This window comes from Cynocephalus volans, chromosome 3, assembly GCF_027409185.1.
Source record: "Cynocephalus volans isolate mCynVol1 chromosome 3, mCynVol1.pri, whole genome shotgun sequence".
In the NCBI taxonomy this organism is placed as follows: Eukaryota; Metazoa; Chordata; class Mammalia; order Dermoptera; family Cynocephalidae; genus Cynocephalus; species Cynocephalus volans.
The window spans coordinates 60,596,430-60,715,824 of NC_084462.1; the positions used below are offsets into that span (position 1 = coordinate 60,596,430).

The 119,395-nt window shown below is 42.7% G+C and overlaps 1 protein-coding gene and 1 pseudogene across 1 annotated transcript; one reads left to right on the top strand and one right to left on the bottom strand.

Moving 5' to 3' along the window:
- The first annotated feature begins 31,292 nt into the window (after nt 1–31,292).
- Nucleotides 31,293–33,267, top strand: LOC134373550 (Golgi apparatus membrane protein TVP23 homolog B-like; annotated as a pseudogene).
- A 15,965-nt stretch (nt 33,268–49,232) lies between these two features.
- Nucleotides 49,233–108,021, bottom strand: ABHD17C (abhydrolase domain containing 17C, depalmitoylase). The gene is made up of 3 exons (XM_063089353.1): nt 107,182–108,021; nt 55,190–55,369; nt 49,233–50,284 (listed from the first exon to the last, which is right to left on the bottom strand). The coding sequence occupies exons 1-3, from the start codon at nt 107,775–107,777 to the stop codon at nt 50,065–50,067; spliced, it is 996 nt and encodes a 331-aa protein (XP_062945423.1). The 5' UTR covers nt 107,778–108,021; the 3' UTR covers nt 49,233–50,064.
- Between the last annotated feature and the right edge of the window lie 11,374 nt (nt 108,022–119,395).

Sequence of the window (119,395 nt, forward strand, 5' to 3'; positions counted from 1 at the left end):
TGTTGCTAATGCTCTTAGCAGCTCCAGAAAATGTCTGAATCAAGGTCATGACCAGGAAGAGCTGGGGTTCTCCACGGATTTCATTATCCTGCCCCTGGTGCCCTTCCTGCCAGGACCATCTAGGACTCAGAGTTGAATGGTATGTTGGCTCTCCACAGAAAGATGGAGATTCCCAGCAAAGTTTCATAGTGGAGAAGACACACCTCCTTATCCACGAGGTACTGTTCAAGGTAAAATCAAGGAGGGAGGGAAGAAAACACCTGAGTCTCCATAAGCCCAATCTGTGAAACAGGGTTGACCCTTTCTTATCATTCATATATTGAGGACTTCAAGGCCTGTTAAATTAGTAACATTTTCAAAGCCAAAATTATTCTAAGGAGAGAAATATTTACCTGCTGGCAGCGAGCCCAGGTCCACTGTGAGAAACATCCCAGAGGGTAAACAGAGGCAGGACCTGGCAGCCTCGTAGGTGCCTTTGTGAGCATCTGGAAAAGGCACCTCCTCTGAGCTTATGCAGCCCCAAGAGCACACAGTATGGTGAGCTGGCAGGGCCTTTGTGCTGAGAAAGGCTCCCCTTCCTCAGGGCAGACACAGCCTCCTGCCAGGGCACCGGCCTGGTGAGCAGAGTGGGAGAAGAATCTCAGCTCTCATTGCCCCCTGTTCCAGCACCTCTTTGCAGTTCACAAACTCCAGCAGCTAGTAGGGACTGAATGTTTGGATCCTCCCCAAATTCATTTGTTGAAATCTTCACCCCCAAGGTGATGGTATTAGAAGGTGTGGTCTTTGGGAGGAACTTAGATCATAAAGGTGGAGCCCTTACAAAATGGGATTAGTGCCCTTATAGAAGGATCCCAGAGCTCTCTCTCTCTCTCTACACCATGTGGGGATATGACCGAAGAGGGCAGGCAGCAACCCAGAACACAGCCCTCACCAAAACCCAACTATGCTGGCACCTTGACCTCAGACTTTCAGCCTTGAGAATGTGAGAAATAAATGTCTGCTCTTTATAAGCCACCCAGTCTACGGTACTTTGTCATAGTAGCCTGAACAGACTGAGACAGTGGCTCTGATAGAAGCTTCCAGTTCATCGCCACCATTTCTTTACAAACCAAGGGCTGTTCACACCATTGTAGAGATAAGAAAACTCAGACCTTGGGAAGTTAAGCTGCCAGTCCAAGTTCACTCAGCAAGCCAGGGGAGAAATCTTGAATCTATGACCTCTGATTTCAAAGCCATTGCTCTCTAGACTACATCCCAAGATGGGCATGTGAACATGAGACAAACCTCCCAGGACATGTACCCAACCGGATTTACTGCAGTCATCTAAAGATGCAGAGAAAAGCAGCAGGAACTGACACAGAATTGCAGGAAAGTGATGTCATTGCTCTCGCCAGCCCACGCCCCATGGTCATTATTTTAAAAGCGATGAGACCATCCATTAAAACTGTCGTTGGAGCCCTGCCCCTGTCAACATCCGGGTGTGTGGGCAGGGCCTGAGACAGATCCTCTGGGGGCTGCATTGCTGACACTGTGGGTAAGGGCTGGAGCCTTGGCTGGTGGGGCCCGCCCACGCCCTGCTGAAGGCAGAGGCAGAGGCATCAGGAAGGGGGCAAGGGGCAACAGGGCTTCCTTTGGGCTTTGGCCCCTGCCCCGCAGCCATGGATGGCTTAAGCCAGCCTACAGGACATGCAGCCAAGATTGTGTGCTACATGCCTCCTTCCCCCCTCAGGGTCCCCTCCCTCTTGGGGAGTCCCACTCTCAAGGTGCCAACCCTACCTTGTTACTGCACTCAGAGGATGGATGGCCAACACATCCCAAGGAGGGCAACTTAGGTGCCAGCTGAGATTAATGCAAGCACCAGGGCACGTTGGCAGAACTAGGACTCAGATAAATGAATGATGCAATGTGACACCATATAAGTACATCCAAGTGCAATAATATGACAGAGTAAGTATTTCTATCTAAGGCGGGTATAGAGGATGATCACAAAAATCAATCAGCCTTTCTCCTCAATCTTTCCTCCTCTCTCCAGATCCATGTCCTTTGCAATGTGACTTTGCAGCTTCTCCCATCAAAAGATTGAATCTAAATCTCCTCCCCTTGAATATGAACTGGCCTTGCTTTGGCCAAAAGTATGCAGTGGAAGTGCTGGTGTGCCCTTGAATTTTGAGATCCAGGCCTCAAGAGGCCATGCCAGCTTTCCCTCTCTCACAGAACCATATCAGTCACCTTGAGAACAAACCCAGGCTAGTCTGCTGGATGATGGGAGGCACGTGGTCCAGTCACCCTCACCACCCCCCAAAAGGCACCCAGCCAACACCAAACATGTAAGTGAGGCCATCCTAGCCCCGCCAGCCTCCAGCTGTCCTACCAACTAAACGTAGGCCCAGGAGCAAGCCGAGATCAGCCAGTCCTGTCCAGATCAGCAGAAGCAGCTGGCTGACCCACAGAACAATAATACATGGTTGTTGTTTTAAGACAGTGGCTTGGGGGTGCTTCGTTACACAGCAATAGCTTACCGCTGTGTCAGAGAAGATCTTCACTGAGGAGGGGACGCCTGGACAGAGTCAAGAAGAATGAACTGTAGTTCGTTGGATGATTGAGCAGAGAAAACAGCGTTTGCAACAGCAAGATGGTAAAAAGCAGCATTGTATCATCAGGACCATAACAAGTCCTGGGATGTTGCCAGAGTCTAAAATGAAAGGGAGAAGCAGCTGTACAAGAAGCTGGAGAGGAAGACACAGCCCAGCCATGGCAGGCCCTATGCACAAGCTGAGCTGTGTCCCCAGTTGTTCCCAAGCCTCTGGGCCAACAGCTTCACTGTATAACAGGTTTTTGGAAAGGTATCAGAAGGGGTAAACTCAATGTTTTTGTCCCTACTCCAAGTACTGAAATATTTCAAATATGACCAGCAACAGTGGAAACGCCAATTACCTTGCAAATCTATTTAGAATGTGAATTTCTTCTCCAACCTCGATATAAAGCAAGGTGTTTGAAAATATGGTTTGTAAAGACCCCTCAAGAGCATGACTATGACACATATTTGATGAAAAATAAAGCCTGCAGTTAAAAGAAGTCCCAAAGCAAACAATGAAAGTCAAGGTTTTCCCAGGATTTTATTAAAGGGAAATACCAGCAGTTTAACAGGAGTTACCTTGACCAATATTAAGAAACTGAGTTGTGAGAAGATGTGGAAAAGCCAGTCACGTTCATTGATTATTCATTCATTCATCCCACAAAGGCAGCAGACCTTTACTCTGTGGGATGCTGCAGTAGGCTCTAGGGCTCTATAAATAAGACATGAGCCCTGCTATTGGCACCGCCAGGCAGAGGGGAGGGTGAACACACAACCATTCCCCACCATGCAACTCACGTGGTCTGTAATAATGGAGGTGCTCTGGGAACCCAGAGGACAAGGAGGTGACCTCAGCTACCTCTTCGATCATGTAGGCTACTAACAAATTTCTTTATAGTATTTGTGAATAAAAATCTTGCAAAAACTCCCATTTCATGGGATAGACTGCCCATGACGCTCAGAATTATGACATCACTCCAGACCAGGCCTTCCCTATTCTGGGCCACACTGGGAGCCCAATGTGTGGTGTCTCTCAGGCCTTGACTCCCTGAGAGAAATGCAGATGAGGCCCCTGGGGAAGAGCTATCGAGCGCCTCTCCCAACCACCTCTGCACAGGGACTGCCTGGATCTAGTGCTCACAAGGTGGCTAGCAGCCCAGTGTGCCACTGGCCTAATCCTCTCTTGGCTGAATCCTTAGAGCAGAACCATGCCTCTGTGGGGCCTCCAGGCCTGGTCTGCTGAGATGGAATCTCTGAAGTTTGCCCAGATGGTCAGATCAAATGTCTGGCTGCATTCCTGCCATGCTGGCCTTATCACATTCCTGTCACCTTCCGCATGGGTAATGGGATCAAATGAGCTTTTACTGGCAGTACAAATCAACGGATAAAGGAAAGATTGTTCAATAAAGTTGTGCTTGGATAACAGATTAGTAAATTGAAGAGAAAAGTGAGAGTCTCTCTTTGCATCATGAACTGAAGCAAATTCCAGACAGGTCAAAGAGCTTAAAAATCAGTCCACAGGACTCTACACCACCAGACTCTAGAATTGTATATTGATAAGAAAAATCACAATGTAAATGATCAACAGATTGGACTGCATGAAAATACTTCACATATTTTGCAAAATAACCAAAAAGAAGGAACGGGACAGAGAACTGAAGAAATATGTAAGGAGATCAGGTATGCTGATAAGAAAAATATGACTTATCCCATCAATAGGTATATGATCTAAACAGACAATTCCAAAAGGAAACAAAAACAACTAGTAAACAAACTCATGGAATGGTCCTCAACCTCATCAGTCATAGAGAAATACAAACTTAGTCAGCTATGATTTTTCACCTATTAAAATGATTCTTAAATTTTCAATAGTATCAAATGTTAGTGAAAATAGCACTGTTATACACAACTAGTAAGTGTTAATTTGAATTAATCTTTGAAGGTCATATGAATACAGAACATAAAAATGTCCATACACCTTGACCCACTTAATTCTACTTCCAGGAATCTTTCCTCAATCAGCCAAAATTTGGGAAAAGAAATATATACAAAATGGTCATTTTTTATTTTCAACAGTAAAACTTTAGAAAAGATTTAATGTCCTTTGCTGGCAATTAAATAATGATTTTGAAAACTGAGGCAAAAACTTAGAGTGCTTTTGTAAAAGTATATCACCATCATATAAAAATTCACAGTAATAATACTAGAAAAATATTCACTGAAATTCTTACAGTAGCTATCTTAAGAGGTAGCGTTATGATATATATTTTTTCTCTTTGGTACTTTCCAAATGATAAAGAAATATAATTCTTGCATTAGTCCATCTCTGTTGCCTATAACAAAATACATGGAACTGGGTGATTTGTAAGAAAACAAAATTTATTGCTCACAGTTTCTGAGGCTGGGAAGTCCGAAGTCCAGGGAACACATCCGGTGAGAGCTTTGTTGGTGAGTAGTGACTCTTCACAGCAAAGTAAGGTGGCACACATGGCAGAATGGCTGAGTAGAGAGACTAACCTTCTCGTTCAGTATCCTTTTAAAGCCACCAGAACCACTCCCCTTATTCCAAGAATGGATCAATCCATTCATGAGGGTACAGTCCTCACAATCTAATCACCTCTTCAAGACCCCACCTTTCAATTACTATAATAGGATTTCCTACCCTCAACAGTTACAGTGAGGATTAAGCTTCAATGAATTTGGGAGGGACATTCAATACAGCATTCTACCCCTGCCCACCCCCCAAACTTATGTCCTTTTCACATACAAACACATTCATTTCGTCCCCAAAGTCTTAACTTGTCCCACCTGAAAAGCCTATCTGTGAAATCAAAACAAGTTATCTACTTCCAAGTTACAATGGTGGGACAAACATAGGGTACATATTCCCATTCAAAAAGGTAGAAATAGGCCAAAAGAAAAGGGTAACAGATCCTAAACAAGTCTGAAACCCAGCAGGGCAGGCATTAAATCTCAAAGCTGGTGAATCGTGTATTTGGTGTTCTCTGCTCACTGGTGTGGGGTTTGGGTCCCCAAGTCCTTGGGCAGCTCCACTTCTAAGGCTTTTCTGGTCTGCAGCAATGCTTCAACTCTACCAGGCTGGCATTGCACACTGGTAGCTCCATAATTCTGGGGTCTCCAAGGCAGTCCTGTTCTGACGGCTCCACTAGGCATGGTGCTGATGGGGTTTCTCTGCTGCAACTCTGACCTCACATTTCTGCTCAGCATCGCTCTAGCAAAAGTCCTATGCAATGACTCCACCCCTGCAACAGATTTCTTCTAGGGGCCCCAGGCTTTTCCTTACACCCTTTGAAATCAGGGTGGAGGCTCCCAATCCTCCACAGCTCTGGCATTCTGTGAGCCTGCAAATTTAACACAGCGTGGATGCAGCCAAGGCTTCCGGCTGGTATCTTTCAAATCTATGGGTCTAGCCACAACTGGGGCCAATTTAGCCACAGATGGAACAGCCAAAGCAGCTGGGGTGGTAGTGTGGGGAGCCGCATCCCGAGTAGCCCTGGGCAGTGAGCCCATGGAGGGCACCTCAAGCCTGTTTCCAGAGGCCATTCTGTTTCCCTAGACCCGGGCCTGTAGTGGAAAACGCAGCCTCCAAGATCTACGAAATGCCATCAAGGTCTTTTTTCCCTTCTCTTGATAATCCCTTTCTTCTCTACTAATCTGCTTAGTAAACCGTCGCTGGGCTGTACCACTGAATTTTTGTGCTGAAAATGCTCTCTTCTTCTCTACCACTTGGCCAGGCTGCAAAATTTCCAAATCTTTACACTTTGCTTCCCTTTTAACTATAAATTCTGGCTTTATGTCATGCCTTTTCTGCCATAACTCAGCATAGGATGTTGCAAGTAACCATGCAGCTTCCTGAATGTTTTGCTGCTGCTTAGAAATTTCTCCCACCAAATACCCTGGGTCAGCACCTTGAAATTCCACATTCCATAAAACTTTGGGGCATGAACAGAATGCAGCCAAGTTCCTTGCCAGTTTATAAAAAGGGTAATGTTTGCCCCAGTTTCCAGTAAGTCCCTTCTCATTTACACATGAGGTCTCCTCAGTATGGCCTTTACTGTCTATATTTCTATCAGCATTCCACTCACCACCATGTAACCAGTCTCTAAAAAGCTCCAAACTTTCCCTGGTTTTCTTGTCTTCTAAACTCCCACCAGTAGCTAGGCTTTTTCTAGTCCACTCCATCAGATTCTTCCACCTTCTCCTCAACATCCAGGTGCAAAGCTGCTTTCACGTTTTCAAGTATGTGTTATAAGCAACACCCCACTTCCCTGGTTCCAATTGTCTGTATTAGTCTGTTTCTGTTGCTTATAACAAAATACCTGGAACTGGGTGATTTGTAAGAAAAGAAAGTTTATTGCCTACTGTTTCAGAGGCTGGGAAGTCCAAAGTCCAGGGAACACATCTGGTGAGAGCTTTGTTGGTGAGTTATGGCTCTTCACAGCAAAGCAGGATGTCGCACATGGCAAAATGGCCAAACAGAGAGAGAGACTAACCTCCTTATTCACTATCCTTTTAAAGCCACCAGAACCACTCCCCTTATTCCAGGAATGTATCAATCCATTTATGAGGGTACAGTCCTCACATTAGATTGTCTAATCACCTCTTCAAAGCCCCAACTTTCAATTACCATAATGGGATTTCCTACCCTCAACAGTTACAGTGGGGATTAAGCTTCAGTGAGTTTGGGAAGGATATTCAATCTACTGCAGTTATATGGTCAAATTACTTACATAATGGAAAAATATGTTATATGTATATATACATGCAACATGTATGTTCTTTTTTAAAAAGTAATAAAATGCCACCCTTGACCACTTCAACTCCTAGTTATTGCTCCTTCCTCTAAAAGCCTGAGAACAAGGTTGATTAATACAGCACTAGAGAGTAACTCCAAACATTTGTGGATGAATGAATGAATGAATGATCATTTCCTTTCTATACTGGGGCCTAACGCACTGAAGACTGTCTGGACTGTCTTAGTATAGGTTACGTTCTTCTGTAGTAATAAAGAACCCCCAAATTGTAGCATTTCTTTCTTGCCTAATCCACATGCCCTTCAGGGGTGGATAGAGGACTCTGTGCTGTCATGTGCACTTCAGGACTCGGGTTGACCCCTCATCCAGAACACTGCCGGTTGCCATAGCAGACAAAAGAGGAAATAGAGAATCATGTGTTAGTTTTTATATGCTTCTTGGAGAAGTGACACATATCGCTCCTGTTTCTTGACCACAGTGAACTTCAAAAGTGTGGAATGTATAATCCTCCCCATGCCCAGAAGGAGAGGGACTGGATGTTGGTGAACGGTAATAATTATTTTTACTTTTCATGCATACATGTCTCTCAAGGAGACTGTGAGCTCCCAGAGGGGCAGACTGGGCCTTGCACATCTTTGTGCCTCTGCACTCTCCCCACCACACACACCATCATTGCCCATACCTGGCAAAGCACCAGCACACTGTAGGTACTGCCCGTGGCATTGAATAGTGGTAGAGGTGGCACAATCTCATTATATTCAAATAGGAATTGTACTCTATTTATAATCTGGAATGATCTGCAATCATCTCCATTTCTCTCTCCACTTCTGACAGCCATGGGTTAATGCCCACAATTCCCTTCAGCAGTTCCGGCCAGTTTCATCAAGCTAGTGCCATTAAGAGCCAATGGAATCTTTTCAGGCCTTGCCTTATAAGAATTCTTTGAGCATCTCTCATCCCAAAGCCTCATCCCTCACCACATTTGTCTTCATCCATGCACCCAGCCATACTGAACTGCTCATATCTCCTTTAATATACCAGGTTATCTGATCTCCCTTTTCCCAAAGTGCCCTTCTCTGATCAACAGACAAATTCTTACTATACTTTGTAAGATTCAAATGAAGGATTAATTCCCCCAAGAATAACAGAGTTCTCCCACTTGTCTGCTCCCTCTGTCCCTTAGACAGAGGACATGGGGCATAGATTATATTATTCTCATTTGCTTACATGACCACATCCACACCCACAACCACTCCCCCACACCACCAATTGTAAGGTAGAAGTATAAATTACTGGGTTTTGTACTCTCCGTGTCTGGTATAGAGCAGTTGATTAATAAATGTTTGTTGACTAAATGGTCTAAGCAACTGCAATATCTCGTTGTTTTATTGATCCACCCGGCAGTGGCTCAGAGCTTTTAAGACCCTATGTCTTTTTCAGTAAACAGGTCAGACTGATAAATGCATCGGTGGCTTATCACCCACATAAGTGGGACACAGAGCATGCACCAAGTGCCCTGTGATAAGAGCATTTCATCCAGAATACTTTTAGACTGCTCATTCATTTCCTGGCAGTCTCCTTCTGAGTACATCTTGGGTTTCAAGTTCTCAATCCAAGCCATCCAGGATGAAAAATGGACGTGCTGAGGAAGTACATTAGTGGCACTGGATTTTATCACACTCCTATCCATTTACAAAGCACTCTATGGTTCTGAGTGTAATCAACAAGAGAAGCTAATACAAATCTGTGTTTAAAATCCTTGCTAAATTCTGTGTAAACATTGTTTAAGGAGTTTGTTGTGGAAAAAGGCATCTTTTTATGGAAACTTTTTGATACAAAGTATATATCATTGCAATAACAAATTACAAAATAGATCAGAAGCAATTTTGTTTCTTATCATCATTTAGAGATAATAACTAAAAATTCCACAGCATTTAAAAGTAATTGATTTTTGAAGAGCAACAAATAATGCTTTTGAATAACGCTGTTGAAAAGCTGCAAGGTTTCTTGCTTGGTCATGCCCCTCATGTTCTGGTATACAATCTCCAGCCCAAACCTTCTCCAGTCTTCCCGACATCCACCCAGGTGCTCAACCCCCAAACCTGGGAGTTTTCCTAAACACTTCCCTCTCTCACACCTTATGTTCAACCCACCGTTCAGTTCTGTCCACTGTGTCTCCTAAACACTGGTTGGATCCATCCACCTCTCTCCTTCTTCCTGCCACCGCTCCCACACGCCACCACTGTGCTTAGCCCAGCACCACAGCCTCCCCCACCCTCATCCCATTGCACTTGTGCTAACCATTGCCTGTCACTCTCACCCACATACCCACATGAAGTCTTCTGGGAGCAGCCACAGGGATCCTCTTAAAACCAAAAATTAGACAATGTAGCTCCCTGCTTAAAACCATTTAATGTCTTCTCATTGCATTTAGGATGAAGTTCAGAGTCTTGCACATGTTGAAAGATGCCATACAATCCCCCCCACCCTGCCTTACCCTCCAGTCTTGCCCTGCACCTTGCTTCATCTTCCCTGCCCCCAACAAATCGGCCTGTCTCAGCTCTCCATCTCTGGCCTCTCCACGTCCTCTCTGCCTGGGACATTCTTGCCCCCACTCTTGGTCTTTCCAACTGCTACTCACCAACCTTCTAGGTTTTGCCTACATTTTGCTTCTCCAAAGAGGCTTTCCCTCCCCATACTCCCGCTTCTACCTCCAGCAGCCGCCTGCATCAGATCTCACTATTTTCTCTCCTGGTACCTTTTAACTTTTCTCCGTATCACTGATCATATACATGTGTATGTGTTGCTATTTCTTCTTATCTGTCTCTCCTTCTAGGCCTGTGCTGTCCCACTAGCCACCCATGGCTATCAAGCACTGAAAGCATAACTAGTCTGAGTTGAAATGTGGAAAATACACACCAATTTTGAAGACTTGGTATGAAAAGAATGTAATGTACCTCAATACTTTCTATACTAATCACCTGTTTAAATGACTTTGTTTTGGATGTATTAGGTTAAAATAAAGTATATTATTAACATTGATTCCACCTGTTTCTTTTTACTTTGTTTAGTGGGGCTGCTAGGAAACTTAGAATTCCTACATGGCTCGCATTGTACATCTGTTGGACAGCACTGCTCTAGATTGCAATCTCCATGAAGGCACTCAGCTCATTTTGTCCACTTTTGCATCCCCAGAGCTTAGCAGCCTCTGCAATATTACTAGTTGACTTCAGTACTTTGTTAACTGAATAAACAAAGGACTGAATAAGTCAGGCAAGCAAAGGAAAAACTTCTGATTGAAAAAACGGTCCAATGGATACTGTGAGTTTGTAAACTGGCTCTTATTTTTTGTGAGGGAGCAGGAGGGAGAAATTTCTGATTAGGGACTATTTGGAACAATGAGCTATGGCCCTCTCTAGAAGCCAGGCAGGACTACTAGGGCATCTGTGGTTAAACCAGAGAAAAGCCACAGACAACAGAAAAGCAAAGATAAACTGCCAAAGTGCCTTTGATCCCAAGTCTTCCCACTATTTAAATCCTTCAGACCAGAAATGCACTTGGTGGCACTTTGATCCAGAAATAAAATGATAAAGATAATGAAGATAACTTGACATGAGCATTCTACTCAAGCTCAAAGGTAACACTAGTGTTTAAAAAAAATGCCACTGCCACAGGGCCCACCTGGGGTCATGAGGTATGGAGCTAGAGACCAACCCCTCCTCCTGCATCCAGGCAAGGAGCACACTGAAAACACCACTTTCCTGTGGGTGGCCCACAAAAGCCACGGCTGCTGCAAAAGCAACTAGATGCCACAACCACCGTGCAGATGGCCCTCCAGCCACTTGAGTGCATTGACACAAGGAGAGTCACCAGCAGAGACCAAAGAAAAGAAGAGGATGTCTCGCACCACAAATCCCATTCCAGAGTGACAGAAGAAGCATCTGCTCTATGATAATATTGGGGGACCTGCTCACACCTCTCAGCATTGGACCAATCATCTAGGCAACAAATCAACAGAGTAACCATTACTATTTCAGAAGGAGAGAAGAAATCTAGAGTTATCAGAGGTGGGAGGGGGAAGTGAGAGGGGGATAGGGAGAGACTGGATAAGGGGCATAAAGAATAAATACAATTTGTAATAATATATATGCTAATAACACTGATTTGATCAACATATGTCAATGTTGAACCCCCAAAATATGTATAATAAATTATGATTCAATAAAAAAATTAATTAAATGAAAAAAATAAAAATTAAATTAAATTAATTTTTTTAAAAAAAACCTGTAATTAGTATCCATTAAGGATTTGTGCAGAGATGCCCAATTGCACTTGGTGTCTGTTTTTCATTATATTCCACTCATCAATATTTAGCCCAGAGTTTCCACAACATAGGTCCCACAGCACACAAGTCTCACAAGGTCCTCTGTGAAAGCAGAAAGGGAGTTCATGAGAAAAACACGTTTGGAAGTGCTGTGTGCTACACCCCTTCCTGGGGGCTCATGACACACCCTGGTTTATAAAGTCATTGAGGAGACCTTGGATAGTGAGAACTAGTCAACTCTGTTTAACCCAGTTTGTTCCAGACTTGTTTGACCTCAGAATATCTAGTAATAGCTCAAAGAACTAGTGCCCCTGAGAAATGCATTTTAGGAAATGCTCATCTAAGCTTAGTTTTCAAAACCACAATTAGTGATAAATTGTTCTAATCTTGTGGGTTGTCCTACCTGTGGGAAACCCAGCTGTGATAACCAGAGTTTCACTGTTCAGTGATAACAGCTGCCCTTTACTTTGGGTAAGAGATGAACACCTACTGCAGAAGCATCGAGAGGGACTGTTGCTGATGCAGATAGTTATCCGTAATGACGAGTAAATAGGAATGTTGAGGGTGTCAGCCTTACCCGCTCAAACCAATCATGTGCCTCTTGATGCCTCCCAGTTTTGGAGAGCAGCAGCGAGAAAGGAGTCAGGTTACAGAGCCAAACTGGGCCAGGAGTTCAAGGGCTTCAGATTTCACTTTCACATGGACCTGCTGTGACCCACGTAGCTCTCAAAAACTGTGGCCCCACATGCTTGCTCTCAGGGTGACATTCTGAGCCAGAGCAGAGATTCTAGAAAATCTGCTTTTGACCTTTTATACTGAATTTTCATCCAAAGTCAGAAATTGTCAAATTCCTTTCTCTCCTTCCTACCAACAGCCTTGAGGTACAGCATTGTGGTTCAAGGTTCTGGAGTGAGATGACTTGTTCTGGAAGCCCAGTTATGCCATTTGCTAGCTGTGTGACCTTGGCAAGTGACACAACTACTCAGTTTCCTCATCTGTAAAAGGGAGATAGACTAGAAACGGTACGCACCTTACAGGGCTGTTGTGAGGTTTATGTGAGTGAATATATATGAAAGCGCTTTTTATAAAAGCGAATGTAAATGGCCAATCCCAGGAAATGTTAGTGAGTCGCTCTTCTTTCAGGATAGCATTCATTCACAAACACGTGCTAGGCATCAACTCGCTCTGGAGACACAATAGTGGGCAAGGTGGACCAGTTCCTGTTCTCATGGGGAGCTGAGCTTGGCATATTCCATACCAAGGCAACAATCTTTTCCTCTGCAAGGGACCTCTGGAGCACATGCCTGGACCATTCACATAGTGGCTCTAGGACCAAGTTACTACCCATAATTTGCCAAAGGTTTAAGGTTTGTAAACCGCTACCCCCTCCCACCGAAGTCACAGCACTGCCCTCTCCACTTATTGTGTCTGCTAATCCAATCCGGTGTGTGAGCAAATAGAAGAGACATGCCATTTTGTATACCCAGTATGTACCAGGTCACAACTCTAAGAAGCATGCCATGTATTATTTCACGTAGTACTCCGAATAATATACAATCATCCCATTTAAGAGAATAGATAAGCAACTAAGGCACAGAGAAGTGAAGTAACTTATCCAAAGTCACACAGCTAACCAGTGGAGGAGGCAGATCTATAATGAGGTCTGTTTGGCTCCAAAGCTCATGCCCCTTGCCAGTTCCTGACACCAGCTCTAACATTCTATAACCCGGGGAAAACACGAAAGAGCCTGCCAACTGATGGGGAGGAAATATGGAGAACAATTCTTTGCAGCCAATAAAACCTAAGGGAGCCCTTTCTGAAATACTTCATGTTCCTTTCTGTTTGTCTAGTTAGAACCATCTTGGAAATACTGGAGTGCTGATCTTAATGTATTTCTGTCGAATGGCACAACCCAGGCCTTGGTGACTTCTCCCTGCTCTGACCACTTGATGGGCACTCTTAGATCTGCTTTAAGACAAAATACATTTCCAGGCATGAGAGTGGCACTTAGAATATTTTTTGGATAGATTTAGTTCACCAAAGTCACCTGGATGTCTAATTACAACGACAGTGCAGAGGAAAGTTGAAAACTACGGAAGGCCACCCCGGGGCATCTGCAGACCAGACAGCATTCAGAGTATCCAACCCCTCCAGTTAAGTTTTTCCAAAATTTGAGCTGGACCACCATCCTTCCTGTGACTCTTCCATCTTTTCCAAAGGTGACTCTCCCAGGAAAATTTTGTCCCTGTATCCCACTTTCCTTCTACCACCTCTTCTGTAGATCAAACAAGGCAGTTGGAAATTTGCCCAAGAATTTATGAAAAATTATGAAAAAAAATTTTTTTAATCAGCACAGAGACCATAGAATGAACACTTTTCACCCCAGCCCTGAGACTGGATACAGGAAACAGGGATTCATCCTTCCAAGGGATATTGAGAGACGAGGACTTGGAATTGTGAGTCACAGAAAATTTTCCTCAAAGGATTAGAACTGTAACTGCAGAGGGAACAGACCTCATGGTGGCAGTGACCTGGGCCACAAGATCCCTGAAATGTTTCTGATTTAATGTCCTCCCTGTTCCCTTCTGTGCCCTGTTGCCTTGGTCCCAATAATTCTTTCTGGGCACTGCAGTTTTCCTTATTTCTGAGGGGCCATTGCCGAGCCCTAGCACTTCATTCTCCACTAAGCTAAGGTGAGAAGTGGGATTCTAGAATGGACTTTCTGCCAAAAACACCACCCTCGGGAGGGAGGAACACAAGCTGAACCCAAGCCACCTGCCACCAGCAATGATGGTCTAAAGCCACCTACTGATCACACACTTCCCCTGTCAAAGTCACTTGGGTTAAAAGTTGAACTCCCTGACCCAGCGTTTAAGGACCATCAGCATCTGACCCACTTTTATAATCTGGTTTCTAGACACAGGAAACTCCTAGACCTTCTCTAAACATCTGTTCTCTGGATTCTCTGCATTTAGTTCAGGCTATTCCTTCCTCCTTACCCTGCCTTCTCTAGCCTGCAAATTGTGCTCTCCTTCAAAGCTGATCAAGTATCACTTTCTCCATGGTGCCTTGTCTCCTTCTCCAGCAGAGCTGCTCCTCATCTCTCTCTCTGTAGTGCTTCCTATCGTTCTGCTCACACCTCTCTTACAGCATAGATTGTAGGAAGCTGAATGTCTGTCTGTCTCCCCAGCTACGGAGTTTCTCCATTGCAGGGAGATGCAATGGAGCCATGCCTGGATCCCAGGTGTCTAGAAAGAATTGGTGAATCACCAGGGAGTGCATCTGGGTTGCGACTACTCTCAAATCCCTTTGCTATGAATTATGATACTCCCCTAAGCATGTTTTGTCAAAATTTAAGAATCAAGCAGTCATTATTAAAAGCATGGGCTTTTGGACTCACACAGACGTAGGTCCCAGTTCCAACTGCACCACCTCGAGCCGAGTGACCTCAGGTAAGAATGTAGTCTCACTCAGCGTTCTCCATCTGCAAAATGGAATGATGGCTTCCTCAGAGTTGCTGGGAGGATTAAATGGGCTGATGCATGTGAAGTTTTTTGCAGGGTCTGAACGTTGCTAAGTGTTAGATAAATATTGGACATTAATAATAATGATGGGAATAACCACAGGAGTCCAGTCCTCTGAGAAGGTGACTGGCAGGCTCTAGTTTCATTCAATTCCCAGAGCCAAATACACTAGAGCCAGCATCAAATTTATTCCCACTGAGAAATGTGTCTGCTTGGGGGACTAAGGCTTAGATGCATGCTCATTCATTTGTATATTTAATCAATATTTTAGAGCTGGCCCTTGGCAGTAAAACAGAACATGAAAGGGTTTCTGCCTTTGAGCCAAGTAGGACTTGGTCCCTGAAAGAGTGAAGGGCTCTTCATTATACTGGGATGTGTCAGTACAGGCCATCTCCATGCTGAGGGAAACCACAGCCTCCTGCACCACATTCCCCAGAATGGCCACCAAAGGGCCCTGCATGAGCTGAAGACACACCATTCAAATTGTGACTCTCCCCTTCTCTGTTCTCCTTGTCTCAGAGAGGTGATGTCCTCAAACAACCTCAGCAGAGCAGGAGTTCAAGTTCATGCTGACAAAGCAAGATTCAATAGAAGCATCATCTTTTTTGTATGTTAAAAATAGCTTCTTATTTAAAGTAACTGTATATGGGGATGTTAAAGAAAGAATGAACTTCACTATATGGTCATTGTCAGAAAATCACAGGATATGCTTATGTGTTACCATTTGTAACAACATTACCCAATGATTTTAAAATTTAAAACAGATTTAAACTCTCTCAGACACATGGAAAGCTCGTGCATAGACACAACCCACAATTATGTAGTCAGAGGAATCTCCAAGCCTCTTCAAAGCTGTGAACCAAACAGACACCATCGAGATTGCCATGCTTTTTTATTTTTACAAACTCATTTAAGCAAGAAGAAATCCTTGCGTATGGAAGTCCTCAAGCCAAAATCCTACAACTGCATTCTCTTTCACTACCAGAAACTGAACTGAGAAATCTGATGAACTAAAGTGGCTTCTTAAAAGTCACAGCCTTAGTAACATTATCAACTCAGCGGAGTTTGCAAAACATTCTTCTGTGGAATACCACAATTCCTTCCCCCTCCACAAAGGAAGATGAGCAGGGAGAAAAGGAAGCAGCTTCAGATTGTGAGTCTGAAGAGGACTCAGGCTCTTTTCCACTCTCCCTAAGGTGCCACACCCCAAATTCAAATCAGCAGAGGCCAGAGGGTGCCTTTCGCATCACAGACAACTTGTTTGCCTTGTCTCTGGTGCTCAGCTCTGTGTAGGAGACCACAGCAGACCCAACATGGACTGTAAGGACTTTGACCTTCTAACCAGAATGAGCCTTCATCAAGGGGGATGTTAACCACAGTTGCAATGAGGGCGAGGCCTTGGATGCAGAATTGAAGAGGGCACCAAAAAACTCAGTCATCAATATAAACAGCATTGTGATGCAACATTTTAAAATTAAAATGTATGTAAAAAAATCCGTGATGAACAAAATATCAATATTCTAAATAAAGACAGGGTCAGTGTGACTGATTTTTGCTTTTGCCTCCAGTGCCTGCATTTCCTAACATCTAGTAAAAGGCTGCACGATCGTTTGGCTGTGAGCACAGGGCTCAGCTGCGAGCTCCAGTTATAGGGAAGAGAGAGAGTGAGGCACACTCATGGCTTAGCAATGTTGGTGAAAAACAACCTTTTGCTGAGTAACATGGAAATGGATCTGAAACATATGGATTAAATTCCTCTGAAAATAAACACGGTTTTTAAAGGGAAGGAAAGGAAAAGTACTTAGCCACTCTGTTTGAGGTTTTCCTGAACCCAAACCTTTGGAAAATTAGCATAAGGGTGAATTACTCAGTGCCTGTAACAGTCAGCTTTGATGTAGGCTTGTCATAAACCGCCAATTTCTTTTAAAAAAATATTTAGTAGTTTGCCCAAACCTGCTCCTCTATGTACTCCTCTTGGGGCTCTTTCCTACTATTCTTTATAAGAAGGGGAACAGCTTTGCAGACCCACAGGGGCCTGGGAGGCTCTGGAGACCTGGGTCTCTGGAGGACTCCTGAAGGAGCCTTCAGGGGGTTTGAGGAGCCCCAGTTGGGAATAAGTGCCCCCACCACACAGCATGGACAAATGTCCTCTGAAGACAAGTGGGTGATGCCTTGGACTCGGAGCCACACAGAGCCTGTGGGTGCCACCCTGTACTACCTTTGTAACCTTGGGCATCACTGTCCTCATCTCCCACCTGTGACACTACTGCCGCTGAGGAAGGTGGAGGGAAGGAGGCCCTCTGCATGGTGAGAGCGCAGGCAGCAGCCCGTGCATTAAGGTCAGCAGCTCAGGTTCACCACTGGCCGGCCCCACACACGGGTCCATGGGATTTAGGAAACCAGTGTCTGTGGTCACCTGCATCAAGAGGTCAGGGTGACACAGGAGCCAATCCAAGTCCAGCCCTGAGGGAAAACCAAGAAAATAGGGAGAAGGTGAATCCCCATGGCTTAGGGGTCACTCTTCAGTTCAGGGTGTTCCAGATGCTGTGGCGATGGGGGCTGATGAAAAGGCCTCTGGACAGGAGGCTGCAGGCTCCCCAGAGAGCAAAGTTTCTGGTCATCTGCCAACCCTGCAGCCTTCCCCACACTGCCAGGTGCCTATCCTGGAGGGAAACCCCTCTGCCAGGAGCCCTCCCCTCTGCTGGACTTCTCCACATACCCACTAGGGTTCGTCCAGAGACGGAGGTGTTTTCTAAATTCTTCAGACTGAACAAGTCCTACTTCATCATCTTAAATAATTCATATGATTATGCTTTTCGAGATGGCTCCAGGCCCAGAAGGGGCTCTTTAGATCACTTTCTAAGGACTGGAACTACATATCAGTGAGGAGCGAGCTCCCTTCGGGCATGGTCCCACTCAGGGCATCAGTTTCCTCCTTCAGGAGAGTTTTGCAGGAGGCACGCAGGAGCCGGCGCTGTGGACTGGAGCCTCCCGTTCACTTGGGCCTCGCCAGCAGAGCACTTTCATTCTTACTCATCTGGCTCCTCCCCCTCTGCAAACTCCACTTTCAAAAACATCCTGCATTCAAATTTGGCTATTTTACTTTGGTGAAAAAGGATACAAGATCCTGAATAGAATCTGTTGAGTTTTATAACCTGGAAATAAACTTACTTTTTCACCAGCTCTTATAGCATCTGAGAAATCTTGGGAGATTTCACAAGACTGATTGATAAGGTTGAAAATAAAAGCCCTATTTTGGCAAGAAGCTCACAGGAATACTTGCCTCCTTCCACACTCAGCTACAACTTGAGTTTTCTGGACCAGCACCTGCCAAATAGTCTTTCTCACTGGTGGTCTGTATACCCCATGTTTGTTAGTTTATCACACATAGGAAAATTCTGGTTTTATTTCACTGAAAAATGTTGACACAAAAAAACAGCAAGACATTCATATAAAAAGACACAGCAAAATAAAACACAATAAAACTAAGATAATACTATTAGCAAGACTGCCAAAAGCAAAATGAGATGGTCAAACTGTGCTCTTAGGAACCCAAAGAGCCCTGTGGAATCCTTTGGGGGCCTCAAGACAAAAATCCAGCCCCCAACCCCAACCACAGCCACTTTTTAACTGGTTTGTAAACTGGATTTTCTAAGATTTTATTGGGAAAAAAAAAATCTTAAAGTAATTTTTAAACCACTGGTCTAGGAGATGAAAGGCCGCCCAGAGACCTGTAGCTGTTCAGAAGAACTCTCCCTTCTGCCTGGTGTGGCCTAAAGTCTGGACAGGTAAGGGAGCTTAAGCACCTGAGACAGGTAAGGAGCTTCATGCACCTGAGAGGTTCCAGGAGGTGAGAGGTTTGGGCCTGTCTGTGTTTCTAGAGCTTTCCCCTTGCCCTTCTCTCTGTGTGGGATGCCTTCTAAACTTTACTCTCCACATACCACTTTGCTTCATCTGAAAATTCCTGAAAACTCCTGTTAATCCTTCCAGACTCGCTGCATGCTCCCTTCTCAGTGAAGCTTCCTGGTCTCCCCTGGCTGAGTTAATGGCCTCGTTTGTTTCCCCAGCAGGTCCCCTGACCTCCACTCCTCCTGACCAATCTGTCCTAGGCCCCTGTCCTACTGTATGGCAGCAACATCTGACTTAAATGTCTGTCCCCAAATTAGACAGTTAGCTCCTTGAGGACAGGGACCACGTATTCAACTTTGCCTCCCCGGTGGCTAATTCAGGGCCTGCCATGTAGAAGATGATCAAAAACTTAGTTTACTTTCTGCTCCTGAATGTGGTGGTGGATGACAGAACCTAACTACATACCTGTGTCTTGGGCTGCCCAGAATGCATCTGTGAGGACCAGCTCATCCTCACAGGAATGCCACAGGGAAAGGGATTGAGGAAGATAGTTGAGCTTTAAATTTCATTTTCAGTTTCAAAAAAAAAGTTGTGATTTTTTAGAGACAATAAAAGTTGTTTAAGTGTAAACATGCACTCTTAGTGTCTGGGACCAGAGTTAGATGAAATTCCCCAAGTGATCTCTTAATACCACCAAAATTACATTCAAAGGCCTCTGCCAGGCAAAGATAAATTACCATTTGCACAATGGTCTTGCACTTAAAAGTAACTTGGTTCAGAGAGCTTTGGAAAATTTATTATGACAGGAAAAAGCGGAAACTTAAAGGGATTCAAGATATTTAGTCTGCTGATAAGATGGCTTAGGAGCGACAATAATTATCTCCAAGAATTTGAAGGGTCATGATAAGGTCATTAGGAGGGCACAGGCCGGCTGGGTTCCATCTACTTGGAAACTGACTTAAATTACACCAAAAAGAGTTAGAGTCAGAATAGCAGAAAGTTAGCAATCATGTAGGCCCTCACAACTGGAAGGGAGCTCCGTGGACTGGCAGCAGCACCTGGGAGCCTGTTAGAAATGGGGACATTCAGAACCCGCCTCAGATCTGCCAAATCAGAACTTGCACTTTAACAAGCACCCCTGCAATTCATCTACATATTCAAATTGAAGAATCACTGGTCTGACCTAACCCCTTCATTTTACAGATCAAGAAACAGAAGACTAGAGAAGCGAGGGCAACTGCCCAAGTCTGACAGGGAGTCCAGGTAGGAAGCAGAGTCACGATGGCCACCACCTTCATTTAATCCACTCTAATGGTTCCCATCTCTCCTGACTGGCAGAGCCACGGAAAAGGATGCCTGTGTCCTATCCTTTTTTTTGGCAGCTGACCAGCACGGGGATCTGAACCCTTGATGTTTGTGTTGTCAGCACCATGCTCTCCCAAGTGAGCTAACTGGCCAGCACCCCTGTGTCCTATTCACCCACTGCACTGTCCTCAGACATTTGGGCTGGGTCCATGCCTTGCAGCCATAAGGTCTCAGGCTAACAGCATAAACTTTTTACCTTGCAGAGAGCCACACAAAGCAGCAGGCTCCTGGGAAAGCCTGCAACCCTCCTGCCCCCTGTGAAGTCTAGAAACAGGAGAGACAGCAGTTGACATATGCACTTTCCATTCCAGAATGACCAACCTCCAGACATGCCTTCTCTGTAACAACAAATGCCTGATGGCTAAGCTAGTCTACCGACAACTTAAAGATAGAAACTCATAGGGTTGTCAAATGCTGCTGTCTGGTCAAAGGACTTTAAACTCAAGTTGAATCTAAACCTATGATATGGCTGCCCTTGCAAAGATAATGCATCAGCAATCTTCCAATGCAAGGAGCCAAGATGTCCAGGCTGGAGAGAGAAAGCCTTGCTCTGAATGGGCACCTGTGCGCGGAGGCCTGCCTACCTGTACTCCCAAAAGCTCATGCACCTGCAGGGGTGGGAAGGGAAGGACCAATTTGGATTCCTGGAGCCAAGCTGAGCCCAGGGACAGGCCCTGGAAAATAACAGGGGCAGGGATGAGCTCCTCTCCTTCTGGATGGGCATGTGTGTTTCCTGGCACTGAGGGAACTGGCAGACCGCAAATATATATTTGATGACATTTCGCTGCAATCAGCATCCCCTCTGGAGAACCAAGCTTGAACAAAGCTGGCACCAGAGCAGACAGAGAAAAAAAAGAAAGGACTGGGGAACCTACCAAAGAGGCTAGGATGGCCCCTAAATGGGGAAAAGAGGTGCAGATACTAATAAAAGTCACCATGATAGCCACCATCCTGCCCAAATTTGCAAAGTTTCCATGTGACAGGCTTTTGGGAAAGGAGGCCCAGGCTCAGCTGAGCAGCTGGCAAAACAGTAGAAAAGAACTCGGCACTGAGAAGTGTTCCCCAGCACCTATTGCCTCTCCCAACCTCCCACCAACCTGACCAGATACAAGAGAGTAAGAAAGTGAGTATTCATTGTTCAAAGGAAACTGCAACCTACATATAATGGTCAAAACCAAGCAATATGGAGACAGCTGATGCATCCTTTGATGGGATCAAACATCTGGGTATTTGCCATCATGTGGAAAGAGGTATGTAGCCCAGACTTTTCAAAGTTATGTGATCTTGTGGATGCAATCCACAAACATAACTTTGTTTCCTTTTAGGAACCCAGCCTACATGCTTGCATTTCTCCTTTGAGCTATAACTACAAATGCAAAATGCATTTAATCTATCAAATTGTATCGCTCTGCCAATACCACAGAAGGTACTTAAAGGGGTCACTTACACAGCAGGTTTCAAAGGAGGTTGATGAGAGTAACTGTATTCACCTCTCTCATCCTGCTGGCCTTCCCCGCTGAATGCCACTCTTGCCATTTGATCTGTCTGTCCCGGGGACATTGCTGCCACAGACAGAATGCCACAGGACTGATGAAGAGCTCCTTCTACCACTCGAGACAGTGAGGGGACACTGGCCCTGCACTCCAAGGGTGTTCTGAAGTTCAATCATTTTCTTACCAGAAGGCCATGTGTATGCTGAAAACTGGAATCTGCATGAGAGTTCACAGAAGAGAGCCAGGACTTCAAGGTCAGCCAGAGGTTCATGTCCACCTGCTCCATTCATATCATCAGTGGAAGAAAGTCCCAGAAAGACTGCCAGCATCTGCAGCCTGCATCCTTTAGCTCCACTGCTTTCAGATAATGGAAGCTAAGATGCCTTCTGATCTATTAAGGAGGGGAAAAAAGAAGAAAAATCTAACTACCAGAATGTGAAACTGACAGAAATACAAATGTGTGCATGCAAACATGCACACATACACACACACTTTGGGGTGAAAAAATCTAACCAGAAGACTGGGTATTTTACAACTCCACTACCCAGAATTCTGTGGCATGCCATGTATTAGTGATTTCTACCAGACACCCCCAAATGTAGAGGTGGAGGAGACTTTCCAATACAGCTGGGGCCAAATACCAGTAAGTGCCTAGTGCTCTGGACAGAGACAGTGTCTTTGTCAGGATCTCACATCTAAGAAGGGTCAGACATGGAGGAAAGTGCCTCATGCATGGCAATGACCTCTCAGTGGTCTCCTAGACCAGGTTGTACCCCAGTACAGCTAACCCTCACTTCCTCCTGCAGTCATCCAGAAATGCAGCCTTCGAGGCCATTTCCCATCAATATCCAAGAGTGTTTCACCCCCAGCAAGACAACAAGGCCCCTTAGAAGATCTTGCGTTCTTGTGAGAGAAAGATCAGAAAGAATTGATCATCTGAACTGGAAGGCTGTGATAATATTTTGAAAATAACCTACTCAGGGCTGGCCAGTTAGCTCAGTTGGTTAGAGCGCGATGTTATAACACCATGATTGACTGTTCAGATCCCTGAGTCGGCCAGACACCAAAAAAAAAGATTGGCTTACTCTTATCTTTCCTCCAAGTGGTATAGCTGGGAAAAATAGTTGACTGATTTGTCTCACATAAAAATTCTTCCCTTTATCTTTAAATAAGATTTTTTTTAGCATTGTGATCAATTTTAGCACTTTCGTCAATTCCATCAACAAGTTCCCAAATGTGAAAATAAAGTGGAGATGGAGTCCCCGTTAAACAGTTACTGGGTTAGGAGAAAGGGCAGAGGGCTGATGAACATAATTCAAAAGAAAGGCACAACTGTCTCTTAAATATACCTGTAGTTGCTACCACTTGAAGAGATTTTTCTGTGCTCACCGCTGGATTAAATGCTTACCTTGTGCCAATTAATTCTCATGGCAACCCTTCAAGGTAGATTGAATATCCCCAGCTTACAGACAAGGAAAAAGTCACAAAGAGTTTAAGTGACTTTCCTGAAGTCACAGATGCTATCTCAAAACTAAAAAGAGGTGCTTGACTGATTTTACTCTCATGGCCTTCATCAGTCACAAACAGAACAGACCTTGTGAGCTTCTTGCAATTTTAAAATAAAGAAAGATACACACTTCTGTATAGGTGGCAATGACAAAAGAAGAGCCCCATCCGGTATCATTTCTTACCAGAGAAGGAAGATGGTTAATTTGGTGCCCAGATTAACTCCTACAGGTTTTCCCAGCCTGTTAACCAAGTAACCAACTTGAAAAATTATCTACTGGGCTAAAGAGGAGCCTTTGGAAGTTGTTTTAAGAGTGTCATGCATTTTGGAGGAAACAATTAGGATCAGGAAACAGTATAGTTGTTTTGCAAATGCATCCAAACACATTCTCTGTACGTTTTTTCTATTTGATTTCTTCTCCATTCTGTAACTGTGAAACTAATATATCCTCCCAATAGCATAATTACTAAATAATTTAATAAAACGAAATACATGACCCTATGTCCTACACAGAAAGCATCTTGAGCTGGGTCCCTAATTATGTCTGGCATTATTTCGCTACACCGGTCAAATTGTTAAGGGTCACATATTTATAAGACCTCCGAGGGATCCCCTGGTGTCATAGAAAAGCCAAGGAAGCCCCGAATGACACGGAGAGGTCCTGTACAGAGTCAGCTGCAAACGCGGCTAGGACCGGGCCACAAACCTCAGCTTCCTGAGGGATAAATAGGCTGCGTCCTGAGTGGTTGGTGCCGCCGTGGGACAGAATACCAAGGGCCCCCTCAGACTATCAGTCCCCTTCCACCTCCCCAGCGCCCCAACGCCCTGGGGCTGGGAAGAAAGTGCGTGACTTCCCCGGAGACCCAGGGCCAAAGACCCCGAGTGCAGGAAGTGGCTGGGAGCTGTCCATGGTGGCGCCGCGCCTGGGCACGCAGAGCCGCCGGCTCCTCGCCCCTGGGCGCGCTCGAGATCACTCTCCAGACCGCAGGGATGGAAAGACGCGCTCCCGGGCTTACCATCTCCGGCATGGGGCTGCAGCCAGGCACTGGCTCACACATCAAAAGGCTAGTTTTAAAACGGAGTTCTCACCTGTGGGCACTGTTGGCTGCTCGGAGCAGGATTCAGGACCTCAAACTCGGCTGCTGGCGGCGCGCCTGGGACGGCCGTAGTGTCCGACCCTTGGGAAACGGCGGCGGACGCTGAGAGCGAGTCTGCTGCAGAGGACCCAGGAGCACCGCGCTCCTTCTCAGGAGCACATTCATCCCGCGGGGTCCATTCCAGAATGTCACTGGTCCTCTTTCCCAGAGCGGCGAGCTAGAGACCTGGCCACGGTCCTGGCCTGAGCTCTGCCAGGACCCTACCTTACTTCCCAACCCAATGCCAGCGTTCCTTGCCAGGGACCACCAAACCTTCTTCCAGCGATGCCAGCTTTGGGATTTCAGTTTGCATACCAACAGGAGCCCTCGAGGTACTCTAACATCCGATTGTCTCCTCGCTGCCCCGCGCCAGCGCGTCGCTGGGTGCCTAGCGCTGTCCCCGGAGGCAGCGGGAGGCGGAGGCGGAAACCAGAAGGAAGACGGTGCTGAGACAGGAGCAGCAGGGCGCAGACCTGTTGCTAGGTGCACGCCCACTGGTGCACAGTGTGAGCCGCTGCCTGTCGGCTGGGCTCCGAGACCGGGCCTCGGAGTAGCCCTCTTTGGCGAGACACTGTCCCGGGCGCAAGTGTCCCCGTGCCATTCAGAAGGAGGAAAAATCTACGGAAAGCAAGGATCCCCCCCCCCCCCTCCCCGCGGTGGATGCTCTCCGGGGACGCCAGTGTGCCCCCTCCCCCGCACCTGCCGTTTGAAAAGGATCACAAGACCTCAAAGAAATGCCACACAGGACAGTGCAGGGACGCGTGCCCATCAACAGACGCATGGACAGACAGACAGAGGCGGACCGCACAGCACAGGGTGGACAGACAAACAGAAGCCGATGGCTGGTAACGTTTTCCAGCGGGAGCCCCGTTCTTCCCTCCGCTCCGAGGCTCGGGTCGTCCGCGCAGCCCTGGCGTCCCCGGCCCGGCCCTCTTACCTCCGGGTCGGTGGTCGAGACAGTGCCACGCCTCGAGGGCCAGGAGCGCAGCGGCCTCGGGGCGTCTGGTGGCTGCCGGCCAGGCGCCGCGGTCTCCTGGGACGTGGTCAAGCGGTATGGGAGCCCGTCTGAGAAATCGGGGTACCAAGTCCGGCCGCGCTCAGCCGCGCCGTCTCCTCGCGCCCGGCAGCTGACGCCCCCCGAGGCGCTGGCGCTCTCCAGGCTCCGCTCGGTCGCCCCGCGCTGGGCTCTGCTCGCTCCGCGGCCGCCAGCCTGAGCGGCGGCTTTTATAGCCACTTTTATAGACTGACTCCTCCCCCGCGGAGCCCCTGACGCCCGCGCGGCACCGAAGCTCCCCCCACTTGCCCCTCGATGTGGCTCCCTCCCCCCTTGCCGAAGTGGGGCGGGGGCCCTGCGCCCCGGCCGGACCCGGGCGGGCTCTGGCGGCCGCGCTGGGAGACGCAGACCCGAGCCCGCGGAGCCCGGGCGCGCGGAGTCCCGCCCGCCGCAGCCAGGTGAGGGCGCTGGAGCCCAGCGCTCGGCGCAGCGGCCGCCGCGGGCCGACAGGAGCGCGTCCCCGGGCCTCCTCGGAGCGACCAGGGTCGTCGGTGCGCGGGCGCCCAGTGGCTGTGCCGGAGGAGAAGCGAAAGGCCTGCTTCTGCCGCGGAATCAGGTTTCGGGCTAAGTTTCAGAATCTTTTTCTTTTTGTAAATCAGCAGACAAAAGGGGGCCTTAGAGATTTTGGTATCTCTTTGGCCTAGCAGTTCCTCCGAGAATTTTTTTTTTTTTTTTAATGTGTGGGCTTTCAGTCAGAGACCCTTGGTTTGAAACTGGATTCAGACATGCCGATTATGTGACCGTGGACAAGAATCTTAACCTCTCTGGGCCTCAGTTCCTTCTTTAGGAAAAGGGGTTCTATGATGCTTCCTCATAGGACGGGGGGAATACTCAAATGAGGTCAGGAAAATACAGTTACCAAGCACATAGTAGGTCCTCAGTAAGTTAGAATCCTTCCGGTATGGGCAGGAGGACTCTGTGCCTCTTTAACTAGACCTCTAGTTAAAGTTTTTGAGGGTCAAAGCAAGAGGTACAACTGTCTAGCTATTACTGTACCCTTGGAAACAGTACTAATGGAAAGAGCCCATAACGGGCCGCAGGGCATCTGGAATCTCCTCTTACCTCCGACACTAACTTACTGTGCGACCCAGCGCCAGCTCCTTCCTTTCTCTGGATCTGTTTTGTTTTTTAACTGTAAAATGAGGGCTTTGATAACAGTTCTCCGTTCCTTCCACTTTTTGGCGCTTATGGCCCAGCCCCCTCACCTGGTTAGCTGAAGTCTTCCTAGAATGTTCATTTCTTTCTTGCTTCCACACGCAGCACATGCTATAGCTCCAGGAATCTGGGCTTTGGGGTCAGGGTATCATCAAGAAGCTGCAGAAGTCTGTGTCAATGTCCTCTGGGCTGGGGCAGAAGCATTTGGCTGGCTGGCTAAACCAGAGAAGCCCCACACTCCACCTCTAGGACTTTTCCAGAAAGCTGGACTTGACCCTTCCTAGGGATGGTTATCAGGATTCTCAGCCCTTTCTTGACTTCTCGGAAAGTAATAAGCTGGGTCCTATGGCTAACTATTCCTCCCCTCCCCCAGCCTTTCCTTAGCAGAAAAATAAAATGGAACCTACCCAAGTGCCCCCCTCCTTCATCCTCATACCATGATTCCTGGTTCTTTTCCTTTCTTACGGAGCCCCCAGGCACCAGGACCCACAAACATTTCTGCATGTGGCCAGAGGGTGGGGCAGGGGGAGCTGCTGAGCATTTGGCCTAAATGGAGAGGAGTCGGCTTTGAATAGCCTTGCTTGGAGCTGTCAGAGGGCACATGGGATTTTCCCCTTCTCATCAGCAGAGAGTGCATTTGAGGCCTGCGAGGTGTCAGTGGAGCTAGGCATCTCTCTGTTGAGAGGCCGGCTCTACAGATATCTGAGAGATGAGGTGGTAAAGGGAGAATCTTGTGTAAGGATGGGCCCTGAGAAGTACTTAGTCACGTTTTCTCAAAGCACGCAAATGCCCAGCACATTCCTCTGGTATCCAGTTTTCTTTATCACAGACCAATGCCCAGGGGAAAATAGCAATGCTGATGAATTACAAACAGGCTCCACACGTCTAAAACCAGATTCTCCAGTCAGATCTCCATTCAGCACTTCCATTCAGCACTTGGTGATGGACGGGGTGTGCCAGATAATTCTTATTGGATGAATACTGGCAATCTTACCCTGGTGGATTTACTACCCATGCTTCCCTAAATCAAAGTCTTGCTCTTACAAATGCAGAGACAGGAGCTGATCAAGAAAGGCTGTGTTGGTTTTCTGGTTCTTGCCAGAACCCCCCAGCAGAGAGTCTCCAGAGAGAGGGGAAATGCTCGTCAGTGATGTGACCTGCCACCCAGAAGGCCTGCCCTTCCTCCATTCTTTGCATTTACCTCCAGCCCAGCTTTCTCGGGTGGGATGCAACCCCCTCAACTTCATCCTTGTGTAGTAGAAAGCACTGCCTGCTCACTGTACCACAGGCTGCCCAAGCCTCCCATTTCCAGTCTGCTGGCAGGATTCCACATCTGCTCCTTAAAGCAAGGGTTGCCACACTCCACCTGCTGACCAGCAAGCCCCCTGCCCTACAGCAAGTAGCCTACCCGTGTGGCATTTTAAATGCTGGCCACACTGTGGCTCCCTGTTCCAAGCCCCCGGACCTGGTTTTCCGAGGAAAATCTGTGGGGTGAGGCAGCTAGAAGAAATGGGAAGCAGGATGTAGCAAGGGTAGCGTGTGAATGGGCAGTGGGCTTCTGGGTTTCCAGCAGACTTGCAAAAAACAAAACCTCCGGCATCCCAACCCTAAGAGGCTCATAAAGAGCTTATTTAAATTCCACCAACAGGGGTCGCCCTTGGACACCAAGCCTGATGCTGGCGTCAGAAAAGGGAAATTCCCGGGCTTGGGCCCTGGGGCCAGATTTCCAGTACTCAGAGATGTTCCTTGGTTACTGTTTGTCGGCTGTAAATGAGGCTGCCCAGCAGAGGAGAGGAGTCCTCAGTCTTGTTGGTGAGTGGTCTGTGCTGGAATTTGGTGCGGGAAGTCCTAGGACCCTGGCCAACTGCTCAGGAATTCTAGGAGTGGATTCCTACATCTTCTTCAAACTCATCACCATGTTATAACACCGATGTCAATCAAGGGTTTGGATCCCCGTGCCAGCCACAAACAAGCAAACTCATCACCACTATAGAGGAAAAACTCTTCTTTCCTGTGTTTTTTATATCTAAAATATATGTAAACTTCTGTGTGTGTGCAATGTTTTCATATCATTTATTTCTTTTTCCTAATGGCAAAAATCATGTGTTCCCTGCAAAAAAAAAAAAAAAAAAAAAACTTCGAAAATCTAGAAAATGAGCAAAGGAGAAAAGAAATCACCTAATATCAAACATGATATATATACATTACAAAAAGCTTGAAAAATATAGAAAAGCACAAAGGGAAAAAAATCACATCTATTCAAAGAGCATCTCTGTTAATTTCAGTGTATAGTTAAGCATTTTTCCATGTATAAGTTACATGTATAGATGACAATAAATACATAAATATATGTAAGTATTCCATAAATGGTTCAGCAGTTAGCTCAAAATTCTTCCCTTCAGATTGCATATGCTGGGAAGGCAGGGGCTTGGCTTGTCTCTCAAGTTTACTGATCTACCTATAGTAGCTCCTATAGCATCCAACATAGAGTTGGCATCTAGTAGGTATTTACATTACAAGTGAATGAATACATGAATGAGCATTTCTTATAAAAGTAACATATATACAGTGGAAAAGAAGAACCAAGTGGTTTGATAACATTTAAAAACATGCTCAACTTTGCACAGAAATGAGGAAATGCAAATTAACACTACAGTGAAATGCCTATTAGATTAGCAAAAATCCAAAAGTTTGATACCACATTTGTTGGCACTGATGAAAGCTGTACAACCGCTCAGTTGATACAACCTGTGAGGGCAGTTTGACAAGATTTATGAAAATGTACATAACGTTTGGCTCAGCAATTCCATTTCCAGGAGTTTTTCCCACAGATATAATGTGTCAAATGATTAACACCAGGTTATACCTTGCAGCCCTAGTAGTAGGGCTAATTAAACAAATTATGTTACATTCATACAATGGAGTACTATGCAGCTGTTTAAAAAAGAATAAGAATAAATTTCATATAATAAAATAAAAAATTAAAGTGTACGGCAAAGCATATAGCATACTACCATTTGTGCAAAGGGGGAGGGGAGGAAAAATACCATATATCCACATTTATTTTGTGATGCATAAGAAATTATCTAAAATGATACATAGGAAGTTAATACTCTTTGCTACTATTGATAGTTTTGGTGGGGGAGTGGAGAGATTGAAGGCAGGGGTGGGAGGCTGACTTTTCTTTGGGTACTGTTTTATGCTATGTTCTGAGTCAAGTGAATTTATTACCTAGTTAAAAATTTAATGTTTAAATGCCAAAACTTATATCATGTATAATAATAAGCCTGTTTTTTCACTTAGTAATATATCATAAACATTTCCCAAGTCTTAAATCTCTTTCATCGTTATTTTAAAGTAGCATGCCGCTTCCTAACACAGACAAAATTTACATGATCTATACCCTATTATACTCGTTTCAGCATGTTGAATAAGGCTGTGATTTTGAATATCTTTGCACTTCTCTCATTATTTCTTTGGGATTAATTCAGGTGTGCACCTCCTTAAGGTCAAGTTACACTCCAGAAAAGTTGGACCAATCTTCACTCTCACAATCAATATATGAGAGGGCCTACTAGTTCCTTGTATTTTCTCTAACACTTGGAATTCTTCTTTTGTTTGTTTTTAAACTCTTTGCCAATTTGGTAGGAAAACATTATATTTCATTGGAGTTTTAGTTTTGTTTGATTTTATTACCAGCACAGTTAAATCCTTCCATTCAACATTTATAGTTCTTCCTTTGAAAATTGCTTCGTCGTGGAAGAGAAAGAATATATCATGGGTCGATCACCCCAAACACTTGTGAGCTTAGTAGACACTAGCAGAGAATTGCTGCAACAGGGGGTATAGATGACCTTGATGTTAGACAGTCTCTTGGCATGTCAAAGAAGCATTAAAAATAAATTATAGCCAGGGTTTTTCTTCCAAAGCAGATGTCAGGACATGATCCTCCTCTACTCACCCTCTAATTTACTTCTCACGCAGAGAAAAATCCAGAGGCATTCCCATGGCCTGTGCGACCCTACGTGATGGGCCACCCACTGAGGCTCCAATCATGGTCATTATCTGTCTTGTTCATTCAGTGTAGCCACCTTTGCCTTCTTGTGGTTTCTTTAACATACCAAGTGCATTCCAGCCCGTGGCTCTTTGTACTTGCTGTTCCTTCTGCCTCTAATGCCCTTCCCAGTACCCCCCTCCAGATGTCTGCATGACCACCCCCCACTTCATTCAAGTGTCTGCTCAAAAATCACTTGCTTGGAAAGGTCTTTCCTACCTTCCCTGTACACAGGGTCCCTGTCACCATCACTCTTTAATCCATCCCCTTACCCTGAGTTATTTTCCTTTTATCTTCCCTTTTATTTGTTCCTTGTCTGTTGTCCCAATGCCACGGAAATGAAAGTGCCAACAGATCAAAACTATAGTCTTTCTATTAACTGATGAGTTCCTGGTACCTAGAATAGTAGGCATTCCATAAATATTTGTTGACTGATTGAATAACTTTTGATTACTCAAAGAGGGGCTGGCACAGGGCTGCCATGTTACAGCAGGACAGTAATGATGCCACTCAAGATGTTTCATTATTTTATGCAGAAGAGGAGACAACTAATAATCCAAAAAAAAAAAAAAAACCCAAATCAGACATCCAGTGGCATCATTTTTCCATTTATTTTTTTGAGTCAGTGCAATTGTAGTCTATCTGCTCTGAATTGCTCAGCAGCAGCTTTATTTTCTGCCTGGTGACAATTACCTTGTTGTTGTCACATGACTTTTGGACTGTAAAGGTAGACTAATGGTTGGCCTACATTGGTGGAATCATATTGATGAAGTTGGAAAGAGACTTTGGGTGTCTGAGTCTTGGAAGGGACCTCTCAAGAGAATAAAAGTGTTTCAGAGCCTAAATCAAGACTCTTTGGGTTAGCACTCGTGTCTGTCCAGTGCTGTGGGTGACACTTGCCTTTATCGTTCCCTTCTCCTTCAGAGTGAAGTACTTGGCGTTGTTACCATGGGTGTGGTGCTACAAGGCACCAACCTACATGGGTATATCAGGTGTAAAGGGGGCAACAGAAAGTGTTTAACCGGACAAAGGCACCAAGCCTATTCACTGGGGAAGGGACTGCCTCTTCAGCAAATGGTGCTGGGATAACTGGATATCCATATGCAGGAGAATGAAACTAGATCCATACCTCTCACCGTATACTAAAATCAACTCAAAATGGATTAAGGATTTAAATATACACCCTGAAACAATAAAACTTCTTAAAGAAAACATAGGAGAAACACTTCAGGAAATAGGACTGGGCACAGACTTCATGAATACGACCCCAAAAGCACGGGCAACCAAAGGAAAAATAAACAAATGGAATTATATCAAACTAAAAAGCTTCTGCACAGCAAAAGAAACAATTAAAAGAGTTAAAAGACAACCAACAGAGTGGGAGAAAATATTTGCAAAATATACATCTGACAAAGGATTAATATCCAGAATATATAAGGAACTCAAACAACTTTACAAGAAGAAAACAAGCAACCCAATTAAAAAATGGGCAAAAGAGCTAAGTAGGCATTTCTATAAGGAAGATAAACAAATGGCCAACAGACATATGAAAAAATGCTCAACATCACTCAGCATCCGGGAAATGCAAATCAAAACCACATTGAGATACCATCTAACCCCAGTTAGGATGGCTAAAATCCAAAAGACTATGAATGATAAATGCTGGCGAGGCTGCGGAGAAAAAGGAACTCTCATACATTGTTGGTGGGACTGCAAAATGGTGCAGCCTCTATGGAAAATGGTATGGAGGTTCCTCAAACAATTGCAGATAGATCTACCATACGACCCAGCTATCCCACTGTTGGGAATATACCCAGAGGAATGGAAATCATCAAGTCGAAGGTATACCTGTTCCCCAATGTTTATCGCAGCACTCTTTACAATAGCCAAGAGTTGGAACCAGCCCAAATGCCCATCAGATGAGTGGATACGGAAAATGTGGTACATCTACACAATGGAATACTACTCAGCTATAAAAACGAATGAAATACTGCCATTTGCAACAACATGGATGGACCTCGAGAGAATTATATTAAGTGAAACAAGTCAGGCACAGAAAGAGAAATACCACATGTTCTCACTTATTGGTGGGAGCTAAAAATTAATATATAAATTCACACACACAAAACCGGGGGGGGGGGGAAGAAGATATAACAACCACAATTACTTGAAGTTGATACAACAAGCAAACAGAAAGGACATTGTTGGGGGGGAGGGGGGAAGGGAGAAGGGAGGGAGGTTTTGGTGATGGGGAGCAATAATCAACCACAATGTATATCGAGAAAATAAAATTTAAAAAAAATAAAATAAAATAAAATAAAAAATAAAAAATAAAAAAAAGAGAATAAGGTATCTTAAAAAAAAAAAAAAGAAGAAAGTGTTTAACCGGCGTGGCTACCTCATATCTTGGAAAGCAGTTTTCAAGACAAAACATTGGGGAGGATCATACTTCCTGAATAGGGAGAGAAAGCTTATGTGTTCTATTACCTTAGGAAACAGCCGAAGAGATTCTTGACTGAACCTTTTAGAGCTCAGTCCATGTTGCAAAGCGAAGTGTTGGGTTTGTTTTTCCACTTAAAAATTTTATTTAAAAAAAAGAAAAGTAGTTTCATATTCAGTTGTTTTTTTTTCCCTAGTAGGTTGGGGCAAGAAAGTATGGTGTCACAAGAAACATTGTCAAAATTCGTGTTATGCTGCACGTGTATATGCACATAGTCGTGCAATATCAATATATCCCAAATTAATGAAAGTTTTGTGTTCATTTACATATGTAATGGAGACCTTTGCATTTTGATCCGTAGACCAGAGGGGGATGTTCTTAGTCTATCTCAAAATGCTATGTGTTCATGTATTATTTCTATAGCTTATTTTCAAAAGTGAGTTTTGGATTCGTGCATAAGCTAGAAATAATTGTTCATTTTTAATACATGGTGAAAATGTTTTTCTTTGACATATGCAAGCAAGAAAAAACCAAATTCGGGCCAGTGTTAAGTAGTTTCTAAATTTTTGCTTATTTTTGTTTGTAACAAGTTGTTTACTTAAGGCCCAATTAATATAAATAGTTTATGTTTAAGGGATGCCCAGAGATGGACGCTGTTCTATTTCTTTTACGGAAAGGAGAGCCAGATTTTACTCTGGAACTTCCTGGAAGCTCCTCAGTGGTCCTTGGGCTAATAAAATCTATCTTTTACCATGAAAAGAATATCATTCTTATGTCATAATAAGAATAATCATTTAAATAGTTGGTATAATAAATGCCTGACAGTCATTTTATCTGATGAATATTTTTTTCTTTTTTGCTATAAGAGGGATACTGTAAATCATGAATTCATATTAATGATATTTCTTCAAGCAAAGCAATATATATAACTGTAAACTAAACCAGTTTGTAAACAATTGTGGGCATCTGTAAATTCTGTTGTAGTTACTGGAAACTTGTCATAGTCTTTTAATCAGCAGATTATGTTGTGAATATATTTATACATTGTTAAAATTTTTTAAAGACATTTTGTTTAGTTGAATAATATCTTTATTGGAGTGATAGCTGTGAAAGTGCATAACTTTGTATTTGTATAAAACTCCACTGTTTACAAAGCAAAAAAATTTGTTTTGATTACTTAACTATAGCATCACTGAAACACATTATAACCATTTATAGAAGGTAGATACAGTAAACACAATGTATCTTGGATATTTAGATGTTTCGGATCTTTCTCTAAAAATCAACTAATTCATTTTCATTTCTATAATGCTGTTGGGAGCCACGGTGTGTTTAGTTTGCAGACGCATGTTTGCATTTCAGGAAAATTTGGGCAGTGCTCAAAAGAGAGCTCCTCATTTCTTTTTGCATGGCAAACACGAAGCCACCCTTCAAGACCCCACTCAAATGTCACTGTCACTGGGAAACCTTTTCTGATCTCCCTGAGTTCTCATGAAAGCTTGTACTGAATTCAATCACAGAATCCTTGCAGTGTGTGTGTGCATGCATGTGCATGAGTGTGTGTGTGCGTGCGTGTGTGCGTGTCTTTCTCCATCTCTCCACCTTGAGCTGTGACCATTGGAACATAAAGTTGCATCTTACCCATCACTCTGTCCTGAGATTAGCACAATGATGACCTGAGTAGATGCATAAAAAAATAAACAACATTTCTCCACTATGATTCATGCAATGCTCCCAAAGAGAAACTCCTGGCATGAAAAATAAAATATAGGTAAAATGCTGTTTATACACCATGTCATTCCTAGGCAACCAAACAGATTTGCTGAAACCATTGGCTAGAACACATATATCTCATATTTCAATGATAACATCATAAGCATAATCATTATTTTTTTTATGCCATGAAACCCTTTGCCTTCTTTTACTTTTCAAAGCATAGAAAGTACACCAGCATGGGAATGAGCTGGGCTTAAGCTGTCACTGGGTCAATCTTGCTCTTGGGTAATTGCCTTCCCTGGATTGCCTAAAATGAATCAAAAGTATAAAAATGAAAGGGCTGGGCTAGTTTGGGTGTCACAGACTGTTGGCCTGTAGGCTGCAGGGCTGCAGGTGTGCTTGGTTGGGCCCACGTGGTGTGTGTATGTGTCATAACAATGTGACTTCCTCTCCAGGTCACTACATCTCTTCAGCATTGCTGTGGAATATACTATAAAGCATATGTACTTCACAGAGCCTGGTTTTCCAAAGCCTTGCAGTTTTAAATATTGACCTTGCAAGGGCAGGAAATTTTCCTCAAGCTATAAGTCTCTGGTGTACGATAAGGATTGTGGCACAGCAGGCTGCTGGCTCAAAGACAGACTAGTTACTGATTGTTATGTAAAGATACTGAGAAATTGCTATAAGAGGGAATGTTTGCTAAGATCAAGTTTGTGTTGATAAGACCACTTAATTGCCTTACTGGAATGTCATCTGGCTTGTTTCACTGAAAGGTACCAGCCTATATTGTTAAACTATAACCCCACCTTTGCTCTCTTCCTGTAACTTCCTGGTCTGGAAAATAAATGCAGGAAGAGAACCCCAATTTGGCGTTAATTTCCCAAGGAAGGGATGCCTCTTGTTTGAGCATCCCCAAGGGAAGTTAACCACTTCCGGGCTTCTCATTGCTCAGAAGAGATGGGCTTTGAGTAATCCTTTGCATCTCCATCACCCAGGGGAAGTGGGGTGACAAATCTGTGGGGGGCAAAGCAACACAAAGCAACAAAATGGTGCCCTGTGTGAGGATGTTCTCCACGGATTGGAGACTGACCTGCCAAGCATTAGAGAAAAATAGGATGTCCAATTCTTCCCGGCAAGGGAGTCCCTAATAAGGGAGATGAAACACACCCTGGTTAGGTAATCACAGGTGGCTTTCGATTAGCGACTGCAAGCCTGCGGCAGGTCAAAGTTAGGTCTTTTCAACCCCAGAGACATTTTTTCGTTTTCTTTACTTTTAAAATATGGATAATTCATTAACAAAAGGGGAGACTGAACATACATTACAACTCCAATGTCTCCTTAAAGCAGCAGGCTGTAAGTAACTGAATGGCAGCCTGTAAAACTGTTAGTGGATATTAAACAACCATGTCCTTGATACCTCAAGGAAGGGAGCCTTAACATAAAAATTTGGGAACAAATTGGTCACTGGTTAATCATGCACTGGGTCTCGTTAAGGCTTCCCACCTAACAACTAGGAATCTATGTCAAGTCGCTCTGAGACCTATCCAAGACCTTAACAAAAAACTAAGACGTTTATGTCACCAAAAAAGGATAAAACTTAATCTTTGCCAGTGACTAAGAAAACTTTAAATTGGACAATCTAAAGTAAAGGAAGTTAATATTTCTTTACAGTGTTGGTAACATTTGAGCATGCTTTTCTTTCTTATCTGCACAATGCTTCTCTCCTCTCTTAAAAGCAGTAGTTCTTTTCTTGACTGCATGTACTACTCTTTTTCTCTGAAGACTCTGGAGTTTTATAAAGAAAAGCAGCCATGGTGCCACCCAGACCCCTTTTGGGTCTACTGCTCTTCTCCTAAAAACCTCAAGAGTCAAATGGTTTCATCTCTGACTGGTGTCTCAGCTCTTGAGCTCAGTAACCCATTTGAGAAACAAAAACTAACCTAAACTCTACCTGTTTAACTAGATGGTCTCAAATTTTCTGGCATCCACTTTGTTATCTTAAACAGACTTCTAAATTCTCTTCTGGTCTCATCTATGTATTTCTTCACAAAATTCCATGGTAGAATTCTATGCTATATTCTTAAAGGAAGAAAATCTTCTCTGCATCTTCTTGAAAAGGTTTGCATACTTTGCTTTACAATGTAAATTTGTTATCTTGCTTTCTTTAAGGCAAGGCGAGGCATCACCAATAAGTCTTTTGAAGAAACGCAATCTAAACCTGACTGTCCTTTTCATTAGTGAGCTTTTTTTACACCTTGAACAAAACCTATAAGATCCTTGTTTGTTCTTGTTAGTTATGTCTGCATATATGCATGTGTAAGCTGTATGTTATGTCTATACGTTCATGTCTGTTTGTGTAATTGTGTTATGTACAAGGTACCAAATTGGCTTATAATTAATGTACACTCATTAAATAAATAAGTATACTTTTCAAGTTCACGTGACTTAAATCTTCTATAGTTTTGATAAATATATTTTCAAAATTTGATTCAAACCCTTTACCTAAATTTGTCTCTAGGTCAATATGTCTCCTTGTTATCTCAGCTCTGCCTCCAGGCCATGCTGGGAGAAGCAATATCTTTTAGACATAGACAGTGAATACTACCCTCCGCCTCTCTGGCTTCCACTTGGCTCCAAATGCCACGTGGAAACCTGGGACCTGAAATGGCTAGTGAAAAGAAACCTATGCCAGATATCGCATAGGCCCTAGTTAGCATTAACTGATAAGGTTATAGATCTAATACACCAAGTTTTTGGCTGGGAAAACATAAATATGTACTTGGTAAAAATAGCTAAAACTCAAACGGGGCTTTGTATAATTTGCTCTGATAAATGGATGCCTATTTACTAACTTGAATGTATAAAAATGTTCTTATCAACACACATTGTTGCCTGGGTTTACTAATCAAACAGAATTACTAAAGGTCTTTTCACTTAACTGCTCTTGATGCAAAGTTGTAAAAGGTTTTCTTTGTCCCTTAGATAACTGGTTTAAAAAACTTATTTCATGATAAGTTCTTGTGCTCTCTGCCCTTAAAACCCTTTGTCACTTTGGTTTTATTTTTTATAACAATTTGTGATCTTATTCAACTAAGTGTTTTAAGCCTTTTGTTATTTAACACAGCTTTCCAACATGAAATTCTGAAAGTTTAAAATAACTTTGAGAAATTCCAAGGGCCCTGGAGTTTCTCAAAGGATATATAAAAGATGTATCAAAACGAATTGGCTTATTTAATAAATTAGACTATATGGGAAAGCATTGTCAGTACTGAAGGTGTTATGGATATGTGTTCCAAAATCATGTAAGGTTCTTAAATATCTGTGTCTTGATACAAATGCTACCGGCCATAACCTTGGTTTAATTATAATTTTTAAATGTTATGTCTTCAAATATTTCATAAGAAAAAACTCTGATAGGTACAGTTTCCGACAAACTTTGAGTTCATAGCTTTAAACTGAAGTTCCAAAATTCTAATTAAAAAAACTGATGGGTTTGTGAAATTGTTCACTGAGGTCAAAACAACAAAAGTTAATTGGTGAACTAATTTAAAAGAATTATAGGTTTTTACAATTTCCTTATTTTAAAACACTGCTGGTTCTCCTAATGTTTCCCAAATGTAAGAAAACTCTCCCTCTCTCTCAAGCTATCTATAACTAACAACAGCTTGGTAAAATGTCATTTAAAACAGAGATAAAAGCATTTGTTTTCTCCCTATTTGGTTCCTCCCCAAATTTAGTAACTTGAAGTATCCTTATGATTATTATGGCAATGTGGCTATTTTTATAAGTTCAATGAAAATTAACGCTCTCTCTCTTTATAACAGGATATAATTTAAAACTTTAGATATAGGATAGCATGTGTCGTTTCCAAGCTCTGACCTCTCTTTTATGTGGCTGTAAATTTGGGCAAACTGCGGCTTCACCCTGCTGTTTGTCTTCCCCCCCCGCCCCCCCCCACCCCCCCCCACCCCCCCCACCCCCCCCCCACCCCCGTCCCCCACCCCGCATTGTGGGACAGACAGATCTTCACCTGGGAAACAGTCTTCCCAGCAACGTGGGACAGGTCACTGAAAGAAAGTGAGCTGAGATGCTACTTTCAATCACCACCTGGGAAAGAGCCTTCCCAACACTGAGAGATTTATGCAAAAAAAAGTAAGACCTTTTCAATCAAAATATTGATCATCAGTGCTTTCATGAGGAATGCCTTGATCATAAAGGGGGAAATAATGTCTTCTCTACAAAAGCCGTTCTCTAAATTTTCCTGGCCTTAAAGAGGGTTTTTGCAACTTGGGTGAGACATCCTGTTCTTAAGCAAAAAACTTGCAATTGATCAAAAATTTTACAAAAGACTATATGCTCTGAAAGCAGTAATGTCCTGGACAGGTAAACTAATAATAACAAACTCTCTGAACTCAGAATCAACTATTTTACAGAGCAGAATCCCATTCCAGAGTTTCAATTGGTAATTACACCCAATTCACAGCACCTGGAGTGATGCAGCTGCAGCCGCCCTGAGAGACAATGACATCAGCAGTCCTCACCTGAAGTAAATTAAAGGGACTTGCCATGCTAAATGATACCAACTTCGCTTTAAATGCTTTTGTCTTAACTGTGCCAACCTGATCTATAGCTTTTGCTTTTCTTTTAAATAAATAAAACGGGGGAGATGTGGGATATACTATAAAGCATATGTACTTCACAGGGCCTGGTTTTCCAAAGCCTTGCAGTTTTAAATATTGACCTTGCAAGGGCAGGAAATTTTTCTCAAGCTATAAGTCTCTGGTGTACGATAAGGATTGTGGCACAGCAGGCTGCTGGCTCAAAGACAGACTAGTTACTGATTGTTATGTAAAGGTACTGAGAAATTGCTATAAGAGGGAATGTTTGCTAAGATCAAGCTTGTGTTGATAAGAGCACTTAATTACCTTACTGGAATGTCATCTGGCTTGTTTCACTGAAAGGTACCAGCCTATATTGTTAAACTATAACCCCACCTTTGCGCTCTTCCTGTAACTTCCTGGTCTGGAAAATAAATGCAGGAAGAGAACCCCAATGTGGCATTAATTTCCCAAGGAAGGGATGCCTCTTGCTTGAGTGTCCCCAAGGGAAGTTAACCACTTCCGGGCCTCTCATTGCTCAGAAGAGATGGGCTTTGAGTAATCCTTTGCATCTCCGTCACCCAGGGAAAGTGGGGTGACAAATCTGTGGGGGGGCAAAGCAATGCAAAGCAACTCATTGCTGCACACCTGGCACCTCATGCATTTACAATGCCCATCCACCCCTGTAGATGTCAGAGGGGTAACCTCTGGACTGAATCCCACTTTTTGCATGAAGTGTTGGAGGAAGAGATCACTACTCTATATGTTAAGCTAAGCTATGGGAGAGTAGAACGCAGCAAACTTGATCTCAGATAGAGCTTTTGGCAAGTTCAGGACTTAGGGGTTGGCAGACTCTTAGCAGTGCGAGTTTTTAGGGATTAGAAGACCTTTAGGAAGCATGGTCACTAGAGGGAGGCTGTTGCTATTGGCTGGTCTTCAGAAGCATGTATACTGAGGGAAGGAATTTGTCACTGAAGGACTGGGACAGCTTTAAAACTGGTTCTCCTGGTTACCTGTGACCAAAGAAGAGTGAGTCTTTTCCTTTCTAGAAACTATTTCTACAGACTATTTCTAGAACTATTGTCAGTAGAATTCCTTCTTTATTTAGATGTCAAAAAATCCACCTCACATTTTAACATGAATCAGATCAAATCTCCAGGAAGACTTGTTAAAACAGATCACTGGGCTCCATCCCCAGGGTTTCTGATTCAGCAGGTCTGGAATGGGTGCCAAGAGTCAGCATTTCTAGCAGTTCCCAGATGCTGCTGGTCTAGGGACCCCACTCTGAGACCCATTAGTCTAGCATGGTAGTATTTGTGTTCAATTATTTGTTGGTTATGAAAATATTTAACACAATGAGATATTAGTGAATCCAAGAATGCTGTAAAATGAACTTGCGGAATGGCTTATTAATCACTGCCATATCTATACACATTTGAAAGTAATGGTAAATACACAGGTGAAACATAATATTTATTTCATCTACAGATAATGGTTAGAAGATACAAATTCCAGGACATATTGCAGAAATTCTATCTCCTCCTTCCCCTCCTCTTCCTTTTCCCATCTTCCCCTTCAGAATTTGTGGCCCACCCCATGTTGGGGAGTCCCAAACCAGATGTCTTCCAAGGAATCTCCCAGTTTTGTGATTCTATGTCTGTGGCAGGTCTTGATTCAGCACATGAACTCCTCTGGTCAATTTATAAGCCACTTCAATAAGCTGATATAATCTGAATACAGGAGGCAACGAGTTTACAGAACAATGGGTAAAAGGTGGGTATGTGTGGGTGTGGGTGTGAGAGAGAGAGAGAGAGACACTCACTTTAGAAATTCCCGTTCATGTAATAAAGAAAAATCTAAGTGCTAGACGGTGACAGGTTATTCTGGCTATTTTACTTATTTTATTGATTATACATATTCATGGATCATGGACCTGACCGTCAACACTTATGCCCAAGATGTGGTGATCAGATCATTACTATCAGCATGCCCATCCTCTCAGATTGCAATTATTCCACGTGTCCATCACCAAACCTTCCCCTCATGCCCAACCCCCATCCCCCCACCAGGGCAACCCTAGATCTGTTCTCTCCCTCTGCAAGTCCAATGCACCACTGTGGTCTTTCCTTCCTTCTTTCTCTCTTAGCTCCCACTTATGAGTGAGGACATGCGGTATTTTTGCTTCTGTGCCTGGATTATTTCACGTTCTGGTTCTTTTAAGATAAACCATTTTGCCGAAGAGACATTTGCTGTCCTCATGACGAAAGCCGCATGCTCGTAAGTTTGTACTGCTACATTCTGAGGTAAGACCACACGTTGTAAATGTGTGGAAGAGAAATGAAAACATTTTCTGTGTTTCTGAAGATAAACAATTTTTACAAAGAAAATTCTTACTGAAAAAAAAATTAAACCCCCAGGGATACTATTATACACAAAAGCCATTGCTATTCATGATTCAGGGCCTAGAATACATAAGATTCAGTACATGTTGAGTGAATGATGACATTTTCCCATACTGTACATTTCCAAGAGGCTTTTTATTAATGCGTTAATGTGGAAAATCTTTTCAGTAGAGAATAAAATGTTCTATTTCTCCAGATGATAATAGCTAGTATTTATTGAGAGCTCAGTATGTTCCAGGCTCATATAATCTTCACATTAATATTATGAGGTAAATACTAGATCAACCTCATTTTACAGACAATGAAAGTGAGGCATGGAGAGGTTAAATGGCATCCCGATGACACACAGCTGGTGGCTGGGAGGAGCCGAAATTCAAGCTCAGGTGAACAGACTTCACAGATGCACATGGAACCACTATGGCCTGAGTCTCTCAATGGCCTAAAGATTTGATGTCCTTAACCTCTTTCTCAGTGTGTTTCTTATTTCCTTCATAGTGCACATTGCAGATTAATTTCTTTATTTGTTCTCTTGTGTCTTGTCTATTTCCTCTTCTAGAAAATAAGCTCCCAGAGGACAGGAGCTTTGCCCGTCCACTACTACATCCCCAGAACCAGAGTGAAAACATTAAAGTCATAAACGTTTTTCGAATGAATGAATGAATGAGTGCTTTCTACATCAGTCAGCTTGATAAATGAGATCTTGGTAAAAGAATGTGTATTATTTTTTATTGGCCATTAATTGTGCACCAAATGGTCTTGTTTTTAAGGAAACGGCCACATAAGACTTGCACTGAAAGGGACCAAGGTCATCTTTAAGGTGGCCGCGTGTGGTGCAGAGAGCAAGGGCATATCTGGTTGGGATTCTCTGCAGAATCCCCAGGCAGCACAGGGCATCACATGGCAGGACAGCTGAGTGTGTCCTCTCCTTATAAAGCCACTAGTCTACTCCCATGATACTCTATTAACCCACTAACCCATTAATCCATGAATGGATTAATCCATTTGTGAGAGCAGAGCCCTCATGATCCCATCACCTCTCAAAGGCCCCACCCTTCAAATATCCTATTGGGGATTAAGCTTCAACAAGAGATTTGGAGGGGACAAACATTCAAACCATAGCATACACCTATATGAATTAACAAGGATAAATCTAAAAGGTATAATGTTGAGTAAAAGAAGAAAGCAAATAAAGAATATGGTTATATGGTTACATTTATATGAAATCTCAAAGAGCAGATTACATACACATATATACATACATGTACATATATCACACACATACATGTGCTATGTATGTATGTACACATCCATACATATATATATCACATATTGTTACTATATTTATAAAGTAAGGGAATGACTAAGGAAATTCAGGATAGTGGTTACTCTGGAATGCGGTAGGAAAGAAAATGTGATTGGGAGAAAATAGCGGGAAAGTGGGTTTCTAAGGTCCTGGCAATATTCTTTCTTAGGTTAAATAGTGGGAATATGGGTTTTCATTTTTTTCCCCATAAACTGTAAAAATATGTTTTTTATTTAATCCTTCAGATAAAATTTTAAATTAAAGAAAGGAAGTTTAATTAAAAGAATATTTCTTAAAGGGCATCTTCCATATAACTTCTTCTGGGCCCCTTCTTACATTTAACTTACACATCACCAGACATCGCTCTCTTCTGAGCTGGCTCTCCTGGCGCTTGCTGAGAGATCAGGGTAGAGCCACCAGTGTCTTTTATTCCAGAGACCCTGGTCTACTCCAGTTCCCATCTTGGAATGTGCTGGGTGGGCTTAGGAACTACACGTGCCTCACAGGCTCATATGGGGGTAGCCTGGAAGCCTGAAGAAAGGAAGTGTGGGGTGAATTCAAATAAGAGACAGGATTTGTGCAGGTCTGGAAGCCCTGGGCCCATCTCTACCCACACCCAGATGGAGCCAGACAGGGCCAGGTGAGAACAAGCTGGGACCAGCCAAATGAGGTAAATCATTCAGCAGCAGAGTAATGATTAAGTAAAAATGCACCGAGGGCACTTACAGGGTGAACTGTTGGGTAAGACAGTTTTCAAAGTGTCTGTTTTTTTCTAACCCAGAGCTTGGCCATCCATTTGACGAGTGGGTCCCATCCCTCATTACCTCCTGCGAGGCATTTCTACTTACAGAATTTCATCTGATCCTTTCCTAACCGCGTGGCAGATGTTACTACCACTTTAGGGATAAGGAACAGGCCCTGAGCAGTTAAGGGATTTGCTCAAAGTCACCATGGCACAGAAACCCACAGCCTGCTGCCCCTGCACCCAGACCCCTTCCACCCTCACCCTCTTTGGGGCCTGTACACGTTTCTGCACTCAACTCAGGTGCATCCAGAGACCCCCTTCTTATGTACAGAGCTCTCCCTGGGTTTGCCTGCAGGATAAATTCAAGCTCCCTAACTTCCCATTATCTGTACTCACAGTTCTCAGAATCCAAAAATATTGGTTTTAATAGAGCCTGTAAATAACATCTAGTTCTGTGTTCAGTCTTTCAAAATCATTGACACCTGCTGAAACTGTGGACCTTCTCCCCAGAAAAATGCCTATAGTACAAACATCCAAAATATGGCATGCCATTTCAAAGTGGTCACAGATCCCCAGACTACTGTTAAGAATTGCAGACCAAGGGTGGCAGTTCCTCAAAAAATTAAGCATATAATCACTATATGATCCAGGAATTCCACCTCTGGGTTTATACCCAAAGAATTGAAAGTAGGGTCTCAAACAAATATTTGTACACCCATGTTCAGAGCAGCACTATTTGTAATAGCCATAAGGTGGAAACCACCTAAAAATGTCCATCGACAGATGAATAGATAAAGAAAATGTGGTATACACATACAATGAAAAGTTATTCAGCCTTAAGAAGGAATGTAATCCTGTCACATGCTACAACATGAATGAACCTTGAGTTGATTGAACGTTATACTAAGTGAAATAAGCTAGACACAAACAGAAAAATATTGTATGATTCCACTTACATGTGATATCTAGTCAAAATCAGAGACAGAAAGTGCTGGTTGCCAGGGGCTGGGCGAGGGGGAAATGGGGAGTTGGTGTTTGATGGGTACAGAGTTTCAGCTTGGGAAGATGAGAAAGTTCTGGAGATGGATGGTAGTGATAGTTGCATAACAGTGTGAATGTACTTAATGCCACCGAACTGTGCACCTAAAAATGGTTAAAATGGTAAATTTTATGTTATGCATGTTTTGTCCAAAAGAAAAGAATTGCATATGGAATGAACCCCTTACTTCGCATATAAGGATGCTGAAGACCAGGCCAGGCCTCCTTGTTGCAGGGCTGCTCGCCCGGCCCTCTAGGCTAGGCAAGCTCTGGACAAGTTCCTAAGGGAATGACTGTGTCTCCTGCTGAAATCCTAGTGCACAAGGCCACAGGGAGAGGTGCGTCAGAGATGCACAGGACGGGGTACAATGTTTACATGAACGTCATATATTGGCTTTGTAGCCTTCATATGCAGTTACCCAGGATGACCTGTTCTCTAGTAAAAGCTGCATTTGGGAATGAGATTGTGGCATCCAATGGTGTTTCAGAACAAATTATGGTGACGATAGATCTTACCGATACCATTTCATAACTACAGTACATGAATCTGGAAGGATGGGTTTGGATTTGGACTTTCCTCTTTGTAGAGGTTTATTGAAGATACAATTAAACCTCATCAACCAAAATGTACCTCTGTTAACATTTTGGTCCATAGCCATCTGTTTGTCCGAGGTTGAGTGTGTGCAGGAGGAGTGAGGGTAGGGAGGAGAATCATAGCACATGAGCTATTTGGTAACCAGTTTTATCATACAACATGCATCATGAAAATCTTTTCATGTCACTAAATATTATTCTATAGCATCAACTATGATGGCTGCCGAGTAATTCATTGTATAGACATAGTAACTAAATCCCTATTGCAGGAAACAGATTATGAGTTTTTACTATTACCAAGAGTACAGCAGTGATTGTCCCATACATGTCTATCTCATCTTCTTATAAATCCTAGAAGCCAATGGATAAATGGCTGAACATTGTTAGGATTTTGATTCAGAGTGTACTTTAGGAAGTCTGTATCTATTCAATGTGTGAAGTTATCAGTGTAATTCTAAAGTGCCCATTCATCCGCTCTCACCACCAAAGATTATACTATAAATGTGTATACCAACTTTACAATTTAAAATTATAATTTAATTTTTATAATTAAAATTTTCACTATTTAAATCTATATTTGATGTGTTCATTTCATTATTTGATTAGACCTATGTGATTCTTACAATTTTTGAAGTCTCTTCATATCCTGTGCTTTTATACAGTGTGCCTCCTCTTGATTACTGTGTATTTTTACATTGTCTCACATATTTTATGTTATCCCCATGTCATTAGAGTGCTATTTTTTTTTTTTTTTTTTTTTTTGTCTTTTTTTTTTCGTGACCGGCACTCAGCCAGTGAGTGCACCGGCCATTCCTATATAGGATCCGAACCCGCGGCGGGAGCGTCGCCGCGCTCCCAGCGCCGCACCCTCCCGAGTGCGCCACGGGCTCGGCCCAGAGTGCTATTTTTTTAATGTGAAAATTTTATATTTTTAATAAACCAAGTCTAGAAATGTATTCCTTTGTGGTTTCGATATTAATTTTGTCACCAATCATTTTATTAATTTCCCTTATTAATTCTAAATTATTGTTCAATTGCTTCTCTTGGGTGTTACTGCATGAGAAATGGACCTCTTTTTTTTTGTTTGTTTGTCTTAAGACATGGCTAGAACTTGTGAAATTATGTTAGCCACAAAGGAATATTAGTGATGGTATAATTATTATTAATTACATTAATAACTGCTGTGAGCAGAGGAGTACAGAATACTGAGGCAGTGCTTTGGAGGAGCATTAACCTAGAGTTGGGGGTCAGGCAAGACTTTTTAGACTCTAAAATGTGAAAGGACTGAGGCTTTTGTCATGACACTTCACACCTGGAAATCTTTAGATTTGATAATGTATGTATGTACATCCACCTTTCTCATCTTCGAGTACCCTGGCTAGTCTTGGCTCTCTGCTCTTCCATACAAATGTCAGAATCACCTTGTCAGGGTCCACAAAAGAACTTGGGATTTTTATTGGTATTTTTAAAAGTGAGTCTTCTTATCCATATATACATAAACAAGGTATTTCTCTAATTTAGGTCTTCTTTAATGTCTTTCAAAAAGACTTCATTATTTTCTCCAGAATGTCTTGTATATAATGTGGTAGATTATTCTCGGGTGCTCAATGTTTATAATGCTACTGTAAATGGTATTTTTTTTTTATGGCTTTTAAAAACATTTTTACTGATTTATAGAAATAAGGTTGATTTTTGTACATTGATTTTGTGTCTAACAACAACCTTAACTCTTATAAAACCTAACAATTTGTATGTATCTTCAGGTTTTCTACAATCATAATCTGAGAATATTTCCCATTTCTCTTTTAAAATTTTATTAAGGTATAATTTACATATCATAAAATCTACCCATTTTAAATGTACATTTGAATGATTTTTGGTAAGTTTATTAAGTTATGCAACCATTGTAGTAATTGTTTTAGAACATATTCAGCTTTCTTTTCCATGTCTTATACCTTTTTCATTTGACTCTACTGCACTTGCTAGAATCGTTTGTGTAATTTTGAACAGAGAGAGGGTGGTGAATATTACTGCTAATTCCTAAAGTGGAAGGTTTCCTATGTTTTACCTCTTGGTATAAGCCTTATTTTTTATTTTGTTTTGTTTGAGATAATCCCTCCCTATAGAAGTTTCCTTGTATTCCTAGTTTGATAAGAGTTTTATGTTTTAATCTCGAATGAGACATTGGAATTCCATCAAATGTTTTCTCTGTGTCTAGTGAGATGATCATACGAATTTCCCTTAAATGAAGGCAATTTCTAATTATACTCCCTGCCTTGGAGGGTGCTCTGGGTTTTGTTTACTGCCCCCTGAGCTCCAACAGACTGGAAAATCAACGCTCAGGTTAACCTGGTCCAGCACATTTCTTCTAATTGAAAACTGGCTTCAATACTTTTCTTCCCTGTCTGTTCTCATCTTTGCATTTGGCCTACATAATTGTTATTTTCTTGTCATGTATCTGTGTAAGGTTTGTCCCATTTTGTTCCGTGGTGTTAGTTGTTCTCACTGAGAGAGTTGGTCCACAACCCAAGTTCATTACAGAGTGTGGTTCATATACTACTATTGTGAATGGATTTTTTTTGTCCGTGACATTTTCTAACTAGTTATTACCAATAAATTGGGTGGTAATTGATTTTCATACATTCAGTCTGTCACCATTTTATTAATCTCCCTTATTAATTCTAAATCATTATTCAATTGCTTCTCTTGGGTGTTACTACATGAGATATGCATCTCATTCTTTTTTCTTTTCTTTTAATACATGGTTAATTTCAATTGCTCTTTTTCTGGTCTGGTGGCCAAAGGGCTGAAAAGACTCATGGAACACAAGTGATTCAGGCTTCCCAAAGAAACAGGAACTGTTCTCCCTCCTAGACAGGTTAAGGTTACAATGCGATTGCCTTCACTCATTTTGTTTTGTAGCCAGAATTCACTGCATACTCTTAGATAGGACCTGAATTTTACTGCTGTATGTTTTATATATCGGCTTCTACCCAAAGTAATCTTAGGTCTTTTATAGAACAAAAGCATGTACCTTGAGAAAGGATGTGAAGTTTGTAAGCCCCAAGGGTTTCTTCTTAAGTCATGACAAAATATGGTTTTCTTATTCACTATCTTCTTTGATGGAGAGATGAAGGAACAAACTGCACAAGCCCACACATTCTGATCCATGCATCCTTTATTCCATGACCAACCACTGTGCTGCATCCAAACAACAGAACACAAACTGGCAACCAACCGCAATCCAGTTGTACAACGATCTGAGGCTCACAGTACATTTAAGGCTTTTAAATTTGAAAAAAAAAATAATAATAATAATTAAAACCAAAGAACCCCCGGACCCAAACCCCCAACCAATACAAGTAGTGTAGCAATTTTAAGCATCTTACATTTCTGATGCTTATTTGGCGCAACTCCAGTGTCAAAACCCAAATAACTCCTAAACAAAAAAGATTAGTTTAGTGAAATTTTAATTACATAAATTCTTCAAAGCATAAACTTGAAATTTTTGTCTTGGAAATGTTATAAAACTTTTTAATAGCAAAACATAGGAATAAAAACATATTAACAAAATGTATTCAATCATTTACATTACAAACAAGGAATCTGTAGTTCATTGTAATAGCCTGACAAAAGAAAAACTACCCATTAAGAATCTATGCACAATGTAATTGCAAATATGTACAGTACTTTAAAAAAGCCTACAAGGAGGACTTTATAGAAGGAAAGTCGGCTAGGCTCTTTGTTAGACCAACCAATCAAAATATTAAAACTCTGTTGGCCAGTAATAAATTTACACTTAAAAAACCCCCAGTTTCCTTTTGTTTAAGAATATTCCAGTTATATTTATATGGTTACAGTTGATGAAGCTGCTTATGATAGTTCCAGTAAATTACCCTTCAATTCATTTGTTTGGGGAAAGATCAGAATGTTAACAAAAATTAATAAAGGAATTTTCACCACCACAGTTTTCCAGTTACACTATCACAGCTTCACAAATGGACTGAACCCATGGATCCAGTGGCTGAAAGAGAGCTGCATGTCAAATACTGAGAACATTAGTGAAGACAAGGTTGAGTCCTGCATGGATAAATCAGAAGTGATGGATGAGGCTGAGAAACTTGTGAGCACACTTAATATCGCACTAGAAAACTGTCCCCACATTCAGCTCTCATTCGCATTCCTGCAAAGCGATGAAGCTGGGAATCACGACTGTTCAATTTAACATGTTGTGTGAATTAGTAGAATCACCTCTAGATACAAAAGACTGAGATTTCATCAGCTCTTTGATTAGAACACCCTAAAGGTTGGGCACTTCTTCATGGTTATAAAGTCATTACAGCTATCCAGTTAAAGCATGTGCAAAACAGAGGACTCTGCTGTTCACAGTAAATGAGGTAAAATCAAGTGGTCGTCTTCAGGAATTAGGAAGTTCATGAGATATGAACTGTTTTAGTCTTTCTAGGTATTGTGCATAAAGCTCTATGTCATTATGCCCAGCCCCTTCCACCCAGAGGGGCTCCACGGCTCGCGGACAGCGCTCGTACATCGCTAGGCCATGGGAGAAATCGATGACCTCATCCTCTGTACCATGAATTACCAACACAGGAGAGGTGACTTTAGATATCTTGTCAATGCTGCAAAACAAAAGGGGTGGGGAGCAAAAAAAGGACTCCTTTAGTTACATTCACATATAATATACATCACACTTAATGATAAGCGAATCAACACCCACAGGAAAGGATATTAATACTGCGTCACTGTTTTTTCTTTCTTTCTTTTTTTTTTTTTAATTAAAGACTATTTTTTATAGCAGTTTTAGGTCCACAGCAAAACTGAGAGGGAGGCATAGATATTTATTTCTCATATACCCACTGCCCAATACATGCATGGCCTCCCCCATTATCAATATTTTCCACCAGAGTAGTACATTTGTTACAGTTGACGAACCTACACATCATGATGGTTTGGCTATTTTCCCCCGCTATTTTTTCTAGTAATTCATTTTTTCTTAAATAAATTTTTCATTTTGGAATAATTCAGTATATGTTTTGCAGGTGGAAAGTGCTGATGACAGTATTATAGGAAATCTGTAGGTATTAGGATACTGACATGTACATGGAAAATTCTAGGGACAGGTAGTACAGGAGCACAGTTTTCTCATTACCTGATACCACAAGATAATGACAATGTGAATGATGTATTTTAAGTGGTTGTCTGTTTGTTTTTCTTGAGTAACAAATGCATGAAAAAGTAACTGCTTCACCAAGATCAGATCATTGGTCTATGTGAAGTCACAAATGTTTTCCCTCTTGGTTGCTGCAACCTGTTGGATGTTCATGGAGAAGATCAACTCTGTTATGGCTCTGTACGTATCTTTGCTTCTCCCTCTGCTTATATCTCTTCCACAGTTGAGGCTGGGTATGTTCTTTCAAAGAAATAGCCATGACTTTGCATAAATATACTTTTAAAAATGAACTGTCCTAAACTGTTGAGCGTTCTTTCTGCCTTTTGAGGAGGAAACTCTTGGGGGAGAGTCCCATCTATCTGCACAAGCATTTAGCTTGTTCAGATATCTGCATTTTATAAATGCTTCCTATTAAGAAAGCATTTTTTTAAGTCACTGCTTGTACCAGGTAATTTTTGCTGGGGACAGGAAAGGGTGCGGTCTTTTGGTGGGCGTGGGGTGGTAGGTATTTTTTGTTGATGCTTTATGTGCAGGTCTGTTCTGAGGCAATAACAATAAGTTGCTGTGAAAACAGCATGTGTTGCTGCCTTTGTAACTGCATGGAAACTTTTCACATCGGTTTTTCTCTAGGTTAATACAAAAATGTGTAAACTGGCAGATGCAAATGTAATATTTTTAATAGTTCATGACATTAAGTTATTAAAAATAAAATGTAATTAATGCTATATAATTCTAGAATTAGCCTTGTTTTACAAATCTTTAAAATACATTTTAGAAATCAGAGTTGATATGCTTAACTATCTTTTGAGTAATAAAAGCTTTCTTAAAGTCAAACAAAAAAAAAAAAAAAAAAAAAAAAATGCTTCCTATTAAGCAGGAAAGCTACAAAGATAACAATACAGTTCCTATATACTCCTAATGCACTTCCTAACATCATACATTAAGGTTAACATCATATGTAACCATGGTATATATGTCAAAACTAAGAAACCAATGCCAGTACATTACTATTAACTAAAGATCGATGTCAGTAAATTACTATTAACTAAATTCGAGACTTTATTTGGATTTCACTAGTTTTTCAACTAATGTCTTTTTTCTGTTCCAGGGGCCAATCAAGAATGCCACATTGCATTTAGCCATTGTGTTTTTGTTAAAGTATTTTATTAAAAACAGAACTCCTAAAAGCATCAGTAACTAATATTTTTGTTATAGTCCTACTTTTTGAAAGAGGATATTTTTTTTTTAAATAAACAGGCCAGAAATTAACATATCTGAATGAATGTCTCTTTGCGAAGTTGGACACTTAATCCACCACCACTTAAGTTTTCAGAACTCTTTTTCAAGAGCTACCTTCAGAATTGATTAACAAGATACAAACCCCATTTCATAAAAGCTAATGGCTCATTTTTGGATAAAAATTGCACTACTTAGCTATTTGACTCTGAAAGACTTCTGATTGTTTACAAAAATCAAATCTACTCTCAAAAGAATATTTGAGGATCTTCAAAATAATGTGCTTCAGGCTCTGAAAGCGTATCCCAAACAGTAACTCAAAGACTTTAAGCATTTGTTGGGCTGGGTATGTATGTGACTTCTCCGATGGGGCAACAGTCATTTAACCTCCAAATAAATCGAAAGAAACAAATCTCTTTCCAGTCTGTCCTCCTCCCAAAGGCCCTCTTATAATTGACTTCTCTTTCCATATTTGATCCTAGTCAAAGTTACAAAAGGATACAAAATGGTATTATTTGTGGGAATCTTTTTGTTAAAAGTAGCAGCTAACGTTTATTAAACATTTACCATAGCTGGGTGCTTTGCACTTAACATATAAAATCTTGTTTAATCCTCAATGAAACGCAACAAGAAAGAAATGACCAGCTCTGTTTTATCAAGGAGGGAATTGAAGCTCAGAAAGATTATTAAATAGCAGGCATGAGGTTGTGGAGATAACAAAGAGCTCTAACATCAATTACGCATCCCAAAGATCTACAACCACTGCCACAGAGACTTTATTAACAGCTCATGAAGCTGCTGACCACTTCAAGACATTCCAGAAAGATTGCAAAACCTCATCAGTCATGTAATTTGCAAAGATCAGAGCCACTGTGGCAGTATTCAATTTTGCAGATTAGTAATCTTACTTGGAAACCCACTTCTCCCCTATATTTAATTTTAAGTAAATTCCTTTAAGAGAGTTCAATTACACTCAATTAAAAAGACATTTACTTAGCAGTTATGATGGACCTTACATTATGCTCCATGCTGCACAATTTAAGAGAATCTCTACTGCCTGGAGAGTATATTTGAAGTTAATGCCATTGTCTGATCATAATGTAAAGGAGGTTAAAAAAAAAAAAAAGGATTACAAATGAAATAATAATCAGAACTCCTTTTATTTTTTATTTTTTTAATATTAAAAGGAAATGTAAAAGTATCTTCCTTTAAGGAAAGGAACACAGAGATGCTCCTTCCATTTGGTAGCGATGGACATTGAAAAAAAACATTCACCAATTCTATTAATGAGGAAAGTCAATGCAACCATTAATGATCTGAAAACTATCATATTAATAATGTACAATACTGAATAAGGAATGGTCTCTCTGCTGTGTCCAATCACCAACCTTAATTAAGCAAATTACTTAACCTCTCTAAGCCTCAGTTTCCTAATCTGTAAAATGAGTATAGTAACCGGACCAACTTCTTAAGGCTGTTGTGAATGAAGATTAAGGATTGTACATTAATGAAATGTACAACCTGTCGTCTGGTGCATTAGACAAACTCAGCATAAGATTAGTTGTTAATTTGTTAATTAATAAGTTGGAATTAGTTGTCATGGCTGTATTTTAAGGTATATGCTAATTTAAGAGCCAGGAAAAAACCTACTTGTTTCGTTGCCAGGGTAACTCCTGGCATGGCTTCCCATAAACATGCTAAATATCTGTCTTCTCAGAAACTGGCCTCTCATTACCAATTCAGCACAAATAAGGCCACACTTGAGACGCACATTAGCCCTACTTAGCATTCCCAGCCATGCTGCTAGAAATGTGCAGTGCAACTTTCCCATGAAGCTAAATCTCACTGAATCCTGGTATAAACTGCACAGAACTAAAGTTCACCCAGGGTGCTAACAGAAGGTTTCTTCCTGTGAAACAAGACAGTCTGTGTAACAGATGTTTATGTAACCAAATGATGTTCTTTTTTATTTTTCCCCAGCAATAGCAGAATGACAGCAATTAATGGGTGAATCAAAATCCTGAAACTGTACATTCTTTCTGCTGAGGCTTTCTCTATAAAATGGCAATGTGAGCTGGCCAGGGCTTTTGTAACAATCTCAGGCTGCTTTAGCAATGTACTGTGGGAAAAGTTCAGAGGGCAAAGACTTAATATGTTTATTAAAAATACTTTCCTCATCTTAGGGTAAAAAGAAAAAAAAAAGTAAAAACGCCCAAACAGAGGTATTCAAGAAACCAATGTGCTCATTGCTTTTATAGTTTCAGCACATTTTTCTTCCTTCTCTTAGTGAGAACTAAACAGCAGGGGTTAGGTTGGCAGCTGCTCTGCCGCCTCTAGCAGGCTGGAAGGAGGGTTCCCAGGCTGGCAGTGGGCTCTGGTTCTTCTGCCTCCCATGATGGATGCAGACAGCTTTGCAGGGGACAATGTCTTCTGGTTAAAGTGGGAGATGGGTTATTCACTTATACTGTCCCATGGCCAGTTACCAAAGATCAAAACCTGGCTCGTCATGTAACTCACTTTACCTTTTTTATTCTATTTACAAAGATTAACTGAGTATGGCACCTTTTCCCTTACCTGTACTGGCTCAAAAATAAAGAGAAATTCCAGAACTGTGCTTGCTGGTAGTTTTTATCTGAGCTAGACAACTGCTACTTGCCTCCTCACACATTCTGCACATAGCTTTCTGTGACATGGAACTCTTACACTGCATGTAGCTATTTTTGATTCAACAATGCATGTCCCTCTGAGTGAATGAACAGACATTGAACTGTAAGTTCCTCTAGGATATGCGGGTGCTTTCTTTTTTAACCTGCATAGTACAGCTGAATCAATTAATCCCAGGTATCATGGCACTCAAGGTCCTTATACATCATCTGGAAGATTTTCACAAATGAGTCAGGCCCGGGAGGATAAAGTCTCTGGATGTGTATGTATCATATTGCCCACATCCCTATGGCGCTCAGCAGGGTCTGACTTATGGCTGCATTTAATAAATATTAATTAGTGGCAGTGTCACTAATATATATTAGTGTATCACATTAATACAGTTCATGGCAGCATCAGATCTGAACTCAGATCACTGGCCAACTTAGCACATGCTGTACAGCACTGAACTTACCTGGGGAAAGCATCAAAGCAGTATGTTTTCCTGGTATCTGGAAAAGCCACACGCAGACCAGACATCAGAGGGGAATGGAGAATGACCGCTGCGCACTCATACCGTGAGGCCAAGTCCACTGTGGGGACAGTCCCGATGCTCTGACCATAGAGGATAATGTTCTCAGGACTTACGCCATATCTGGAGAAATCAGAGGTTGCATGCCATTAGCTCATGTATGAAGTGAGAGTGAGAGTGAGTGAGTGAGAGAGAGTGGGGGGGGGGCAATAATATCTTAAACCCACAAAACTCCCACATCTACCAGCTTAAAACCATATCATTTAACTTGTAGGATTTAGCTTAAAATGAATGTGAACTTGACAAAAACAAATGTTAGGTGCCTATTTCAGTACTAAGTGACTAAGATTCTGTCTTCCACAACATTTTGCAAAAATAATGAACATGACATATTTTTCTGGCTAATTAATTAAATATGTGCATTATAAATTTCACTGAAGTATCGACACAGTCCTCTCACTTCCTATTATTCCCTCTTTATATTTTCTTTGATAATCACAGATGCATTACTGAAGTAAAAACAAAAGCAGGTTTGGTAAACTGTAATATATTATTAAGACCTCTTCAAGTGAAATTTTTAATGATATGAAAGATACTAACATTTATCAGAAAAAGGTTTACTGGGAGACAATGAATTTGAAGACAACTGTATTTTCTTTAGCCTATTGTTGGGCTAAACCCTTCTGAGTCTTTCAATCCATCAATGGTCTCTGATTCGTTCTCTTCCAGTTCTTAGCTGGGTAAACGACTGTGGAATACGAGCTAATCCCAGCTTCCACTGCAGGTGGTTGTCCCTAGAGAACTAAGGCCTGGCCAACCGGATGTGAGCCGAAGTGACATGAGCTAACTGATCCCTGCATTAAAGGAACAGTGTGCTCTTCTTTTCCCTTCTCCCTTCCATTGGTGGGAAGTAGCCCATGCAGAGCCATGCAGAAGAAGGCAGCACCCTAGATATGGTGGTGGAACAACATAGAAGGAGCCCAGGAAAGCAGATGCTCTCTTATTAACCTACAAAGGAAATCCACAATATGTAAAGAGTTCTTAGAAATGAAGACAACTAGGCAAAAGAAATGACATAGCACAGAAGAAGACATATATGCTCAACACACAAACACACACACAAAGTGATGCTCAATCTTGTTAGTACATGAAGATGCAAATTAAATCCATGAGTCATTATTTTATACCCTAGAGAGGGACAAAAATGAAAAAGTCAGATAATGTCAAGAGATGGCAAGAACATGGAAAAGTGAAACTCTGTTAACATTGCTGTAGGAATACAAATTGATACAAGTACTTGGGTAAGCCATTTGACCTTATCTGGTAAAGCTGAAGCCTGTGAACTAGCAGTTACACTTTTTGGAACAAATACCTACTGTGGCTTACAGGGCAGTATGAAATGCTTCCTGACAACAGCCTTCAATGAACAGAATACCAACCCATAGCTGAGGGGGATGGCAAGATTTCAATCTATCTCCCCCCGCTCCATGAAACTCCACAGGAAAATGTGGGCTCTTAAGAGGACTTCGGGCAAGGAGTGGCTACTTCCAGCAGGCAAGCACTGGGATGTGCTTTTACAGAGCCAACATCTGGGCTCATCAGCCATGAAGGGTACAGGATCTGAACTCATGTAGATAGAAAGGGCTTTCTACTGGAGAAGCAAAACATGCCCACAAGGCAGCAGAACGAAAGCACAGGGCTGGGATAGAGCCCAGAGCAGCTCAGTGGGGCTGCTGAGCCCAAGCAGAGCTGGGATGTCAGCAGGGATGGGGCTGGGAGAGCTTGAATAGGAAGCTAAAGGGTTAGAGCCTGTCCTAGAGAAGGTGAGGGGGCACTGGAGTGTCCAAGGGCAAGGTGAGAGGAGCAGAGTTTGAGAAGATTCATCTTTAGGGACATGCAGGAGAGATGACAGATGCATGGAAAGGAAGCAGGGAGATCAGGTAAGGGACTCTTCAGACTCCTAAAGGGAAGAGGAATCAAAGATTATAAAAGATTAAAAAACAGGATCTACTCTCTATTTCTAAAGTGAAGTATCTGTGTGGCCCTGGGACCCGACACCATCTAATAAAACTGTGTTATGTAAGAGTGTCCCAAGACACAGGTTTTGCCTGGTGTTCTTGTCTGGGTTTTCATTTCCTTTGGAAGAACAGGTCATTAAAAAAGTTGGGCAAAAGGAGTTTTGGTGGTGAGATGTGAGGAAGGAATTCATGCAGCAGCATCCTGTGCCCAAAATCCTTATGTGAGAGGCATGGATTTTAAAGTCCTCACTGAAGACTAAATGGCAAGCAGTGTCAGAAAGGAACACTGCTTCGTGATCAGCACGCCAGAGCACAGGACATTACCCCAGGGAGGTCCCCAACTGCAACTGCCACCAAGCTCCTTCCTTAATGGACTGGGAGGGTAGTCTCAGCAGGAGTTTTTAATCTAGAGTTCAGGTACCCTTTGGGGGAGAACGTAAATAATATTAGGGGTCTCTTCCTCCCTCACAATATTCGTCAGATTTTCAAAGTGGTCTACAACCCCAAAAAGCATAAGGGCCACTGGATCCTGCACTGGGGGAGTCAGCAGACACCTGGAGAGAAGAGAGTCCCCAATTTCCACATTGAGGGTGGAGGCTCTTTCCAAAACTGCCACTCCTGTGGCAGGCAGTAAATTTTGCTATCAATTATTTAAAAAATTATAAATCAAAGAAAATATAAGGAGGGGGAAATGAAAATTGAAGGCAGTTAATGAATGAAGGACAGAAGATTAAGAGATGATTAATGGCATCAGACTAACACCTACCTTCACTGATCCAATCTGAAGAACTGTGAGAGTTACATGGGATAACACAGCATGGTCACAAGGAAGTGGTGATTTCCCTTTTTATTACTATAGTCAAACAAAGTTTTCGAAATCCTGACTCTGCCTTCCACTTTACACACCACGAGACTTTACGAGCTTGGGCTTACACTGAATAAGGCTAGAAATGAGCACAGGCCCAAGAGGCACAGCCTGCCAGATAGGGCAGAGGGGACTGCTGTGGTTACTCACACATGCAGCTTTTTCTGTTCTGAGCATCCTGAACCAGTCCATCCTCAGAGATCAGAATCTCCTTAGGCCTTACAGAGAATCTGGGGACTATCTCACCTGGGACCGTCAACTCTTAGTGTTCCATTCATGGGCACCAGGACACACCCAGTACCAGTCTCTACAAATTCTACATTTGATTCCAGCAGACTCGTATCCTTCATGATAACCAATGCTTTGCAACTCAGAGTTTTCACAGGCAAACCTCCCCAGGTAAAACACAAAAAGCACTAGCCACAAAGGAAAATACTGACAAACTGTAACACGTTCAAATGAAGAAGTTCTGGTCATCAGAGGACACCACTGATAAAGTGAAAGTGTGAGTCACCAAGTGGGAAAAGGCACCTGCCACATGTATTACTGTCAAAGGTCTCATATAAAAAACAGGTAAAGAACTGCCACAAATCAATAAGACAAACAACCAAACATGAAAAATGGACATTTACAAAATGGGCATTTCATAAGAAATCAAATGGCGAAGAAAGAAGAGAGGGAGGGAGGGAGGAGGAAGGAAAGCATAGTTAGCAACTGAAGTCATGGGGTTGAGTGAAATCATCTGGAGAGAAAATGCAGGAAGACTACAGCTTGGGGAAGGTGAGCCAGTGAAGGGGACCAAGCTCGTGTGGGGCAGGGATGGGAGGAGCAACCCCGAGTGACTCAGTGTCTCAGCGGCCAAGAAACGGATTTCAAGAAGAAAGCCATCGATCTCACTGTAAAACACAGAGGAGAAGTTGAACTGGATGAGAAGCAAAAGGTGGTGGGTTAGGGACTTCGGGCTGAGTAGGTGGGAAGTGGAGGTGAGAGATGCGGAGGTAGCTTACTGCACGAAGCACTGATGGAGATGGGACTTTCTTAGAATCAGGGACTTGGACATGTGTGTAGCACTGAGAGAAGAAAGACTGAAATTCTATGGAGATGGGGGAGGGGATTCTTAAAGTTCTGGGAGGATTGGGAATGCGGGGCTCAAGTGGAAGGTTAGCCCTGATGCGATGAAGCAGCAATTCTCCCAAAAATGCCAGGGAGGTAAAATGGGCATGGAAGTAGAACGGCCAGACCTACAACCGCAGAGGCCTGGCCTCCAGCCTTGCGGTCACCCTGCAGTGTCTGCCTGTGTACTGGGACAACACACTTTTGAAAGACAGCCTGAGGGACTGAAAGCACTTAAGACACACTGTGTGCAGGCCTCCGCTGCTACTTCTCCTGTCCCCCTGCATCTTGCCCACAGAGGTGATGCTTGCTAGGAGGAATCGCTTTTGGTCTTTTGCCATTGTGATGCTCCTCCCTAAAAATAGCAAATCATAATTAAAATTGCAAAAAAAAAAAATCCTGCATGAACATGTCTTCCACTTTACCTATATTGTTTCTGGCTGCTACGAAGCTACTGTCTTGTTCCAAATTGGTAGGGTTTAACTTCTTTTTTGTTTCAGAATAAAGGTTTTGGACTTTGGGACTGTTCATGTTTTTTAGAAAATACTTTTTTTCACTTGATCCTGCTATCTTTTATTTTTAAGCTATGATCTTAAAATGCCCTATTTTTACACCAAACCGGGCAGCCCTTACACAAATTTAGAAAGTATTCACTCTCTCCCCTGCCCCCATCTTTTAATTTAATTTGAGAACTAAAGGCACCTTAGGATTGGGTCCAACCTGATCAATATCAATCAGCGTTTAGTTTGAAGAATCCATAAACCCACTGGATCAGAATTTGTAAGTGTGAATTTACACTTAAAAAATAAATAGTAATAACTTCCCAAGTAATTCAGATACTTATTACAGAACATTGGTATAGGTCACCAGTCTTCTACTTTGATGGGAAAAAAAAATCTCAGTGGTACGGTGAAAACAACACACTTTATCATCCTCATCTGCAAAAGAAGGGTGTTGGAATAGAGGCCTCTTACAATCCTACTAACAATCTTTGATACTTTTCAAAGGATTACCTGTCTCCCTACCCCATCTCTACACCTCCCCAGCTCCTCATTTGTTGTCAGACAGCATAGTAAAGACAGGAGAAAGCAGAGAAAAAGTCCCTAATGCAGTACTGACAAATCTGAACATTTGACTAGCACGGTACAGTTTTCCAAGCCCTTGTGAAATTATGAACACTAGCAGTTAGCAGCATGCTTATTGGCTCCATGCAAAAAGGATCAGCAATACTGCTTCCTTTTTTTCCCCTTCAACAAATCACTTCTCAACAATGAAAAGAAATTATGAATAAAAAATTTGAAAGAAGAAAAATTACTCAGTCTCACCACGTAAAGATAATCATTATTACCATTTCCATATATTGCTTTCAAGTTCCTTTTCCATATATAGATTTTTATTTAAGGAACATAATTGTGACCCTATTTCTGTAGGCTGCTTTTTGTTGAACATTTTAACATGAGTTTTCCCCATATTAACTCTTTATGACACATAATTTTTAATGGCCTCATATTTCCTTATAGGGTTTATTTTTAGCACAAAATCTACTGTGAGTTATTAACAGTTTTGTGAAGGCTGATTCTATATCTGAAGTATCTGGTAAACTTTAAAAATATTTGCGTGAAATATAACAGCATATGGATAAATTCACAAAACACAAATGTCCAGCTTAATGACTTGTTAAGGGAACACTCGTGAGACATAAACTGTATCCAGCATTCTACAAACATCCTCAAATGACATGCTTCTTCCCCATTAAAATCCCTTCCCCTGTCTTTAATCACTATCCTGACTTTTAGGGATTCACTTCCTTGCTCTTCTTTATAGGTTCACTATCCAATTAAATTATCCCTAAAGCTTAATTTTGGCGGGTTTAAGTTTCCTGTAAATGGTGCCATATAGTGTGTGTTCTGTTGTGTCTGCCTCTTTTCACAGCATGTCTTCAAGACGTACTGGTGGTGGTGTGTGGTACTCTACGACAGCCACAGCGCAGTTTATCCACTCTGCTGTCAATATACCTTAAGGTTGTCTTGAACTGTGTCTTGTATATATTTCTGGTACATATATAAGCACTTATTTCTGTGAATAAACCTTGGAGTAGAACTTCTAGGTCCCTGGGTATGTGTTAATATATTTTCAGTTTTTCTTAATATTGCTAAGCTTTTTTCAAAGTGGTTCTGTCAACTTACACCTCCACCAGCAGTGAATGAGCTTTCCTGTGGTTCACATCTTTGCCAACACCTGGTGTCAGACTTTTAAATTTTGTCAGTCTGTTGATTGTTTAGAGTTTCACAACATGATTGTAATTTGCATTTTCTTTTTTTTTTTGGCAGCTGGCCTGTAAGGGGATACGAACCCTTGAGCCCAACTGAGCTAATTGGCCAGCCCTGCATTTCCCTTTTTACTAATGAAGTTGATCATCATATCTATTCCCTCAAATTCCTCCCAGGCCATATTCTGATTCCCTATGTCTCTGTACCTAAGCACAGTCCATCACTGTTAACCCTTAGTTATTATAATCCCCAGAATCCTTTCACCTCTTGACTATCCTATTTTTGCCAATCCCCAGCCCTGGGTCTGAACTTAGGTAAGATGATTTGTGAGAGGAGGAGACAGGGAGGCAGGCCACAGATACTTAAAGTCTTCTCCTCCCACCACTGAAACCACATTCCTTCCAAATGGCCAGAGCAGCAGGTACACAGCCTACAAAATAGAATCCATGATATTTCTGATCAGAGTCACCTACACAGTCTTGGGACATGCCTTTCTTCCCTCTAAGGAACTCAAGATGTAGCTCAGGAGAAAAGATACCCACATGACAGCAACAGGCAGGGCGGTGCCGCCAGTGGAAGGCCAGCAGGGAGAAGTCACAGAAAAAGTAATGAGGTCAGCAGAAACTCCAGGTCTGGGTAAGTGGCAAGATTAAGGCTGCTGGACAGAGTATGAGTATCACGGGGTTGGTTAGACAGCAGAATCAGGAAGTCTGCATGTGTGGGAAGCATAGGGCAAGAAGACAAAACAAATAAAAACAAGCCCAACCTCAGACTGGGTGGCAGGGATCAGGAAGTCACACAGGGAGCTTGTACAGCCAAAGGTCAGGACCCACAGAGTGTCTGCAGAGTAGGTACATGGCACTGGTGGTTTAAAAAGAAGAAAATGCCTTTTAGAAAGGAAAAGATTTGAGTTAGGGAAAAGAACTCAGGTGGCAGCCCACCTGTAAATTCACAGGAATACTCAAATGACATAGAGTGAAGGGGCAAAAACAGTGGGTTCTGATAAAAACACAAAGAAAAACTCATAAAGGAGGGCAGTAATGAGGCACACTAAATGCAGCCAGAAGAAAGGGAGCTCACAGGGAGGCTGCAGGCCGGGGGGTCAGGGAAGACCTCGCCACCTCCAAAGCCATGGGGTGCAGAAAGGAGCATTTCCACACCAGGGAAAGGTGCACGGCAGCTGCTGGCATTGGCTCTGAGGCCTTCTGACAACACTCCCTTGCTCCCCAGCATCGCGTGGCCAGCTTCACTTGCACCTCTCTGCACACTCTTCTTCTGTCTCCTTTGCTCACTCCTCTTCCTTTTCCCATGCTGGAAGAAGATGCCCCTCACAGCTCAGTCCTCACCCTTCCCTATCTTCAAATTTATTTCCTTGTAGAACTCATCCAATGCCAGCATCTAGTGCCATGGCTGACGTACAGTGGTTGTGCAATAAATACTTGTTAAATGAATAAATGGGTGGCTGGGGTTTCTGAAATGTGTTTATTCTCTCCTGCACCTCACCTTAACCCCAGGCCCCTTCCTTTCTGTTGCTGTTTCTTCCTGAACACCCCAGCCCTGCACACTCAACACCTCCCAAACTGACGCTTCTTGGTCGCTCCCCAATCTTTCCACTTCCACCAGTCACCACACCCTTTGTGTCCTGGGCTTGAGTTTTTCACCCTTTCCTCCCCTTTTTCCCTCATATACTCTTAGTCACTAAGTCCCACCATTTAAGCTGCTCTCCAGACCCATCCCTTTTCTGACACCACTTCTGTTGAGCTGTGGTTGGCTGCCTCTGGCAGCATCTGGTGGTCAGACAATTAGGACCTGCCGGTCAGGGCAGTATGCCCAATGATGAACATCTCTACCACTGGTGCCCACGGTCTGTTCCCAGAGGTCTTTCCAGAATCCTTACTATCGCTGCCTCTACCTCCCTCTCCATGATGCTCAGACATTCCAGTGGTCCTTGACTGCTCAAGCTACCAATCTGTTCTGTCCTACCCTTTTGGTTTCTGTCTATCTTTTTACAGCTGATGAGAAGACAGGTGTTACCTAGCTCCTGACTCCTGACCTGGTTTCAACCCACCGCCTCACTCTGACTCATGCTAACGTCATGCACTCTGCCACCTCACCAGCTTCCTCCCCGGCTTCTCCCTTCCTCCCAGGAAAGAACCTGGGAATCCCCTATGCCTGATCCATGCCCATGCCTGACCTCCCCTCTTCTCTCCCAGACCTGCCTTCCTCTGTTTCCTGCTCTGTGAACGGCCACACTCATGTCACTCCCACCCCAATACATTCTGTATATCCCCATTACACGTATCTTCCTTGGGGAAAAAAACAAAAAAAAGTTTGTTACATTGCTAATCAAACCATTAAGCAAATCACTATCTTAAGAAAAAAGTCGATGTCCTCGGATCAACCTCCATAATCTGGTCCCACCTGACTATTCCAACCATTTCTTTTCACTCTAAGTGACCCTTCTCAGGTTAGATTCTTCACTGGCTCATAAACACCCTCTTCCTAGAATATTCTCTCTCCTCTTCATTACCTACAAAAATCTGCAATCCCTTAGGTCCATTCTAGTCCTACTACCTTCAATCACTTTTCCTAACTCCTCCAGACTATACACAGTATTTTCTTTCCTGAGCCATTCACTTGGGTGCTTGCTGATATGAGGGTATGTGGTATTAACCACTTTGTGGCATGCCCTACACTGCCAAAGGGGTTGAAAGCTTCACAAAAGTAGGTAAAACTGTATGTTCCTTTGGGGAATTTAGCAATACCAAAGCTGAGGGATCAGTGAACTTGAAGGCACCCCCTGCTTTGAACGAAATGTGATTCTAGCCAAACGCTGTTTGTGAACAAATTAAAACTAAATTTCAGGGCTGGCTGGTTAGCTCAGTTGGTTAGAGTACAGTGTTATAACACCAAGGTCAATGGTTCAGATCCCCATACCAGACTTTCCCACACCCCCCCCAAAAAAACCACAACTAAATTCCACACATAGTCATCATTCTAATGGATCTATAACCCACTCAAGGTTTAAACCTTCGTGGGGATCTAGATAGGAATAGAATCTCTTGTTTACAAGCTAGCAATAATGAAGACCACAATTCTATTCAGTAAGCACATAAGCATTAATGTTTTTAGACATGATGTAAGATTGCCTTAAAACACAGCACAAGGAATCAAAGTCTCCCCGTGGCTCGCTGTAAACATGGCCAGTGGCTCACTTGGGAGAGTGTGGTGCTGATAACACAAAGGACACGGGTTCAGATCCTTATATAGGGATGGCTGGTTAGCTCACTTCAGAGAGCATGGTGCTGACAACACCAAGTCAAGTGTTAGGATCCCCTTACCGGTCATCTTTCAAAATAAAAAAAAACACAGCAAAAGGAATCAAAGTCTCCCCATTTTTGCTGGGGGGAAGCCATGACCCTGAATAATTACTCTCTGTAAGAGGCAGTGGATGTGTATAGTAATCCCTTTGGATCCTACAAGTTCTGCTCTCAACCTCTCCAAAAGTCTGCCCTCTTTTTACAGACACAAGCTACTCCACCAAGCACAGGTTGAGAATCACAAATTTAGGTTTCAATGTCCACTTGGCATACAGGACATGCCCCCAGGAGCACTCTGCAGCCAAGGGCCTGGCGGCTGTCTCAGCAGCAAGAGGGAGAGTTGAGGTGGGACATGCCCACAATGGAGTCTGGGAATGCAAAGGAGATGGTGTTCCATGGGAATGATCACTTATAAGGTTAAGATCTGTTTGTTTTTGTTTCAGTGTAAGGCTTTCTTTTCTTTCTACAACCATGTACGAGCTCAGCCTCCCTGAGACAGACACACCGCATCCTGTTTAAGTTAATGGGCCTTGACTTTGTCCTTTGTCAAGAGCTTTCTCATTTATCTCCATAAGAAGCACACTTGGCATAGTTCCGCTGACTTTGAAGTCAACATTTTAAATATTTCAGAGCCAGAATTCCTAGTGGAAATACCTTAAGACATAGGACAAAGATAAATATACAAGGTAACATGAATGTTAATTGAAGGACGAGGTCTGAGGATACTGAGAAACCCTAATAAGCTTTAAAGCAGAGCCTCAGAGCAAAAGGATCCACTAAGCAAGGGAAGCAGGTGAGTAAATACAACCTGCCAAACACACAGACAGCCACAGGGAATGCTTTTGCCTTCAGGCTATACATGGTAAACCAATCTTTTACTTTCTGTAGCCAAAGCTTAACAAATATGTGCTTTATATTTTAATTACCAGAAAGAGAAAAAACAAAAACAAAAAACACCAATCACCTAAAACATGCTTATTTTCCCTTTCTTAAAATACTTTTGTATTTAGAAATTAGGTTTAGAAAATTTTTCAGTGTTATACTAATCAAAGGTTCACAGATTTCTACTGGTTGTTAATTCCACTAGTAAAAGCAAAGAAAACACATATTAAAGTATCTGATGCACTGGCACTTTCTGAGAAAATTTTAAATTGTAAAGCTTAGTAATGTCGGCTATATATTTGTTTCCTTTTTTCCTAATTTTTAACTAATTTGGTTAAAAGGGACATTTGTAAACAAGATCATTATAACTTCTGGAGTTTTAAAAACCTGGTCACAGTCAAGGTATTCTCTCAACACTGGTTATAAGATAAAACACACCAAATATAACTATAAAAGTAGCCTCATTCACTTCAAATAGCACTGAACATATGGGGGGAAAATCGTGTCCTCTTTAGTTCCATGTCTTTGGGAAAATAAAGAAGGAAATGAGATTCAAACCAAGAAATATCACTACAACGAAGTATGAATTTAGGCAAAGTGAATGGTAAGTTTATCAAAGAACAGAGAAGAGAACGATCGAAATGGGGACTGGGAAGTGAGGAAAAGCTTCCTGCAGAAGGTAGAGCTCAAAGCCAATCTCAAAGGATGGGAGATTTGAAAACATCCAGAGAAAGGCAATGGCGGCAGGAAGGAGAGCAGCCCAGGAATGTGGGACCGAGCCTGGCCTGGCTGCAGTGTGGGTTTTACATTAGGAAGCAGCAGAAGGTATAGAAAGGGGGAGGAGGCAGAGCACGAAGGGTTTGTGAAAGTGCACAGGATCCCGAGCACGTGGAGACCGCCTGCGATCCTGGCTGTGGGAAAGAAGACAGCGGCAGCTGAAGCATTTTGTGGAAGACCGAGTTGCTCACATCAGATGTGTGTATAGCAGGCAGGGGTGGGGAAAGGAGAGGTTGAAAGATAATTCTCCAGGTATGTGTTGAGAAAATAGGCACAAATTGGGAAGTTGGGAAGGAGATGACTGGTGGTTAGAATATCATTTGTTTCATTCGGAATTAAGTTCAGTTTGGGAATATACCAAGTTTCAGGGAACTGTGGACCACCCTAAGCAGGGCATATAAAAGTCAACCTCTTGGGATTAATGATAAGGGAAAATCTTCCTGAAATTGTTTTGCTGTCTATGCTAGAAACACCAGCCCCTGAGCTCTCATTCAATCTCCTGCCAGAGTAGAGAGTAAGCTGAGAGGCTAGAAGCAGCAGCCTGGGGGCACCTGTCCAGGTGAGGAACAGTAGGTGTACAGCTAATGGCAGAGGCTTTGGAAAGGACCAAAGGGCCAGGTCCCCATAAGAGATGACAATAATAATGCACAGAATAACAGGACACCCTAGGAAAACATAACTTACAAGAAGGCTTGGTATGGTGAAATACATGCCAATCAATGTAGCCTTTCTTAAAGCTATTCATTTACTGTAAAACATATCAAGACGTGTTAACTAATTTTTGTAAAGCAGCATCCAGCCTTGTGTGAGACACTTCATTCTATCCTAGATGTTTGAATTTCCTTCCAAACGGTGGTTCAGGGAAGGGCTCTCTGTGCCAGGTCTAAACCTACCTTCAAAACAACTTTATTCTTTATGACATTCAGGACTGTTCTCTATTCGTACAATACTTTCTCTCTGTCAAAGCAAAAATAAACAGAACCTGACACGATGACAATTTTAATTTTTAAAAAATCATCTTTCAGATGAAAAGTTATAGGCCTAAAGAACATAAAATTAACTCCCTTCAGATCTACAATTAAAATAAAATCACTGCCTTGAACTTATCTGAGTATAATTATGCATTAAATTGTTCTAATGATAACTGAGATTCTTTTGGCATTCTATAATTATCTAACATGTTGGAAAAGCCAAAAAATGCCAACCCCCCTCTACAGCTACACAAATACCTGTTTAATGGTTAGAATACCACCTACCCTACAGGGCTTTGGAGAGGATACACGAGCTGGCTTGCGTAAAACGTCTAGCATAGGCATCAGACAAGGAAAGATACTCAATAAATGTCACTTCTGTCGACATCAAATACAGATAAACACAGACACTCAACCAAAGTAGAACCTTAAAAAAAAAAAAAAAACCCTCACTATTCCACCTCCAAGAAATCCAGCTAAAAGGTACTGAATTCATGAAATCTCTACGATGGGAAAAACCTTTAAAAATCAAATTTAATTACCCACTTGATTGCCAAGGCTGAAAGTTGTTTCTTAGAACTAGAAACTCAAGTATCCAATTTCTAATTCTTTTATCTCATTGTAAGTTAAGTTCTTACAAGAGCTGTAGCAGATGAGACACAAGACAGCTGGTGAGTTTGCCTGCTTGATGCTGACTTGAAAATGACCATGGGCCTGAGACTGCAGCACTACGAAATCACTTTAGTTCCTGCACTAAAACAGCTGAGATGTCCACCAGGAAATTCTTGGATGGTGCCATACTGGGGACACAGAATATCTGTGACCTGCTCTGTCTGAAGCATCCTTATACCTCCCAGTCCTTGAACTCTAGGTGTGAACACATGTCCAGGCCTGGCCAGTGAGAGTACTTGATCCCCGTGGCCAGGGTGGCTGCTTCAGGGATAAGCGCAGAACCCCAGCCTGGTCAATCTGAGCCCTCCCCCAGGATGTCTGCACCTTCTGCTGAGCTTGGGGCACCATGCAGAAAGAGCCTCCTTGAGAATTAGTACAGAGAAGAAAGCAAAGCTGCGAGCGAGTGTGCCTGAGTCTTGATGCCATTGCTGGAGGCCCTGCATCCACCGTGCTTGACCTCAGTGGAGCCTGAATTGCTCTCTCTTGAAGCTGGACTAAAACTGGACTTTGGTAAGCATGTGGTCTAAACCATGTGGAGGTCTGGGACAGGGGAGGGAAGGTGGAGATTTGCAAAGTAGAGCAGGAGGAAGAGTAGGCTTTGGACTCAGAAAACTCTAGGTCTGAATCCCAGCTCTGCCTTGCACCTGCAGTACTGTTTCCTCAGCCACAAAGGGGTATAAGTCATCTTGCCTCCTGCAATTGCAGTGAGAATCAAATGAGGTGATGGGTGAAACTGCCGGGCACAGGGCAGGCCAGCCTTCATTCTCTCTCCCTCATGCAGCCCCCACCCCCTCCTCTCACCCCTCCTAGGCCACATTCCTGCTTCCATGTGCAGAATGCAGCATGGGTGAGACTGAGTGTGGGCCCCGGACACCACCAGACAACACCTACACTGAAACCAGGATGCTGGCCCGCTGACTCCATCAGTGGGGGCTCAGCACTGCCCACCCTTACTGTTCACTCCCTTAAGTGTGTTCTGAGAACATTCCCAATGGAAGGGTGTTAAACAGACACTCTCCATTGGACAGAGCCAATGAAGAAGCTCCTTAGCCCCTCTTTGGTGGCATTTTCAGTTCTGTTCTCCTGGGCCTAATCCCCTCCTTATGCCTGTCTTATGTTCTTTTTTCCTTGTGTTCCCTACTTTTTATTCTGCTACCAGAACCTTCCATTTCTCCCTTCATCTTTCTTAAAAGCAGTATCAATTATGGAGATATCTCAAACCACAGCAAAGGGATGAAAAGGCCCTTATTGATCAGATAGATGGACCACTTTATTTTACAGATAAGAAAACTAAAGCTTTGAGAGAGGTTACTGACTTAACCCAGAATTGTAATTACCAAGACAGTTGCTGCTATAAGTACATTGGAGCTCCGGAATATGGACTAAATGGGAGAAGAACCACGAATCCTATGAATTACAACCAAGCTGGCAGAAATATCCCTGGATTGAGGTGGGTAAGCACAGCTTCCAAATCAGGCACAGCTGTCTATCCTGCCTCTGCTGTTGACAAGTTTCAGGCATGTTTTTCTGCTCCAGGTTTTCACTCTGTCATGTATAAAACGGGGCTCCGGCCTAACAAAGCTGGTGTGTAGCTGCCCCATCAGGTTGGTTATTCCCACCCCACCCCCAACCCCACTTTAACTCACAGCAACTTGGAACAAGTACGTCTAGAACATCAACCTGAGTAGATGTAAATGCTTTAAAAGTGAACATTGCATTTAGAGGGGACAGAATTTCAGTTCGGGAGGATGAAGTTCTGGAGACGGAGTGTGGTGATGGCTGCACAACAACGTGAATGTACTTAATACCAAAGAACTGTACATACATTTTAAAAATGGTCAAAATGGTAAATTTAGTGTTAGGTACATTTTACCATAGTAAAGAAGAAAACAAAAAGTGAAGATTCCTCTTCAATCTAACACTAATCATTTCCTTATTGGATAGTACAAAGGAAAATTTCAATGAATTCTAAATGAGATTTTACTCTTAGAGCAAAAGCAAACAGTAAATAAAACAGCAATAAAAGTGAAAATTGTCTTCTATTGTAAAATCTTTAAAATCTAAGGACATTAAAATTTACCAGTAACGTAAAGATGTACATGTCACTAATGTGTTCTTTTACAAATCTGATAGAATATCCTACTCATGGTATTTCTCAGAGGGGAGGCAGAAGGTTCAGGACGTTTGTTGGCGATAACAAAGCTGGGATCTTATAACAACTCTTTTTAAACGTAACTATGACCTCCTATTGTGAAAATCTTTCCATTACCTCTCCTCTTTGCCTGGATTTTTAAAAAAGCACAACAAAGGAAAACCACTCCTTGATAAAGCACAACAATTCTACCATCCTATTTGTCTTTTGGAAATAAAAGGATTCCCTCAGAAACATGACAAAAGGAAGCCAGCACAGTAACGTGGAAACATACGCAGAAGTTTTTCTCTTGGCAGTATCTTTCTTTTGAATAAAACTGTAACAGAACTCCAATTTCTATATTTAAACACTCAAGGGCAGCTGTTAAAGATGTCGGCTGCATTCTAAAATATCACCCCTACCCGTCCATCAAGGACATGGAATTTGGAATTATATGTGCCAGATCCAATCTCCACGGCCTCCAAATAGCAGACGGGGACTGCATGACTCAGAGGCCCTACCCCATGGAGTCTTCCATTTCCTTTTTTAAGTCAGTCTAAAATAGGCCTCGAGGTAACTTCAACATTATATTTTAATTAAAATACTATGCAGCATATAAACATAATAAAGCAAATCCTAAATCCTTACTTATCATGAACAGGAAGCCTTTATTAGCCACCGAGAACATCGTGTACCATGACATTAATAATTCAGGATACCCTGAATTATTAGCCACATTCCATTCCACATACTTCACTGTAACCAGTTACAATATCCTCATAACCCAGTGTTTGGAGTAAAATTTAATAACCAGAGACAGCAGTGGAAACACCAGATTTGGTTTCTTTTGCAGGCAGCACTAGCCCATGATATCCTATGCTCTGGTGTTAGGGATTCACAAGATTTTTCCCCTGCAAGTCCACATTTCAATCCATGCTCTTGACCTCTGTACCTTATACTTACACTGTTGTGGTAATGGCTTTTCTTTGGCAGGACATAAAACACTGTGTCTCCTATTTTAAAACATTTCAGAAATGGAGAGACCTCATACAAGTTGCATGCCAACGATGTCTGAAATAGCTACAGAGCAGACCCAAGTTTCCATTCTGAAATGAAACTGTTTTGTCATTGAAAAAACTTCAGACTATAACAACATCTAGATGTATTTGTCATACACGCTGAAGAGCCTGGGGAAAGAGTTCTCCATCCCCATCCACCCAGTAGGAATACAGGGAGGGTGGGGCAGGCCAGGCCCCCAGCAGTGGATTCCATGAGCTTTGTGGGACAGAGGACTTCAGGACCCACAATAAGTCCCTGGATGCTGGGATTAAGATGTTCAAACAAAAGAAAGGGACAAAAGAGCACGGTAGCGTCAGACATGGTTAGGGGTATTTCTAATTCAGACAATGCTCCTGGGGATCTGCTGCTGAACCTATCTTCCTGTGTTCTGATCATACAAAATTTATCTCCCTCCTTTGAGCAAGGCTTACCTACATCCTCCATAGTTCTGCTCCTAGGTGCTCACTTTGATTCTTTTTTGTCCCAGCTTTTAACATGACTCCAGGAGTCACTCCATTCCAAAACAGCTTCCCTGGCTGGGTTCCCTCCTCTTTCTAAAACCCACTGGACCTCAGACAGTCCCAATCTCTAAAATTCTATCCAAGATGCCAGTGGGTACTCGAACATATTAAACTTTCGAATTCCTTTCCTCAGCCCTGGAATGTTCCTACATTATTATTTCTAATACATCTTATTTCCTGTTGACAGTTTATCATGGTTTTTGAGTTCCCGTCAAAGCAAAGCAATTCGGAAAAGGAGAGTATTTTACTGCACAACTTTAAAGGTAGTCAAGAACTGTTTTTTTCACCCAACTTAAGAGCAATCATAATGATATGAAACCTTCTATAAATTATTTAACAATGCTTTTTCCATAATAAAGCTCCATTTGTATGCATTTTTATCTTGAAAAAGCATATTTTCACTCCCTTCTATAATGTTCTAATATTCCTCAGATGGGGGGCGCGACATGAAATATGGCCAAAATGTTTTGGTTTTTTTTGAAAATGTTGAGTTTATTAAGATTACATATTCATTAATTGGCACAAAGTAAAATTTATGAGCAAGATTTTATGTGTTCAGATGGTGAATACTTGAAGGGAGTATTAGTCATAGTAGAGCTTTCTTTGTTACATACATACATGACTGGGTCCCCTTTGTGAGGCCTCCCAGGAACCGGAGATAGAGACAGGGAGAATTAATTCCTCAAACAGTTACTGAGCACCCTCCACGTGCCATTAGGACCTCAAGCTGAGGATCTGATAATGAACAAGAAAGACTTGGTCTTTGCCTTCGTGGGGCTTACAGGCCAATGCTCTGATTATGAATTCTATTTTCACTCTAAAATAAGAATGCCCAGTTTTAAGGTCTTGCTGATTTGTTTCATATGGCTGACACTCATGTGCCTCATTAACTCCTGAGATGGATACAGACTTTGGAAGATCTGTGCTTTTAGATCATTTGATTATTTGGGAGGAGATGCCATTTTATCTTCTTAAAACAGTCACAATTTTATTCAGACACTGGAAGACCCTGAAGTTTCATCATTTACCTGTTCTCATGGACTTGGAGGTACTCAAGAAAGCAAGGTCAAGGACCCTGATTGCCCACAAATCTCTAATCCTGACTCTAATGCCCCATAAACATGTCTGTAGGTATTGACCATGTGGGGAGCATTAGCGCTGAGGTGATTTACCTGTCTTTAGATTTCTTATCTGTCAAGTGACAAGAATGGATTAGGTGGGACCTGCCTCCTCCAGCAGCTCTCACAGCTGAAGTCACTGTCATTTTCCCCTGCAGGCACAGCCCTACTAGGCCATGGAGCAGGCTCCATCAGCCCCAACCACAAGTGTTTTCCTCAGGGAGGACTGGGGTCTCATTTGCTTGTGAATAACAGCCCTGACTTTTAGAGGGCTCCTTGGATATCAAGAACCAATATGGTATGCATGTGCGTGTGCATGCGTGTGTGTGGGGTAACAGTCTTTGACAGCAGGGGCTTGCTCTTGTTCATCATTACAAGGTACTTGGTACACAGCAGAATAAACTGTGGTCATGATGTGCTTTACATGTCTCTAATCCCAACAACAACCACAGACTAGGAAGCTAAGGTTTCTGCCAGTTAGGTGAACTGCCCTAGGCCATGAGGCTAGCAGGCAGCAGAGTCTGGCTCTGAACCCAGGTCAGATGCCTGCCTCCAAAGTTAAGCCGCCAACAATGGTGGAGGGAGAGGGGTAGCAGCAGCCACGGTGTGCTGTGGGTGGCCAGGTAAAGTTAGGATGTCACCTGACCCCTTCCCCTAACACCACACTCACATTTTAAATGACAAACCATCCGAACCTTACTGGGAAACCCCAGAATTCATGGTGCAGTGGCGATCAAGCCAAAGAGCAGCACACATGTAATGAGACTGGCCACTGCCTCCCTCACAGAGCCCCTGCATGTGACTCCACAAATAACTTATTCTGGACCATCATTCTTACATGCGCTCCTTCCTTTCCTCCCCCTTTCTCTCACTAGTCCTTTCCCAGTAATTTCAGGGAAATCGGCTTTATTTTCAAAGTCTGGTAATATTCTAATTTTAAAAGAATGCTAGGAGGGGTCAAGATGGCAGAGTAGTCGTTCCTGGTGTCGCTCTCTCCCCCCCACAGGGCGACCAATTTGCAGCTTTTGAGGAGCAGCGACAGAGGACCTGAAATCTGTGCTGGAATGGACAGGAGCTGCCTGCTGTGGAACCCCAGTTCAGGGTGCTCCCCATTTTGTAGAGAGACTTTAGAGCTTTTGGGCCCACACGCCCTGAGCCTGCTGGCCAGAGAAAGCAGGCAGGACTTCCAGGGTAGGCTGTCCCTTCTCTGTGAATGAACTGAGAGGCAGGGGTTCCCAAGCCCTGAGCCAGACGAGCTGGTGAAGGCTGACAGGGCGGGAATTTCGGCCCAGGCCATCCCGTCTCCATGAGTGACCTGAGAGGCAAGGGCTCACAAGCCCCGAGCCTGACAAGCCGGTGAGGGTGGGTGTGGCAGGACTTCCGCCCTTGGCCATCTGTCTCCGTGAGCGACTTGAGAGACTCTGGACTCCCACCCCACCCGACCAGTCAGTGAAGGCAGGTGGGTGGGACTTCCGGTCTAGGTTAGTTTCTGTTGTCCAGAAGCAGCAGACCCTTCAGGATCCAAGCCAGACATCAAGGTGAAATGAGTGAACTGTGATACCCCCGGCTACAATGACAAAACACCAAAGGAAAGAAACCAGAAATATGAAAAATCAAGAAAGTACATCACCACCAAAGGAAATTAATAACTTACAAGTGCTAGATCCTATAGAACAGGAAGTCTTTGAGATAACAGACAAGGAATTTAGAGTAACTATTCTGAGGAAACTAAATGAGATTCAAGAAAACTCAGTGAAACAACACAATGAAATGAGAAAAAACATACAGGATCTGAAAGAAGAAATGTACAAAGAAATCAATACCTTGAAAAAGAATGTAGCTGAGCTTGTGGAGCTGAAGGATTCATTCAATGAAATAAAAAATACAACAGAGACTTTAACCAGCAGACTTGAACAAGCAGAAGAGAGAATTTCTGACCTCAAAGACAGGCTGTCTCAATTATCACAGACAGACCAGAAAAAAGAAAAAAGAATTTAAAAAATTGAAGAAAATTTAAGAGAGACAACTGACAACCTTAAGTGTTCAAATATCCGAATCATGGGTATTCCAGAAGGGGAGGAAAAAGGAAATGGCATTGAAAACATACTCAATGAGATAATAGCAGAAAACTTCCCAGGTATAGGGAAAGTCACAGATCCCCGGATTCAGGAAGACCAAAGATCACCAAACACATTCAACCCGAAAAGGTCCTCTCCAAGACATGTGGTAATCAAACTGACAAAAATCAAAGACACACAGAGAATCTTAAAAGCTGCAAAAGAGAAGCAGCAAGTCACTTATAAGAGAGCCCCAATCAGAATAACATCAGACTTTTCATCAGAATCTCTAAAACCCAGAAAAGAATGGGATGATATATTCAAAACACTAAAGGATGAAAATTGCCAACCAAGAACACTTTACCCAGCAAGGCTATCCTTCTGAAATGAAAGACAAATAGTATATTTCTCAGACAGACAAAAACTGTGGGAGTTCACTACCACATGACCAGCCCTACAAGAAATTCTCAAGGAAGTACTGGGTTTGATACCACAAAAACAACCATCACTACCGTGAATACACAAGAAAGAACGATACCTACAAGCAAAACAAAAATGCTAACAAAGAGAAAAAAACTAGTTTATCTATCACCCCAAGAAACCAACAAATATAGAAGACAAACAGAAAATTTGAAAGAAAGGAACAAAAAATACTTAAGACATCTAAACAAAAATCAGTATGATGCTAGCAGTAAATTGACATCTTTGAATAATAACTCCGAATGTAAAGGGACTAAATTCCCCATTCAAAAGACACAGACTGACTAATTGGATTAAAAAGATGGACCCAACAATATGCTGTCTCCAAGAAACTCACTTGACCTGTAAAGACACACACAGACTAAGAGTGAAAGAATGGAAAAAGATATATCATGCAAGTAGAAATGAAAAACGAGCTGGAGTAGCTATTCTTATATCAGGTAAAATAGACTTTAAAGCAAAAACCATTAAAAGAGATAAAGTTGGCCAATAAATAATGATGAAAGGATCTATCCATCAAGAAGACATAACAATCATAAATATATATGAACCTAATGTCAGAGCAGCCAGATTTACAAAGCAAACACTATTAGATCTAAAGAAAGAAATAGACACTTACACCATAATAGTGGGGGACCTGAACACCCCACTCTCATCATTGGACAGATCACCTAGGCAAAAAATCCACAGAGAAACACAAGATCTAAACAATACTTTAGACCAACTGGATTTGGCAGATATCTACAGAACATTCCACCCAACAACCTCAGAATATTCATTCTTCTCATCAGAACATGGAACATTCTCCAGGATAGACCACATGTTAGGTCACAAAGCAAGTCTTAACAAATTCAAAAAATTTTTAATTATTCCATGTATTTTTTCTGATCACAATAGATTAAAATTAGAAATCAAGAATAAACAAAACTCCGAAAACTATACAAACTCATGGAAATTAAACAACATTCTATTTAATGACATGTGGGTCCAAGAAAAAATAAAACAGGATATCAAAAAATTTCTTGAAACTAATGAAAATAACGACACATCATACCAAAACCTGTGGGATACTGCAAAAGCAGTTTTAAGGGGGAAATTTATTGCATTAAATGCTTACTTCAGAAGAATGGAAAGATGGCAAATAAATAACCTAACACTTCACCTTAAAGATCTAGAAAAACAAGAACAATGCAAACCTAAAGTTAGTAGATGGAAAGAATTAAGATCAGAGCATAACTAAATAAAACAGAAACATGAAGAACAACACAAAAGATCAATGAAACAAAAAGTTGGTTCTTTGAATTTTGAGAAGATTAATAAAATTGACAAACCTTTAGCAAGACTAACTATGAGACGAGAGAAGACCCAAATAACAAAAATTAGAAACAAAAAAGGTGACATTAAAACTGACACCTCAGAAATACAAGGAATCATTAGAGACTACTATAAACATCTACATGCCAACAAATTTGAAAATCTGGAGGAAATGGATAAATTTCAGGATGCATACAAATTATCAAAACTGAGCCAAGAAGGTATAGAAAATCTGAACAGACCAATAACAATAAAAGAGATTGAAGCTGTTATCAGAAGGCTGCCAACAAAGAAAAGCCCAGGACCAGATGAGTTCACTGCAGAGTTCTACCAAATCTTCAAAGAGGAACTGATACCAATTCTCTACAAACTGTTCCAAAAGATTGAAACAGATGCCATTCTCTCAAACTCATTCAGTGAGGCAAATATCACTCTGAAACCAAAACCAGACAAAGATCCTCAAAAATAGAAAACTACAGGCTAATATCCTTGATGAATATAGATGCAAAAATCCTCAATAAAATACTAGCTAACAGAATACAGCAACACATACACAAAATTATACACCATGATCATGTGGGATTTATCCCAGAGATGCAAGGTTGGTTCAACATATGCAAATCAATAAATGTGATACAACATGTTAATAAAAGCAAAGACAAAAACCACATGATCATCTCTACTGATGCTGAAAAAGCATTTGACAAGATTCAACATCCTTTCATGATAAAGACTCTTTACAAGGTAGGCACAGACGGAAAGTATCTCAACATAATTAAAGCCATATACGATAAGCCCACTGCCAATATCATCCTGAACAGGGAAGAGCTGAAAGCTTTTCCCTTAAAAACAGGAACTAGACAAGGATGCCCACTCTCACCACTCCTATTCAACATAGTGTTGGAAGTACTAGCCAGAGCAGTCAGAGAAGAGAAGGAAATAAAGGGCATCCAGACTGGAAAGGAGGAAGTCAAGCTGCCCCTTTTTGCAGATGATATGATCCTATATATTGAACAGCCTAAAGCTTCTATAAAAAAACTCCTAGAGTTGATAAACGATTTCAGCAAAGTTACAGGATACAAAATCAACACACAAAAATCAGTAGCATTTCTGTACTCCACCAGTGAACATGCACAAAAAGAAATCAAGAAAGCCCGTTTACAATAGCCACCAAAAAAATAAAATATTTAGGAATAAAGCTGACCAAGCATGTGAAAAATCTCTACAAAGAGAACTACAAACCACTGTTGAGAGAAATTAAAGAGGACACAAGAAGATGGAAAGATAGCCCATGCTCTTGGATTTGAAGAATTAACATTGTGAAAATGCCCATATTACCCAAAGTGATCTACAGTTTCAATGCAGTCCCCATCAAAATTCCAATGGCATTTTTCTGAGATGGAAAAAGCTATCCAGACATCTATATGAAACAACAAAAGACCACGCATAGCCAAAGCAATCCTGAGCAAAAAAAAAAAAAAGCTGGAGGCATAACACTACCTGACTTTAAACTATATTACAGAGCTATAATAATCAAAACAGCATGGTACTGGCATAAAAACAGACACACGGATCAATGGAACAGAATAGAGAACCCAGAAATTAACCCATATGCCTATAGCCATCTGATTTTTGACAAAGGCAGCAAGTCTACATACTGGGGAAGAGACTGCCTTTTCAACAAATGGTGCTGGGAAAACTAGATAATCAAAAGTAGGAGAATGAAACTAGACCCATATCTTTCACCATATACCAAAATCAACTCAAAATGGATTAAAGAATTAAATATACACCCTGAAACAATAAAACTCCTTAAAGAAAACATAGGGGAAACACTCCAGGAAATAGGAGTGCGTATAGAATACATGAATAGGACCCAAAAAACACAGGCAACTAAAGGTAAAATAAACAAATGATATTATATCAAACTAAAAAGCTTCTGCACAGCAAAAGAAACAATCAACAGAGTGAAAAAACAATCAATAGAGTGGGAGAAAATATTTGCTAAATATACATCTGACAAAGGATTAATATACAGAATATACAAGGAATTCAAACAACTTTATAACAAAAAAACAAATAACCCATTTAAAAAATGGGCAAAAGAGCTGAACAGACATTTCTCAAAGGAAGATATATGAATGGCCAACAGACACATGTAAAAGTGCTCAATATCACTCAGCATCTGGGAAATACAAACCAAAACCACACTGAGATACCATCTCACTCTAGTTAGGATAGCTAACATCCAAAAGACTGAGAATCATAAGTGCTGGAGAGGTTGCAGAGAAAAAGGAACTCTTATCCACTGTTAGTGGGGCTGCAAAATGCTGCAGCCTTTATGGAAAATGATATGGAGGTTCCTCAAACAATGACAGGCAGATCTACCATATGACCCAGCAATCCCACTGCTGGGAATACTCCCAAAGGAATGGAAATCATCATGTTGAAGGGATACCTGTACTCCAATGTTCATTGCAGCTGTATATACAATAGCCAAGAGCTGGAACCAGCCCAAATGTCTATCATCTGATGAGTGGATAAGGAAACTGTGGTATATCTACACAATGGAATACTATCTGCTATAAAAAAGAATGAAATACTACCATTTGCAAAACATGGATGGACTTAAGAGAAAATTATATTAAATGAAACAAGTTAGGCACAGAAAGAGAAATACCACATGTTCTCACTTATTTGTGGGAGCTAAAACTTAATAAATAAACACAAAAACAAATAAAGGGTGGGGGGAAGAAGACAGAATAACCACAAAAATTCCTTGAACTATTTAAGCCAAGTGCACAGATTTGATGTGTGTGGGGGGGCGGGGGGGCAGTAGGAGGTGGAGTGGAACAGGTAAAGGGGCATGAAAATCAAGTACAATGTATTTTGAGAAGTAAAATTAAATTAAAAAATAATGAATAAATAAATAAATAAATAAAAGAATGCTATGCTATGACATTGACCATTAGTCAAAGGATCAAGAATGGCTCAAAAGAATGTGTACTGTGCAAACCTTCTAGGATAGAAAGGCTAGCTAATGCACAGAGAACATTCTTTATCAAGGGTACAGTAGAGCTATGAGGTGCCACCTGCCAAATGACCAGATAGTTTGAATTTCCCACCTTAAATTTCTCAAGTAACAAGATACTATAACATGCCCTCCATTGGCTAATGGACCAAAATCTCTACTTAAGTGCACTGAACTTCTGAGGCACACTAAACGGTTCAGATCTCTTACTGCATGGGAGAAGAAATGACTTAAGGTTTAGTTGTTCAAGGACTTGAAAAGGGCATCCAGGCCCGGTCTCCTTAAGAGTTCATCATACCTACTAGAATACTTTCAAACAAGTTAATCACATGTATGTGTGCGTGTGTACATAAATATATAAACGTGTGTTTTTTGTTGTTGTTGTTTGTTTGTTTGTTTTTCCCTTTAAGTTAAATGTTTCTTTTTCACTCTGTCTTAGGCTACAAGATAGGAACAGGGCTACATATGACCTCTGACAAAAGTTATTTCCCAGTACCAAGCAACCTCAGACACACTGAAGGAACAATCAGAGGAAAATCACTAGATATGCGAAAAGATTCTATAAAGTTTAAAAAGAAACCAATCTCAAGAATCAAAGTAAAGGGAAGCTATAAAACATTCCTTGACCACAATGCAAATAATAAGAACAACATCAGGGAAAGAAGCAATTAACCAAGAAAGGAAGGAACATGCTTGAAATTAAGGAAAATAAGTAAAGAAGAAACTTTTCTAAACAACTCCTGAATCAAGAGGAAATCAAAACCACAATGATAGCCTACGTAAAAAATAATGATGAGAACACCAGGTATGGAGAGGTGATACAAAATAACCAAAGCTATAATAATACTTAACTAGAATATGAAATTCAGAGCTTAAGAATATGCAGATACCCATTTCTGCAAAACACCCAGAGCAGGAATTCTTAACCATTCCATTTTTGCAACAGCCCATCACTCTTAGAGAATGTCTAAGGAAGAGACTTAATCTCTATTCTAAGGATTTAACTCCTAGAAACTGCAGAGAAAAATTTTCTGTATATGCGAGTTGTGTTTGGGCAAGTTTCGGTTAATCAGGCGTTATTTGTTTTCGTATACCCCGTTAGACTAGAATCTGATACCCAGAAGGCCCGCACACCTCTGAATGACACTATCCAACAGACCAAGTAGCGCTGGTGAGGCACACCCCTCTGTGCCTTTGTGCCTTTCCCGTGCAATTCCTTGAATGTTTGACTCTAGCTATTCTGCAAGAAACTAGAGTATATGAACATAATAACAGTGGTTATAGAACTAAGATAACAAGGAAATACAACTTGTTGCAGGATTTAAAAGACCAATGATAGGACATGTAATAAAAACTGGCAAAGTAAAGGAATGTTACTCTATCCTACCCCACTGAAACCCACCACAAATAGAAAGAATCCAAGAAAGAGCCAGGAGAAGAAAACTCCATCCTTGATAAAACTAGGAATAGGGAGGAGGAGAAGGAAGAGGAGGATGCAGGAAGAGAAAGAGAAAGAGAATGGGGGGAGAAGACAGACTGCAGGGCACGTTAGAGTGGGGGCATCTCTTAACCCCACAGACCCCGAAGCTTGAGCACAACTCTACCCAGCACAGATCATAGAACAGGGAGCAGCAGGTCACTATAGGAGGCATTTTTAAGCCTCATTTGTGGCTCCATTTTATGTTTTCAGCTTTGTTTCTATTTTTCCTTTACTGTTATTTATCATTCTATACAGGATATAAATCAATCATCAATGAAAAATCAATGCATAGTATAATACACAACTTCCACAATGATGACCCTGAGTCATTAGTAAATGATTACATTGCTTATTTTTTGCTCAGGAAGGAAAAGAAGTACATAAGATATTTTAGACATAGTTCATCACAAAATGTTGGGAGTTTGGTGCTGTTAAGGATATATACCAGGCTACTATGAAATGCTGCTGTCTAGAACCAGACTGGGGCTGGGGGGGAGGGTGGCGCCTCCCCTCTCAACTCTGAGTGTCTGGTCCTCCGCACAGTGCCTCAAATGCCTCCCAAGGGAATGGAACCCCTGAGAGTCCCAGACAATGGGAACTTTAACCCCATGTAAATATTATGACATGGTGCAGTGAAATGAGAAGGTTACTCAAAATGTCTACCTGGCTTGGAAAATGCCATTCTGTAACCTTCTGGCCAACAGTTGGTTGGAGATGAAGGTTTACCTGCTCCCCTGCTTTTACCCTCTACCTGAACGTCTTTCCCATCAGTTGCTGGCTTCTCTTCCTAATCAGGCCAGTAGGAGGCTCCTCTGTACCTACAGGCCACGCTGGAGGGGAGGCAGCAAACACATGGTGCTGTCCCATCAGGAGATCCCCAGCTCACATTGTTTCTAATGGTCTACACAGCAGAAGCCATTTCTGGCTCTTACATTTTGCCTCCTCCAAGAGCATCTGTTTCAAACTCTGCAGCTGCTGGGTGTATGAGTCCATTTCTGTTGCTTAGAACAGAAGACTTGAAAGTGGGTGATTTGTAAAGGAACAACATTTATTTCTTACAGTTTGGAGGCTGGGAAGTCCAAGGTCCAGGGAATACATCTTGGTAGGAACTCTTGATAGGGCCCCCTGGTGACTAAGGTGTCACATGGCAAGAATGAGCTGAGCAAGAGAACTGATTTTCTCACTCACTCTCCTCATAAAGCCATCAGAACCACACGCTTTGCTCCATGAATGTATCAATCCACTCACAAGGGCACAGTCCTCACAATCACCTCTCAAAGGCCCCACCTTTCAAATACCATAATTGGATTTGCCACTCTCACAACACTCTTATGATGGGGGTTAAGTTTCTAATACATGAACTTTTGGGGGACACATTTAACCCACAGCAAGAGGGAAAGGCCAAAACTTAGGCGCCAGGGAGACTGAGGTGAGGACCAGCGTGGGCACTTGTGCTACATGCGACAGTGGGTGAATGGCTCAGCCCCTTTCCTCCTGTGTGATAGGGAGTGCCCGGTCCCTACCCAGAGAGACGTGGCTGTGAGGACGAATGAGAGAAAACAAAGTGCCTCCCACAAGCCCTGGCTCATCGTGAGTGCTTCACAGACAGCAAGCACCTCCCTGTACAGCTTGCACCCTTCTTTCCCTCTGCAGGGTTGCTCCAAGCAGCCGGGGACAGAATAGTTCAAGCTGCTGCCTTTTGTTTTTTATTTAAACACACTTAGTGCATAGCACATAGAATACTTCTTAACATTTTATTTTGGATATCATTTTAAATTAATTCTGCTCAAAGGTTCAAGCACCGTCAAGGCGACAGTCTACGCTAACGGGTGAACCGTCAGTTCACCTCAGCTATGGCAGGACCAGGGCCACTGTGGACTGACGGATTAGGAAGGACCCTTGCCACCAACAACACAGAGCAGCAGGCACCCCTCCCATGCTGATTCCATGTGCCCCAGGAAATCTTTGGTGATGTGGCTTTCTTTGAATTTCACCTATACAGAGACGTGTTCATAACAATGCAAACTTCTGGATTACTTAATACTTTTCATTGTAAGTTAACAAAGTATCTCTTGAAAGTCATTCAGTGTGCACTGGCTGAGTCTGGTCAACTGTGGAACACTGATAAGATGGAGTTTTGGAATCTCCAACACCACCCATAGTAAATTCCCTCTTGGACTATGGCAATTCAACAAGATAAAATGAGCACAGGCCCTAACAACCTGATCTAGTCAGTTCCTTCACTTTTAGACATCAAGTGAAACTGACTTGCCTGTCAGCATTAACAGAATTACGTGAGTCTCACCCTTGGAGAGGTTCACCTGCAAATGTGCAGGCCATGTTCGAGGCAATTCTTGGGGTGCCAGTCACAGGCTGAGAAGTCAGCAGTGACCCCGGGGGTCATGTAATGGGGTGCCCTGACCACCAGCACATGTAACAGCCCTGGCAGCTCACAATGAAACACACAGGTTTACAAAACCATAATTAGAGAATCCTTTGTAGTCCATTGATGGACAAAAAGATACAGAAAATGTGCATATACTTACAATGGAACGCTATTCAGCCTTTAGAAAGAAGGAAATCCTGTCATTAGCGACAATATGGTTGGTTCCAGAGGACATTATGCCAAGTGAAATAAGCCAGACACAGAAAGACAAAACCACATGATCTCACTTATATGTGGAATCTAAAATAGGCAAACACATAAAAGCGGAGAGCAGAATGGTGGTTTCCAGGAGCTGCAGGGAGAGGGAGATGGGGAGATGCTGGTCAAAGAGTACAAAATTTCAGTTGTGCAAAGTAAATAAGATCTGGAGGTCATCTACTGTACAATACTGCATTGTACACTACAAACTTGCTAAAACGGAAGATCTTACATAAAGTGTTCTTGCCACAAAAGGAAAAAAAGGGTGTGGGTGGGTGGGAGGAAACTTTTGGAGTGACAGATAAGCTTAGGGCATTGATAGTGATGACAGTTTGACAGTTTCACAGGTGTAAACTTCAAACACATCAAGGTGTACACATTAAATATCTGTCACTTTTTCTATGTCAATCATACCTCAATAAAACAGCTTCAAAAAAAAAAAAAAAAAAAAAAAGATTCCTTTGGCTTCTAGTTCAAAATGATGACCTGACAATATCTACTCATTTCCCAACCAACACAAAGCCCACTGAAAAAGAAGCATGAAAATTCAGAAAGGAATAAACCTCCAATAGCAGAGATTAGGAATATCAGGCAAAACCAAAAGACAAAAGATTTCAATACATTTCCAGGTGGCAGAAGGTGTATGAAAATGTGCTGATGGATAAAACGGAGGGGAGAAAGTTGTCCAGAATATGCTACAAGAGTGGCTGCAGGGAAGGTGGGAGCTACCTCAATCCCAGAGAGGCTTTTGGCTCAAAATTAACATGCGACTAAAAATAGGTAAGTTATAGGAAATCTGAATAAGGAATTATACATACCCACCCTTCTCCCCAACACAGAGAATAAAGCCCTCTGGGGTGAGCTAAGACTTCTAATTGGTGCTATCAAGTAAAGACATCTTCATTCAGGCACTGGGGGCCTCCTTCCACCCAGAAACAAAGTCTGCCAGGTAATGAGGCTGCCCATGTATGGAAGCCCCTGGACAGCTTACCTCTCAGGCAAGAGGGCTAGTGAGAAACACCTGCTCACATCACATGGCAGGAACCCAACCTGGTTACACAATCTTTCCCTCTTCAGTGTGAACTGAGAACCAAAAATGGTGGTGATGATGGTGATGGTGATGATGATGATGCAGATGATGACAGCTAGCATTTACTGAGCATTTGCTATTTGCCTGGCACAATACTAAAAACATAACATGTACTGACTAATTTAATCCTCAACACCTCTAGCAGGTAGATACCATTATTATTTAAGAATTTTACAACTAGGAAACTGCAAAGCCAAGATTCGGCCCAAATCTGAGCCAGTGACCAAACTTCTTCAGAACTAAGCTAAACTACCAATATATAAGGAAAGCTAGTGGCATGAAAGACCAAATATGCACCTCAGAGTACACAGACAAGCAAGGGACCAGCACTTTGAACTTAAAAATGAACTATAATGTACTCACGGATACATCCTTAAAACAAGAACAGCATACTATGAAAAAGGGAAGTCAAAGGCTAAATAAAATACAACATTTAACTCAGAGGCTGGAAAATAAAGAGACCTCCCAGAAAGTCAAACAAACCAGACAAAGAGATAAAGAGTATGAGAGACAAAGGAAAATCCAGGAGGTCACTGTAACAGAAGTCATAATAAGAGAACTAAGAAAATGGAAGAAAAGACTTTTTCGAAGAAAATCTCTCAGACCAAAGGATCTAAGTCTTCAGTTGGTAAGGGTCCCCATTAAGTGTCCAATATAACCAATTAATAATAATTTTAAAAATCTCCCCCTTGGGATATATTCCTGTAAAATTTCAGAACACCAAGAATAAAAAATAGATCCTAAAGGCTTCCTTAGAAGGAAAAAACAGACCATCTATGAAGAAACAAAAATCAGTTCAGCATCAGGCTCTGCATCTCAGGTGCTGGGAAGCCCCACGTCCACAGGACAATGCCTTCTATATTCTCAGGGTGCTGATCTTCAGCCAGAAATGGACCCAGAAAGTGGTTTCTAGAAAGTTTACCTCCTACATTTCCATTCCTTTGATGATATTGAGAACTTACTCTAACAAAACTAGAAAGAAAACCACAGAATCCAAGAAACAGTGGCCCATCCAAGAAGGGCAATGAAGAAAAGAACCCAGATGACCACTGAGTCACGGGGAGGGAAGCGTAATCTCACATGGAAGAGAGCAGGTAACACCAGAAGATCAGGGAGGACTCCATGCAAAAGACAGAATGACGAAGGAAACATCTCAGCATATGATGAAAGCCCATTATCCTTTCTAAAAAGAAAAAGAAAAGGTGATCACAAAATCTAGGAAAAGCAAAACGCAGTACAAAGAAACCATGACTCAAAGAAAAAACTATGTAGCTGTGTTTTGGGGCCATTGTTGGAGTGCACATTTGCACAAATCCAGAAAGATCTGGAAACAGTGACCTTTGAGTAGTTCAAGCTGTCTGGAAGCCCTGAAATTGTATCTATCTGTAGAGATAAAAATGTTATTCTAGCATATCACATGTCCCAACAGTAACACTATTCATGGATTCTCTTAACTTACAGATTCAAATGAGAAGAAACCCAATGGAAAAGTCACTTGGGATTACCAGACAGAATGCAAATGTTTACAATCTTGACACTGTAGTAGTAAAAGGTGAACTGTCATCAAGGAGCTAGGGGTGGAGGAAGGTGAATAGAGTTGAGATACTCACGAAAGTGAACTGATCAAGAAATAAAGTTAAGTACATTACTTAAAATCACAAAGGCTGCCAAGAAGCAAAAAGTAGCAGAAGGAAGTCAGCAGAATTAGATAACTAAGAAAAATCCTCATGTTTCTTAGCAGAAAGTCAATAAGTAACTTACTAAAGTTGCTCCTGGGTACTGGGAGTCAGGAGGAAGGGGGGCGACAGTTGCTTTTCATCATCATCTTTTCATTTTGACCTGTTATTGTATGCATATTGTAAGTAAAAATGTTAAACTCATTCATTAAAATGTTACCTCTCATGTCACTTATTACTAAACTCTTTCTCTCTGGCATGTTAGCATATCTTGGTACCTAATGATATATCCTACTGTATTTATCGAAGCATATTCTCTTCCAATGGCACTCTTCCTTTAAAAAATGAGGGGTGTAGTTACTACTCCATATTTTGCTAGTCATAACCATATGATGAAATGAGATGCAGGCATTATTCAGACTGATTCACAAAGTTATTATCTCTCTCCTCTGCTTTATTCTGCCCTTCACACATCAACTATGTCTCTTCAGTGCAGCAAAATGACGCCATGGTATTGGAATGAAGCCGCAGTCCTCCAAGTCACCAGATGCTAATGTGCAGTAATTACATTTAAGAATCTGATCTACAAATCAAGACTGAATATTAATAAGGTCAGTGGCAAGGAGATATTGATGAGCAAAGCATGGGCTTAAAATCACAAGAAGAAACAGTACAGATAAACATTTTTAAAATCTTCAAAGCCGGTTTTAAACAATTTAATGAAAAATTAAGTTGTAAGCTAGAGATCTGATTTGGCAATAGCTCATGTTAGGGGAAAAAACTAAGGAGAGGGTTTATAATTAATCAAAAGCTTTAAATGAGGCAAAAGTCTAATGGGGCTGTTTTTAAAAAGCTTACACAGGAAATGCTAGACTACAGAACCGTCCTACTTCCCTAATCTAAACAACCTTCCTGACGACCCAAGTGGACTTCTGCATTACATGACAATGATGCTACTGGCTAGTAGGGCAGTTAGGCCAGCAGGAGCAGCCTGATTCAGCAGAGCTTGTGAAGTATTTGGATACTTTATTACAAGCATTTTAGAACTCTGTCTTGGAGCATCCAAATCCACTGAGGAACTCAGGCAAGGAGAGAGCGCTGGGCTCCTACTCTGGTTCAATCCTAATTGCTTTGAAGAAAAAGGGTTCCATTGCCAAATAAGGGTTTTTAAACCACTGTTAAAAGCTTTTTGCTCTAATTTTACAAAAGGAGTGGAAAATGGAAAAAATGAAAGTGCTAAAATTAATAATAAGCACAAGACTGAATATGGTTGAAGCAAAGATGAAATGTATTAGATATACCAAAGCTTTCTCTCTTTTTTTTTTTTTTGCCTCCATCAAATTATGCTCATCAGCCTTTGGCCAATACAGTGTATGTTCAACTATAAAAAGGAAAAAAGAACACTTAAAGAATATGTATAAAAAGCTAGAAATAAATGTCATTTTTAAAACTATCTAAAAAGCAAGAAATAATTAGGACTTTTTCTTTTTAATTATCTCTCAATGCATGAAATCTTCCCTATAACAGGTAAGTCTACCATTCTTCTTGATCCAATATTTTTAGGAATGCATATGTATGACAGTTCATCCTCAGGCCTCATTACCTTGAGAGCTGAGGCCATAGCAGGAAAAGTTCCATTGCACACCGCTTGGTCAATTCACACCTGAAGTACTGTTAACTGCAGGCCTGTCTGAGAAGTGCTGTTAAACAAGGATGTGTTCACAGAGGAGGACCAGAATGGTGAAGAATCTGGAAACACTTCATACAAAGAATGGTCAAAAGAACTGAGGATATTTAGCCTGCAAAAGAGACGATTAAGAGAAGAATTTAAGACAGCCAACATGTTCTGAGTCTCTACTTCCACGTTCATATTCATATGAGGAAATAAAATATGAATGAGTTACCACCTTTGCCCTCCTGGAGCTTACATGATAGCAGTTTCCAAATATTTGTCACGATGTTAAGTGGCATGACAACCAAGAACTTGGACAAAGGAGAGAAACTTAAAAGAGAAAGTTGAACTTAACAGAAGAAAAATTGTTCTTCTTAGAAGAATTCAACTGTTGATATTCAGATATTAATTTAGTTATTCATTTAAACAGCATTTATCGAGACTGAATGACTATCAATAATCAAGGAATTATTGGCAAAGATAAATTCGGGATTCAGGTGGTTAGCCACCCGGGGACTGGAGGGAGTTGGCAGGGGGGAAGGGGAGCAGGACAAGAACCATATGGTTGGAAGTAAATTATTATCATTTCCCTAGCTTTTATCTAGGGTAAAGGATTTGGGATACCAACACAAAAGCTAAACAAACATAAATTGATAGCAGACTGTGAAAATATATCAAGAATCTAAGATTATGACCAATGAAATTTCGCAATTAACTAATTTTTTTTTTAAAGGAAGCAATTCTTGAATCAAATATGAGTTAGACTAAATGAGTGGACCCTAGACTTTGAGGTTAAATATACTTGCCAAACTGCCCTTTCTGTACCCCCTCCAATAAAACAGGGAAATCATTTAGGTTGTCACATAAAATATTTTTAAAGACTATTTTAATAACAAAAAGCAGAAGAGGCAAAAATCTCAGTATATTGGACCTATAGAATACATTTGGTTTTAAGAAGCCACCAGTGTCTTTATTTTTCCTACTTTGCTGTGAATGAGTGAACGTCTGCCTGTACCATGCACTGGCATTAGGAATCCACCAGATTACTTCAACTCCAATGTCCCTTCCAAGGATCATCTAACTGTATATTGTAATTGTTTCCCTAGCAGTAAAAGGGCGAAAAACTTAAAATCCAGTGATAAATATCATGGACTTTACCAGAAACAGCACAGTTAACCAGAGAAATGACCATGCCCCTTAATATCTCTGGGTATAATTCAAGAAGACTAAACTTTGAAGGTTTCCTTCATTAACGACATCTTACACCAGAGATCCATTCTGCCAAGAAACCTATAGATGCTCTGGATATAGATGTTCTAGCTCCTCTATTGCCAGAGCCCTTTCACTTTATGGTTAAAGAGATCCTCTTGCTTTCTAGAAATCACCTACAGACTGGTCAGAACCCATGATGCAGAGAGGTTTCCAGCACGGCATAGGACTTGTCTTACTTGCTGTCTCCGTGGTCTGGAGAGAGAAGCATGTCAGGAGCCTAGTTTGGGATTAGGTCAATAAACCCTTCTGAGAACTGCCGAGTACCAGTCTCCTGAGTAGCTGGTTATGATAAAAATCCTAAAAACCTGGTATGTATGACTCCAGAAAGCCTCTTGCCATGATAATTCAAGTTCTTTAGTTATCCCCCAATGTTAGGCACATCGCTGAGGCTCCATAAACACAACAGACTGATTTTTGAAAGATTTTTGACTTCTTATTTTAAAAAATCCAATTCATTAGGAAAAACTTGTCCTTGCTTAAATATCAGGAATAAAACATTGCTCCAGATTATTCAAAATATGTTATCATGGCTCTCAAAACCAATTACAGGAATGTCAATAAATATGAGAATTAAAACTCAATTGCCCTAAAGCAAGAAAAAGAAGGTCAAGTATGGAAAGACTACAAGAGTACTTCAAAAAGTTCATGGAAAGATTTGGATTATCTTCCAATTTCATTTTTCCATGAACTTCTGAAGTACTGTCATACAATGCTGAACCATTCAGACACAGCTGCTTTATTTATGGACTGACAAAAGCATTAGAAAGCAAATTACAAAAGTGGCTACTAATATCAACAAATTTACTGATGCAGCTGATACAATGGAAACATTAAAAAGTCAAAAGAAATAGGTTGAAAGCTGGAAATCACTAGTTAACAGGCATGTGGGCTGAGATAAATCATTTACTCTTCCTAAGCTTCCAACTCATCAAGTGGACGTAACAGTATGTGTCCTACCTTCACCACAGAACTGTCCTCAGGAACAAAGTGCGAGCACATGTGAAAGTGCTATGAAGACTACGACCCCATTTAGAAATAGACTGCATTGCTATTTTTCAAATCTTTGAAGGCTATCAGGCTATCTATCTCTACAAACTCACTCATTTCTTCCCCTCCTTCCTTTCAGTTTTTTAAAAATTTGTTTTACCAAACTTACATGTAAGCACTTTGCAAACACTCTCTCACTCTCTCATTTACCCTACTGTCATTTCCCCATTTCACAGAAGAGGAAACTGAAGCATAGATCAAACAGCCAGGCAGGTGGTCTGGCTCTGCTGTCCTTGCTCTTAACCTCTGCACCACGAGGCTCACCTAAAGTTATCAACGTTTCTGTTTACTAATCCTCAGCCATCTTCATCTCATCAGAATCTACAATACAAATGGTAAAGCAGTAAGAACCTCCCAATCCAAGTGTTAAAAAGGAACCCAAGTGGCTATCTCACCAGAAAAGAATAATTTTTCTTCCTTTCATTTGATTTCCAACAATTCAGGAGACATTTTATGCCTTCAGAATACAGTTAGACTACAATACAGAATTCCAAGGGGGAAAGTCGCTCCAAGGGTATTCAAAGTCATCTTTTCAAATGCAAATTGAATTTTTTTTTTGTACTGTAGAAGATTGTACCTAGCATCTAACTCAGCATCAGACACACATCAGGCACTCTATTTGTTGAAAGACTGAAATTTCTAAACATTTTAATTTATTATCATGCTCAGATCCTATAATTCTCAGAAAAGAAAATCCAAAAACATTAAGTAACAATATTAATCAAGAGCACTACTATGTAAACTTTTAATAATGCATCCTTTTGCACAAAAATGAGAGCATGTGCTCCTGGATTTGTGTTTCGAAACTATATAAAATCTTAAGGACATTGAAAACAAAAAACAGACATTGAAAATTGATAAATAACAAGCAGAAATATAAGTTCTGATATTTTCTTTCTGTACCCCAGTGTACAGTCTTGAGCATCTCCCAGGATGCTCAGCTCCCATCACCTGGGAGACCACTGATGTAGTGAATTTCTGATTTTAGAACAGTTCACGCTCAGGCTGCCTGGGTTCAAATTCTAGCTTGCCTTTTAACTCAGGGTGACCCAGGGTAAGTCATCCACCTTTCCTGGTCTTCAGTTTCCACATCTGTGAAATGGAGACCACAACAGTCCCTGCCTCAAAGATGTGACGATGATTAAAATTATGGAATGTGTGAAATGGGCTTAACACAAAACAGACATTCCATGAATGCTGGCCAAACCACAACTGGCATCTAATGCAAACCTCCTGTTTTATAAATGGAGTCAATGAGGCCCAAAGACTATCCAAGCTTACACCTCAATGGCTGACCGGAAGCCACAGGTCTTCTAGCTCAGGACTAGTGCTCTGTGTACCGCATCCACTAATTCTAAGTAAACGCAACACCCCACTGAAGTGCCCTACCTGTCTACCTTCACAAGGATGATGCTGAAAAAAAAAAGGGCTTTGATAACTGTTTGGTATTAAGTCTATTTACTATCTCCCTTTGCTCTATGCTCATATTGCAATCCACCCTCCAATAACGGTAAGGCGTGTTACCACAGCTTGGTTCTGAGGCTGGCCTCATCACTCTGCCTGCATACAGGTATGGATGGCAAGAAGATACTGCTGGGAGGTGAGACAGCTATGATTTGTGCATTTCAAAGCATGTTCATTTTTCCTTTAAAAAACCAGACATATACAAAGTACTAATAATAGAATAGGGGTGGAGTGTGAGTGGAGCCGTGGATGCTACGAGACTGGTAAAATGTTAATAACTGTTGAAGGTAGATGACAGCACCACAGGGTTTATTTTTATATTTTCTTTGCTTTGTACATAACTGGAGATTTCTCCATAACAAAGTTTAGTTTTGTAATAAACACTACAGCAAAAGAAAAAAAGATAGTGAGTGCACAGCTCTCATGGATCTGAGGAAATGAAGCCAATACATGGGCAGTCATGAAACTACAGACAACATTTTTTAATTCTGCATTCTTTTCATTGTCAACTGGCAATTGCAAGTATATGCACGTTCCTCAATAATAACAATCACAAGAACTTTTTCCAAGTATTATAAAAACATGCTAGAATGAGATGGCTGTTAAGACACATACTGAGGACCTTGGGTATTTCACTGGGAGTAGCTGGACTTGTATGCACTGCTCACCCACATAAGACAAGAAAGACAAACATCCCCCTTCTCCTGTAAGTGCTCCTGTCACCCTTCTTGGACCTCACCCACACACAGGTGAGGTTTTCCTTAAGAAAACAAGCTTTGTTTTCCATAAGGAGGGCCAGGCCTCCAAAGGATCGGATGGTGAGTCCTTATCACCCCTTTGACCTCCCCTCAGCTGGGTCACATGTTCACACCCAACCCTAGAGAAAAGACCTCATCATGGAGCTGGGACTGCAAACTCTACCTGACTGAAACCTCCATTCCCAGAATAAAAGGAGATTAAGACTCAAATCTTGACCTTGAAAAGAAGGAGCACAATACAAACATCACCTTTCAGTGATTCTATCCAGTCGTCCACCTGACACTTGAGGGCCTTCTACACTCTGGGTGAGCCTAAGAAGAATCAGATACTGTCTCCGTTCTCAAGGAGATCACATTCTTACAGAGGAGTCAGAAACAGGCATAACCAACCCAAGCACCAGGTGATAAGAACTAGAACAGAGGTAAAATCAGAGTTATGCAAGCAGAGAAAGGGAAGTCCACCTTGTTGGCAACACTTTGTATGGGAGACAGTGAACAAGCACAGAAGGGATTCTGAACAGCTCTGACAGCCAGAGAAGGGCATTCCAGGTAAAGAGCACAAAAAAGTCAAGGCATTTTTTCTTTCATAAATACACAGGCAGCAGTCTTTCATTCTGCAGCACTTTTCACAAAAAGAAATGATGGAAGAGACAACTCCTAAGAGATTTAGACTCCAACTATTTGGGGTGTTAATTAATTAACTTTGCAGTTCTTTAGTACATGTGAAGGTAAGAGGATAACTCAAAAATAATAAATGAACAGATTTAGGAGATCCAGGTGCCTGCAAAATTGCCCAAGAAATTCTTGTCCCATTTTCAGTTCAGAGAGGAAATAAAGGAAGACAGGCAGGAGGCATTATGCAAATTAAAAGTGTAATCTTCCCCGTACTCAATTCTGTAAAAGTAGTCATTTTTTTCTCACGTTATATATATCAAGAAAGGCTGGTCCACATTGAGTCAGTATGAGTGTTTTTCAAAAATAATCAAGTGGAAGCCAGGAAGCACACAGTAATGAAGGACCTCTAGCAAAACTGCCATGCACAGGAGAACTGGGAACTCACACGTGAGCTGCATGGGCTGCTACAGCCAGCATGGAGCGATCCTGCTGCCCTCCGGGGTGCCCGAAGATCACAAGGGAAACCAGGCACAGAGAGTGACCAAAGAGGCACAACCCAGGAAAGCAGAACAACTTGACACCATGGTGCTCTCTCCCAGTGAGGGAGTCACTCAGTGATTCACATGAGCGTCTGATCCTCCAACACAGCGGGGCTCTTTCAGCGGCCTGGTGGAAACTCTGGTCAAAGATGCCATGGAACCAGATGAATGCACTGAACAGAGCTCATACAGATTGACCTTGGCAAGGGTAGGGGACAGAGGCAGGTCTATTCCAGGTGAAACTGCCAATTCTTTCAGAAGTGTTTTGGTTTAATTGCTTTCCTTCTTTGTTTTTTGTTTGTTTGTTTATATAAAACTGATGTTTATTTTCCATCAGCCTTCTCTCCATTGTGCTTAAGAGCCTCCTTTCCACTGTGTGTGGAAGAGCAGCTTAAGATCACTCAGTGGTTGTTTCTACCCATTCAACGGCCTGAGCAGCCTTCAGTAGGGACCTGCTGAATAGGCCCAGAGGGCATCTGTGTGCCTTCAGACCAGCCTGCGACCTCAGGTGGAGCAGCAGTAAACTTAAGAGCTGCAGCAGTCCCTTCACCCTGCAATTCCTCCTTGGTCACAGCTTTTTCCGCAGAGGCCTACTCTTCCCTGTTTAATCTCTTCAGGACCTCTGCAGAAGTAGAGATCAGGCCTGACCACCCACGGGGGTTCATGGGAGATGGTGCCACGTATGCACAGCACTTCTTGGCCACATCCACCACCTTAGAGCCACTGAGTGAGCTCCCCTGTCACATGCAATGGCTACATCCACATAGTGCAGAAGAGAATCTGTGTTACACAGAGCAGTGGCAGGCAGGTTAACACAAGATGCCTCTGTGAGAGGCTGGGGGTCAGCCCTAGGATCAGTAACCACCAGAAGACACAGCTCCCAGAAGGCAGCCTGTCTGATTAGTGAAGGTTTCAGAAGTGAAGCGGCCAGCAATAGGAGCGGCTCCAGTGGCAGCAGAAAACCTCAGCACAGCCCGCTGGCCAGTATTTCTGGAGGATATGACACTGACATCAGCAGAGTTTTCAATGGCAATGATGGCACGAGCTGCCAGCAAAAGCTTCTCCCAGGTCCTCTTCAGATTTATGATGTGGATGCCGTCACTATTCCTTTTGTAGACGTTCCATTTGGAAGTCAAGGTTGTGGCACCTAAGTGGGTCCATGCTGCAAGAAATTTGAAAGCACCCTCTTCCTTCATTTGCTGAATATTGAGGGCTCCAAGTACTGTCAAAGGTTCCTTTTAAGTTATGATGGGAATCCAGAACAAGCCATACAGACCCCTCTCTAGGTAGAACAGAAAGCACTTTTCCTTCTTTGACGAGACGATATTCTGTTGCTTACTCTACACCTCCACTTAAAGATTAGATGAGCATCTCAGACTCAATGAATCCAAAGCCATATGCCCGATCCATGCCCCGCCCCCAAATCCTGAGCCCCTCACAGCTCTCCCCATCTCAATGCATAGCAGCAACTCTGTTTCCTCTTGCTCAAGTCAAAATCCTTATCGTTTTCACTCCTCTTCCCCACTCTGCATCAGCCAATACTGTTGGTTCTACCTTTAAAATACATCCAAAATCTGAGCACTTCTCAGCACCTCTGCCACTACCACTCTGGTCCAAGCCACCATCATCTCTCACCTAAAATACTGCAGTCGAATCCTAATGGGTCTCCTCCCTTCTTCCCGTGGCACACCACTCCCTCCGATTTATCATCAACACAATACAGAGTGATCCCTTTTGAAACTCAAGTCAAATCATGTCACTTTTCTACCCAAAGCCTTCCAATGGCTCCCATTTCATGCTGCACAAGCCAAAGTTTTTGCAATGGTCTGTAAGGCTCTAAATGAGCCCTCTCCCCACCCCACCCCCCACCCATTACTCAGTCCTCAACTCATACTATTCTATTCTCCTGTCTTCTGTACCCGCTTACTTGCCCTGCTCCAGCCACCCTGGCTTCTTCGATGGTCTGTGAATCCGCCAACCATTCCTACACAAAGCTATCCCCTCACTGCTTTGGGCCAGGTGTCGTTATCTGGATGATGCATGCCCTCATCACCCTTTTATAATTGCAACCCACACACCCACTCTCTAATACTCCCATCACCTTGTCCTGTTCTCTGTTTCTTTCTAGCACTTATCATATTCCAATAAACTATCACTTACATAATTATTACTATTACTGTTTTTCATCAGCACTTGTGGATGGAAGCTTCACCAAAACAGGGATTTTTGTTTGTTCTGTTCTGGAAGACTCCCGGTCCATAGTGGGCACTTAATATGTTTATTAAATGAGCAGATCAAACAGGATATGAGGTGAGTCAGAAAGGGGTATTTCAGAACTCACAATCTTGGAAGTGGAGCATTCCATACGGCCACAGGTGTGCACTGTGGGGTGGTGGAGAAGGAGAATCATGGGAGAGGCCTGGAGCAGGGAGGCAGGCCTGCTGACAGGCTCTCAACATCCTAGAACAGTTAAGCTGCACAGGACCATAGCAGAAGGTAGAGTGAGAAAGAAAACCATGATCCACATGTGTAAATCTTTGAGGAGTACACAACCTGGAGATCAACAGCTACCAGTGGCTTTAAAAAGAGATCTATATGATATATTTACATGTATAATATATACATATATGAGGGGTCATCAAAAAGTTCATGGAAAGATTCATATTATCTTTTAATTACATTTTCCCACAAACTTTTTGAAGTACCTCCTATTTATAAAAGTATACCTGTATTTACTTCAAAATAAAATTTGAAAACTCTTGGTATAATATGGACTACAAGCTGCACAATGAATATTAATGCTCCAGGCAAAGGAGAATCACAGCAAGTTCTAAGGAGGTGATAATATACAACCATGAGTCACTATGTGGGGTCCTCCAACTGCCTCTCTCCACAACTTCCATGTCACAGTGTTTCTAAAATATAGACCACCACCCTTCGCACCAGGCCTGCTGGTTTTAAAATGGTGTAATCTGGGACTGCGCCAGACCTACCCTATCAGTCTTTGAGGATGGAGTCCAGCCCGTTTTAACAAAGCCCCGCAAGTAATTCTTACACTAAAGTGCGTGAACTATACGATCACCAACTCATTCTTTCATTTACTCAACAAATATTCGATGAGCACTCATTATGTGCCAGGCTGTACTGTTCCAGGGGCCGGAGATGAAACAGAGAGCAAAGCTGACCAGGCAGATGGAAGTTTACCCAGTTGCTGGGTAATCCACATGGAGGAGAATGTGAAGCAGGGGCAATGGGATAGCATAGTAATTCAGATACGAGTTATCAAGGGCCTGGATTAAGATAAAAAGGAAACAGATAAGAAACACATTCAAAGGAAAAATGATAGAACCTGTGGCTGACCAGATATTCAGATGAAGGACCAAGAGAACTCCCCAGCTTGAAGCCCAGATAAAGGGAAAAGAGGGAGACATGGTGGGAACAATGAAGAGCTGGGCTACCACACACTGAATCCCAGGTGTGGCAGGACGGCCCAGCAGGCACAGCGGGAAGCAGCTGGACCTTCGGACTGCAAACCCCCACTGAACTTCAGGGATGGAGACAGAGATGGGGATGCTCTCTGCAGCTCGATGACAGCCCAAGCTATCTTAATCCCTTTCTTGCAACTATATTTTTAGTTTAATGTATTCTTAATCTCGCTTTCTAGGGTTTCCTCAAAGTTTTTAGTGGGAAAAATTAATTCATTCCAATGAAATATATAATGGCATATTCATTTTTTAACTTACTTATTTTATCCAGCCTAAGTATATAATATAAAATAAGCTTAGGAGTGATGAACATGTGAACCGTCTTTTCCTAATATGTATATTAAAATTAAAATAGTATGAGTTTTACAAATTATAAGGACAACAGTGATAATTAAACATCACAGCAACCAAAACTGGAAAAGCTGAAATATCCTTGAGTTATTTATGACAATAGGGATAAATCGAATTAAGTTAAACCAGTATGCAAATGTCTTGTTCTGACACCACAGACTTGCAGTCAATATAATTACCTTTGCAGAGGGTTTAGTTATGTCCATGACAATCATTAAAAGCAGTCTGGGGCTAAGCTGAAATTCTCATTTGGTTATCAGCCATAATAACAGAAGCTTTAGCTAGCAGTTACACTTGCCCTCTGTAAAGTCATTCTTTGTGGCTGTATTCTAAACACAGGCTTGCTTCACATTTTTTTCTCCCAAACTAACTGCCCAGATTCATGGTAACCATTTAAAAATGTAAAGTGAAGGAGCAAACTAATAATTAGTACTAGGAGTTCTTTCTGCCTCTTTTTCCTTTGAAAATTTAAGCAGCACTTCGTTAACAAGTAATCTTGAGGTTGGACTCTTCTCAGTGGTTCAGCAAGTTAACTGATAAACAACAGTTAACCATTAGTCTGGGCACTGAATTCGAATGACTAGACTTCCTGAAAGCAGGTTTCCAATTTCACCACAGTGCCATGGTCCTTCAACACTCTGAAGTGAATCAATAATGTGGCAAGTTATCAATGAGCCCCATTACACAGAGCCTTGAAAACGCCACAGAAATCCGAAGCACAAAGCATTACAGTAGCATTTTTATTTTAGAGGGAGGCATGCAATTTAAGTCCCTCTGCCAACTCGAGGAAGAGGGAAAGATACCTCTCTCTACTGAATGTCGTCTCATCATCAGTGAAGAGCAACCAGAAAGTCCTGAATAGTGCAGATGAGACAGGGTTTTTCACCTTCTGGTTCTTGCCATTCCTGTCTCAGTGCTCAAAGACATCTCTGGTTCCTGCCCAGCTCCAAAGAGCTAAGTCTGGAAATAACAAAGGAGAGGGAGCAAAGGAGGAGTGGTTTGCAAAGCAATTGCAGGTGTTGGATTACAGGTAAGATTTCCTCTCCTTTAAAGACCTCCTGTGGGGATATAAACACCTTGGTAGATGAACTGCTATCAGATTTAAAATATTAAATGCATACCGTTCCCCAATGCTCTTGAGCCACAAGTAACAAATCCTCTTTCCCCCTGGCTGCAAATAAAACTAAAACATCTTTACTGTTCCTCTACATCCACACCCACTGAGCTAGGCTTGACCTGGTTATTCCTACCTACAGAGAATGGGGAAAGAAGACATTTCTTTAACACTCCTTCTGGTCTAAGCATCTGGTTTTCAGCATGATCTGAGCATTTAATTACAGCTCTAACAATTTTGTCAATAATCTTAGGCAACAATAACATCCCATTTGCTCTAGCACCTGACATGACGTGGTTTTGGCTATTATTATTATTGTATCATTGTCATTATATTATTTTAACTGAAGCTTGAAAAGGTTAGAAAACTTGCCTGCAGTCAAGCAGATAATAAGTGACACAGGCGAGACCTACACCCAGGTCTGTTTAACTCAAATCTGCCCCTTAACCACAAAAAACATCAGATAGCTCAGAACTGCAAGGAACATTCCTCCCTAGGTTACCCTTGAGACAACCTTGCCTGTGTTACTCTGACATAAGAGCCAGAAACCATCCAGCTGTAAATCACCTCATTGAAGAAATAACCCATTAAATCATTTCACGTGGCGGGGTGGGGTTGTCTCTAACCCGACTCTCACGAGTCACACAGAAGTCCGCTGGCATGGGGCAAAGTCTGGGCCTCTTCCTCTCCTGCCTCTTTTCTCCCTCCTTTTTCACCCACACCTGGTCCCACCAGGGGTTCAGAATTTCATCCACACCACAGACCCCTTCTCACCAGCGCCCCCTTGCCTCACAGTGGCCGGTGCGACATCTGTAGGGCAGGAGAAAGGAGAAGCAGAAGGGAAGAGACCTATTTTTCTACAGCATTCCACTTCCAGGCTGACAAAAGATACCCACACACGTGGCCACAAAAAGGCAATGATGTCACTGCTCCATTGACCTGGTTTAAGAGATTAACTGTGGTCTGCTCTCCAAGGTCGATGCTCTCTTGTTGAGTGAACTCCGTGTCACACACAGGGGCTGAGTAAAGCGAGGAGACGGTACCATGCACCCCTCCGCCACCACGGAGGAGCAGGAGCATGCCTTGCCAGTGCAGGAGTCTGGCCGCGCGTGCCCCACACAGAGCCCCCTTCTCTAGGGACTGCCCCCTCCTGTTGTCCCCATAGAGGTGGCCATGTGTCTTTACACTGCTTTAGCACCAGCTGTCGCTAGCTCGGGGGCATGAAGGAGGCAGCTGGGTGGCAGAAGGGTGATGTGCCAAGACCATGACCAGGGGAAAGGCTGGTCTGCAGAAAGCATAATGGGCCAGGCCCACAGAGAGAAGGGGACGTGGGGAGCCCCGCCAGCCTGCACGCAGGAAGCTGATTCTGGGGGATCTCACAAATATGAATGTGGCAATATCTTTTCAACCAGTGATTGATTTACTCTAGTGGGCTCCTGGCCACCAAAGATCTTTGACTAAAACTATCCACAGTAGTCCCCCTCTTATCGGCGGTTTTGTTTTCTGCAGTTTCAGTTACTCATGATACAATACAGTGAGATATTTTGAGACAGAGGCCACATTCACTTAATTTTATTACAGTATATTGTTAGATTTTATTATTAGTTATTGTTGTTAATCTCTTACTGTGCGTAATTTATAAATGAAATTTTATCATAGGTATGTATGTATAGGAAGAAACAGTACATATATGAGGGTGCTTCAAAAAGTTTATGGAAAAATTGAATTAGAAGATAATACAAATCCTTTATGAACTTTTTGAAGACCCCGATATAGGGCTTGGTACTATTTGCATCTCAGGCATGCACTGGGGGTCTTAGAACACATCCCCCACAGATAATGGGATGTAAAAAACCTCTCACATTCTACTTTTCTTCAACTCTTAACCAAATATAATTGGGGCTGATCTTTGTACACTGGCTTTTTGGACGTGTCTAAACTACTGTATCTCAACTCTGGCTGCATGTACACACACTCACGCATATACTCATATATAGATCACAAAGTTTTAATAAATCTACCTAGGAAATTCTAAAGTATAGAATTTAATAAATAAAATAAAGCCAGGGTTGAGATCCACTGTACCAGACTGAATCCACTTAGTTTCCCAGTGTAGTCAAGAAAAACAAATTCAAAACATTAGGTGCTTTCCCTGAAAATCACAAGAGACTTACAGAAGGCACCTCAGAGGCCATGTAGTTGGGTCACAGTACGTTGTTCCATGTTTTAACACAATGAAATGTGAAGCCCAAAAGAGTGAAAGGACTTGTTCAGGGTGACTGCTATGGTTTGAATATTTGTCCCCTCAAAACTCATGTTGAAATTTATAAATTACCCAGTCTCAGGTATTCTGCTATAGCAGCACTAATGGACTAAGACAGTGACACACAGAATTACTGGGAGTGCTGGAGTTAGAACTAATTTCCCTAGTCCACAAGGTTTTGTCTTTGTCTAACTTCTGTAAATCGCATCTTTTACACAAAACTGGGAACCCTGTTATTTAAAGCATTCTGTTATCCAAATAATTATCTCCTAAGTGTATCTGTATTGAGATTTTGTATTCCTGTACAAAGCCTTCTTGGAGTGAGCAGATTTATAGTTTAAACACAAGTCTAAGCAAAATCCAGTAGAGAGGGTAAAACTGCCAGCAAAATGAACACTGCAATTCCTAAAGCCAGATTGTGGAGTTCTAAGTGAGACAGAATAGAGAAGTTACTGAATTTGGAGAGATGGTGTGGAATAGAAGCAGTAGCAGAAGGTAGGGAGCCAACTTCAAGGTAAGCCCTAAGTAACTACAGTGTGATTTAAATGGCTTCTGCAGGAAAAAAAAAAAAAAAAAATGATACTCTTCCACCAACATGCCATGGCACCACTTGAGTTTTACGACTGAATTTTAGTTAAAAATGAATCATTAAGCGTAACCTAAATAAAAGCAAATATGCTTGGAAGAGAACACATTGAGTTATTGCCCACTAACAGAAAATAAAATGGTGTGTCATATCTTTTGCAACTGGATCGCTGGAGAAAAGTAAGGTCCCGCAAAATAGAAGCATGGCTAAGTAAGTTTTGGTGGGATGAAGGTGAGAGCTCAGATTCTAGTACTGCTAAAGAGAGAAAGCCTGCACAGCCAGCCATGGCAAGAGAGCCCGGAGGAAGGAAGAGGAGGCACCAGAGAGAAGGGCTCTACGTGAACCCCCAAAACACACTTGGCCTACTTCAGAGTTTCAACAGGTCTGATCTTCACAGTTGCGTTCTTCCTAATGGGATATTCTCATGTTGGCCACCTTGAATTGCAAGCCAACATTCTACAACCTTTCTAGAAACATCATTGTGCTTTCACCTTACATCAAACAATCTTCATAACACATTGTCTTTCCTGTCCCTAATCTGTCAAGCTCAGGTAGAAATCATAGGTTTTCTTCCCTTAATGGCACCATAGTATTCGCTCTGAGAAAACTGAAAACAAAGGAGTTAGGTTACTAACATCAACATGCTCAGGAAAGTAACTGTTTTGCTACTCCCAGGAGAATTCCACCCTGAAAGTGGTAACTGAACACTATTCACAACCAACAGAAGGTGCTTTTCAAGGATGCTGCTACTGGAGGGTATGCCACCACAGCCTTGCTGTGACATAGATTTTCCAATTATGGATCCTATGAATCACAGATACAAAAGTTATAAAGCAGCAAAACATGGCTACCTTTTCAAAATGCCCTTAAAATTTATTCCATACTTTCACAACAAAAAAAATCGGTCTGGGATTATTAATACTCCAAGAGTACCTGGTGCGTGTCTGGCACAAGCACAGCACCCATCAATGTGTGTTTAATGGTTAATGTTTGTTGGTCAAATGAGTGAATGAATGAGATACTGTCTTTTTTAATTTGTCTTCTGCACCTAGGCACTGAAAGTCTCTTATCTACCTTCCTCTCTCTGAATTTGCCTTCTCTGTGTCAATGTTTCACTGTCTATGTCACCAAATGCCCCTCTCCACAGTCTTTGTCACCAAACATCAAACAGAAGGACCAAAGATGACTTCTGTTTACAGCATTGGTAAACACTGATAGCAAATCGAATCACAAATGCTCCAACTCCCTTGATTCTCCAGATTAAAATGTTTCAGATAAAATACTCTCTGCCTACTTTATACCTCATTCTTTGAGTTGTTTGTTTGGGTTTATACTTTCAAATCTGCTTGATTCACTTCCTCTTGAATCACAGTCCCACTTCTGCATAGCCTAAAACTGCTCAGGTCTAAGAGGATCCTCTTGAAGGATATGTGTTGAGGCTGAATCTGTCTACTCCCACCTTAACCAACAGGCAGCCTTTACTTTCCCAACTCATTACACTAGGCTCCAATAAGGCGACCCTGATTTTCACAGTATCCTTTTCACAAGTACTTCTAAGTGATTCCAATTTATTCCCTCAATTGCTTGTATTCACACTATATAAATGTTCTTTTATAATGGAATCCTCACTAAGATAAGTCATGAGTCTATTTATGAGGGTGAAGCCCTTGTGGCCTAATCACCTCTTAATATTGTTTCTATGGCAATTAAATTTCAACACGAGTCTTGGAGGGGACAAACCTGCCAATGTAAATAAAACATGTACTCATCTTGGAGCACTCCATCATGCTTAGGTTCTCAGTGTCCTATGCCAGTTTACTTCTTCCATGATGAGTCCACACTCTTCTTGGCACCTTCACACCCTACCTCTCGTCTACACCCTTTTCAAGAATTCTTCAAATGCTTAACATAATCATATATTGGTCAAATGGCAATGAGCACCTTTCTTGCTCCAAATTTGCTTCCTCCGGAAACCCTTACTCTAGATTCTTTGTGCACCTTAATACTCATCATTTGAGAGGATTCACTGCCTTTATCCAAGCATGTGGGGTCTGCACACTTGGTAGTATTTATGTTTGAAGTCCTCCATTAAAGGCTGGGAAGCTCAATATAGCATGCACAGGAGCTGGAACAGACAGGTAATGGGTAACGGATAAAGAGAAAAAAGGGAGGGTTATTGTTACTCTTCCATTCAATATAGACACTTCAGTGTCACAAGAACAACAATATAATGCATATTAACTGGATCAGACCTCAAGCCAATACATCTGAACCCTTTTTTGTATGTGGTCATACCCACAAATATTAAACCCTGAAAGTAAAATAAGATCCAACTCTTTGTAAGAATCCAACTTAGGAAAAATTGAATTCATCCCATTTATTTAGGGGGTATCCATGATGAGCAAATCATTAAACAAATATTTTATAAGTATCTATTATTTTAAGACACTCTGCCAGCTGTTGGGAATAGAGAAGACATAGACTCCCTGCCCTCAAGGATCTTTCGATTTAGTGGGAGTACAGTTAGATAATAGGACATACCAACACTGTGATAAGTACAATCCTGAGGCACAGAGAACGTGAAGGGTCCCCTAACCCGATTAGGATCCAGTCAGGATAGCGCATTCCCAGCATAGGAGAAGGGCATATACAAAGGCCAGGTGTGGGCATGAGGAAGGAGGGCAAGGCACTGGGCCTGGTGCTCTGGGGGCTGCACAGCACTGACACACACACCTTACAGACCTCCTGGGGGAACACTCTGCAGAGACAAAGCCAATTGAGACCATGGCAAGCTCTCCAACCAGCGTCCTGAGCAGCGTGGTTAACCGGGTCAGGAAAGAGACAGAACCCCAAAGACGACATGGAGGTTGGAGAGTGGAAGAGAGGATCTGACCCAGCCACAGAAGAATGGTTACACAGGGTGGAAGATGCTCCCCACCACAGCAATGACCTGAACGGAGCAGTAAATGGACAGAGAATAGGCATGTTCCAGGGTGAGTAGAGAGAACAGAAGAACCATCTAGAACAGTGAGAAAGGGAAGGTGGTTAAGGCACTGATTAGCTTTGGAATCAGGTAACGCCTGTATTAGTAGAATAACCAAGGCACATGAATGCACTTCTTGAAAAATCTTATAAACATGACTACATGGTTCAATGGAAAGAATACTCGCCATTGTCAAGAGATGGACTGCTGGTTTGCTGTGAGATTACCATTCCACCTAATGAGGTGGGTGGAAAGATGCAGTGTTCACACAGGAGCTGAGAAATAAATTTAGCAGTTCACAACCATCATTCTTTTTCTTCTTTTTTAAAAGAAATAAGACGACATATTTTTCTGTGTGCACTGGCTATAGAAAAAAATATTGTTTTGTGAAACACTTGCTTCAGATATGTAGACACAGATATGTGTGTGTTTGATCAAGGTGTAAAATGTGTTTCTTACTGTGGGTAAACAAGTCAAACAAGTTCAAAAAGCACAGGACAAGAGGATTTGTAAGATTTCTTCAAATTCTAGGATTCTCACCTAGGCTTTAAATTCTAACCTATTTTAGAGGTTAATAAATCAATTTAGATATGAATTCTGGCACAAAATTAAACAAACTACAGGCAAAATTTAGATAGATCAGATAATTCAAAATTTAACATTGTCCAAAACAATACCCCTTAATTCAATTCAATTTGACAAAAGTCTCCAGGAAATAACTATGCCTCACATATGTTGCAATACAGACACACCTGCATTCAGGGCAAAGTTCTAGCCTTATGAAGGGCTTTCACTTTAAGACAGATTCATAGGCAGAGGAACAATGTTCTACACAAATTTTTATTTAAAACCTACTCAGTAAGGTAGGATTTTTATGTTTCACTTTAAAAAGGTCTAATGCCAACCTTATTTTTAATACCTTTACCAACAGCAAATCCTAGCAACCTATTGATTGTATGTGACACATACTTCTGAAACCCTTTACTGGAACAGGTGGCTCTTAACTACTTGTGGATTCTGACCCAATACATCCACATATGATTCATTCCCCTCCGCCTATGCCATTTTCAAAAAGCTATCATCCAAATAAGGACAACACCTTCAGGACTTCAGAAGCACACGGACAAGCAACATACATTAAATACTAAGTACCTGCCTGTTGGACAAGTCGTTTTCCCAGACAGACAAGGGGTAATTTATGAACATATGCATGAACACGAGTGGAAACAAAAATCATTAATGTTGGCGATGTGCAAGAGCTGAACAATCAGGTTTGGTTTTAGATTTTAAAAAACGACTTGTATATGAGTCCATAGGGACAGTAGTACCAGTTGAACTTATTCTGGGGACTCTCTCATTTGAAGAAATCCAGACTCCATATGGACATGACCTCAGGTGTTTTCACCATCACTGCTATAAGGTAGGTGGGAAAGGTCAGTTATCAAAGCTGGAGCACAAATAGCTAACCTGAGTTGCCCACTTACTAGACTTTTGTCTGTTTGTTTTACCAGGTCTAACCACTAAAGCATCCCCCCTCCCCCTCCCCGTTTATGCTTGGCATGTGAAAGGCCCTCAATAAATACTTTCCAGTTCTTCTATGAATGTTAATTCAAGGTCAAGAGAATTCCCAAACTCTGTAAAATTGAAACACATCCTGGGCTGTTACTGAGGATCTGTGGAAGGTGCCAGACCAACAGCCACCGATTAACTTTCTGCCCGCACAGTGCCAGCTACTCTGTCCCACCAGAGAAAAGCTCCTCATACCTCTAGTTGTCATCAAGGCTACCCAGACAATGCCTCGCGGGCACTTTACAATCGGAACGACTTTTAGAGGTCATCCCATCTCACCCCCTGATTTTACAGGGACTGAAACTAAGGTAGAGCCTCATGTGTCTCGCCCAAGGTCACCAGCCTGAGGCCCGTCAGTCTCTGGTGGCCAGCTCATACGAACTAAACACGAGCCAAGTTGCCTCTTTCTGCCCGGTACTTAAGCACCCCACGCTGCCACTTGCGGTGACCAGAGCCACAAAAGACCCAGCTGGTGAACCTGTGGCACCCAGGCGTGCCAAAGTAGGCAAAATCCTCCGAGTCTGAGCTCTCCAGGAACGTGAGGGCTGGCAGGGTTTTCGGAGAAGGTGGGAGTAGGCCAAGGATGGAGAAGAAAAGAGAATCCCCAACGCCCACAGCTCGGGAGGAGGGGACCCTCTCCCCGCAAGCCTCCCCAGAGGCCCCGAAGGGACCCCCACCCCACCTCCCCCCAGCGGCAAGCCGGGCCTGGCGACCCCCGCCGGGCTCACCGTGTGCGCAGCGCCTGCCACGCGGCGTCGATGTCGGCGTAGAGGTTCTTCTCAGAGGGCTTGCCCGAGCTGACGCCGTAGCCCGAGTAGTCGTAGGAGAAGATGTTGCAGTTGATGCGCGAGCCGAGGCCGATGTAGAAGCTGCACATCTGGCCCAGGTCCACGGCGTTCCCGTGCGAGAAGAGCAGCGTGTAGCGGCTGGAGGGCGCGCAGCGCACGAACATGCAGCCCAGCCGGTTGTCCCGGGCAGTGCGCGAGAAGAAGACCTCGACGGCGTCCAGCTCGCGCTGCGAGTACTGCCAGTCGGCGCGCTCGCTCAGGTGCAGGCTGCACGCGCCGGGCCCCGCGCCCGAGCCCTCCTCGGGCTGCTGCGGCGCCGGCTGGGCCGCGGCGGTGGCGGCGGTGGCGGCAGCCGGAGCCGGGGCCGGGGCGGGCGCGCCGGGGCCGCGCTGCTCGGGCGCCAGCACCGTGTAGGTGGGCTCGGGCGGCAGGAAGGCCAGCTTGGCGGCGATGCGGCTCGGGCAGGGCGGGCAGCAGAAGAGCCAGCACAGCTCGCCCAGCGAGAAGCCGTTCATCCTGGGGCCTGGCTCGGGCATCGGGGCGGCCTGGAGCCCGCCGCCGGCGGCCCGGCTGGCTGGCTGGCTGGCCCGGGGAAGAGGGACGGCGGGCGGGCGGGCACGCGGCGAGGGAGCGGGCGAGCGAGCGCGGGAGGGCGGCTGCAGCCCGCCGCCCGGCGGCAGGAGGAGGCGGAGGCGGAGGAGGGCAGGAGGCGGGGCCCGGCCGGCGGGCGCGGCGCTTCGAGCCTGGGCGGGTCAGCGACGGCCCCCGGGTTCGGGCGAGGCGCCGGCGGCCGGGGCCCGCGCGCGCCACACAAAGCCGGCGGCGGCGGCCATGGCCGGCTCGTGTGCGCCGCCCCGCTCCCGCACGCCCGCCGCCACTTCCGGGTTACCGCGCGCGGCGCCCCCACCCGGACACGGCGCCGGGCCGGGCGGCTGGGGCGGGGCTGCCCGGCTGCCTCTCCTCGGCTGCCGGTGTGAGCGCGCGGGCACCTTGCCCGGCCTGGGCAGCGCGTCCTCCTCGTGCCGGGGCCGACGGGGAGTCTGCAGGCCGGACAGCTGGGCCGCTCCCCAGAGGGGACCGTGGAGGGGCGCGGGTATCCTCCCGGGGTGGACTGTTCCCCTCGCTCCGGTCCCCCTGGTATCCCCTCCCCAAACCCGTTTCTGTTATGGATGGAGATTCTTGGGAATCTACTGATAAGAAAACTAGTGGGTGGAAGAGTTGGAATGAACCCGAAATGTCTGGCTCTTGATGTCTATGCAATTTTCTGAACTGCCCCGGTACCGTAAGGTCTCAGCACCAGAAGTACTGGTGTGGGACAGGCCGGTCAACTGTGTATTTCCCTGTTACAAGAGACTTTCTGCAACCTAACAACAGTTTTACCTTTCTAGGGGCATGATTTGACCTTGAGTGCATCCCTGTATCTATAAGAGTCACCTATTATAACAGGGCGCACTGTATTTAGCAGTAAACCATGTTAAGGTTGTCATTTCTAGTCCCACGTGTGGTAGATTTTCTCCTGGTAACTAGGTACTAAGAGTCCTGTACAGTGTTCTTTTCTTTAGAATTGTTTGTGGTCCAGGATTTTTAAGTAAGTTTAATCATGAAAGATTTCTTATAATGATTCAAATCCACTGTAATCTTGGCAGTCACCTTAAAATGTTTTTTTTTTTTTTTTTTAATTCTCAGCCCTTTGAAACTGTTTATGCTCTGGTGCCAATCTCAGAGCCTTCTATACTTTTTTCCCTCCTGATTTGGCAGCTGAATTCCCTTTCAGGAATTGACGGGAGATACTCTTCCTGCACTGCCAACAGGGCAGCTACAGACTCAGAAGTTGGCAGAATCACCACTCTGGACCTGTTTGAACTCACAGATGCCCCAAGAAGAATTTTAACTTTTGTTGTGGCTTTTACAGATGGAGTATTTTGACCACCTTCATCTAAATGAATTTGCTTATACGGGTTTAGATAACTTTCCAGGTCTGGTTTTAAAAGTCCATTTCTTCACTAAAACAATTTTCAGATATTTTTGAACTATCCAAACTTGGTTTGAGAAAACCTGGTCACAAAGACTGTTCCGACTATAGATTTGAAATCTGTTTTAAAGTTATTCACATTGGGTGAAACAGTTTACCTAAAGCCAGATTTTAGCAGCACAGGATTGGGTTTCCTTTTCTAAAAAAAAGTTATAACTTGCTACATATTGGTATACTTTGCTTGTACACTTGTTTCTTGTATTCAACATATCTGTAATGTTTTCATGGTCACAGCATCCACTTGTTAGGTGATAGAGCTAGAAAAGATGGGTAAGACAATCTCTGCTGGCAAGTACCTCACAATCTAAATAGGGCATCAGCAGAAGATTTAGAACAGTTTTTTTATGTGCCATTAAAAAAAAAAAATCAGCTCATAAAAGCTAAGAAGATGGTCTTGAATTCTGATTCAGCGGTGGTATTTCCGTGGGGAGCTAAGGTCATAGCTGAGTGTGTTACTCCCTCATCTAATTTCGAACAAGAGTAGGACTTTGGGAAGTGAGATGAAAGTGCCTAACACGCCCCTCAGTCAATCTTTTTCAAATACCACTCCTCTCACCTGTCTTTTGATAAGAGTTGAATAGCATGTAGTTCATAAAAGGGGGATCTGATGAGCGTCTCAAGTTCATGTCTTCTGTGCTGCCGATGGGAAAGACAGCTTATATATTGCACTGGTCTGGCGGCAGTATTAAAATTGTTAGGAAAATTACAAAGTCAGGTATTTATTTATTTATTTATTTATACCCTGTCTTATTTCACAATAATGATAAATAAATAAGCAAATAAAAGCCTGGCTTTTATGTTCGTCCTGTTAGAAGGCTCTATAGAGTGGACTGAAAGTGCACTTATTCCCTGGGAAAGTATATTGATTCAGATTTGTGTGTGTGGGAAAGCAAAATATTTAGGCCCCAAAATATATTTCTTTGACATTTCAAGACGGCTAATTCAGTAAGACTGGAAAAACAAGACTAGCTAGAAGTCTGTTTTTGTGTGTGTGAAGGAAATTTACATCTGTATGTGCAAACAGCCAGGCTACCTCTGAGGCGCCCCTCCTTTGGCTACTGTCTATTCTTTCTGAGGGCAGCTGGTGAGATTACCTGAAGTATTTTCACTTACATACAAGATGTCTCTACTTAACTTTAACTTCTGACTTCCTTCTTCCCCCAGAACTTCAGAGAAACCTGGTCTCAGGCCATTGTTCTGGGGCTTGTACTCCCCCCACCGTCTCTCTCTCTTACCAACACTGGTACTTAAGCTTTTGTACCCCCACTGGAAATTGGGACATTACTCTCATGATTCCTCTGTGCTTTTCCCCCTTCCCAGCACATCAAATAATGAAATTTGTTATGCCTTTTCTTCATCTTAATCTAAATTTGTCAGTGATTTTTATTAATGAAACTTCAGGGGAGAAAAGGACGTTTTCCCTTGGTATCTACATGTGAATATTAAATTGAGACCCCAAAGTTACATGCCGTAGAGCATAGCTACCAAGCTTTTCTCACCTCATGCCACATAGAGCCAGTGGTACAGTTTCTGTGGCCCACTGAGATGGAAAGCTGTGCTGCTCAGGGCTAAGGGGTTCAGTATTTCAGCACATTTCTACCACACGCACCATGAATGTGTCAGTGTGCCTTTGGCATATTGGTTGGGAAACTTGAACATACAGCACGGAAAGAATAAGTTCCCTTACAAAATGTGATGGTCAGGGATTCCTGGCTGTCTTGGACCTTTGAGAATTTCTAAGTCATTCCTATTATTTAAGTAAAGAAAGGTCTAACTTTGAGTTTAGGTCACTTATCGTGAGTCAACCATTGAGTGAACCTGGGGAATGTAAAGGTGGCTAAGACACAGCCCTTCCTGTCCCCAACAAGTTCATTGTATGATCTGCTGCTTGGAATAACTCTATCCTGCTAAACCAGCCAGGATTGATGAACCAAACAATATTCCAGCCATCCTGCAACAATGAGGGTGAATTTCACAGCTAAAGATGGTTGTGCGGAAAGATAGCGTCTAGATCCTCCATGGCATTGTTGAATAGCTGCTCTGGTCTGTCTTCATCTAGACTTCTTGTTATGTGAAAAAACTAAGCCTTTTTATGTCATTGTATTTGGCTTTTTGTTACCTGTAGCCTAATGCAACATTAACTGATTCAGGAATCAGAAGAAGATCTCACATTGTTCTTAACCGCTTTCTCAATAGGGACAAAGAGTATTTTGTCGATCTATAGTGGAACAGTTATGCCTAAATCCTGCTTGTTCCCTTATTTAAAAAAAAAAAAAATTAGTATCACTAAAGATGGGATAGATTTTCTGAGATATCTATTAAACTAACACATATGAAATGTGAAGAAATGAAAAGCTTATAATTTTGAAAATAGGGGAAATAATAATTTGAGGCTATTCCTAGGGATCTATGCTGGCATTAATTAAGGTAAGGAGCCTGCCATTCAACTAAAAGCTTTTGGAGGTAATATATCTTTCCCCAGAACCTTTTTCAGCCTGAGGGCTCTTATCCAAAGTGTTGTAAATGAGGTCACTTGAACCCAGCTGGGGAGGGCTGGTAGATCCACTTTAAAATGCTGAAAAAACACTAAAACACTGCAGAGATAAGGATTGAAAGAAATAAAACATCAACCACCCACAGAAATGTGTTTTCACAGTTCCTGTAATGGAGGTCATTCCATGGATGAATATGTCCTCAGACCCGCATTTCTGACTAGTCTCATCCTATCACCTATTCATAGATTCTTAACAGGGGGCCCAGAGTTTCTGAAACTGATCACAGAATTTGAAGTTAGTGAGCTACTAGAGGATGAGAACTGTGTCCATCTTGGTTTTCTCTGTGTAATCAACACCAAACATTATGTCCTAGCACATGATAGGAACTCAAAACATGGTATTCAATTGATTGGAATTAATTTCTGTTAATTTATAATCATTTGTTTAAATGTGCAAAGATGTAATAGTTAGATTGTGTTTAATTATATAAGTAAATTTTTACCTAAGTAATTTTTTAAAATGGAAAATGGAAAGGAACAGCCTCTTAAATGCTGAGCTTCAAATCTAATTTTAAGGTAATAGTGATTCATGGCATCAATTTTAAGTTTTTTCAGAATTTTAAGTAGTTCACATTAAAAGAGTGTACATGAATAATTAATTTGTTATGTTATTTCAGGGAATTTACAATAACAAATTAAATACTGCGTTCTTGTGAAAATGTATATTTGGTTTTCACCCCCTTCCCCTGACCTACAGCTCCTAAAATCTTTGGAATCTCCAAAGTGCTGTCTTTTCGTATGCTAATGGTTGACTGATGGCTGGCAGCCCCTAGGTAGCTTCAGGATGGGGGCTAGTTACAGGAAAGACAAAGGTGGGACTTTCAGTCTTACTCCCCAACCTCCAGGGAGGAGTGATGGGCTGAAGGTTAAGTTGATCACCAGGGGCCAATGATTTAATCAATGATGCCTGTTTAACGAAGCCGCCATAAAATCCCAAGAGCATAAGGTTCAGAGAGAGCTTTTGGACAGTTGAACACATGGAGGTTCCTTGAAGAGGGCATGGAGGCTCTATGTCCCTTCCCCCATACCTTGCCCTATGTGTCTCTTAATCTGTATCCTTTGTAATGTCTTTTATAATAAACTCGTAAATGTAAGCACCATGTTTCCTTGAGCTCTGTGAGCCACTCAAGCAAACTAATCAAAGCCAAGGAGGGGGTCATGGGAACTTTGGTTTATAGCTGATGTGAGAATTGCCCTCACCCATTCAAGGCCAAAGGATGGACACAGAGACATGAGGTACAGCGAAGCAAGACTTTAATTATGGCCTTGCAAGATTCAGGTGTCTGACAGGCAGGCACACAGAAAAGGGTTGTAACAAGCAATTTATTTCCTAGTGCGCAAGTCCCTGCCCTTGCCTCCTCATTGGCTGAGAGTACTACGGGATGCACAATCTTCCCGGATGATGTCTAAGAGTACCCCAATTTACTACCCCCTTGTAGAAAATTTCTTTGTCCGAGGGTTCGGAACAAGCCCATGAAAAAGGCCCACCCAAAACCCTGTGAAAAGAGAAACGTTAGGAAATGAAGAGAACAATAAAGGGCTATTAACTCATTACCATCTCAAGGAAAACTTTATCCATTTGAAGTAAACAATTAAGAGCTGGTAACTCATTACCATGTCAAGGACAACTTTATCTATTCAGCTATCCCCCACGAATGGGCTGGACCAGTCAGACAACTTTCCGGCTGGCCTGAATTATTTCTGAAAATGAATCACTTAGATTATTTTCTTACAGCTGGTTGTTGAGAAGTTCCAAAGTCCTGGACTTGCAACTGGCATCTGAAGTGGGGAGTAGCCTTGAGGTCTGGGCCCTCACATTGTAGGAAGTGACACTATCTCCAGGTAGAAAGTGTTGGAATTGAATTGAATTAGAGGACACCCAGCTGGTATCCACTGTAGAATTGCTTGCTTGCTAGTGGGGAGAAATCCCCGCACCTTGGGATGCAGAAGTTGGTCTTTTGCGTTGTTTGTTGTACTGTGAAAGCAAGGGAAACACATTTCAGTGTGTGTTTTTCCCACTTACTCCTCAAGTACATACTCCAAAAAAATAGTAACACCAGCATAAGATCAGAGAAACCAAAATGACCTGTATGTATTTCACATATGATAAAGTTGGTATTTCAAGTCAGTAAGGATACATTAACTTATTCAGTGGTTACATTTGTGGACCTGAACCCCTTCCCCCACCCTTAAATATTAACTGACTAGCTTTTCTGCTTCTGTACTTAGCTTGTGCAAGGTTTTACAAGCCCCTGTGGGTGGGACTTTCTGGTAAGGGCAGATAAAGGACTTCCCAAACCGCCCAAAGTTTACCCAGTTCCAGGAAGGGCCTAACCACACAAGGGGTGGGCTGTTGGGCAATTCCCCAGTTCCTCATCTGTATACCACCCCACTGAAAGCCACCAATGAATTTAAAAGTCACCTCAGGTGACCAATAAGCTGTATACAACTCGTCCTGTTGCCAAAGTCTGCCTACCAAACTGTATAAAAAGTGCTTGTGTTAAGAGCTCGAGGCCGCTTCTGTCCTGAAGACAGAGCGACCCCAGCATGCTGAAATAAAAAACCTCTTGCTTGATTGCAGTGATCTCTGTCTCCTGGTCTTACCTAGATGAGCCATCCCAACAAGTAAGATTCGCGCTTTCAGGCCAGTCTTACATTTTGGTGCGTTGGCCGGGAAGCGACTCTCTCTCTGGGACCAGAGACTAGAGAATGGAGGATCGCTCAAGCAGGTACCGCAGTTGTCTGTCTGCCTGCTGTGTCTGTCTTTGTGTCTTTGTTGTCTACTGTAATCTGGTTTCGGCTTTTTGGTGGCTCTGGGACAGAGTCATTGGTCTGGTTTCGGCTTTTCGGTGGCTCCGGGACGGAGCTATCAGTCTGGTTTCGGGTTTTCGGAGGCTCCGAGACAGAGTCACAGGTCTGTAGTGGTCATAGCGGCAGGTAGACGTACCAGCATGTCGCGGCCACAGGAATCCTGGAGGACACTCCAGATTCCTCTGTTGGAGATGAACAGGTTCGGCTCCACAGGAGATCTCTAGGAAGGAGACCCCTCCTGAGTTCTCTGATAATCAGGTTGTGGTGCCTGTGGCAGGGGCGCATCAGTGTTTTGGCTTTTGTTTGTCTGGTTGCGTGTGTGTTGGGACTGACGACTTTCTGGGGCGACATGGGGCAGACTGTTTCAACCCCTTTAAATCTGACTCTGAAATACTGGACTGACGTGAAGGCCAGGGCTCATAATCTGTCTGTACAGGTTAAAAATGATAAATGGGCAACTCTTTGTTCTTCGGAGTAGCCAACTTTCCAACTCGGGTGGCCCGCCAAAGGCTCCTTCTTTCCGCCGCTGATCACGGCAGTAAAGAGAAAAATTTTTGGTTTCAGTTCTAAGAGTCACCCAGACCAGGTCCCTTATATCATTGTCTGGGAAGATCTGGTCATGGACCCTCCTCCGTGGGTCCGTCCCTTTGTTCCTCTAACAGGTCCATTGGCTGTGTTTGTTCTTAAAGAGATGGGAACAAAACTGGAAGTCCTACCTCCCACCGAATTGGTCTTGCTTCTCCTAGACCCTCCTCCTCCTTATCCTCCCTCCCTCCGCCCTCAAGCAGCCGCCCATCAGCTCTGCCAGAGGACCCACAAGGAACAAGGGAGGGACCTGCGCAGGGGACGCGTAGTAGGCAGAAGCTGTTCCCGCCCTCCCTCTGTAGGCTTATGGCCCCCCTGATGAAGAGGGCAACCAGCCCTTACAGTACTGGCCTTTCTCCTCTTCCGATCTTTACAATTGGAAATCTCACAATCCCCCTTTCTCTGAAAACCCCAAGGGTCTCACTAACCTTGTAGAATCCCTTCTCTTTACTCATCAGCCCACCTGGGATGACTGCCAGCAGCTCCTCCAGGTTCTGTTCACCACCGAGGAGAAACAATGGATCCTCCTGGAGGCTCAAAAGAATGTTCCAGGAGCCAATGGGTGACCTACCCTTCTCCCTGATGTCATAGATGCAGGATTCCCATTGACCAGACCTAACTGGGATTTTAACTCGGCAGAAGGTAGGGAGCACCTGAAGGTCTATCACCAGGCTCTAATGGCAGGTCTCCGAGGGGCAGCAAAACGCCCCACCAATTTGACTAAGGTAAGAGAGGTGATCCAGGGGCCCAATGAGTCTCTGTCAGCATTTTTGGAGAGACTCATGGAGGCGTTCCATCAGTTTACCCTGTATGATCCTAGTAGTGAGGAGCACAAGGCTACAGTGACAGTTGCTTTTATTGACCAGTCTAGTAGAGACATCAGGAAGAAACTGCAGAAGCTTGAAGGGTTACAAGATAAGTCATTAAGGGAATTAGTGCAGGTGGCTGAAAAGGTTTATCATAATAGAGAGTCAGAAGAAGAAAAGGAAGAGAGAAAGCAGAAAGAGCAGGAGGCTAAAAAAATAAAGAGAGAAAAGCACCAAGAAAGAAATCTTCACAAAATTCTGGCCACTGTAGTCAGGGAAACTAGGGAACCTAGTAAGACCATACCGGGCAACAGGAAGGAACCCCTAGCAAAGGATCAGTGTGCATACTGCAAGGAGAAAGGACACTGGGCTCGAGAATGCGCCAAGAAAAAGAAAAAGCCTCAGGCCCCCAAGGTCTTGGCCCTGCAGGAAGACAGTGATTAGAGGGGATGGGGTTCGGACCCCCTCCCCGAACCCAGCGTAACCCTAACAGTGGAGGGGAAACCTACTCAGTTCATGGTAGATACTGGAGCTGAACATTCAGTGTTGCAACAGGCAGAGGGACCCCTTCTTAAAAAGAAATTGTGGGTGCAAGGGGCTACAGGGTACAGACAGTACCCATGGACTACCCAAAGAACAGTGGACCTAGGTGTGGGCCAGTTATCCCACTCATTCATTGTCATTCCTGAGTGCCCCTACCCACTACTGGGAAGAGACCTCCTCACCAAAATGGGTGCTCAAATTCATTTTGACCCTGAGGGACCTCGGGTATTAAATTGACAAGCAAAGCCTCTCCAGGTATTAACTCTCAGGCTGGAAGATGAATACCAATTGTTTGAAAAACAAGGGCGGGAGACCAGACAGATGGGCTGGTGGTTAGAAAACTACACCCAGGTGTGGGCAGGAACTGCAGGGATAGGGAAGGCTAAGAACCAGCCCCCCATCCACATAGAGCTGAAGGCTCAGGCCAGTCCTATAGCAGTCCGACAATACCCAATGTCCCGAGAGGCACATGACCCCACATTGCCCGTTTGCTCCAGCTGGGGATCCTACGGAAGTGCCAATCATCCTGGAACATGCCCTTGCTACCGGTCCAAAAACCTGGGACTAATGACTACCTGCCGGTCCAAGACCTCTGTGAGGTAAACAAGTGGGTGGCCGACCTCCACTCCACAGCTCCTAACCCCTATAATCTTTTAAGCTCTCTACCCCCAGACAAGACCTGGTACTTGTTACTGGACCTCAAAGATGCCTTCTTCTGTTTACCGCTGGCTGTAAAAAGTCAAGATTATTTTGCCTTCGAATGGAAAGATCCAGAGACTGGCCTAGCAGGGCAACTCACGTGGACCCACCTGCCTCAAGGATTCAAAAACTCGCACACCATCTTTGACGAGGCCCTCCACCAAGACTTGGCTATGTTCTGGGCCTCTAATCCCCAGGTAACTCTGTTGCAGTATGTAGATGATCTCCTCTTGGCAGCAGCCGATGAAGAACTGTGTCTGGAAGGAACAAAGCGTCTCCTCACAGAGTTGGGAGAACTGGGCTATCGAGCCTCCACCAAAAAGGCTCAGATCTGCAAGCGACAGGTCAGTTTCCTGGGGTACCTTCTTAAAGATGGGAAAATATGGTTGTCTGAGGCCAGAAAAGAGACAGTGTTTCACATTCCACCACCCGCTAATCCAAGACAAGTCAGGGAATTTTTAGGTACTGCCAGGTTCTGCCGCCTATGGATACCTGGCTTTGCTGAGATGGCAGCCCCGTTATATCCCCTCACTAAAAACAGTCAGCCCTTCAAGTGGGGAAAAGAGGAGCAACAGGCTTTTGACAACATCAAGATGGCCTTGATGTCCGCTCCGGCCCTAGGGCTCCCTGACGTAACCAAGCCCTCCCACTTGTAATGTGGCAGAAAATAAAGGGGTTGCAAAGGGGGTCCTAAAACAAAAACTGGGCCCCTGGAAAAGGCTTGTAGCATACCTGTCTAAAAAATTAGACCCTGTAGCCTTGGGGTGGCCAGTTTGTCTAAGGATCATAGCAGCAGTGGCAGTTCTGGTAAAAGATGCTGACAAGTCGACTATGGGACAGAGTTTGGTAATTTCGGCACCTCATGCCTTAGAGAGTATTGTCCGCCAGCCCCCCAACCACTGGCTCACAAATGCTTTCATGACTCACTATCAGACTCTGCTACTGAATTCAGACCGGGTTACTTTCGCTTCCCTGGTGAGCTTAAATCCAGCCATGTTGCTCCCAGACCCTGACCTTGACCCTCCTATCCTTGACTGCCAACAAGTGCTTGCTGAGGCACATGGATGGAGGAAAGACTTGTCAGATCAGCCTCTGACAGATGCCGAAGCCACCTGGTTTACTGATGGCAGCAGTTTCCTGGAGGAGGGAGTACGAAAGGCAGGAGCCACTATAGTAGATGGCCAGAATCTGATATGGGCACAGACCTTACCTGCAGGAACGTCTGCCCAGAAGGCAGAACTCATCGCCCTCACAAAAGCCCCTGAACTAGGAGAGGGCAAAAGAATCAACATCTATACGGACAGCAGGTATGCCTTTGCCACTGCCCATGTGCATGGCGCTATCTATCAGCAACGGGGTCTGCTGACCTCTGGAGGAAAAGAAATCAAACACAAGGCAGAGATCGTAGCCCTGTTGGAAGCCCTTCACTGACCGCTAAAAGTAAGTATAATACACTGCCTGGGCCACCAGAAAGGGGATTCCCCCATCACCAGGGGAAACAACTTGGCTGATTCTGAGGCAAGGGCGGCAGCCCACGGGTCCACGTCTATTCTGTTAGTTAACATCCCTGAGCTAGAAAAGCCCAAGTTTAAATACTCTGCTTAGGACATAGCAGTGATCTCAAGGGACTCTAATAACCACTTTGATCAGGAAAAAGGGCGCTGGCATGCAGCGTCAGGCAAGCCTATCTTGCCACAAGAGCAAGCACACGCCATGATCAAACAAATGCACCAATGGACTCATCTGGGAGTTAACAAATTAGTCCAGACTGCCCTAAAAACAAAATATCACATCATAAGGCTAAGACAATTGGCAGAACAAATAGTTAAAAATTGTGTACCATTTCAAAAAGTAAATGTCTGTAAAAATACCATAGGACTTGGCAAGAGACTCAGGGGTGACAGACCAGGAGTATATTGGGAAGTAGACTTTACAGAGATCAAGCCAGGTAAATATGGTTACAAGTATCTCCTAGTTTTTGTATACTCCTTCTCTGGATGGGTAAAAGCATTCCCAACAAAGCAGGAAACTGCTACTGTCGTGGTCAAGAAAATCCTGGAAGAAATCTTCCCATGCCTCGGGGTACCCAAGGTAATCGGGTCCAACAATGGACCTGCCTTCGTT

Bases quoted from the DNA above. Each gene is read 5' to 3' on its own strand.
- ABHD17C (XM_063089353.1), bottom strand. From the start codon at position 107,777: ATGCCCGAGCCAGGCCCCAGGATGAACGGCTTCTCGCTGGGCGAGCTG. The intron at 55,370-107,181 runs GTGAGCCCGGCG...TGATTTCTCCAG, and splicing joins TGGCAGGCGCTGCGCACACG to ATATGGCGTAAGTCCTGAGA. The intron at 50,285-55,189 runs GTAAGTTCAGTG...TTTGTTTTGCAG, and splicing joins TGCTTTGATGCTTTCCCCAG to CATTGACAAGATATCTAAAG.